The following is a 144,179-nucleotide window of genomic DNA, read 5'->3' as shown; positions in this document are numbered from 1 at the left end:
ACTGTGCCCTTTTTGGCCTTAAATAATTTTTCTAAAACTTAATGTCTACAAATCCAGAAGCCCAATGCTTCTGGATTTGTAGACATTATGCCACAGGCCCGTTTATCCCACCATGTCACAACCCCTTCAAGATGGCCATACACATAGAATAAGCTGCAAGTCATACATTTGTTTGGCCTACAGCTATCTCTCCTATCCTTGCATACAATACATATGAACAGTCAAGTATTAATGTGATCTGAATAGAGAGAACTGGGAAAAGACACTGCCGGACTCTTCTGGCAGCATCTTATCTCTAAGGCTGGGTTCACACCACGTTTTTGCAATACAGTTCCCGTATACGTTTTCAATTTGAAAACCGTATGGAATCATATTGAAAACCGTATGCATTGACTCTCCATTGAAAACCATATGCCAAAAGATGCATCCAGTTTTGTCCGTTTTGCATCCTGCACGGCTTTCTCTTTTTTTATTTCCTGTAACCAAAACTGTAGTCTACCACGTTTTTTTGGCCCGGGTTAAAAACTGTATTGAAACTGTATACGTTTTTTTAACATGGGTACGTGACAGAACCGCTTGTGCGTACGGTTCCATCCGGTTTTTCACTTTGCACATGCACAGTGCAAACTGAAAGTTTCAATCAAACAAGTGAAACTTTATTCATAATGGAGTGAAAAGTTAAAAACATATCTTTTTTTTTTCTTAAAAATTGGATGCAACCGGACATCAGTTTTCAAACCGTATACGGGTTAAAAATTGTACGCATGTTTTGATAATGTATAATCCGGTTTTGAGGAATCTGTTTTTCATCAAATACCTGATACGGGAATTGTTTTGCTAAATCATGGTCTGAACCCAGCCTAAGAGATCAAATAGATCAGGCAATTAAAATTCACCATCATTTTCTCGCAGTATCAGCTGTTGGGGGACAGACACAAGGTCCCCATACACATTAGATAGTTTGCGGGGTTTGGCTAACTTTTTTTTTTTTTTATGTATTGGGCCTTCATGATAGACTTCAATATCAGCTCAGGGGGGTCCAATATATCCCATTTCCTTGCTGATTAGTGAATGGGGAGCTGAGTTTAAGGAATCCAGCAAGGTCACTTTACAATGTACAAAGTCATCTGATGGTGGACCTGCTCACCGTGTATGGGATGCCCATGGCTCTTGTCATTGGCTGATAGGTGGGGGACGCAAAGTGTCAGACGCCCACCAGATATTGATGGCCTATCCTGAGGAAAAACTTTGGAAAACCCCTTTAACCTTCAATAATTTACAGCATATTAGTAGAACCATAATCTGGGGGGCACCAGTCCGTCTTACAGCGCACTTTTTCAGTGCCTCACCAGAAAATTCTACAGGGTTTCATGTTCTAAAATACTTTGTAATATAAGGTATATTCTGCTATAAACAGGATGGTTACGGCGGCGCATTTCTCAGTTTCCATGGGAACCTAGCGGCAAGGATTTATTAAATTTTTACAGCACAATGTAACTTTGTATGTAGAAGCTTATCATACAAAGATAAAAAGTGCACATTTGAAAGCTGGTACTGAAGTCGATCTAAGCCTATGACAAATCATTCTCTTCCTAATTCTGGGTATGTTCTACCCCACAATGGTCTCTCCCTAATAGATAAATTCATATCAGCAGATAATCCAGATCAGTTTACCTCTTTGTACCTGGCAGCACATAACTACCCAACCTCCGAATATCAGCAAGTTTAATTAGGATCAGAGTAATCCACGCTGACAGCTCCTGTGTGCACAAATAGGGCACTAGAGGTTAGAAAGTGTTAAGTACCTTCCATTTCCCATTGCGTAATGCAAACCTTAAGACAAAAAAAAACTTATTCCCATTAGAAATAAACCTGTATGTGTAAATAATCAAATAATACATCATATATAAATGAAACTGAAATGTTTTACAGAGATAAAGGCTTTATATTATTTAAAGGGGTACTCCCGTGGAAAACTTTATTTTTTTTAATCAACTGGGGCCAGAAAGTTAAACACATTTGTAAATTACTTCTATAAAAAAATCTTAATCCTTCCAGTACTTTTTAGGGGCAATACAATATAGAAGAAATGCTTTTCTTTTTGGATTTCTCTTCTGTCACGACCACAGTGCTCTCTGCTGACCTCTGCTGTCCATTTTTGGAACTGTCCAGAGCAGGAGAAAATTCTCATAGAAAACATATGCTGCTCTGGACAGTTCCTAAAATGGACAGCAGAGGTCACCAGAGAGCACTGTGGTCGTGACGTCAGAGAAATCCAAAAAGAAAAGCATTTCCTCTGTAGTATACAGCCCATACAATGTATTGGAAGGATTAAGATTTTTTAATAGAAGTGATTTACAAATCTTTTTAACTTTCTGGCCCCAGTTGATTTAAAAAGAAACGTTTTCCACGGGAGTACCCCTTTAACTTTGTCACGGCTTACTGCTCTAAAAAAAAAAAGTTTTCCTCCATCATTCTGCACTTGATACCCCATAATGACAAAGTAAAAACAGAATGTTAGAAATGTTATTGCTAAATTATTTCAAAGGAAAAAAATATTGTATTGAAATAAGTATTTAGGGGAAGATTTATTAAAACCTGTGCAGAGGAAAAGTGGTGCAGCTGCTTAGAGCAACCAATCAGATCGCTTCTTTCCTTTTTCAAAGAGCCTTTGGAAAAAAAAATGAAAGAAGCAATCTGAATGGTTGCTATGGGCAACTGCACAAATCTTCCCCCTTTACTCAGTTTAAGTGCCTTTGGCAGAGATTACGGCATCCAGTCTTCTTCTTGAGTATGATGCCTGGTTTGTCTTGGCTGTGTGCTATAGGGTCATTGGGGGAGAGTCATTAAAACTTGTGCAAAGGCATAACAACCAATCACATTGCACATTTCATTTTTGAAAAGGCCTCTGAAAAATGAAAGAAGCAATCTGATTGGTGGCTACAGACAAATGGTTAACTTCCTTATCACGAGTTTTGATGAATCTGCCCCATTGTCTTGATGGAAGGTGAACCGTCAGTCCAGTCTGAAGTCCAGAGGTTTCTGGATCAGGTTTTTGTTAAAAATATCTCTGTACTTTTCCCCATTCAGCTTTCCCTCAACCCTGCCCAGTCAGGTGATGAGCAATGCCTGGCTTACTCCAGACATGGTATGTAGAACGTTCAATCTTGGTTTTATCAGATCAGATAATCTTGTTTCTCACAGCCTGAGAATCCTTTGGTACTTTTTTTCCAAACTCGAGTAATCAATGGGTTTTTGGTCATATCTCTTGCCAAGTCCTTTCTCCCCAATTTCTTAGTTTGGAGGGGTGGCCAGCTCTAGGAAGAGTCCATTTAAGAATTATGGAGGCCGTTGTGCTCTTAAAGGGGTCCTCCGGCGCTTAGACATCTTATCCCCTATCCACGCTCCGCCCCCCTCAATGCAAGCCTATACAGCTGTCACGCCCCTCCCATAGGCTTGCATTGAGGGGGGCAGAGCGTGACATCACACGGGGCGGAGCTGTGACGTCACAACGCTCCGGCCCCGTGATCGACAGTAATCAGACCCGGAGCAAACACGCTCCGGGGACTGATTTTATCGGGGTGCGGCGTGCAAGATCAAGGGGTTCCCCAGCGGCGGGACCGCCACGGTCAGGTATCTTATTTCCTATCCTTTGGATAGGGGATAAGATGTCTAAGCGCCGGAGTACCCCTTTAAGAACTTTTAGTGCAGCAGATCTCTCGTGTCTTTTTCAGGTCTGAACTTCCACACAATCCTGTCTCTGAGCTCTACATTTCATGCGTCATAGCAAGGGGTCTGAAAACTTAGCCCGGACCCCCCCCCCCCCCCATATCTAAAACGTATCATTCTTTCTTCATGATACTTGTCCATTAATGCTTTTATCTACACAGACAGTAGTCTCGGTATATTGTATAGCAGTCATTGCAGTCATTGTGTGTTTCTGGTGACTATACAAAGACTTGTTTATAGATAATTATTTGCTTGGTGCTCAGATATTCAGTTCTCTGTCCCTCTAATATGTAATTTCCCCAAACAAGGCCAGGTATTTATCAGGAATCTGCATAATTATAGAGTGAATAGAGCAGCAGATCCCCGCGTATCATTGATGCCCTGTGGAATGTGGACACCAGCAAATACCATAAGTTCTTCTTCAGTTTAATGAGCAATTACAATTGTGTAAGTCTCACTTGGGCACATCTTATTTTTTTGTATCCAAAAATTCCAGATATTTGTCTGGTAATAAATGAGTAACATAAAAAGAGACTTTGCTTCTACAGGACAAGACTGAGGCTGTAAGGACGGGGAACGTGCACTAATCTGGAATGGTTCTCACGGTTGTTAATTATTCAGACGATTCCTATTTCAGTCACAAACACTTATCTTTGGGAAATTGAATTCCCCTTTATGTGACTGTCTGCTGAAGAATTAACATTTCTTGCTGCATGTCTGGCAGCTGGAACATTTATCATACTTATATATCCAATTATTGCCTGAATTATAAAACACAAAATCATATTATAATTCCATACCCATGTATTTTCAGAAAATAGACATCCAGCAGTTTACACCGACATGCACCACTGTGCAACTTTGCATGAAAGAATACCGTACATACTCGAGTATAAGCCGATCCGAATATAAGCCGAGGCCCCTAATTTCACCCCAAAGACCCAGGAAAAGTTATTGACTCAACTATAAGCCTAGGGTGGGAAATATATCAGCCCCCCTGTAAACATCCAGACCCCCGTCATCATCCCGTTCCCCTTCATCATCACCGTCTGTCAATCCCTTCATCAGTGGTCTTCAACCTGCAGACCTCCAGCATGCTGGGTGTTGTAGTTTTGAAACCTCTGGAGGTCCGCAGGTTGAAGACCACTGCGGCCTTCGTCATCATCCAGACCCCCCCCCCCCCCCCGTTTTGTACTCACCTCCCCTCGGTGGGAATTTAGGGTGAGCTGGTCCGGTCCATCTATGCTGCAGGGACCGTCCGGTGGGGAGGGTTAGTCGTTGCGGGCTGTCCATTTTCACCGGTGGGCCCTCTTCTCCGCGCTCCGGGCCTGCCCTGGACTAGTGACGTTGCCTTCACAACAACGCACAGGGACGTTGCGCATGAATGTCCCTGTGCGTCGTCATCAAGGCAACGTCACTAATCCAGGGGCAGGCCCGGAGCATGGAGAAGAGGGCCCCCCCCCCCCGGGGAAGATGGACAGCCCGCAACGACTAGCCCTCCCACTGGATGGTCCCTGCAGCATAGATGGCCCGGACCAGCTCACCCTAACTTCCCACCGAGGGGAGGTGAGTAGAAAACTAAAGGGGGGGGGGGGGGTCTGGATGATGACGAAGGCCGCAGTGGTCTTCAACCTGCAGACCTCCAGAGGTTTCAAAACTACAACACCCAGCATGCCCGGACAGCCGATGGCTGTCCGGGCATGCTGGGAGTTGTAGTTTTGCAACATCTGGAGGTCCGCAGGTTGAAGACCACTGAAAAGGGATTGACAGGCAGAGAGTTCACTCGAGTATAAGCCGAGAAGGGCGTTTTCAGCACGAAAAATCATGCTGAAAAACTCTGCTTATGCTCGAGTATATACGGTACATTTTTTGCTAACCAAAGTATACCAGTCATATACCAACAAGCTGGTATTCCTAGAAACACTGGTGGTGAATGCACTCTATAACACTAATTTACTTTGACAAAAAATATTTTATTTGTCCTATATGCCTGGGCTGCCAGAATAAAAAAAAAATAAACTTTGCCTTACCTTCTGCTGTTCCCCCGGTATCGCTGATGGCGATAAGCTGAGCCACAATGTGATCTGTTGGGCTCCAAAACTGGAAAAAGACCAAGACTGTCTGGCAGATGGGAGACCGATTCCAGTGGCGTCGAGGGAGTGACAGAAGTTAAAGGTTATTATTTTTATTTCGGCAGGCCAGGCATTTAGGAAAAATAACAAATTTCCGATATTTTGGAGGACCTGGGGTTCAGTAAAAACAATCATGTTTTGTAAACTTTCAACCAATATAGGGGGAGATTTATCAACACCTGTGCAGAGGAAAGTTGACCAGTTGCCCATTGCCCATTGCCACCAATCAGATCACTTCTTTCATTTTTGAAAAGGCCTATGAAAAATGAAAGAAGCGATCTGATTGGTCAACTTTTCCCCTGCACAGGTTTTGATAAATCTCCCCCATAGAGATTTTACAATCTGGTTGACTATTTGCACCTTGTCCTAAATAGTCAATAAAGCAGGAATTTTGTTCAAAAAAAGAGGTGTAAATTCTAGGTTCAGGGGGTGGTTCACCCTCTTCAGCCTCATTGTCCCACTACCTGAGCCTTAACCCCCCCCCCCCCCCCTTTTTTTTTTTTTTATTAAGTTCCTACCCTTCAGAATATTCAGGGAAAAGAACAAATACCCAACCAAATAGTAAAAACCCTTATATCTCAGGATCCAGGGGTATAGTAACAAAATGTAAAACAGCATTGTAATCAGGGCACTCAAGCTTTTTTATGGTATAAATATATCATAACACACAAATAACTTCTTCTTCTTTTTTTAAACTAAGCACAAGTCCTCTTTAAGACATTACATGACTCATTTGGGACCGAAAAAACGCCAATTTTCCCGCACAGCGTTTTTTCAGCAAAAAAACGCAGCGTCCAGATGTTAGCTACAAGTCAATAGTAAACTGCAAAATGTCAGATTTACTTGGCGTTTGTCAGTTTGGCGTTTTTTAAATCCTTTTGGCATTTTCAGCAATTTCGGGCTCAGAGACTGGACTTTCAAAACGCCTGACAAAACCTAGTTTGGTGTTTTTTTCCCTGAAATCGTGGCATTTTCTTCCCATAGAAGTCTATGGGAGAGCAAAAACGCCAAGAAAAACGCCATGTTGGTTTTAAATTTGGCGTTTTTGCAGGCGTTTTTTATTCTTTTTTGGACTTAAACGATCCAAAAAAGTGATGGAGATACCTTTTTTATAAACATTTCGTAGGGTACCATTAAAAAAAAATAATGAAAAAGATATAGTAGCGATGGAAAAATTGTATCTATTTATCTTTTTTATTACGAAATGTTTATTAATTTTTAAAGAGGGATCAATTTATGTGGGCGGGTAAAGCACTAAAAATGTAGCCGACAATAATAAAAATGTAGTGTGTGTGTGTTTTTTTTTTCACTTTTTTCCCCAAAATTTTTTGGGTAGTACTACTACTCCCAGCATAGAACACACTGTTCCATGATGGGAGTAGTAGTACCTGTACTATTTGAGAGATCGCCCATTGCGACCCTCCTGTATAATGTATAGATGCTGCCAGCTGCTCTTCTATGGTCCCCTGCACTGACTTATATATACACATATTCATATTTCCCACAGAGAGCTGTGATTGGCCAGATGGTTCCAGCTTATCACAGCTCTAGGAATATGTGTATATATACGGTAGTGCAGGGGACCATAGAAGAGCTGCCGCATCTATAAATTATACAGGAGGATCACAGCGGGTGTCAGTAGTGATATCTGCTGTGATCTGTTCTTAACTACAAGTACTACTACTCCCAACATAGAGCACACTCTGCTCAATGCTGGGAGCTGTAGTACCTGCCGTAATAGAGAGATCGCATCATGTGTCAAAAATTACACTCGCTGGGATCTATCTATTAATGCAGTTACTACAGCTCCCAGCATGGACCAGAGTGTGCTCCATGTTGGGAGTAGTAGTACCTGCAGGTAAGAACAGATCACAGTGGGTATCACTACTGACACCCGCTGTGATCGTCCTGTCTATAGCAGAGATGGAGCGGCTATATACATTGCTCGCATCTCTGCTCTGCACGATACTCCGGCTGGCCACTCATTCATATTTTCCTCAGAGCAGTGATTGGCTGCAACCATCCGGCCAATCACCACTCTGGGCGGAAAATATGAATGAGTGATGTTCTATTCACATCACTGGCCAGAGTACAGAGCAGAGATGTGAGCACTGTATAGAGCCGCTCACTGCTCTATTATGGACGATCGCATCAAGTGTCAGGACTGACACCTGGAGCGATATGTCTATAGTACAGGTCCATAGGTGCAGATGTGACAGATGGGTGTAGAAGATTGTACATGAGTGACAGAGGAGTGTAGAGATGGGTGGCAGAGGAGGGTGTAGAGGGGTGTACATGGGTAGCAGAGGAGTGTAAAGGGGGGTACATGGGTGACAGAGGGGTGTAGTAGAGGAGTATACATGGGTAACAGTGGAGTGTAGAGGAGTGTACATGGGTGACAGAGGGGTGTAGAGGAGTGTACATGGGTGGCAGAGGGGTGTACATCGGTGTAGAAGAGTGTAAATGGGTGACAGGGGGGCTTAGGGGGTGACAGAGGGGTGTAGAGGAGTGTACATGGGTGGCAGAGGGGTGTGAAGGGGCGTACGTTGGTGACAAAGGGGTGTAGAAGAGTGTACATGGGTGACGGGGCGTAGGGGGTGACAGAGGGGTGTACATGTGTGACAGAGGGGTGTAGAGGAGTGTACATGGGTGGTAGAGGGGTGTAGAGGTGAGTACATGGGTGGCAGAGGGGGGACAAAGGGGTGTACATGGGTGGCAGAGGGGTGTAGAGGAGTGTACATGGGTGGCAGGGGTGTAGAGGAGTGTACATGGGTAACAGAGGGGTGTAGAGGAGTGTACATGGGGGGCAGAGGGATGTAGAGGAGTGTACATGGGTGGCAGAGGGGTGTAGAGGAGTGTACATGGGTGGCAGAGGGGTGTAGATGAATGTACATGGGTGGCAGAGGGGTGAGAAAGGGGTGTACATGGGTGGCAGAGGGGTGTAGAGGGGTGTACATGGGTGGCACAGGGGTGTAGAGGAGTGTACATGGGTGGCAGAGGGGTTTAGAGGAGTGTACATGGGTGGGAGAGGGGTTTAGAGGAGTGTACATGGGTGGCAGAGGGGTGACAAAGGGGTGCACATGGGTGGCAAAGGGGTGACAAAGGGGTGTACATGGGTGGCAGAGGGGTGTAGAGGAGTGTACATGGGTGGCACAGGGGTGTAGAGGAGTGTACATGGGTGGCAGAGGGGTTTAGAGGAGTGTACATGGGTGGCAGAGGGGTTTAGAGGAGTGCACATGGGTGGCAAAGGGGTGACAAAGGGGTGTACATGGGTGGCAGAGGGGTGTAGTGGAGTGTACATGGGTGGCAGAGGGGTGTAGAGGAGTGTACATGGGTGGCAGGGGGGTGACAAAGGGGTGTACATGGGTGGCAGAGGGGTGTAGAGGAGTGTACATGGGTGGCAGAGGGGTGACAAAGGGGGTGTACATGGGTGGCAGAGGGGTGTAGAGGAGTGTACATGGGTGACAGAGGGGTGTAGAGGAGTGTACATGGGTGACAGAGGGGTGTAGAGGAGTGTACATGGGTGACAGAGGGGTGTAGAGGAGTGTACATGGGTAACAGAGGAGTGTACAGGAGTGTATGTGGGTGACAGAGGGATGTAGAGGAGTGTACGTGGGTGGCAGAGGGGTGACAAAGGGGTGTACATGGGTGGCAGAGGGGTGTAGAGGAGTGTACATGGGTGGCAGAGGGGTGTAGAGGAGTGTACATTGGTGACAGAGGGTGTAGAGGAGTATACATGGGTGGCAGAGGGGTGTAGAGTAGTGTACATGGGTAACAGAGGAGTGTACAGGAGTGTATGTGGGTGACAGAGGGGTGTAGAGGAGTGTACGTGGGTGGCAGAGGGGTGACAAAGGGGTGTACATGGGTGGCAGAGGGGTGTAGAGGAGTGTACATGGGTGGCAGAGGGGTGTAGAGGAGTGTACATGGGTGGCAGAGGGGTGTAGAGGAGTGTAGAGGAGTGTACATGGGGGCAGAGGAGTGTAGAGGAGTGTACATGGGTGGCAGAGGAGTGTAGAGGAGTGTACATGGGTGGCAGCGGGGTGACAAAGGGGTGTACATGGGTGGCAGAGGGGTGTGGAGGAGTGTACATGGGTGGCAGAGGGGTGTAGAGGAGTGTACATGGGGGCAGAGGGGTGTAGAGGAGTGTACATGGGTGGCAGAGGGGTGTAGAGGAGTGTACATGGGTGGCAGCGGTGTGACAAAGGGGTGTACATGGGTGGCAGAGGGGTGTAGAGGAGTGTACATGGGGGCAGAGGGGTTTAGAGGAGTGTACATGGGTGGCAGAGGGGTGTAGAGGAGTGTACATGGGTGGCAGAGGGGTGTAGAGGAGTATACATGGGTGGCAGAGGGGTGTAGAGGAGTGTACATGGGTGGCAGAGGGGTGTAGAGGGGTGTACATGGGTGGCAGAGGGATGTAGAGGAGTGTACATGGGTGGCAGAGGGGTGTAGAGTAGTGTACATGGGTAACAGAGGGGTGCAGAGGAGTGTACATGAGTGGCAGAGGGGTGTAGAGAAGTGTACATGGGTAACAGAGGAGTATAGAGGAGTGTACGTGGGTGACAGAGGGGTGACAAAGGGGTGTACATGGGTGGCAGAGGGGTTTAGAGGAGTGTACAGTGGTCCCTCAACATACGATGGTAATTCGTTCCAAACGACCCATCGTTTGTCGAATCCATCGTATGTTGAGGGATCCATGCAATGTAAAGTATAGGAAGTTATACTCACCTGTCCCCGCCGCTCAGGACCACGTCCTCACCGATCCCGATGCTGTCCCGCTGCTCCGGTGTCTTCTTCGGGATCCTTCGGCTTCTACCGCATCTTCTGCAGGGCCCCGGCCTCGCTTTCTGGTGACGTTATTACGCTGCTGCGCTGGCACGGCGTGCGTAGTGACGTAATAACGACGCCGGAAAGCGAGGCCCGGACCCTGGAGAAGATGCGCAAGACGCCGGAGGATCCCAAAGTGGACCTGGAGCAGTGGGGATAGGTGAGCGAACCTGCCCGGGATGCTTAAACTGCTATCCAACAGCAGCTTAAGCATTTTGCGCTGTCGGATAGCAATTAATGCGATGGGCCCGACATATAAAAGCATCATATGTCGATGCTGACATCGACATGCGATGCCTCTGAGAGGCCATCGTATGTCGATTTCATCATATGTCGGGGCCATCGTAGGTCGGGGGGTTACTGTACATGGGTGGCAGAGGGGTGTAGAGGAGTGTACAAGGGTGACAGAGGGGTGTAGAGGAGTGTACATGGGTGGCGGAGGGGTGTAGAGGAGTGTACATGGGTGGCAGAGGAGTGTACATGGGGGTAGAGGGATGTAGAGGAGTGTACATGGGTGGCAGAGGGGTGTAGAGGAGTGTACATGGGTGACAGAGGGGTGTAGAGGAGTGTACATGGGTGGCAGAGGGGTGTAGAGGAGTGTACATGGGTGGCAGAGGGGTGTAGAGGAGTGTATATGGGTAACAGAGGGGTGTAGAGGAGTGTACATGGGTGGCAGAGGGGTGACAAAGGGGTGTACATGGGTGGCAGAGGGGTGTAGAGGAGTGTACATGGGTGGCAGAGGGGTGTAGAGGAGTGTACATGGGTGGCAGAGGGGTGTAGAGGAGTGTACATGGGTGGCAGAGGGGTGTAGAGGAGTGTACATGGGTAACAGAGGGGTGTAGAGAAGTGTGCATGGGTGGCATAGGGGTGTAGAGGAGTGTATATGGGTAACAGAGGGGTGTACATGGGTGGCAAAGGGGTGTAGAGGAGTGTACATGGGTAACAGAGGAGTGTAGAGGCGTGTACATGGGTGGCAGAGGGGTGACAAAGGGGTGTACATGGGTGGCAGGGGGGTGTAGAGGAGTGTACATGGGGGCAGAGGGGTGTAGAGGAGTGTACAGAGGTGGCAGAGGGGTGTAGAGGAGTGTACATGGGTGGCAGAGGGGTAACAAAGAGGTGTACATGGGTGGCAGAGGGGTGTAGAGGAGTGTACATGGGTGGCAGAGGGGTGTAGAGGGGTGTACATGGGTGGCAGAGGGGTGTAGAGGAGTGTACATGGGTGGCAGAGGGGTGTAGAGGAGTGTACATGGGTAACAGAGGGGTGTAGAGGAGTGTACATGGGTTGCAGAGGGGTGTAGAGGAGTGTATATGGGTAACAGAGGGGTGAAGAGGAGTGTATGTGGGTGACAGAGGGGTGTAGAGGAGTGTACATGGGTGGCAGAGGGGTGTAGAGGGGTGTAGAGGAGTGTACATGGGGGCAGAGGGGTGTAGAGGAGTGTACAGGGGTGGCAGAGGGGTGTAGAGGAGTGTACATGGGTGGCAGAGGGGTGACAAAGGGGTGTACATGGGTGGCAGAGGGGTGTAGAGGGGTGTACATGGGTGGCAGAGGGGTGTAGAGGGGTGTACATGGGTGGCAGAGGGGTGTAGAGGGGTGTACATGGGTGGCACAGGGGTGTAGAGGAGTGTACATGGGTGGCAGAGGGGTGTAGACGAGTGTACATGGGTAACAGAGGGGTGTAGAGGAGTGTACATGGGTGGCAGAGGGGTGTAGAGGAGTGTACATGGGTAACAGAGGGGTGTAGAGGAGTGTACGTGGGTGGCAGAGGGGTGTAGAGAAGTGTACGTGGGTAACAGAGGGGTGTAGAGGAGTGTACATGGGTGGCAGAGGGGTGTAGAGGAGTGTACATGGGTAACAGAGGGGTGTAGAGGAGTGTACATGGGTGGCAGAGGGGTGTAGAGGAGTGTATATGGGTAACAGAGGGGTGTAGAGGAGTGTACGTGGGTGGCAGAGGGGTGTAGAGGAGTGTACGTGGGTGACAGAGGGGTGTAGAGGAGTGTACATGGGTGGCAGAGGGGTGTAGAGGGGTGTAGAGGAGTGTACATGGGGGGCAGAGGGGTGTAGAGGAGTGTACATGGGTGGCAGAGGGGTGTAGAGCAGTGTACATGGGTGGCAGAGGGGTGACATGGGTGGCAGAGGGGTGTAGAGGAGTGTACATGGGTGACAGAGGGGTGTAGAGGGGTGTACATGGGTGACAGAGGGGTGTAGACGGGGGTGTACATGGGTGGCAGAGGGGTGTAGAGGAGTGTACATGGGTGGCAGAGGGGTGTAGAGGAGTGTACATGGGTAACAGAGGGGTGTAGAGGAGTGTACGTGGGTGGCAGAGGGGTGTAGAGGAGTGTATATGGGTAACAGAGGGGTGTAGAGGAGTGTACATGGGTGGCAGAGGGGTGTAGAGAAGTGTACATGGGTAACAGAGGGGTGTAGAGGAGTGTACATGGGTGGCAGAGGGGTGTAGAGGAGTGTACATGGGTGGCAGAGGGGTGACAGAGGGGTGTACATGGGTGGCAGAGGGGTGTAGAGGAGTGTACATGGGTAACAGAGGAGTGTAGAGGAGTGTACATGGGTGACAGAGGGGTGTAGAGGCGTGTACATTGGTGGCAGAGGGGTGACAAAGGGGTGTACATGGGTGGCAGGGGGGTGTAGAGGAGTGTACATGGGGGCAGAGGGGTGAAGAGGAGTGTACATGGAGGCAGAGGGGTGAAGAGGAGTGTACAGGGGTGGCAGAGGGGTGTAGAGGAGTGTACATGGGTGGCAGAGGGGTTACAAAGGGGTGTACATGGGTGGCAGAGGGGTGTAGAGGAGTGTACATGGGTGGCAGAGGGGTGTAGAGGGGTGTACATGGGTGGCAGAGGGGTGTAGAGGAGTGTACATGGGTGGCAGAGGGGTGTAAAGGAGTGTACATGGGTAACAGAGGGGTGTAGAGGAGTGTACGTGGGTGACAGAGGGGTGTAGAGGAGTGTACATGGGGGGCAGAGGGGTGTAGAGGGGTGTACATGGGTGGCACAGGGGTGTAGAGGAGTGTACATGGGTGGCAGAGGGGTGTAGACGAGTGTACATGGGTAACAGAGGGGTGTAGAGGAGTGTACATGGGTGGCAGAGGGGTGTAGAGGAGTGTACATGGGTAACAGAGGGGTGTAGAGGAGTGTACGTGGGTGGCAGAGGGGTGTAGAGAAGTGTACGTGGGTAACAGAGGGGTGTAGAGGAGTGTACATGGGTGGCAGAGGGGTGTAGAGGAGTGTACATGGGTAACAGAGGGGTGTAGAGGAGTGTACATGGGTGGCAGAGGGGTGTAGAGGAGTGTATATGGGTAACAGAGGGGTGTAGAGGAGTGTACGTGGGTGGCAGAGGGGTGTAGAGGAGTGTACGTGGGTGACAGAGGGGTGTAGAGGGGTGTAGAGGAGTGTACATGGGGGGCAGAGGGGTGTAGAGGAGTGTACATGGGTGGCAGAGGGGTGTAGAGCAGTGTACATGGGTGGCAGAGGGGTGACATGGGTGGCAGAGGGGTGTAGAGGAGTGTACATGGGTGGCAGAGGGGTGTAGAGGGGTGTACATGGGTGACAGAGGGGTGTAGACGGGGGTGTACATGGGTGGCAGAGGGGTGTAGAGGAGTGTACATGGGTGGCAGAGGGGTGTAGAGGAGTGTACATGGGTAACAGAGGGGTGTAGAGGAGTGTACGTGGGTGGCAGAGGGGTGTAGAGGAGTGTATATGGGTAACAGAGGGGTGTAGAGGAGTGTACATGGGTGGCAGAGGGGTGTAAAGGAGTGTGCATGGGTAACAGAGGGGTGTAGAGGAGTGTACGTGGGTGACAGAGGGGTGTAGAGGAGTGTACATGGGGGGCAGAGGGGTGTAGAGGGGTGTAGAGGAGTGTACATGGATGGCAGAGGGGTGTAGAGGGGTGTACATGGGTGGCAGAGGGGTGTAGAGGAGTGTACATGGGTGGCAGAGGGGTGTAGAGGAGTGTACATGGGTAACAGAGGGGTGTAGAGGAGTGTACATGGGTGGCAGAGGGGTGTAGAGGAGTGTATGTGGGTAACAGAAGGGTGTAGAGGAGTGTACGTGGGTGGCAGAGGGGTGTAGAGGAGTGTACGTGGGTGACAGAGGGGTGTAGAGAAGTGTACATGGGTGGCAGAGGGGTGTAGAGGAGTGTACATGGGGGCAGAGGGGTGTAGAGGAGTGTACATGGGTGGCAGAGGGGTGTAGAGCAGTGTACATGGGTGGCAGAGGGCTGCAGAGTAGTGTACATAGGTGGCAGAGGGGTGTAGAGGGGTGTACATGGGTGACAGAGGGGTGTAGAGGAGTGTACATGGGTGGCAGAGGGGTGTAGAGGAGTGTACATGGGTGGCAGAGGGGTGTAAAGGAGTGTACATGGGTAACAAAGGGGTGTAGAGGAGTGTACGTGGGTGGCAGAGGGGTGTAGATGAGTGTATATGGGTAACAGAGGGGTGTAGAGGAGTGTACATGGGTGGCAGAGGGGTGTAGAGAAGTGTACATGGGTAACAGAGGGGTGTAGAGGAGTGTACATGGGTGGCAGAGGGGTGTGGAGGAGTGTACATGGGGGCAGAGGGATGTACATGGGTGGCAGAGGGGTGTAGAGGAGTGTACATGGGTGGCAGAGGGGTGTACATGGGTGACAGAGGGGTGACAGAGGGGTGTACATGGGTGGCAGAGTGGTGTAGAGGAGTGTGCATGGGTAACAGAGGAGTGTAGAGGCGTGTACATGGGTGGCAGAGGGGTGACAAAGGGGTGTACATGGGTGGCAGGGGGGTGTAGAGGAGTGTACATGTAGGCAGAGGGGTGAAGAGGAGTGTACAGGGGTGGCAGAGGGGTGTAGAGGAGTGTACATGGGTGGCAGGGGGGTGACAAAGGGGTGTACATGGGTGGCAGAGGGGTGTAGAGGAGTGTACATGGGTGGCAGAGGGGTGACAAAGGGGTGTACATGGGTGGCAGAGGGGTGTAGAGGAGTGTACATGGGTGGCAGAGGGGTGTAGAGGGGTGTACATGGGTGGCAGAGGGGTGTAGAGGGGTGTACATGGGTGGCAGAGGGGTGTAGAGGAGTGTACATGGGTGGCAGAGGGGTGTAAAGGAGTGTACATGGGTAACAGAGGGGTGTAGAGGAGTGTACGTGGGTGGCAGAGGGGTGTAGAGGAGTGTACGTGGGTGACAGAAGGGTGTAGAGGAGTGTACATCGGTGGCAGAGGGGTGTAGAGGAGTGTACATGGGTGGCAGAGGGGTGTAGGGGGTGACAGAGGGGTGTAGAGGAGTATACATGGGTGGCAGAGGGGTGTAATGGAGCGTATATTGGTGACAGAGGGGTGTAGAAGAGTGTACATGGGTGACAGGGGGTGTAGGGGGTGGCAGAGGGTGTACATGTGTGACAGAGGGGTGTAGAGGAGTGTACATGGGTGGTAGAGGGGTGTAGAGAGGTGTAGAAGAGTGAACATGGGTGACGGGGGGCGTAGTGGGTTACAGAGGGGTGGACAGGCGTGACAAGGGGGTAACAGAGGGATTGGACAGGGGTGACAAAGGGACAGAGCGATGAATAGGGGATGGACATGGGTGACAAGGATGTGGTCAACCTGTATGGGGAGAAAAAAAGAGACCAGAGAGGGCGCCTCGTGTGATACCGTTGAGTGGTTGAGGGAAAAGGAAGGGAAGTAGGTGCGGGGATTGCAGGCCCCTTAGGTAGTAACTGCTCACCTTAGAGCAAGTATTAAACTTGCATATCAACCCAATGCACGGGCTACAAAATAGCCAGAACCGCTGCTGAGCCTGAGGTAACAGGTGAGGTAAAAACCGTCTCCTTTATGATCACTTGCTCTTTTATGATCACCTAAGATGTGGTCAGGGGTGGACAATGGAGAGTGAACATGGGTGACAGGGGGGTGGATAGGGGGGTGCCCAAGGTGGACATGGATGACAGGAGGATGACAAGGGGGTAAAAGAGGGGTGGACAGGAGTGACAAAGGGACAGAGGGATGAATAGAGGGTGGACATGGGTGACAGAGGGGTAGGCTGGGGGGGGGTAGTCTGAGGGGTAGATGGGGGGTGATCATGGGTGACAGAGGGTTGGACAGGGGTGACAGAGGGGTGGCCAAGGTGAACATGGATGACAGGGGGGGGTGGACATGGGAGAAAGGGGGGTGAACAGGGGTGACAGGGCGGGTGGAAAAGGATGACAAGGGGGGTAAAAGAGGGGTGACAAAGGGGTGAATGGGTGGAAATGGGTGACAGGGGGTAGACTGGGGGGTGGATGGGGGGGTTGAAGATGGGTGACAGGGGGGTAGACAAGGGAGACAGGGGGCGTGAACAGGGGTAACAGGGGGTCAGAGGGGTGAATAGAGGGTGGACATGGTCGACAGAGGGGTAGACTGGGGGGTGGTCAGAGGGTTGCCCCGAAGGGGAAGTGGGTGACAGGGGTGGCCAAGGTGGACATGGATGACAGGGGGGATGGACATGGGAAACAGGGGGGATGGACAAGAATGACAAGGGGGTTAAAAGGGGTGACAGGGGTGAACAAGGGGTGAATAGGGGTGTGGACATGGGTGACAGGGGGTAGATTGGGGGTGGACATAGGAGTGGACAGGGGTGACAGGGGGGGATAAAAGAGGGGTGGACAGGGGTGACAAAGGGACAGAGAGGTGAATAAGGGGTGGACATGGGTGACAGAGGGGTAGACTGCGGGGTGAACATGGGTGACCGAGGGATGGACAGGGGTGACAGAGGGGTGGCCAAGGTGGACATGGATGACCAGGGGGGGGGGGGTGGACATGGGAGACAGTGGGGGGTGGACATGGGAGATAGGGGGGGGTTGAACAGCGGTGACAGGGAGGTGGACAAGGATGACAAGGGGGGTAAAAGAGGGGTGACAAAGGAACAGAGGGGTGAATAGGACATGGGTGACTGGGTAGACTGGTGGGGTAGTCTGGGGGTCACAAGGGGGGGGGGGCACGGCCTGATCTAGGGGGGGGGGGCCCTAGCAACACCACTGCGTCAGTGGCATCACCTGTCAGTGTTCTGTCAGCCGGCGGGACCTGAGCCTGCTGGAGCACTCAGGCCAGATCAGCAGGGAGTGGATGTCCTGGCAGCCGTCGCCGGTCAGTGCTTTAGAGTGGTCGCAGCACTGGCTGTTTGTTCAGGATCTGCAGTCTGGCCGCGGCCACTTTAAAACAGTGACCAGCAATGATCGGAGTAGGATTTATCAGTGTATAACACGCAGGTAGGGTTCTAGCTTAATATTTTAGTTTAAAAAGTGCATGTTATTCGCCGATAAATAAGGTAGTTAGTATGGTCGAAAAAAAGACATACGTCCATCAAGTTCAACCAAGGAATTGAAGGGGGATGATGGGATGAATGGGAAGGGATGTGATTATATTTCTGCATAAGCATAAAGGTAAGTTTCTACTTGTTTTTTTTTTTTTTTTTGGGGGGGGGGGGAGAGAGAGAGGAAATGCCAAGAAAAACCCCAATTCTGCCGCACGGCATTTTTTCGGCCAAAAAACGCTGTGGCCAGATGTTAGCTGTAAATCAATGAGAAATTGCAAAATTCTTAAAAAGTCCCATTAAAAAATTAAATAAAAAAAGATACAGCAGATAAGGAAAAAATTGTATCTAACGAAATTTATCTTTTTTTTAATAAAATTTTTATTAATTTTTAAAACAGGGATCAATTTATGTGCGCGGGTGGGGCACTAAAAATGTAGCCGACAATAATAAAAATCTAGTGTGTGTGTGTTTTTCACTTTTTTTTCTTTATTTTTTACATTTTTTTGGTAGTACTACTACTTCCAGCATGGAGCACACTGTTCCATAATGGGAGTAGTAGTACATGTACTAATTGACAGATCGCCCCAGGTCAGTTGCGATCATTCTGTATAATGTATAGATGCGGCCGGCCGCTCTTCTGTGGTCCCCTGCACTGCCGTATATATACACCTATTCATATTTCCCTCTGAGAGCTGTGATTGGCTGCAACCATCCGGCCAATCACCACTCTGGGCGGAAAATATGAATGAGTGATGTTCTATTCACATCACTGGCCGGAGTATAGTGTAGAGATATGAGTGCTGTATAGAGCTGCTCCGCATCTCTGCTATATTATGGATGATTGCATTGGGTGTCACGACTGACACCCGGGGCGATATGTCTATTAGTACAGGTACTACTACTCCCATCATGGAAGAAAAAAAAAGTGTAACACACACACTTTATTAAAAGTTTATTAAAATTTTGTTATGAAAAATCAAAATTTCGTTAAATACATTTTTTTCCCCAAAGGGGCCAAAAATGCAATTTCCACTCAAATGCAAAAAACACCAGAAAAAAATGCAAGAAAAAAACGCCAAACGCAGGAAAATGCTGTGGTGTTTTTTTTGGGCCACAAAAAAAAAACAAGTAGAAACTTAGCCTTAATGTTATTTTGTTCTAAGAATGTATCTAACCCTGTTTTAAAGCTTTCAACTGTTTCTGCTGTGACCAGTTCCTGAGGTAGACTGTTCCATAAATGTACAGTTCTTATGGTAAAGAAGGAGTGCTGGAACAGTTCTTCCCCATTCCATTTACATGGGTCATTTATATACTTATATACATTGATCATATCCACCCTTAAACGTCTCTTTTCAAGACTAAACAAATGTAATCCTTTTAATCTTTCCTCATAGTTAAGTTGTTCCATGCCTCATACTAGTTTAGTCGTATGTCTCTGCACCTTCTCCAGGTTCACAACTGGTGACCAAAATTGAACAGCATATTCCAGGTGAGGCCGTACCCAGGGCCGGTTTTAGGCTTAGTGTGGTCCTAGGTAGTGTTGCTCGCGAATATTCGCAATTCGAATATTATTCGCGAATATCGCATATTCGCGAATTCGCGAATTTCGCAAATATAGCGCTATATATTCGTAATTACGAATATTCGTTTTTTTTTCTTCACAGTACACATCACAGTGATCACCCCTCTCTGCTTCCAGCTTGTGTGGTGTAAAGAAGGCTGTAATACTACTGTGTGAGACTGGCATGCGAAAATTCGCATATGCGAAAATTAGCATATGCTAATTTTCGCATATACGAATTTTCGCATATGTTAATTTTGTATATGCTAATTTTCACATGTTAATTTTCGCATACGCGAATGTTCGCATATGCGAAAATAAAACGGGAATATAACGAATATGCGAATATTCGCGAATATATGGCGAATATTCGTCCATATATTCGCGAATATTCGCGAATTCGAATATGGCCTATGCCGCTCAACACTAGTCCTAGGCAAAATCAAAAGAGGGTCCACAAAAGTTGTAATAGTGCACTAACCAGATTTGCACATTTTTGGTCACTTCAAATACCATAAAAAAATATCAAAAAAGCAATTGAAAAGTCCCATGAAAACAAAAATTCCCCCACATTAGATTGGCAGTACAGTTCCCCCACATTAGGTGCAGTACAGTTCCCCCACATTAGGTGCAGTACAGTTCCCCCACATTAGGTGCAGTACAGTTCCCCCACATTAGGTGCAGTACAGTTCCCCCACATTAGGTTCAGTACAGTTCCCCCACATTAGGTGCAGTATAGTTCCCCCACATTAGGTGCAGTACAGTTCCCCCACATTAGGTGCAGTACAGTTCCCCACATTAGTTGCAGTACAGTTCCCCCACATTAGGTGCAGTAAAGTTCCCCCACATTAGGTGCAGTACAATTCCCCCCACATTAGGTTCAGTACAGTTCCCCCACATTAGGTTGGCTGTATAGTTCCCCCACATTAGGTGCAGTACAGTTCCCCTCACATAAGGTGCAGCATAGCACGCGGTGATAACAAATATGCGTATTATTTTTTTATGCTTTTTGGGGGGTAAAATGGGAAAAACTGACGTTTTACCTTTTTATTGGGGAGGGGATTTTTCAAATTTTGTAAAATTTTTTTTTTTTTTTTTTACTTTTTATTATACACTTATTATGTCCCCATAGGGGACTATTTATAGCAATCATTTGATTGCTAATACTGTTCAGTGCTATGTATAGGGCATAGCATTGATCAGTGTTATCGATGATCTTCTGCTCTGGTCTGCTCTATCTCAGACCAGAGCAGAAGACCCCGGCAGACGGCTGGAGCCAGGTGAGGGGACCAGCAGAGCTGCGGGCGATCCGATCATCCATTTAAAGTACCACACTGCCGCAGATCCCCTGATCTGTATTGATCACGGCATCTGAGGGGTTAATGGCGGAGATCCGCGCGATTGTGGATGTCCGCCATTACCAGCGGGTCTCTGGCTGCTGATAGCAGCCGGGACCTGCCGCGCATGACGGAGCGTAAATGTACATCATGGTGCGTTAAGTACCACGGCACCATGACGTACATTACATCTATTGTCGTTAGGGGGTTAAAGTCTTAAGCGCCTAGATTAGGGGTAGGTAAGCTTTTGGTAGTGCTGTGTCCAAATTTCTTTTGAAGTCGCTTGGTGTGTCGGCAACATTGGTGTGGCTTGTTGTGGGTGTGGCTTGATGTGGGTAGGGTTTGTTGGGGTGTGGCTTTTTCAGAGTTGTCTATATATATATTGTTCTCACTGTAAGGACCTTAGTGAGAACAACCATTTTAACTCAAACCTGTATAATACAGACCCCAGAATCAGACCCCACCACAATACAGACCCCAGAATCAGACCCCACCACAATACAGACCCCAGAATCAGACCCCATCATAATACAGACCCCAGAATCAGACCCCATCATAATACAGACCCCAGAATCAGACCCCACCACAATACAGACCCCAGAATCAGGCCCCACCACAATACAGACCCCAGAATCAGGCTCCACCACAATACAGACCCCAGAATCAGAACCCACCATAAAACAGACCCCAGAATCAGACCCCACCATAATACAGACCCCAGAATCAGACCCCACCATAAAACAGACCCCAGAATCACCACCGCCATAATACAGACCCCAGAGTCAGACCCCACCATAATACAGACCCCAGAATCAGACCCCACCATAATACAGACCCCAGAATCAGACCCCACCACAATACAGACCCCAGAATCAGACCCCACCATAATACAGACACCCAGAATCAGACCCCACCACAATACAGACCCCAGAATCAGACCCCACCATAATACAGACCCCAGAATCAGACCCCACCATAATACAGACCCCAGAATCAGACCCCGCCATAATACAGACCCCAGAATCAGACCCAGCCATAATAAAGACCCCAGAATCAGTCCACACCATAATACATACCCCAGAATCAGACCTAACCATAATACAGACCCCAGAATCAGACCCCACCACAATAGACCCCAGAATCACCACCCACCATAATACAGACCCCCGAATCAGACCTCACCATAATACAGACCCCAGAATCCCCACCCACCATAATACATACCCCAGAATCATCACCCACCATAATACAGACCCTAGAATCAGACCCCACCACAGTACAGACCCCAGAATCACCACCCACTACAATAAAGACCCCAGAATCAGCCCCCACACAATAATACAGACCCCAGAATCACCACCCACCATAATACAGACCCCAGAATCAGCCCCCACAATAATACAGATCCCAGAATCAGCCCCCACAATAATACAGACCCCAGAATCACCACCCACCATAATACAGACCCCAGAATCAGACCCCACCATAATACAGACCCCAGAGTCACCACCCACCACAATACAGACCCCAGAATCAGACCCCAGCATAATACAGACCCCAGAAGCAGACCACACCATAATACAGACCTCAGAATCAGACCCCACCACAATAGACCCCAGAATCACCACCCACCATAATACAGACCCCTAAGTCAGACCTCACCATAATACAGACCCCAGAATCAGCCCTCACAATAATACAGACCACAGAATCACCACCCACACAATAATACAGACCCCAGAATTACCACCCACCATAATACAGACCCCAGAATCAGACCCCACCACAATACAGACCCCAGAATCAGACCCCACCATAATACAGACCCCAGAATCAGACCCCACCATAATACAGACCCCAGAATCATCACCCACCATAATAAATAACCCAGAATCAGTCCCCACCATAAAACAGACCCTAGAATCACCACCCACCATAATACAGACCCCAGAATCAGACCCCATCATAATACAGACCTCAGAATCATTCCCCACCATAATACAGACCCCAGAATCACCACCTACCATAATACAGACCCCAGAATCACTATCCACCATAATGTGTGCAAGGCTCGGTGGTGTCATGCTGTTCTTCACATGGTTTGCCTTGGCGAACGGAGTCACACAGGGGAGGAACTGCTAAAAGTCATTCATGAAGAAATCGAATCATGGCTTACTCCATGAAAACTGGAAATGGGAACCATGGTGAATGACAATAGGAAGAACATCTTGTCTGCTCTGCGACAAGGAAGCCTGAGCCATGCACCCTGCATGGCACACATGTTCAATCTGGTTGTCATGCGGTTCCTGAACTGTTCTCATCATGCTGCCGCCAACTCCAGGCTGTGTCATTCAGCCACTATATGGTCTCCTCATGCTGCCACCAACTCCAGGCTGTGTAATTCAGCCACTATATGTTCTCCTCATGCTGCCGTCAACTCCAGGCTGTGTCATTAAGGCACTATATGATCTCCTCATGCTTCCGCCACCTCCAGGCTGTGTCATTCAGCCACTATATGTTCTCCTCATGCTTCTGCCACCTCCAGGCTGTCATTCAGCCACTATATGTTCTCCTCATGCTTCTGCCACCTCCAGGCTGTGTCATTCAGCCACTATATGTTCTCCTCATGCTGCCGCCACCTCCAGGTTGTGTCATTCAGCCACTATATGGTCTCCTCATGCTTCTGCCACCTCCAGGCTGTGTCATTCAGCCTCTATATGCTGCTGCCAACTCCAGGCTGGGTCATTCAGCCACTATGTGGTCTCCTCCTGCTGCCGCCACCTCCACGCTGTTACGCCGAGCGCTCCGGGTCCCCGCTCCTCCCCGGAGCGCTCGCTACACTCTCGCTCCCGCAGCGCCCCGGTCAGATCCACTGACCGGGTGCGCTGCGATACCGCCTCCAGCCGGGATGCGATTCGCGATGCGGGTGGCGCCCGCTCGCGATGCGCACCCCGGCTCCCGTACCTGACTCGCTCTCCGTCGGTCCTGTCCCGGCGCGCGCGGCCCCGCTCCCTAGGGCGCGCGCGCGCCGGGTCTCTGCGATTTAAAGGGCCACTGCGCCGCTGATTGGCGCAGTGGTTCTAATCAGTGTGTTCACCTGTGCACTCCCTATGTATACCTCACTTCCCCTGCACTCCCTCGCCGGATCTTGTTGCCATTGTGCCAGTGAAAGCGTTCCCTTGTGTGTTCCTAGCCTGTGTTCCAGACCTCCTGCCGTTGCCCCTGACTACGATCCTTGCTGCCTGCCCCGACCTTGCTTCTGTCTACTCCCTTGTACCGCGCCTATCTTCAGCAGTCAGAGAGGTTGAGCCGTTGCTAGTGGATACGACCTGGTCACTACCGCCGCAGCAAGACCATCCCGCTTTGCGGCGGGCTCTGGTGAATACCAGTAGTGACTTAGAACCGGTCCACTAGCACGGTCCACGCCAATCCCTCTCTGGCACAGAGGATCCACCTCCTGCCAGCCGGCATCGTGACAGTAGATCCGGCCATGGATCCCGCTGAAGTTCCTCTGCCAGTTGTCGCCGACCTCACCACGGTGGTCGCCCAGGAGTCACAACAGATAGCGCAACAAGGCCACCAGCTGTCTCAACTGACCGTGAAGCTACAGCAGCTACTACCACAGCTTCAGCAATCATCTCCTCCGCCAGCTCCTGCACCTCCTCCGCAGCGAGTGGCCGCCTCAGGCCTACGACTATCCTTGCCGGATAAATTTGATGGGGACTCTAAGTTTTGCCGTGGCTTTCTTTCACAATGTTCCCTGCACTTGGAGATGATGTCGGACCAGTTTCCTACTGAAAGGTCTAAGGTGGCTTTCGTAGTCAGCCTTCTGTCTGGAAAAGCTCTGTCATGGGCCACACCGCTCTGGGACCGCAATGACCCCGTCACTGCCTCTGTACACTCCTTCTTCTCGGAAATTCGAAGTGTCTTTGAGGAACCTGCCCGAGCCTCTTCTGCTGAGACTGCCCTGCTGAACCTGGTCCAGGGTAATTCTTCCGTTGGCGAGTACGCCGTGCAATTCCGTACTCTTGCTTCAGAACTTTCCTGGAATAATGAGGCCCTCTGCGCGACCTTTAAAAAAGGCCTATCCAGCAACATTAAAGATGTTCTGGCCGCACGAGAAATTCCTGCTAACCTACATGAACTCATTCATCTAGCCACTCGCATTGACATGCGTTTTTCCGAAAGGCGTCAGGAGCTCCGCCAGGATATGGACTTTGTTCGCACGAGGCGTTTTTTCTCCCCGGCTCCTCTCTCCTCTGGTCCTCTGCAATCCGTTCCTGTGCCTCCCGCCGTGGAGGTTATGCAAGTTGACCGGTCTCGCCTGACACCTCAAGAGAGGACACGACGCCGCATGGAGAATCTCTGCCTGTACTGTGCCGGTACCGAACACTTCCTGAAGGATTGTCCTATCCGTCCTCCCCGCCTGGAAAGACGTACGCTGACTCCGCACAAAGGTGAAACAGTCCTTGATGTCAACTCTGCTTCTCCACGTCTTACTGTGCCTGTGCGGATATCTGCCTCTACCTTCTCCTTCTCCACTAAGGCCTTCTTGGACTCCGGATCTGCAGGAAACTTTATTTTGGCCTCTCTCATCAACAGGTTCAACATCCCAGTGACCAGTCTCGCCAGACCTCTCTACATCAATTGCGTTAACAATGAAAGATTGGACTGTGCCGTGCGTTACCGCACGGAACCCCTCCTAATGTGCATCGGACCTCACCACGAAAAAATTGAGTTTTTGGTCCTCTCCAATTGCACTTCCGAAATTCTCCTTGGACTACCCTGGCTTCAACACCATTCCCCAACCCTGGATTGGTCCACAGGGGAGATCAAGAGTTGGGGTCCCTCTTGTTTCAAGGACTGCCTTAAACCGGTTACCAGTACTCCTTGCCGTGACCCTGTGGTTCCCCCTGTAACCGGTCTCCCTAAGGCCTATATGGACTTTGCGGATGTTTTTTGCAAAAAACAAGCTGAGACTCTACCTCCTCACAGGCCTTATGACTGTCCTATTGACCTCCTCCCGGGCACTACTCCACCCAGGGGCAGAATTTATCCTCTCTCTGCCCCAGAGACTCTTGCTATGTCTGAGTACATCCAGGAAAATTTAAAAAAGGGCTTTATCCGCAAATCCTCCTCTCCTGCCGGAGCCGGATTTTTCTTTGTGTCCAAAAAAGATGGCTCCCTACGTCCTTGCATTGACTACCGCGGTCTTAATAAAATCACGGTAAAGAACCGCTACCCTCTACCTCTCATCTCTGAACTCTTTGATCGCCTCCAAGGTGCCCACATCTTTACCAAACTGGACTTAAGAGGTGCTTATAATCTCATCCGCATCAGAGAGGGGGATGAATGGAAAACGGCATTTAACACTAGAGATGGACACTTTGAGTATCTGGTCATGCCCTTTGGCCTGTGCAACGCCCCTGCCGTCTTCCAAGACTTTGTTAATGAAATTTTTCGTGATCTCTTATATTCCTGTGTTGTTGTGTATCTGGACGATATCCTGATTTTTTCTGCCAACCTAGAAGAACACCGCCAGCATGTCCGCATGGTTCTTCAGAGACTTCGTGACAATCAACTTTATGCCAAAATGGAGAAATGTCTGTTTGAATGTCAATCTCTTCCTTTCCTAGGATACTTGGTCTCTGGCCAGGGACTACAAATGGATCCAGACAAACTCTCTGCCATCTTAGATTGGCCACGCCCCTCCGGACTCCGTGCTATCCAACGTTTTTTGGGGTTCGCCAATTATTACAGACAATTTATTCCACATTTTTCCACCATTGTGGCCCCTATCGTGGCTTTAACCAAAAAGAATGCCAATCCTAAGTCATGGCCTCCTCAAGCGGAAGACGCCTTTAAACAGCTCAAGTCTGCCTTTTCTTCAGCTCCCGTGCTCTCCAGACCTGACCCATCTAAACCCTTCCTATTGGAGGTTGATGCCTCCTCAGTAGGAGCTGGAGCGGTCCTTCTACAAAAAAATTCTTCCGGGCATGCTGTTACTTGTGGTTTTTTTTCTAAGACCTTCTCTCCGGCGGAGAGGAACTACTCCATCGGGGATCGAGAGCTACTAGCCATTAAATTAGCACTTGAGGAATGGAGGCATCTGCTGGAGGGATCAAGATTTCCAGTTATTATTTACACCGATCACAAGAACCTCTCCTATCTCCAGTCTGCCCAACGGCTCAACCTCTAGTCTGCCCAACGGCTGAATCCTCGCCAGGCCAGGTGGTCTCTGTTCTTTGCCCGATTTAATTTTGAAATTCACTTTCGGCCTGCCGATAAGAACATTAGGGCCGATGCTCTCTCGTTCCTCGGATGCCTCGGAAGTAGAGCTCTCTCCGCAACACATCATTCCTCCTGACTGCCTGATCTCCACTTCTCCAGCCTCCATCAGGCAAACTCCTCCAGGGAAGACCTTCGTCTCTCCACGCCAACGCCTCGGAATCCTCAAATGGGGTCACTCCTCCCATCTCGCAGGTCATGCGGGCATCAAGAAATCCGTGCAACTCATCTCTCGTTTCTATTGGTGGCCGACTCTGGAGACGGATGTTGTGGATTTTGTGCGAGCCTGCACTGTCTGTGCCCGGGATAAGACTCCTCGCCAGAAGCCCGCTGGTCTTCTTCATCCTCTGCCTGTTCCCGAACAGCCTTGGTCTCTGATTGGTATGGACTTTATTACAGACTTACCCTCATCCCGTGGCAACACTGTTGTTTGGGTGGTCGTTGATCGATTCTCCAAGATGGCACATTTCATCCCTCTTCCTGGTCTTCCTTCTGCGCCTCAGTTGGCAAAACAATTTTTTGTACACATTTTTCGTCTTCACGGGTTGCCCACGCAGATCGTCTCGGATAGAGGCGTCCAATTCGTGTCTAAATTCTGGAGGGCTCTCTGTAAACAACTCAAGATTAAATTAAACTTTTCTTCTGCTTATCATCCTCAATCCAATGGGCAAGTAGAAAGAATTAACCAGGTCCTGAGTGATTATTTACGGCATTTTGTTTCCTCCCGCCAGGATGACTGGGCAGATCTTCTACCATGGGCCGAATTCTCGTATAACTTCAGAGTCTCTGAATCTTCTTCCAAATCCCCATTTTTCGTGGTGTACGGCCATCACCCTCTTCCCCCCCTCCCTACTCCCTTGCCCTCTGGTGTACCCGCTGTGGATGAAATAACTCGTGATCTTTCCACCATATGGAAAGAGACCCAAAATTCTCTCTTACAGGCTTCATCATGCATGAAGAAGTTTGCTGATAAGAAAAGAAGAGCTCCCCCCATTTTTTCTCCCGGAGACAAGGTATGGCTCTCCGCTAAATATGTCCGCTTCCGTGTTCCCAGCTACAAATTGGGACCACGCTATCTTGGTCCTTTCAAAATTTTGTGCCAGATTAATCCTGTCTCTTATAAACTTCTTCTCCCTCCTTCTCTTCGTATTCCTAATGCCTTTCACGTTTCTCTTCTTAAACCACTCATCATCAACCGTTTCTCTCCTAAACTTATCTCTCCCACTCCTGTCTCCGGTTCTTCAGACATCTTTCCTGTAAAGGAGATACTGGCCTCCAAAAAGGTCAGAGGAAAAACCTTCTTTTTGGTTGACTGGGAGGGCTGTGGTCCTGAAGAGAGATCCTGGGAACCTGAGGACAATATCCTAGATAAAAATCTGGTCCTCAGGTTCTCAGGCTCCAAGAAGAGGGGGAGACCCAAGGGGGGGGGGTACTGTTACGCCGAGCGCTCCGGGTCCCCGCTCCTCCCCGGAGCGCTCGCTACACTCTCGCTCCCGCAGCGCCCCGGTCAGATCCACTGACCGGGTGCGCTGCGATACCGCCTCCAGCCGGGATGCGATTCGCGATGCGGGTGGCGCCCGCTCGCGATGCGCACCCCGGCTCCCGTACCTGACTCGCTCTCCGTCGGTCCTGTCCCGGCGCGCGCAGCCCCGCTCCCTAGGGCGCGCGCGCGCCGGGTCTCTGCGATTTAAAGGGCCACTGCGCCGCTGATTGGCGCAGTGGTTCTAATCAGTGTGTTCACCTGTGCACTCCCTATGTATACCTCACTTCCCCTGCACTCCCTCGCCGGATCTTGTTGCCATTGTGCCAGTGAAAGCGTTCCCTTGTGTGTTCCTAGCCTGTGTTCCAGACCTCCTGCCGTTGCCCCTGACTACGAACCTTGCTGCCTGCCCCGACCTTCTGCTACGTCCGACCTTGCTTCTGTCTACTCCCTTGTACCGCGCCTATCTTCAGCAGTCAGAGAGGTTGAGCCGTTGCTAGTGGATACGACCTGGTCACTACCGCCGCAGCAAGACCATCCCGCTTTGCGGCGGGCTCTGGTGAATACCAGTAGTGACTTAGAACCGGTCCACTAGCACGGTCCACGCCAATCCCTCTCTGGCACAGAGGATCCACCTCCTGCCAGCCGGCATCGTGACACACGCTGTGTCATTCAGCCAATATACTTTCTCCTCATGTTGTCACCACCTCCACGCTGTGTCATTTAGCCAATATATGGTCTCCACATGCTGCCGCCACCTGCATGCTGTGTCATTCAGCCACTATATGGTCTACTCACACTGATGCCACCTCCAGGCTCTGTCATTGTGCAGCCCTGCGACAATTATTCTAATAGCGATGCCTCTGATCTGCATGTCATACTGAATAACAGTATTATTTCACTAACCTAGCACACACCCTATGCGTGCTACAGCAAGGCAAAGTGTTCTACACCCCTATTGAGGTGCTCTGTAGGCCAGAAATAGCTGTTTTTAATAGCATTTTGCCACGAATAAACTCTGCTTGAAACTAATTTTGGGGTAAAATTCGTCGAATCAGCCTAATCGAATTTTTCAAAAATTCGCTCATCTCTAAACATAATGTTTCCCATCAGACCCAAACAAATTAAACTTGCTTTCATCACTAAATGAACTCTGGACCACGTCTCCTCTGTCCACACAACATGCTTCTCAGCAAAAGTGAGTCTAGTCTTTTGATTCTTACTGCTAATAAGAGGTTTGGTCACTGCAGGTCTCCACCAATGGGTCATAAGAATGGGCTCTGGCAAATCAACAAGGGTGTGGGGAAAAGATGAGACACAGATGGAAATCCTGGTTTACAAAATTCCCTCAATCGGCCAATAACTTCTGTGATGGTTCCCCATAAATTCTGCTCTATACCTCAGCCGGACCAATATATAAGACCTAGGATAAGGGATCGGGACAGTTACATGTATTACATATGACATCACACATGACATCACTGCTGGACCAATATATAATACCTGGATAATGGATGAGGGACAATTACATGTATTACATATGACATCACACATGACATCACTGCTGGACCAATATATAATACCTGGATAATGGATCAGGGACAATTACGCGTATTCCATATGACATCACACATGACATCACTGCTGGACCAATATATAATACCTGGATAATGGATCAGGGACAGTTACGTGTATTACATATGACATCACACATGACATCACTACTGGACCAATATATAATACCTGGGTAATGGATCAGGGACAGTTACATGTATTACATATGACATCACACATGACATCACTGCTGGACCAATATATAATACCTGGATAATGGATCAGGGATAGTTACGTGTATTCCATATGACATCACACATGACATCACTGCTGGACCAATATATAATACCTGGATAATGGATCAGGGACAGTTACATGTATTACATATGACATCACACATGACATCACTGCTGGACCAATATATAATACCTGCATAATGGATCAGGGACAATTACCTGTATTCCATATGACATCACACATGACATCACTGCTGGACCAATATATAATACCTGGATAATGGATCAGGGACAGTTACGTGTATTACATATGACATCACACATGACATCACTGCTGGACCAATATATAATACCTGGATAATGGATCAGGGACAGTTACGTGTATTCCATATGACATCACACATGACATCACTGCTGGACCAATATATAATACCTGGATAATGGATCAGGGACAGTTACGTGTATTCCATATGACATCACACACTGAGCTTAAATATAGCAAAACTGGAGATGTGGACGCACCTGGTGAATCCGGAATATTACTTCCCATTCATATCAATAGTAATAGTGAGTATAATAATAGTAAGTAACCACTCTGATTTAGTGGCGTTTCCTATAATAGTTTATACAAAAAAACACAGAGAGCGCTCCGTAGTGCAATAAACGATGGGTAGGATCCGCATATAATAATAAATTGCGCTTACCCAAGGAGTTGTGCTGACAAGCAGGCACAACTCTGGTGATCGTGTATGGAAATGTGTCCAAAGTGCAGCCGGTCCCTCTCCACCACCTCGTGGTGTTCAGTAATCCAATAAATCCTCCAAACCACTGAGGGTTAATTCAGGCGCAGGCAATGGAACTAGATATATACAGCAATGCTGGTAGATTGGTTATTCACATTGACCCTACTTTCCTATAAGCCATCTACCAGCATTGCTGTATATATCTAGCTCCATTGCCTGGGCCTGAATTAACCCTCAGTGGTTTGGAGGATTTATTCTATAATAGTTTATAATCTAATTGTAGTACTAAATCTCCATATCTATTGTTTTACTAGAACATGAAGGTCTCATACTGAACATTGTGTTCTTTGTTGTTATACAGTTAGGCGGTATTGTTATTACCCCTTATTATACCCCATTATTTACACTGCTGACAAATCCTACATAACCCAGGATCTCACAGATCATCGTGTGTATGGACGTGTATAGACCATTATATTCCTCCACCCACTGGACTCTTCTTCTGGTTATATCTTCCCTATTACCGTGTTCATATTGGAGATCAGTCCGGACCTTCCGCGACATCAGGTCCACACGTCATTTATACTAAGTATTAGTGCGGTTATTGTGAGTCCATACTAAGTATTAGTGCGGTTATCTGTCAGCATTATTATCCCATTTATTGTCTTTTGTTTATCCTTTGTTAAATTCTAAAATCCTTTAATAAAAACCAAGTTGAAATTACTTAATGTTATTGCCAGATCGGACCCAGGACCCGCAAGGAGCAGGTGAGTGGATTTCTGGTATGATCACCGTTCTTCATTATTGATTGTATGTGAACAGCTGCCACTTACAGTCTGTGAAGCAAGTGCAATAAGTACCAGAGCACCAGGACATACATTTACGCCCAATGTCCTTAAAGGGTTAATCGTTTATTGACTTTTACATCTAGTGTTCAAGGTTGACAATATTTACAAGGTCGACATTTCTTTTTCTAAGACTTTTGTAGTTTGTCCTGACATTCTGGATATCAGCTTCTGAGCCAAATCCTGACTGGAGACAACCTATTCTTGCCTAATAAGTGCTTGGAGTTTATCCAAATTTTTGTGTTTTTGTCTGTCCACCCAATTTCTAAAGACTGACCACAGGTTAGCTTGTTGGGATTGAGATCTGGGGAGTTTCCTGACCATTGATCCAAAATTTTATTGCTGTTTTCTCCTTACCACTTTTGCCTTGTGACATGTTCTCCATCAAGCTGAATAAAAGTATTGTTCATCACCAAATTGCCCCTGGGTTGTCCTCACTCCGGATTTGTACCCAGGGGTCAAGTCCTGCAGGAAAATGTGGGAACTTTTTCCTGCACATATTCCACTGCAGAAACACCATTTCCATTAGCAGGAGTCCTGCAGGACCAGCCCTTGAGTGGAAATCATTGGTGAGTTCCCTCACTTTTTTTTTTTCAGGACTTGACCCGTTTGTAGTAGAAGCTGATATCCAGCATGCCAGGGTAAATTGCCAAAGTCTTGATAAAGAAGGATCAACGTTGTAGATGTATTTGTCAATAAAAGTTTGAAAACCTATGAAATGCTTATAATTGTATTTCAGTAACCATAAAAACACCTGACTAAAAGATCTAAAAACACTGAAGCAGCAAACTTTTTGAAAGCTGTACAGCAAAGAGGGACATATCTGTTGGGTCTCAACATGGCCAATCCTTTTGTTCAGCCATTGAAAGGCAACCAAAATACCTCCTTTCCTAAAGTAGGAAAATTGTCTTTCTTTGACCACCAGCATGTAGATACCCTACATGTTAGTGTCTGACCTTTAGAGTATTTTAGGCCTTGGCAAGTGACTCCTTTTCCCAAAGTGAAGTAAGTTTGTCTGCTTACACAGCCGATTTTCTATGGAAGTTACGAAAGATAGCTGTTGGCTAAACAAGTGTTTACCCACTAGAAGGGCTGGAGGCCTAGGGGAGGTGTGTGTGGCCATCAGGTTCCTCAACTCACTGCAACCCTGAGTGTCTGTCTTTACATTTGCGTTCCTTGCTTGAGACTTAGGTAGCCATCCAGGTGGATCCCAGGAGAATTTTGGTTCCCCCTAGGCTTTGGCAAACCTTTTGGCCCAGAGTAGAAGAATTGTGGGGATCCCCTCTCCTTTCGAAAAGCTTTCAATAGATCGTATCCTCATGCGCTCGTGGATGATAGTGCACTTCCTCAGCTCTCACAGCATTACTGTTTTTAAAAAATAGCTTTTGACATGTTGATCAGACATGTCAAAAGTTGTTGATCGCAACAAGTCTCACTCCTGAGACCTGCTGCAATTGTGAGTTATTAGTTGAGGAAGTGGGTGACATTGAGCTCCACTCCCCTTCCCGTTTAGAGACGTTTCTCTGCATAGACTTATATGCAAAGAAATGGGCGGATCTCTTGGCCGGCCGGGGAGCAAAGCACAATGTCGACCACTTCTTTTTGGCTGTTCATCTCTCCTAAAATATTACGAAGGTTATAAAACGAGTCTCTCATTCCACCTAATACTTATAGCAATCTTTGACTATGCATGGTCGTAAATGTCTGCAGTGATATAAAGCACTTGTACAGTCAGAAATCCCATGTCTATGGCTGTCTATAATGGAATAATGGTTTGGCTGAAAATAATTATACACAATAATCAAATTTCCTGGGTGAAATGTCTAAAAAAAAAACTCTGAATATATCTTAAAGTCATATTAGCTGAAATGTAACCAGATTTCACATTCTCACTTGCATCCACTAGTTTTCCTCCTCATTACACCAACACTGGATTTGCTGGCTGGAGATCTGCCTCTCCGCCTGTCACTATTTAAAGCCACAAGTGCACAGGAATTTCACTAGAGTGGTACAGACATCGCCAGCAGAGGCTGCAGGCACTGGATATGCCTCTCTGTGCCGGCTCATGACTTAGAATTATTCATGGATGTATCAAAGTGCCTGGCAGAAGGAGATCCACAGGGAGTAACCTCCAGAGGACAGCACAGGACAGCGCATACTGTGAGTACATGGGACTTGGGTTATCAATGCCTTAAATTATTAATATTATAAAACATCTTTATACAAATATTTTTATATGGAAACATTTCATCAACATTACATATAATGTCTGAACCTGATTATTATACTGAGATAAGTACTGCTATATAGGCACTGCTCATCTCTTCCTGCAGATCACTTTTGTGGGAAGTTGACTGACATGTGGTGCTTTGTCGTTCTTTAAGATGTTCTTCAGCAGCTGCAGTGTTTTATACAGTACTGTGCCCCAGCTGCTGCAGACATTCTTTACAGTGAGACTAGGTATTTCATGTTGTTATTAAAGGGGTTATCCAGGAAAAAAACTTTATATATATATATATATATATATATATATATATATATATATATATATATATATATATATATATCAACTGGCTCCAGAAAGTTAAACAGATTTGTAAATTACTTCTATTAAAAAATCTTAATCCTTTCAGTACTTATGAGCTTCTGAAGTTAAGGTTGTTCTTTTCTGTCTAAATCCTCTCTGATAACACCTGTCTCGGGAACCGCCCAGTTTAGAAGAGGTTTGCTATGGGGATTTGCTTCTAAACTGGGCGTTTCCCGAGACACGTGTATCAGAGAGCACTTAGACAGAAAAGAACAACCTTAACTTCAGAAGCTCATAAGTACTAAAAGGATTAAGATTTTTTAATAGAAGTAATTTACAAATCTGTTTAACTTTCTGGAGCCAGTTCATATATATATATAAAAAAAAAGTTTTTTCATGGATAACCCCTTTAAAATCTAGAAATAACTAGTCAATTTTCCTTTTCATAAAGTGGTGCTAGAGCAGCTGAGGTTGTATGCAATAATGTACCACTACTACAATTTAAGAATGACCTGTTATATAGTTATGGTGCCATCTGGTGACTTGTTATATTCTTGTAATTAACATATATATATATATATATATATATATATATATATATATATATTGCAATTGGTGGCAAACATTTATTTGAATACTTTTCCGTTTTTTATACTTTTTATAATATATCTTTTATAATAAGTAAGTATATTATTTACATTTAGCTTGCATAATATAAACTGCATTTATGTACAGTAAATGACCAGATTCCATACAAAGCTTGATTTCTAGAAAATAAGTCAGGAAGATATTCAGCTAAAACATAAACATCGTAGAGACTACAGTATATAACACTGAAATTCATATACCATCATTATTATTATTAAAACTCTATACAATCTATGCTATCATGAGCCACATCATTCTGACATACATACTCAAATATAATGCTGTACAGATTTAATCTTTTTATTGACTTGGCCCTGGCCCTAAAGGGAGGCTTTCTCATTTATAAACCCAATTACTTGAGATCCTGTGATGAAGAGATTTTGATGGTTTTCTTGGTTTGCTTTCTTGGTTGAAGGCACCTGCATGGAGCAATATCATGAACACTTTGAAGATCTCATGGATTATCCTATCGACTTTATCTGCTGGATCTAATACAGTGTTTCCCGACCAGTGTGCCTCCAGCTGTTGGAAAACTACAACACCCAGCATGCCCTGAGAGCCTTGACAGGGCCTGCTGGGAGTTGGAGAACCACAGGTTGGGGATCACAGATCTAGAAGATAGAGTGTTGCTTTAGGCTTCTTTCACACTACATTTATGTGATCCGTTTGCAGTATGCATTGGGAAAGCTTCCACAGCATATGTCAACGGGAGCCATTGGTGCCTATTAATCAAAGAAAGGCCAAACAAGTGTCCTATTGGCCTCCATTCAGCCAATATAGGAGGGTTACTATATTTTTGCAGCGTAAAAAAAAAAAAAAGTGCAAACTACCCAACTGCATACAGGGCCATACACGTCTTCAATGTGAAGATAAAGAGGGTGGCGGAGCAGAGGACACAGGTTAAGAGTACCCCCTGATATCCCTGCAATGCATAAAAGTAAGGGAAACATGCAAAGTGGTTGAAATTGGAATTTTCAGTTTTTGCTTCATTTACACTTTTTTTTATGGCTTAAATACTGTACAGTGATCCCTCAACTTACAATGGAGTCAACATACAATAGTTTCAACATACAATGGTCTTTTCTGGACCATTGTAAATTGAAACCAGACTCAACATACAATGACAATCTGGACAAAGACAGTCCAGATCTGTGAAACTTGTCAATGGCCTGAAGATGTGACCAATCAGGATGGGCATTCACTGGTAAAACACCTGTATTACTGAAGTGTATGCACTGACTGGTGTCTGGTAGCGCCCCCTACAGTACAGGGAGGTATTACATGTTCTGTACACTTTACCTGTACCAGGATTAGCTGCTCCTTTGGACACCAGGTGAGGGAGACTCCATGTTACTTTTTTAGGACACTGTGTGTACTGTACAGGACCCTGAAGAAGCTCCTGTCCTCTACATAGACCAGTGTTTCCCAAGCAGGGTGCCCCCAGCTGTTGCAAAACTAAACTCCCAGCATGCCCGGACAGCCTCTGGCTGTCTGGGCATGCTGGGAGTTGTAGTTTTGCAACAGCTGGAGGCTCCCTGCTTGGAAAACACTGACATAGACAGTGATTTACAGCTCCCAGCAGATCTTTCTTACTTTTCTATGTAAGGATTTGCTTTATCTATATTAGTTATCTACTTATTTTTCTTTAATTCTCACTTTTTCCTATTTTTGGATGACATTTTGGGGGCTTTAGAACCAATTACCAGGTTACCATAGAGTTCTGGTCTCAACATACAATGGTTTCAACATACAATGGTCCTCCCAGAACCAATTAATATTGTAACTTGAGGGACCACTGTATGCGTTTCATTATACTGTACGGACATGCTGTAAACCACCTTCTATTTGTGTTTCCCATCCAGGACCGGTTTCCAGTTGTACATACATACCCCATGCCTCCAGTTTTGTTCTGGCTCCTCCTGTATTCATGTTGCCTCTGCCAGGGGCACTGCCATCCGTATGACAGACTGAGGGAGCAGAACACAGAGTTTGCAGTGAAGTTGTACCAGAAAATTGTGACCACAGAGAACAGGACAGACGTGGTCATCTCTCCAAGCAGTGTGGCCAGATCTCTGGGGTTACTGCAGTTTGGCGCTCAAGGCAGCACCTTCACTCAGATAGAGAAGACTTTGGGGTACAATGTTTTTGGTAATTATTATATTATTTTTATTTTTGTTCATCTTTACAAAATCATTGCACATCAGGGTATCATGTGCTGAATTTCCTTGTGCCATTTTCATTCTTGGCTTATTTAGGCTATGTTCACTCACACATTGCAAGGCTTACTGCCTAATCACAGAACTGCAATGAAACTGCAATGTGTGAACACAGCCCTACACTTCTTGTATGTATTCACCCTTACTAATGCAAGTCACAGAATGGGGGAATTTATCATTGGTTTTACCCTGTTTTTAAGAAGAAGAATCCAGCACTGCAGGTCCAATGCAAGGAAGCTGCTTATTGCATATAAACACACGGACACATAACGTGGATCACAGGTGACACGTTTCGGCGAACTCGCTCGCCTTAGTCGTACCTAAGGCGAGAGAGTTCGCCGAAACGCGTCACCTGTGATCCACGTTATGTGTCCGTGTGTTTATATGCAATCAACAGCTTCCTTGCATTGGACCTGCAGTGCTGGATTCTTCTTCTTATTTAAGCCTGCCTCTACACGTGTAGTCCACACCTTTCCGTGCACTGGAACCAGGAGCGGTGAGCTAGACATTAGTGGAGTGTGTACCCTGTTTTTAGGTATAAAAAAAAAAAAAGTTGCACATGTTAGTGAAATAGGTGAAAAGTCGCTAGATTTAGCTGCAAACCAATAAGACTTATTCAAGAAGACAACTTTAATGTAGAGCACCGTGGTTAGGATTTTGCAGTGGTTTTTGCTGAATTGTTGCGCTCTCTCACACCAGCCTGGACCACAGAAAACTTAAAGGGGTTATCCAGGAAAAAAAAATTTTTATATATCAACTGGCTCCAAAAAGTTAGACAGAAAAGAACAACTTTAACTTCAGAAGCTCATAAGTACTGAAAGGATTAAGATTTTTTAATAGAAGTAATTTACAAATCTGTTTAAGTGCTCTCTGATGACGTGTCTCGGGAACTGCCCAGTTTAGAAGCAAATCTCCCATAGCAAACCTCTTCTAAACTGCGCATTTCCCGAGACACGTGTCATCAGAGAGCACTTAGACAGAAAAGAACAACCTTAACTTCAGAAGCTCATAAGTACTGAAAGGATTAAGGTTTTTTAATAGAAGTAATTTACAAATCTGTTTAACTTTCTGGAGCCAGTTGATATATATAAAAAATAGTTTTTTTCCTGGAATCCCCCTTTAAGCTACTTTGCTGTTCATAAAGAGCATGCACCTCTTTCATATATATATGGGGGGGGGGGGGGCAGAACTTATAAAGACAATGATAAATTCCCCCCAATTAATTTTCTTGTTTTTTGTGCAGACGTATGAACAAACCCTTACTGCTAGTCGCATCACGCAAGTAGTGATATGACTAGCATTTAGGGTTTGTTCACATGTTCTGGTTTATGATTGCAATAATTAAATACAAACAGGTTCCCAGGGTGACCAAAACGAAGACAGAAACAGATGGGAGAAGAAACAAAACATACAGGGGAGTGGGGAGAGAGGCAGGGGAGCGGGGAGAGAGGCAGGGGTGGGGGGGGGGGGCATAGAGGAGGGAAAGAAAAGGGAAGGGGGGGGGGAGGGAGTCATCCATCTTAAAAAAGTAAAATCAAGGGGAATTACTTAAGTACTCCGTTCAAGGCTGCCAGGTAGCAACAAATGCTTTTGGGAGTCCAGAAAAATGCTGGTCAATTTGTCATTAGCCATGAAAAGGGGCAGGAAAGGGGCAGAAGGCGACTTCCAACTATTTGCTATAGTGAGAAACTAGCTGTTTTAATGTCTTCCATACACTGCACACAGAAAAGTAGAGATTCTGCTCTTGTATGTCTCTATGCACACCCTAAAAGGCAGTAGCAGCATGGAGGGCATTATAATGCAGTACTGAGCAGTGTAAGCTGTGAGATCTAATACATTAAACTCTTGTTCTCCCTCTGCAGTCTCTCTGTTGGCTTCTGCCTTTTACCAGCAGCTCATTCACCTTCCTTTTCTCTCTATAGACTTGCATGGGTAGCATGCTATCTGATCACTCAGCTGATCATTTGTCTTGCCTCTCAAGGAAGAATATGAGCTGTGTTTAGTAGTTGTTAAGCTGGGACAGGGAAGGGCACAGAAAAAAAGCCTGGTTAGAAGCATCTTACTATAAGATATCATTGAGGTGCCCCCGTGTAAATTCGTTTTACATACCAAGTTATATATGATTTCATTAGTTATCATTGAAGGAATAATGAAAACATTCCTAAAGGAAAATATCTTGTCTATTCTTGGTACAATAGATAAAAATGTAGATGTAATGATTGTACTGGAAGAACAAAGGCTCGGTGGTTTACATTGTTGCCTAAACGTTACTGGGTTTAAATCTGACCACACACAACATCTGTATAGATTCTATGTTTCCTCCTACATTCCAAAAACATGCAAATTGGTAAATTGGTTACTGTATGTATTCGAAATAAAATAAAAAATGTAATAGTGAACCCAAGAATGGAAAAGAAAAAGTACCGAAAATAATTGACAATACTGGGGTATTGGGGTATACTGGGGTGAGCGCCGTTGCCTCACTACACCCAGTCCTTTAGCATATTCCTTACAAGGTCAGGCCGAAAGGGGAAATATGGAATAGGCAGGGCAGCTCGGCCAGCCGCCTCCCTGCCTCCATTGCCCCATTGCTGGAACACTGCAAATACTGGAAGGATTAAAGCAAGTGAGGACTTTTTTTTAAAGCTGTTTATTCGCACTAAAACCCAGTATATTGGGTTTAGAGCAGGTGGACAGCCTGTCACAATGGCCCTGATTTACTATTGTAAACCCGACATATTTTGTCAGGATATGCACCAAAAATTCTGTCTGCGCCAGAATTGAATAAAAACAGACCAACTCTCCATTTTACTGGTAAAACCCGAAAAAGGTGTGTGGCCTCTGGGGAAAAGGGGCATGGTCACCAAAAATACAGCGGAGAATCACCTGTTGAGGAAAAAATCTCTTGAAGTATTTAAATGGCCCCCACAAAAAACATGGTTAATTACTTTTCCATGTAAACCCTCCTCAAAAGAAAAAAAAAAACGTTTAGACTCCAGGGGCGACAAGCCTTCTTTACCAAAAGAACTGTGGGGGGAGATTTATCAAAACCTGTCCAGAGGCAACGTTGCTGAGTTACCCATAGCAACCAATCAGATCGCAACTCAGCAGCTTTTCCTCTGGACAGATTTTGATAATTCTTCCCCTGTGAATTTATAGAACAGTCTACCTCAGGAACTGGTCACAGTAGGAACAGTTGTAGGCTTCATTCACCCATAGCCCTTCCCCTCCCCTCCATGGTTGAACTTGATGGACATGTCTTTTTTTCAACCGTATTAACGATGTAACTGAGGAAGGCAATCTCCGTACAACACTGATGATTATGTTAGCGCTATCAAAATGGGTATTTCAAACATTTTTACATGCAAACTATGTTATAGAAGTTTCATATATTATACACTGCACACAGAGGGACACAAAACACCTATATATAGCTACAGTATGGACCTTTCTATAAATAAATAAAATGAGATGTATAGGAATGTATACAGTGCCGCCATAGGGAGGGTGAGCTTTTGAGCAGCCCCAGCAGTGTTACTTACTGGCCAAGCAGTATATCAGCTTTCTTTCCTTCTTAATCCTTTAATAATTTACAATAACAACTTCACTTCCAAAGGGTCATTCAGCGTGAGGAAAGGAAATTAGTTTCAAATGTTTGTATTTGATTTTAATTAAATACTTAAAGGATTTTCATTTAAATGAATCAAGATTTCAGGATTAGGTGCAAACCCTATGCTGCATGGAGAGCGGATCTTACCCAATGCATAGTACATATCTAAAAGACTTTACTAGAGAAGAAACAATCCTAGAGCTACAGTGACATCAGATCACAAGAATAATGACGGAGAACACATAAGTGTGCATGTGGCCCAAGTTATTTTTGATTTGCAGCAATGTAAACTGCTATAAAATGTATAAAACTGAACAGCATTACGGCTTCATAAAATGGCAATTTTATGGCACTTACAGTAGGGCCCCAATAAAGTCTAATGTGTAAGTCTATATTCCTCTTCACATGGAGGCAAATAGTGGCAAGATGTTAGCCATTTTGCTAATATGTAAATGAGACTAAAATCTCAGGGGGCGTTTCCTAGCATGTTACAAGCCCAGGTCGAGTTGTTCATGACCTCTTCACCCGCCTACCCCATTTGACTGACAGGCACTAGGTAAAGAGGACATGGGATGGACTTACCTGGGCTATTACCATGCTGGAAAAGGCTCCTAGGCTTTTTAGCCTCATTTATATAGTAACAAAAAGGCTCGGCGCTGGTAAGGATTGTGGAGAAAAAACAAAAGGGTATGCTGTATATAGCCATACACTCACTTACACCTGTTTTCCGTCTGACAGGTCCTCTTTAAGTTTAAAAGTTAATGATATCAGCCAATAAAAGATGAACATTGATCATTGCGGCCACAGAGGCCACTCTCTCTATGGGCTATTTGTTAGCCCTCCTTATCCACAATTACCCTGGGCTATAACCACTACAATTGTTCAAAGACAGATATATTTTGGCTAAACCCACAAATTTTGGCGGGACAAGACTATAGTCTAATAAGTACATGAATAAGTATAGTAGCTTCCAGATTCTCTCGACAGCAAATATGGGAAAGAAGGTTCAGATATATGGTACTTTAACTGCCTTATCCTTTTGTTCTTGGGCTGATATGCCGCCATTAGAGGAGTCTGGAAGAAGTTTATCCCACCCCACTTAAAGCATATGTACACCTGGCTTTGGGGTTTGGCCAACTTAAAGGGGTTATCCACCATAAGGTGATTTTAGTACGTACCTGGCAGACAGTAATGGACATGCTTAGGAAGGATCTGCGCTTGTCTTGGGACTAAATGGCTATGTTGTGAGATTACCATAACACTGTGGCTAGCTTTTTGTGAACTTGTATTTCCTGTTTGACTCTTTTTTTTTTTTCACTACAAATCCCCCAATTCCATTTTCCTCCCTCTCACACATCAGCCACCCCACCCATTAAAACAAAAGACCTGTGTTTTTCAATCAGGGTGCCTACAGCTGTTGCATTAGTTGCAGTTTGATCCCTCCACCCACTGAAGCAGACAGGCTCCCTGTCATCAGCTGACTAGTGAGGTCAGGTCTTGGCCGCATTGGAAGCTGGGAAAAATCCGAGACAACAGTCATTTTGTATGCTGTTAAAAATAAATATTGGGGTGAAAATCACATAAGAATTGTGAGAAAACCATCACACACAGGTACAGACACTATATTATGAACTACACTAATTTTACAGCCCCTGTAGCATAGTCAAATAAAAAAAATCCTGGAATAACCCTTTTAATATCTAGAGCTTGGAACATCATACTTACTGTGGTTGGTTTATCCACTACACTCACAAGGGCCTTAACAGCTGTTATATGGCTTCTCGGTATAAATCCCACTATGCTATTGTTTGAATTTGGTTCACAAAATGAAGTCTTAAGGTTGTAGGGTCTAAAGTGTTTGTTTACATATAGAATCCATAGATGATGAATGCATATGTAAAGTAAATATAATCTCTATGAGGGAGATTTATCAAAACCTGTGCAGAGGAAAAGTTGACCAGTTGCCCATAGCAACCAATCAGCTCGCTTCTTTCATTTTTAACAAGGCATCTGATCTGCAAAATGAAAGAAGCGATCTGATTGGTTGCTATGGGCAACTTTTTCTTTGCACAGGTTTTGATAAATCTCCCCCTATATCTTCTACTGCATGGAGAATTGGCCTAGACTCACAGCTAGTAGGAACATTGGGGAGATTCATCAAGAACTGTGCTGAGGAAAAGTTGACCCGTTGCCCATAGCAACCAGAGTGTTTCTTTCATTGTCAGAGGCCTCTTCAAAAATGAAAAAAAAAAGTCATCTGATTGGTTTCTATGGGCAATTGGTCAACTTTTCCTCAGCACAAGTCTTGATGAATCTCCCCCATTGCTCTTTTTTCTGATACCTGTTCTCAGAGGGAGCTGCCATAACATTCAAGCTGCCCAAACCAAGTCATCGGGGTGGTCCCTTGTGGCTTTTCCCTGCCCCCACTAGCCTGTTTAGGGAAAGATCTATAATCAAGGCTGGCGAAGCAGGTGAAAGCCACCAAGGACCACCCCGATTACTTCTGATTCAGGCAGCATGAAAGTAATGACAAGTTCCCTTTAACATTGCTTGTATACGTACCGTACCTGTTACTATTTATGTAATTATTTACATTTATCTACTTTGTATTGATTAACAGATAAATCAGTGAAGATCTTTATGAAAAGCATGCACAGGGAACTTACCAACTCCAGCCAGGATACTTCCATCTGTTTGGCTTGTGCCTTGTTTGTGCAAGCAGGGACACCTATTTCCACTCAGTTTACAGAATATACTGTACAATGGGCAAACAGTAGTCTTCAGCTGACCAACTTCACTGAGCACAACAGGACCGCTATCCAGATAAACCAGTGGGTGAACAGAAATACAGGAGGTGAGTAATGACGGTGTCGGCCATATGCACTAACAATATTCCCTAGCTCCTTTAGACTTGGGCTAGATGGCAGAAAAAAAGGTACATTTTTAGGCAACCAGGGCACACCCAGGTCTCTCATCTGCTAGGAGACCTACTGAGTATAAGACCCCCTAGAAGCAATGGAATTTACCATTGGCCTCTTTCCGTGGCACATGCCGTGGTTTGTGGCCCCTGTAGTTCCATACTAGAGAGCCTGGGTAGACTTTCTAGTACTACTCTTGTACACAACCCAAATTCTGTTCACGGTCTCTTCTGAAGCCTTTAGGTGGCCCAGACTTTCCCCATGACATGAACATCCAGTGGTTTCTCTGCAGGGCATGTTTTACCAAACTAATTCTGTAAGTTTCACTATACTATCACAACGGACCCTGTTTTTGCAAGCCCCAACATGCAAAAAGTATATTTTCCAATATCGCCATCTTATGTCACACTATGTAAGACATTTGCGCTGGGTCTAGTTGCTATGGGAAACTATGCCAGTTTTGCTCTGGTTTTCAGTCATTGACTATTTACTACTGATGTCCGTGTATTTTAACTAGAGGCCTTTACTTTTGCACCATACCTTTTGAATCACCATGTATAATAAGAGGGGATCAGGGAGTGCCACTTCAGCCAAGTCGGCTTTAGGACAGAAATTTATATTTGGTATGTGAACAGCACAATATATAGTCTTAGTCTGCTTCTTATAAGATATCAATAGGATAATATATTTGGAAAGAACTATAATTTTTTAACAATTTTTTCTCCCTGCAACTCAAAGGTGGAGTCAGACTTATTGTATAAAAAAAAATGACTCTTTCAATCACCTTTAATATTACTGTCATATTGAATATTTAGTCTGATTTGTCAGTAGCATGCCATAGAGCAGAGGAAGAGATACAGGGGGAAAAAAATGGAATGATAGCGCGATCCACTCGGAAGTCAGTTTCAAATAATGTTCTTCTTTATTAAAGCCAAATCACAATGCATTTTGAGGCTTGTACATGCCTCTTCCTCAGGTAAAAAAGGCTTACCTGAGGAAGAGGCATGTACAAGCCTCAAAACATGTTGTGATTTGGCTTTAATAAAGAAGAACATTATTTGAAACTGACTTCCGAGTGGATCGCGCTATCATTCCATTTTTTCCCCCTGTATCTCTTCCATTATAACCATCGGTTTGGAATCTCCCCACAACAACCCCTGGAAAGCGGCACCACTCCCTTGGATACCTACGGACACAGTAGTTGTGGCTCATACACAACTACCAAAAGTGACCAGTTTTTGCTATTTTTGTTCCTACACAAACACACCTAGAATCCAGAAATACCATCCAAAGGGAAGCTCTGCCTCTTTCTGTTTTAGAATATATTCATAGAGCAGAGGAAGCTGAGCAGATTGATATATAGTTTTGTGGGAAAAGATTCAGGATAATTTACGGAAACATTTATTGAATCTCTTGCTTGTCCTATGCTTAGGAGTCCTGTAGGCAGACCTCATCTATGATTGACAGTCTTCCTGTATGTACATGCATACAGAAATGATTGTCAATAAATTGACACCATTGGAGGACACCACCCACTGGACTCCTATACATAGAAAGAATGGTGATTTCAATTACTGCGTTACAAGTCAGAAAGTTATATATATTTTTTTTTCAACAAAACTATATATCAATCTGCTCCTGTTCTATAAAATGATGTTGGTTCATTTGGTAGCATTCTCATAGTGACAGGATCCCTTTACGGCAAGTCTTCTGTATTCTTACAGGTGGAACAGAGACTATGGTGGCTGGCGGACAGTTTGGATCCGGTTTTATGCAGATTGCACTTGTGAGCACAATGTATTTCAAAAGCAAGTGGAAAACAAAATTCTCCTTCACAGATACACAGACATTGCCTTTTATTAGCACAGATGGATCTGTAGTTAAAGTTCCCATGATGCATCAAACTGCAGATGTAGCCTATGGTAAGTAGCACGAGATGTCGATCCAGTTACAGTAATAAAACTGAGTAAAATCCATATACAACATTATGTAATCAACTGAAATGCTGTTTATTAATACAGGCTTTCCTAGAATTCAAACTATAAAATACTAAATATATATCTCTGTTCCTTCATGGCTTGATATTTGAATAAAAAAAAAAAAAACAACGAAAAAAAAAAATCGCTAACAGATCCATATACAAAAACATTGTTCCCTTTCAACGGCTAGGGACACTATTATGGTGCAATTCTATTTTCTGCATGTCTTTATTAAAATGTTGCTAACGTTTGTTTCTACAGCTCTTATAGTGTCTGTATGAGCTCTGTTTTCTCTTTACAGTTGTACAATGCCTTGTTTCTGTTCTCATCTTTCTCCAGCCTGTGGTGAGCTGTCTTTCTAGGATTTCTCCACCCCTACACAAGAGCAGAGCGGCCACATGCCCACAGGCTCTCAAGTCACTAGGACACGGGAGTGAATATATTAGAATATCCACATGGGCAGCGCTGCGTATAGAGGAGTTTGGCAAGCCTACTCCCCGCCATCATTGTGCAGAGCAGCACTGTAGCAAAGCAGATTCACTGCATCAATTAATGTATGTGACCCCTTGTTTATTGCTGTTCACTTGCAATATAACCCAGTGTATTGGTGAACAGGTTCTCAGCTTCCCATTTCTACTTGGTTTCTACTTGTGTTTTTTTCAAACCAAAAAACGCAGGACAAAAAAACAAGAAAAAACGCCAGTGCAATTTCCTGCGCCAGTGCAATTTTTCTGGTGGTTTTTCATTTGTGTGGAAATTGCACCTTGGCAGTTTTTTTGGTACCCAAAATTTGTTGGGTAACAAAAAAAAAAAAAAAGAAAGGATGCAATAGTGATGGAATTTTTTTTATTTTTAATAAAGTGTGTGTGTTTCACTTTTTTTTCCTCTATTTTTTAGGTAGTACTACTACTCCCAGCATGGAACAGACTGTTCTATGATGGGAGTCGTAGTACCTGTACTAATAGACATATTGCCCCGGGTGTCAGACGTGACACCCGATGCGATTGTCCATAACATAGCAGAGATGCGGAGCGGCTCTATACAGCACTCACATCTCTGCACTATACTCCGGACAGTGATGTGAATAGAACATCACTCATTCATATTCTCCGCCCAGAGTGGTGATTGGCCGGATGGTTGCAGCCAATCACAGCTCTCAGAGGGAAATATGAATGAGTGAGTGGCCGGCCGGAGTATAGAGCAGAGATGCTAGCGCAGGAGAAAGCCGCTCCACATCTCTGCTATAGCCAGGGCGATCGCATCGGGTGTCAGTATAACCGCTGTGATCTGTTCTTACCTGCAAGTACTACTACTCCCAACATGGAGTACACTCTACTCCATGATGGGAGCTGTAGTTCTTGCATTAATAGACAGATCGCAGCGAGTGTAATTTCTGAAACCTGTTGCGATCTGTCTATTAATGCAGGTACTACAGCTCCCAGCATTGAGCAGTGTGCTCCATGTTGGGAGTAGTAGTACCTGCAGTTAAGGAAAGATCACAGTGGATGTCACTCCTGACACCCGCTGTGATCCTCTTGTATAATGTATAGAGGCGGCCACTCTTCTATGGTCCCCTGAACTGCTGTATATATATACACACCTATTATTCATAATTCCCACAGAGTTGTGATTGGCTGGAACCATCTGGCCAATCACAGCTCTCTGCGGGAAATATGAATAGGTTATATATATACGGCAGTGCAGGGGACCATAGAAGAGCGGCTGACCGCATCTATACATTATACAGGAGGATCACAGCGGGCGATCTGTCAGTTAGTACAGGTACTACTACTCCCATCATGGATTTCAAAAAAAAAAGAAAAAAAGTGAAAAACATACACACTACATTTTTATTATTGTCGGCTACATTTTTAGGTCCCTGCCCGCACACAAACTGATCCCTGTTTTAAAAATTAATAAAAATTTTGTTATAAAAAAAGATACATTTCGTTAAATACAATTTTTTCCTTCTCTACTGTCTTTTTTTATGGTACCCTACGAAATTTTATTAAAAAGGTATCTCCATCACTTTTTTGGATCGCTAAAGTCCAAAAAAGAATAAAAACCGCCTGCAAAAATGCCAAAGTTAAAACCCACATCTTTCTTGGTGTTTTTTCACTCCCATAGACTTCTATGGGAGAAAAACTCCACGATTTTGACTAAAAAATAGCCAGTGGCTCAACATGCTGCGATTTTGGAAAACCGCCAAAAGGATAAGATAAAAAAATAAATAAATGAAAGAGCCTAAGTGAAAAACGCCAAGTGGAATAAGAATCTTGCGATTTCTCATTGATTTACAGCTCACATCTGGCCGCAGCGTTTTTTGGGCCGAAAAAACGCCATGCGGCAGCATTGGCGTTTAAAAAAAAAAAAAAAAAAAAAAACAAGTAGAAACTTAGCCTTAGTGATCTATAGTTTTGGAAAACCGCATGGACAAGCTTTTTTTTACTCGGGGGGGGGGGGGGGGGGATTTTATAATTGTCTGTGTAAATAGTTATTTTTACCCCTGGTTGCCTGGGCATACGTCCTGCGTACTTATGTATTTGCACTTTCCTTATTAACCAACAAGTAATTTAGATGTAGACAAGTTTCTAAGTGCAAGATTGTGCAGACATTTGAGTGTTTTCACAAATATTTTGCGACAATTTAAAGAAGTTGCAGTTGATAAATCAATAACCACTGCAATAAGCCAACCATCCCCCACTACAAATAGTTTGTTTTGTTTTTTTTATTAAGTCCAAATGTGTTGTGTATAAATGTTGCTAATGTTTCACCCATTGCGTATAAATTTACAACAATTTACCACAGGGGGGAAAAAAAGTAAAACCAAATAATAAATTCCCATTTTATAATGTTGTACATTTTCCCCAATGCAAAACATTTGCCATAAGCCCTAAATTTTCATTTTTGATTTATAGGACATGACACCCCATTAAGTAACAGGTATTACGTGGCAACTGCAGACTGTCTGTTATGTGAAGACATATTTTGTGTGGATTTTCCTATTATATAATCCTAGAGATCCCCTTAAATTATACATGAAATGACCAGACTATAGCCTTACCATGTAAAATGCTTTTACAGGTCAATTTGAAACCCCATCCCATGAAAAGTTTACAGTAGTTGAGCTGCCTTATCTTGGGAATACAGTCAGCATGTTTGTGGTACGTCCTACAGACAGGAATACACCATTATCCTCCATCGAGTCTAATCTGACATCAAAGAGCATCACAACATGGGCCAACACTATGAAAAAAATCAAAATGGACATCTTTTTACCCAGGTAAAAATAAAAAATAATAATAAAATCACATTTTAAATTAAGAAATGTGAATTTGATGTACAAAAAGTAATTATATATTGTCAATGTTTCACAGATTTAAATTAGAAAGCTACAGCGACTTAAGGATGGCATTGTCAGCTTTGGGAATCTCAGATTTATTTGATCCACGGAAAGCAGATTTCAAAGGGATTTCAGGTAATGCTATTACTTTGTAGATCTACAGTGTTATATATAATGATATACTGAATTTGTATCAACTGAATTTCATTTCAGAACAGAAAAATCTTTACGTTTCTCAAGCCATACATAAAGCACAGATTGAGGTGGAAGAAGGCGGCACAAGGGCCTCAGGAGTCACAGGTGGGTACAAGTCCTATTTGGGGGTACATCAACATGACGTTTATGTCTACATTCATCCAGGAACAGAAAAACAGCAATTTTGTTTCCAAACAGCACCACACCTGTCCTCAGGTTGTATGGTATTACAACTTGGCTCAATTCACTTCAAATGAAACTGAGCTACAATACCACACACAGCCTGAGGACAAGTGTGATGTTTTTGGTAGAACTCGGCTCTGTTTTTCTAATCATGTATAACAACTAACATATATACCAAAAATTCGAAAGGCTTCAACCCCTAAGGACACTAAGTGTGCGTTCACACGGAGTAATTCAAGAGGAATTTACTTGAGTAATTCCTCTTGAATTCTCCGCTCCAACTTAATGCACATCTCCTCTGCCCATTGACTTTAATGTTTTTTTTCCGCTGTCCTGTTCACACTGCAGAAATTCTGCTAGCGGAATTCCAATGCTGAATTCCGTTCCGCTTGAAGAATGAGCATGTTAATTCTTCAAGCGGAATCCGCTAGCAGAAATCAATCGAAGTCAATGGTAAAAAAAATTCTGCCCAACATCGTTTTCATGCGGAAATGGCTGAAAAACCCTTCACTTCTTTCTCTCCCATTTCTGCACGCAATTCCGCACAAATTGTGCGCGAATTTCACGCGAAAATAACATTTCCACCTGTAAATTTTTTGTCGTTAATTACTCTTGATTTACCCGTGTGAACGCACCCTAAAGAGTAAAACAAGTTGGGGGGAGGGTCCTGATCAGCTAAGAGGAAAGCCGGAGTTCCGTTACCTTGCTCTGTGCTGTCCGATTGGTGCTCTATTTGTGCAGGCAGCATGTACAAATGCAACGCTGACAACACTAATCAAAGCGGTGCTATGACAGAGCACCGTTACGATTGCCTTCAGTGCATAGTGCTGAAAACCTGACACTGTAGAGTTTAAAGCAGAGAGCTAAGCGGGGTGTGCAGCCTCAGCCAATCACAATTGAAAAATTGTTAAGTGACTTAGGGTCAAATATACACTTTTAATACTTTGGGTATAAGATATTTCTATTTAGCTTCTACCTATAATTTGCAGGTAAAATCCTACATTTTCAACCTGACTGGAATGGTGTGGTTTTTGAATTGCAGTGTGCATAAAATTAGTATAATAGAGATTAGTAAATGTTACATTTCAGGGTAGTTTGGTATGGAACATAACCATAGGCTTTGTGTCCATTTGACCTCAGGAAGATATTTATTCTGCTGAATAGTATGGCATAGACAACTAGGACTCCATGCAGAGAGACAGACCAATGCATTAAAACAGCATTTATGGTGCAGTAACAGCTGGAACACACCTAAAAGCATACCTATTGTTTCTCGCAACTATTCAGGAAAAGTCATTAGGTGTGTGTACATGAGAAGTAGCCATATCTATGGCCATTATATAACTTGTATCCAGAGTTTTCCTCCTGTGCAGGCAATATTTTCAACATTGTTCCGGAGTGGGTGGAGGCTAGCCTCTGTCTCCCATAGACTCATTGGGGGACATTTATCAATGTTTGTGTAGGTAGAAGTTTTTTGTAGATCATTTTGGTTGGTCTAAATTTGGTGCAATTGCACCAAACTCATCATACTTGTGCAAGGCACATGATAAATTTTGTGAAAAGTTCTAAATCTCCACACAGTTCTATTTGTACACCTTAGCTGCACCTCACAGGAAAAGTGGACACAGGGATTTTGTGTTATTGCTTTGAGTAGAGATGAGCGAACTTACAGTAATTTGATTTGTCACAAACTTCTCGGCTCGGCGGTTGCTGACTTTAGCCTGCATACATTCTTTCAGCTTTCAGGTGCTCCGGTGGCTGGAGACTCTCTCCTAGGACTGTATCCACCTTTTCCAGCCCACCGGAGCACCTGAAAGCTGAACTTTATGCAGGCTAAAGTCAGCAACCGCCGGAGCTGCGAATCACTGTAACTTTGCTCATCTCTAGCTTTGAGGCTTGGATTCCATTGAGGTTTTTTTGTCCACCAGCAGAAACACCAGAAAAACTGTCACAGCATTTTCCTGCTGTCAGTTTTTCTTGCATTTTTTCTTGCGTTTTTCCTGGTGTGTGCCTTCAGGGTACCACTCCATGGGTCGGATGAAGAGCGCCCGGTCGACAGAGTGTAAGGAGGTGAGGAGTGCGTTATAGCATATTCAGGGTGCAGAGCATCACTACTTACCTCCGTCGGCTGTATAGCATATATGGGTGCCTAGTGTACTCGTGTATACTATACAGGAGCCCAGCAAGGAAAGAGTTAACCCAGAACTGCTCAACAGCAGCGTGGGTTAAGTCTTTGTGCGTTAACTGTATATACAGAATACAGTAGGCAGACGTCAAGAATTGGAGGCTCCCTGTTTAGGAACACCCCAGGAGAGAGCGCCAACTTTTTTTTTTTTTCCTTCTCATTTTAGATATGTGAATGCGGAGGACTATGTCCGATTCGGTGGATTGCGACAGTATTTTTTAAATTGTCAATAAAAAAGGGTTAACGAGGGCAGTGGGGGAGTTTTTATTTTTTTTTAAATACATTTTTTTTATAATTGAATTTTCAGTCTTAGTAATGGAAGCCGTCTTGTAGACAGAGTCCATTACTAAGCCGGGGCTTAGCGTTAGCACTAACCCCCAATTATCACCTCGGTACACACCGCCACAGGGGTTCTAGGAAAAGCCGGTACCAACAGGCCCAGAGTGTCAAAAATGGCACTCCTGGGCCTAGGCGGTAACTGGCTGGTGTTATTTAGGCTGGGGAGGGCCAGTAACAATGGTCCTCGCCCACCCTGGTAATGGCAGGCTGTTGCTGCTTAGTTGGTATCTGGCTGAGAATGAAAATACAGGGAACCCTATGCGTTTGCGTTTTTTTCCCCCATAAATAAAAGCAATAGGATTCCCCCTATTTTCATTCTCAGCCAAATACCAACCAAGCAGCTACAGCCTGACATTACCAGGCTGGGCGAGGACCATTGTTACTGGCCCTCCATAGCTTAAATAACGCCAGCCTATTACTGCCTAGGCCCAGGAGTGCCGTTTTTGACACTCCTGGCCTGTTGGTACCGGCTCTTCCCGGCACCCCTCTTCTGGTGGTGGGTATTAGGGTAATAATTGGAGGCTAGCACGAGCTGATTTTGGGGCTAACGCTAAGCCCTGGCTTAGTAATGGATTCCGTCTATAAAACTGCATCCACTACGAAGCCTGAAAATTCAATTATAAAAACACGACACATTGAAAAATAAATTTTGATTTAAAAAAATAAAAAAATAAAAACTCCCCCACAGACCTCGTTAACTTTTTTTTTTTTTTTTAAATAAACGTTGGTCATGGTTGCTGTCCAAGGAATATGATGACGTCCTCTGCATTCACGTATCTGAAATCAGAAGAAAAAGACAAAAATATGGGTTAGTACATTTTTCGCGCTCTCCCCTGGGGAGAGTGCACATAATGCAGCATGTTCCTAGACAGGGAGCCTCCAATTGTTGCTAAACTACAACTCCCATCATGGGGGGCTGTAGTTAAGCAACAGCTGGAGTCTCCCTGTTTGGGAACACTGCCAAAAATGGCTCTGTTCCCATTATGCAAAACACAATGAGAACAGAGTCAGGCCTGGACTGTGTAGCTCTGCCCCCTAATGACATAACTAGGGGGAGGAGCAGTAAAGGTCGTGAGACCCCCTTCCGATCTGTCCCTCTGCCCTTGGACTACTACTCCCATCATGGGACAGAGTCTGTCCCATGATGGGAGTAGTTGTAGTACCGCAGCACTTGCACATCCCCCGGCTGCGGGACTTTTAGGACTACTATTTCCATCATGGACATACTCCGTCCATGATGGGAGTTATAGTCCGGGGACTGAGGTGCAGATCGCAGCAGGTCATTCTCACCTGCTCGATGTACAAGTGCCGCCCTTCAGTGCTGTGGTACTACAACTACTCCCATCATGGGACAGACTGTGCCATGATGGGAGTAGTTGTAGTTTAGCAGTGTTAAGAGACGGCTCCAGCATTCCAAAGCTGTCTCTGTTGAACACTTTCCTACGTGTCCTTTGATGATGTATTTTTGCGTTTAAAAAAAAAATTAAAAAAAATAAAAACATTTGCGCAAAAAAAAGTACAAAAAAAAAAAAAAGCACATGATAAATTCGTTTCCACAATACACAAAATAGCCTACTTGCTATTTGCTCTATCAAAAAAGATGCACAAAAAAGACACAATGAAAGTCACTGGGCATTATAGAACAGTACTGAGCAATATAAGCTGTAAACCAGGGGTCCTCAAACTACGGCCCGCGGGCCACATGCGGCCCGCGGAGCGCATTTACCAGGCCCGCCGGGTGTTTTTGCCTTAGGACATCCCTGTGTTCCGAAAGATGGTTTCGGAACACAAGGATGCCTCTGTGAAGTCCCTGCGGCCCGCGTTTACTTTAAAAACGCGGGGACCGTCGGGAACAGGCACACGCAACGACGTCACTGACGTCCCATGCGTGCGCCCATGGCAACCGAGCAGAGGAGCGGAGAAGAAGCAAGGACGCGTGTGCTGGTAGTAGGCAAGTGTTTACCAGCGGCGCGTCCCTTCGGTGTTCTGACCCCCGATCCTCCGGTCCTGCTATGGCCGGACCCGAGGAGCGGTGATCGGAACACTGAAATGGGGCAGTACACAGGCATACAGCCTCCAGCCATACGTTATGGCTGGAGGCTGTATGTCTGTGGGGGAACATACTGCCAACGTAATTTGGGGGACTATACTGCCAGCCTAATGTGGGGGACTATACTGCCAGCCTAATGTGGGGGACTATACTGCCAGCCTAATGTGGGGGAACATACTGCACCTAATGTGGGGGAACAATACTGCCAACCTAATGTGGGGGAACTATACTGCCAACCTAATGTGGGGGAACTATACTGCCAACCTAATGTGGGGGAACTATACTGCCAACCTAATGTGGGGGAACTATACTGCCAACCTAATGTGGGGGAACTATACTGCCAACCTAATGTGGGGGAACTATACTGCCAACCTAATGTGGGGGAACTATACTGCCAACCTAATGTGGGGGAACTATACTGCCAACCTAATGTGGGGGAACTATACTGCCAACCTAATGTGGGGGACTATATTGCACCCAATGTGGGGGAACATACTGCACCTAATGTGGGGGGACTATACTGCCAACGTAATGTGGGGGGACTATACTGCCAACGTAATGTGGGGGACTATATTGCACCCAATGTGGGAGAACTATACTGCCAACCTAATGTGGGGGACTATACTGCACCTAATGTGGGGGAACTATACTGCACCTAATGTGGGGGAACTATACTGCCAACCTAATGTGGGGGAACTATACTGCCATCCTAATGTGGGGGGACTATACTGCCAACGTAATGTGGGGGACTATATTGCACCCAATTTGGGGGAACTATACTGCCAGTCTAATGTGGGAGAACTATACTGCCAACCTAATGTGGGGGACTATATTGCACCTAATGTGGGGGAACTACAACCTAATGTGGGTGAACTATACTGCACCTAATGTGGGGGGGGACTACAACCTAATGTAGGGGAACTACAACCTAATGTAGGGGAACCACTACCTAATGTGGGGGACTATACTGCCAACCTAATGTGGGGGAATTGTACTGCATCTAATGTGGGGGACCTATACTGCCAACCTAATGTGGGGGGATTGTACTGCACCTAATGTGGGGGAACTGTACTGCCAACCCTAATGTGGGGGAACTGTACTGCCAACCCTAATGTGGGGGAACTACAACCTAATGTGGGGGATCTATACTGCCAACCTAATGTGGGGGGAACTGTGCTGTGTACTTAAAGTGGTAGTCCACTAATAAGATATATGTGTGCATAGGAATTTATTCATGTTTTGTTATCTATAGTCCGGCCCTCCAACGGTCTGAGGGACCGTGAACTGGCCCCCCGTTCAAAAAGTTTGAGGACCCCTGCTGTAAACAAAGCATCGGGATGAGGTGGAACACTACCTGCAAGTTGCTGCAGCCTCTTGCTATGTACATTATAAAGCAGTACTGAGTAATGTAAATTGTAAATCAAACAATGTAGTTAGACGTAACATTACCAATGTCTCTGTCCCCTAGAGCCACATCCCCCATTTAAAGCATATGAAATTGAAGCAATGCCTTTGATTGAAGCTTTACTATAGTCACCTGGGTAAAGGAGAGGCTGAGAAGGATGTGCCCCCACATCCAATTAAGGAGCTGCACCTTGCGCCAGTTACTCTACTAGCATGCTTTATAGGACAGCAAACATAGAAGCATGTGGCAAACATTTAAATGGGCACTGTCAGATATAAAAACTTTTCATATGTTGAAAAGCATACAAAACCAAAATAGGTTTTGCAATTGCTTTCATTAAAAAAAATGTCAGTATTTCATACTGAAAAAGCCAGTCAAAGAACTGCCCTCTTGCCTCCTGAGATACATAGTAGACCTGCTGTGTCCATGCGTCATCACCTATGTCATGGACTCACTTCATGATTGATAGGTCTGCAGGTTTAAGGCGGCTGCTTATGTGCTCTGTAGAGGGGGCGGGGGTTCAGAAGCACAGGCTCCCTCACTGTCTGCTGTGTGAAGAGAAGGGGGGCAAGGGGCAGAAGCACACTGCTGCCATGACTGAGCAAGAGACAAGACTGAATGGAGGATTTCTTTATTTAAAAAGTAAGTGTCCCTGCATGTACCGTATTTATCGGCGTATAACACGCACTTTTTAGGCAAAAATTTTTAGCCTAAAGTCTGTGTGCGTGTTATACGCCGATACACCCCCAGGAAAGGCAGGGGGGAGAGAGGCCGTTGCTGCCCGCTTCTCTCCCCCTGCCTTTCCTGGGGTCTAGAGCGCTGCTGTCGGCCCTTCTCACCCCCTGGCTATCGGTGCCGCTGCCCGTTCTGTCCCCCTGACTATCGGTGCCAGCGCCGATAGCCAGAGAGAGAGAAGCGGCGCCGACAGCCAGGGGGAGAGAAGCGGCAGCGGCACCCATTGCCGGCGCCGCTGCCCCCCCCCATCCCCGGTGGCATAATTACCTGAGTCGGGTCCGCGCTGCTGCATGCCTCCGGCGTGCGTCCCCGGCGTCGTTGCTATGCGCTAAATGACGCGGCGCATGACGTCAGTGCGCCGCGCAGTGCATAGCAACGACGCAGGGGACGCACGCCGGGGGCCTGCAGCAGCGCGGACCCGACTCAGGTAATTATGCCACCGGGGATGGGGGGAGGCAACGGGGCAGCGGCGCCGGCAATGGGTGCCGCTGCCCCTTCTCTCCCCCTGGCTGTCGGCGCCGCTTCTCTCCCCCTGGCTATCGGCGCCGGCAACGATAGTCAGGGGGACAGAACGGGCAGCGGCGCCAATAGCCAGGGGGTGAGAAGGGCCAACAGCAGCGCTCCAGACCCCAGGAAAGGCAGGGGGAGAGAAGCGGGCAGCGACGGCCTCTCTCCCCCTGCCTTTCCTGGGGGTATATCGGGGTATACACGCACCCTCATTTTACCATGGATATTTGGGTAAAAAACTTTTTTTACCCAAATATCCTTGGTAAAATGAGGGTGCGTGTTATAGGCCGGTGCGTGGTATACCCCGATAAATACGGTATATGTGTGTGGATATATATGTATATATCTGAATATATGAAGTGTGTGTGTGTGTTTTACAGGGATACTACAATCATATGCTTCCAGCTGTTGCAAAACTACAACTTAAACAACAAAAAACGTGGTCTCAAATGGCTGGAGGTGCTCAACCCCAAAAGCGGTTGTGCATTTATGCTGGGGGAGCAGATCCTGCCCTTGTAGTCCGTTGCTAGGGGCGATCTCCAGCATAAAAATGCATACAATGGAGGATGCCTGCAGCGGACTACAAGTGCCACAATAGAATCCTACACCAGATAAACGCTGTGGATGTGTAACAATAAGAATAATACAATACAGGAATGTGGGTGCACTACTGTGGTAGATGTATACAATGACATCGGCTATCCCTCAACACTGATGTTAGAATTGAGACATTCGCCAGTGTATCCTTATATTAAGGACGCACCAGAGCCCGCACACCAACGCCAAGGTTTCTCAAAATGGCGCGGGACCTACGCTAATCCTACCTGTGCTTGATAAGCAAAACAGGGGCCAGTGGGCAATTACAGCAGCATTCAGTCGACTCACAACTTCCTCCCAGATACCCTCCAGCGTGACTGAGAACACATGCAGTGGGAGGAGAGGCAAGTTGCAAGCCTCATCTCAGTTGGGTAACATGGGTGCATAGCCTCACAGGTGCTACCTTAAAGGAGTAGTCCAGTGGTGAACAACTTATCCCCTATCCTAAGGATAGGAGATAAGTTTGAGATACCGGGGGTCCGACCGCTGGAGGCCCCTGCGATCTCCTGTACGGAGCGCCAACAGCCCGCGGGAAGGGGGCGTGTCGACCTCCGCACGAAGCAGCGGCCGACACGCCCCCTCAATACAACTCTATGGCAGAGCTGAAGCGCTGCCTTCGGCAATCTCCGGCCCTGCCATAGAGATGTATTGAGGGGGCGTGTCGGCCGCCGTTCGTGCTGAGGTTGACACCCGCTATCTGGCCGGAGAGGCTGGCCAACGTACAGAGAGATCGCAGGGGGCCCCAGCGGTCGCACCCCCCGCAATCTCAAACTTATCCCCTATCCTTAGGATAGGGGATATGTTTTTCACCACTGGACTACCCCTTTAATGCTGCCTTGAAGATATTCAAGGAACATTAATTTTGGAGTTTACACACCTCCAAGTATAAAATTTAAACAAACAACAAAAAACGTGGTCTCAAACGGCTGGAGGTGCTCAACCCTACAACTCAAAACTACAACTCCCAGCATGCCTGCACAGCCAAATGATGTGTGGGCATGCTGGGAGTTGTGGTTTTGCAACAAGTGGAGGAACACAGCCTACAGCAACACTGCTGAAAATCAGTTTTACCAACCATATGCTGTTGATCAATCAGCTGTTGCAAAACTACAACTCATAGGATGTGTGGGCATGCTGGGAGCTGTAGTCTTGCAAAAGCTGTAGGCACACAGTGTTTGTGTATATATGTATGTATAGCATAAAAACCAGAAAGGAAAGGGTTACCACTCCCAGAGCAGTGAGGGAGGGGGGAGAAGTCCCAGTGAGGACCTGCCCCCTTGGCGTGATTGCAAAATGAAAGTACTTTTCATTTACACCAAGTAAATAAAGTGACTTCTAAGAGAAACCTAGGTCATAGACACAAAGATTACAAGTGCATGATCAGGATGAGATCATGAGTTTTTTTTTTGGGGTGATCTGACAGGTACGCTTTAAGCTTCAAGCAGATGTTTGCACTGGTCAGTGTCTAAATACTTATAAAGAAAATAAATGCTCTTAAGTCCATTGTGGTGACAGAACTGGTTATGTTAGTAGTTCAACATTATAATATATGTATATTGTGATCCACATAAAAATGTATGCAGTTTTCTTCTTTATGCTTTTTCTTCTCTATTAGAGATTAGCGAACTTACAGTAAATTGATTCGTCATGAACTTCTCGGCTCGGCAGTTGCCGACTTTAGCCTGAATAAATTAGTTCAGCTTTCAGGTGCTCCGGTGGGCTGGAAAAGGTGGATAGTCCTAGGAGAGTCTCCAGCCGACCGGAGCACCTTAAAGCTGAACTCATTTATGCAGGATAAAGTCAGCAAACGCCGAGCCGAGAAGTTCATGATGAATCAAATTACTGTAAGTTCGCTCATCTCTATTCTCTATGAATCTATTCCTGGCTTTGGCTCAAACTCCAAGAAGTTCTGCAAAAGCTGAATATGTAGTTCCAACCTATTTCACCCACTTTGATTTCTAGAGAAATAATTACAGTGAATAAAAAGGTAATTCACTTCAAATATTAACTCTTATCAATCTTTGAATCTTACAGCGATGGTGCTGTTGAAAAGATCCAGAATGCCCGTGTTTAAAGCAGACAGACCATTTTTCTTTTTCCTAAGGCAAGCAAGCTCAGGTATGGCAGGGGTTTTAATGGACTAGATCAATCTAAGTTACATGGTGTATACACAGTATTTAGATGCTGCTGCAGTATGCACCAGCTAGATGGTTACAAAGTTGTATTGAGAACTGTCTAATCTGGTAGGTAGCAGTTAGATGAGCAAACTGTTAATTCGATTCGTCACGAACTTCTCGGCTCGGCAGTTGATGACTTTTCCTGCATAAATAAGTTCAGCTTTCAGGTGCTCCGGTGGGCTGGAAAAGGTGGATACAGTCCTAGGAGACTCTTTCCTAGGAATGTATCCACCTTTTCCAGCCCACCGGAGCACCTGAAAGCTGAACTAAATTATGCAGGAAAAGTCATCAACTGCCGAGCTGAGAAGTGCGTGACGAATCAAATTTACTGTAAGTTCGCTCATCTCTAGTAGCAGTATCAAATTGAAGTGAAGGCAAGGTACTGTAAAACTGCTTTAAAATTAGCACTATGGGTTCCCTCCCCAATAACAAGCACACTCATCACTAGTAGTACTGCACCATTTGATCATGTGATCATCACTAGAACGCTCTGAAAGTTACAGTACTTAATGTGTCAAAAGAAAGTCAATCCAGGGTTAACAGATTTCATGTGATTATAGGTCAAAATTGCTTTCACCTCACTTTGAAAATCAAAATACATAAAACTGCATGTAGTGTGAACTGACACCAACCCACTTATGAGTCTAATGAGTTCACCTTACTGAAATCCAGCACTAGCAGCCTGATAAGATAACCAGCTGTAGTGATCAAACACCCACAAGCAAAGTCCGAGAATTAATGGAAAATGTAGGCAGCATTGCAGAACCACTTCAGTGATGCATTTATGTGGAAAAAAATTAGCCTGTCCGTCATGCAAAAGGCAGAACCTCTACATTATTCTCTAAGTTACCTGCACTATGTAAGCAAAAAAAAAACCAAAGTGAACTATGGAGAGACTTGTTCTGTATAAAATGAAATATGCAATGCTAGCTTCAGTAGTGAACAGTGCTAGAACTGTAAACAAATTATTAAAACCTAAAAGGAGACAATGACTGAAAAATAAGCACTCCGATGAAGCAACAGAAAAGCAGAGTTTCGGCAGTGTCCATAGAATCCGGACTATGGTGGATGGGTTTGGAAATGCCACAAAAAGTTGTATATTCAACTTTATAGTAAAGATTTTGCTAAAATGTAAACCATTAACTTAAACGATTGACTTATCCCCTTATCCACAGGATAGGGGATAAGTAGCTGATTAATGGGGTCTGACTGCTGGGACCCACCGTGATTTCCGGAATGGGACCCCGGCGCACAAGTAGTCTACTGATCCCCAGCAGTCTAACCCCCCGTGATCAGCTACTTATCCCATATCCTGTGGATCTGGGATAAGTTCATCGTGGCTGGCTTTCTAAATTAAACAAATGATTTACAAAATGTCATCTAATAAAGTCCTTGCTCTAATGTTCTATATGCAAAGTAAACTCCTAATCAGATCTGTCAATAACATCTAGTCTGCTTGTTGACTTTTCTGATTTTTTGTAAACTGCAATGTAAAGGAAGATGAGCACAAGAAAAATCAGCAAAATGCTTACATCTTTGTAAATGTCTATGCATGTTTGTTGTGCTGTCATGCAGTAACCCCCCTCTTGGTTTCTTTTGTTTGTAGGATCTGTGCTGTTCATAGGAAGAGTCACCAATCCTTTGCACTGAAACGCGATTAAAGGAAATTGTCACCAGTGTCACCTGCACTAACCTGTTGTGCCGACAGATAATGAAGGGGACACTGATGACAACAGTACTCACCTTGTCCCGTTCCATGGCGGGGATCTCCGGTAATTTCCTCAGATAGCTCCAGTCCCGGCAGCTGGCTTGGGGCACGGGTGGAGCTTACAGACGTCACCGCTGCTGCGAGACCCTGCATAGAGCAGCAGCGGCTTGGGGCATGGGCGGAGCTTAGTGACTGCTGCTCCCTGCTGGGTCCTGCTGTGAGAGAACAGCAGCAGTGACGTCAGTAAGCTCCACCCATGCCCCAAGCAGGCTGCCGGGACTGGGGCTGAAGATCCCCGCCACGGAACGGGACAAGGTAAGTAATGTTGTCATCAGTGTCACCTGCACTCTGTCGGTACCAACAGGTTAGTGCAGGTGATGCTGGTGACAAATTTCTTTTAATGACAAACTAGTGTAATTTATATTTATTATCTGTTTTGACAAAGTATGAAACTTGATATTTAATAGAGGTTTCTTAAATAAAGCATTGTTGTGTTTTACAAATTATTATTGCTGCTACAAATAATCGCAATTCTGGTTAGAAATTGGAAAGTGTTGGACTGAGAGTGAACAAAGCAAACTACTTTATTAAAAGAAAAAAAATCCCTGTGAAGAATAATATCGAAAGGGAACTTTGGAACACAGCTAATAAAAAACAGACCCAGTTTGTCTAGGCCATTGATGTCTGGCTGGTAATGTCCAATAAAAAGGAGTACTGCAGCCAGAATCGCCATCTCTTGGACAGGACCCAGTCCCATTCAATTGTAATAAATAGAGCGGGCCGTCTAGAGGAAGACAACACGTGCTCCTGACTGAACGGGATGGAAGTCACAGGAGACCCCAGCGCTGGAACCCCCCGCAATCAGCTACTTATCCCCTATCCTGTGGGGGGTCTGACTGTTGGGACACCCCTCAATCTCCGTGAGGGAAGCCCGGCTCTCTTAGTCAGGATCACGTGTAGTCTACTGGTAGATGGAACACACTCCATTTATTTAGCCCGAGTGCTGTACTCTGGTCTTTTGGGCACTCCCGTAGAAATTGACCGCATGCCCTCTGCAGTTCACACCCCTCACTGGGCAAGGGGTCTGGTTCAGGAGATCGCCGGGGGTCACAGCGGTTGGACTCCCGCTATCAGCTACTTATCCCCTATCCAACACATTTTTGCTGGATTTCTCCTTTAATCTAACAGTTCACCCAGTCAAAATCTATTGCGTCATTCTGGACATCTATCTAATATTCTCAAAATGCACACCTCGTACTTGACACAGTAGGGGCATTCCCCCTGGTGCATAGTTCAGTCCGCCTGCTCTGGCCAAGGAATACTGCCCTCTTAATAATATGCGCTCCCAGAAACAGCTGATCTGGGTGGTGATGTCAAGAAAAGAAGGTGAATAGTTATGAAGGGGTGCATATTTAAATTTTCGATATATTTACAGAATGGTACAAAAGATTTTAACAATGTAAACTGCATTAAATTCTACATTATCTGCACTTTTTATCTGCACATCTGTATATTTGTTTACTACAGGTGATGCCATTGTCGGTTTCCCTTTAAGCTGACTTATAAGGGGGTCTATCGGTTTTCAGTTAGAGTTCATTATCAGTTTGGATACTGTAGCAGACTACCAGGTTCTGACAGAACACAAAACAATGAACTGTGACTGTGAATGTAACTAGAAATTTCTTTGGTAAAGGTTTTTCTGTGTGTGTGTGTGTGTGTGTGTGTGTGTGTGTGTGTGTGTGTGTGTGTGTAAAAATCACAACTAGAAGTTATTTTGGATCACAGCATTAACAGGGAGAGAATCGTGTCTTAGGATAGGGTCCATCTTTTCCAGTTCAGAAACCGATCTGGCAGATAAAATGGCTTAGTTATGAGTGGAATCTATTATTCTAGTTTGAGTAGTGCTTTTAGCCTTTGAAGAAAAAAATAAATGAACAAAAAACTATAAAACAGACATGCATCTCGCAACTATTAAAATAGAGCTTTTTTTTATTAATGGGATAACAAAAGTGCCTCTTTTTAAATAGTCTTCAAAATACACCTGTACAGCTTACAATAATATATTCAAAATATTATGTACAAAATATTATCTTGTTCAACATGTGCTTCTCTCTAGCTATGTATCAATGATAAACTGCATTTAAAAAGTCTTTGTGGAAAGTGTGCACATCATATGCACACAGTACAGATTTACAATGCTAAAAAAAATGTTTGTTTTTTAACAACCTCCAAATAAGCCTGTTAAGATTTTGGCAAATACCTCAACTGCAGCCAGTGATACACTTACACGTGAGGTGGAGAGTGTATGTTATGAAACCTGAGAGAATTCAGCATAGCTAGTCAGTGATCATCGAAATCTTCTTTAAAAAGTCCCATTACTCCATTAAAGGCATCATGATGATACTATCCATGTACATAAAAATGGAAGCATATTAAAGTGTATCAAATTCAGTGTTCAGACACTTCAGACTTTTTGGCCACAACTGTTGTCCAAGTACGTACTTTACACCCAAAGCAGAAGGGGTCCCATGAGACCATTTAACAGCTATTGAAGTGGTTGACGTTATTCGCTCTCTTGTGAATTTCTTCTAAAAACCCTTCTAGCTGTTCAATTAGCATTCGCTTTTTAAACCTGAAAAGGATAAAAAGAAGTTATATTGGTAGTACATGGTATTGAGAGCTTTTTCCAGTTGCTTACATAAAGCTGGCAATATTTTGCAGCACTATACAGACGGTCACCATTCCCCTTAGTCACTGCCTCACAACGTATAATTCTATAGGGAAAATTAGATTAAGAGTGTTGAAAGAAACCAGAGGATATACAATCACAATCTTAATGCAGATGTTGCACTTTGTCAGCACCAAACTCATGATCCCAGTGTTGCAAGACAACAGTGCTAACTAGTCCCATTTAAAAGCAAGAACTAAATCGGTCTTCTCTAGAGTTTAGTCATGGCTGTTTTTTCACCTTGAGGATACAGATTTTTGCTTTTCCATCATTGCGTTCCGATTTGTCAGTGTGGGATTTTTTGAGTGATGAGATGTATGCATTATATTTTGTTTTATATGTAATTTGGGGTCAATGAAGTTAAATTTTTTTTAAAGGCCAAGAATTAGGGATGTACCGATACTAGTATTGGTATCAGGGCTGATACTCTGCATTTGCATGGTATCGAGGACTCGTTTAATGTCCCCGATACCATGTCCGATACCTGCTGCTGTGCAGCCCCGCTCTGCTGTCCCGTTCTCCCGATCGCATCATGGCGTCCTATGGAGGAGTATGTGACACACACGTCACTCCTCTCCTGCGGCCAGCTTAACGCTATGGAGGAAGCACAGTGATGTGTATGTCACATGCTCCTCCATAGGATGCCATGATGCAGACGGGAGAACAGGACAGCAGAGCTGTAACACCTGAGGAAAGCCGCAGGTGAGCACTGTCTACAAGAGAAGAGGGGGGGGGCCTGCTGTCTACAAGGGGGACAAGAGGGGGGGCACCGTCTACAAGGGTGGGTCCCTGTCTACAAGGAGGGGCCTGCTGTCTACAAGGGGTACAAGAGGGAGTACTGTCTACAAGTGGGCCCTGTTGTCTACAAGGGGGACACGGGGGGGTGCTGCGGTGGTCTACAGGGGGGGCAGCTACTAATGTCTGCAACTATCTAAACTATCTACAAGGGGATACTACCTACTACTGAAGGCAATCTTACAGCAGAGTCACCTGCACTCACTTGAATTTATATGTAGATAGTGCAGGTGACCCGGTTTCTACCGCTGCTCACCATGTGATCAGCACAATCGCTCCGGAGACATTGGTTTTGCCGCCAAAGCAAATTCCCTGTTCTGTCCAATGGAGAAGAGAGAAATCTTGGCTCATACTACAGCAGCCGCTTCCATTGCACAAAACAAGAACCCACATATACGGTAAGCAGCACCAAAAACCAGGTCACCCTGGGGTCAGATTCCCTTTAAAATCAAAGTACTCGTACTTGGTATCGGCAAGTACTATAATTAAATTATCGGTACTCGTACTCTGTCTTTAAAAAAAATGGTATCGGGACATCCCTACCAATAATAGTACACTGTAAAAGTTTTTTTCAAAAAATAAATTACAGTATATTGACAGGAACACCGTCAAATTTTAATTAACTTTTTTATGGCCTACTAAAAGAGCAGCATATTTTATCTGTCTGTGTGAGTCACACTGCGGAATTTCCATGCGGAATACTGGGAAGAATACTGATAAAAATTCTGCTGTCATTTCCTACAAATTGATTTTAATAAGATTCTGCAGTCCCAGTCAGACAATAGAAATTTTACTTTGTGTTCTGTCAAAATATAAGACCAGACTTCTATTTGGCGAAATAGCATTAAAATCAATGGGGCTTGAATTCCAGCAGAAACAGAATTCTGATGAATGGAATTTAAGGGATTGCGGGAAATTTCGCCACGTGAACATACCCTAAAGGCTGAGTTTGAAAGTATTTTCAATCAAATTTAGAACTGGAACCAACACAGAGAAAAACTAAAATGGGTCCAAAACACAAAAGGGAAACCTTAACTTTTGGTTTTGTCTAAAAATGCTGATCAAAATACTGTGTGTGATCCCAGCCCCAAACTCAAAGGCAGCGTATTAGGCATGCACAATGGCTGACTTGTAGGTCTTTGTTAGGCCCCCTCATTTTGCCATGGGGCCCCATTGTTGTGGATAAGGTCACTGATGAGACAAGGCTTTCTGAGCAGGCTACTTAGAATGGACTTTCTATTTGAATACATGTTCTTACTTATAAGTAAACATTCAAATGCTCTAACAGCTATTTTTCTACTCTAACAGATTTCATAACATAAGAGCTGCATCCAGTTTCAGACATACATGGCCAGAATAAAATTAGCAGTGCGGGTTTCTAGAGCATACACCCACACACAAACCTAAAACAAAAGATGTCACTGCTGCATTTATCACGTGGCATTAAAGATAATTCTATCATTATGGGCCACACTCACCTTGCCGCCTCCTTGATAACATTCTGTAAGAAGTGGAGCCGTACTTGAAGACTTCCTTGTACATCTTTTAACAATGCAAAAATAGTCTCATACTCTACAAGAAAAATGAAACATATATAAACACAAGACCGCCTGAAAAAACAATGGCTGGAGGAGTGAGAGAAGTTAGTCACCTGTACGATTAAACATTCTGACAAGAACTTTCAGGTGCCATTTTACACTACTCAAGGAGAATTAACACAACTAACTGCAGACAATAATAAACTAACGTATTTTGTACCAACTGGTGTAAACCCCACATATCTGCCTATGAAGCTGTCCTCTCTCTAACACCCTCCACCCCCTCCCTCCCAGCAGACAATACTTCAGTTCAACTTATGAAATTGGTGTTCTTCAGATTCCCAGGTGGAACCACTCTTCATTTTCCTTTCTCCTTCCATACGCATAATGTACATGCCAAGCTATACGAAGACTACAGACGAAAACTCTGCCAGAGTAACACATTAATATATTAATGTTTCCTTAGCAAGCTGCTTTACTGCTGGCAATGCGAAAAAGATTAAAGGGGTTATCCAGGAAAAAATTTTTTTTTTTTTTTTATATATGAACAGGCTCCAGAAAGTTAAACAGAATTGTAAATTACTTCTATTAAAAAATCTTAATCCTTTCAGTACTTATGAGCTTCTGCAGTTAAGGTTGTCTAAGTGCTCCCTGATGACACATGTCTCAGGAACCGCCCAGTTTAGAAGAGGTTTGCTATGGGGATTTGCTTCTAAACTGGGCGGTTCCCGAGACATGTGTCATCAGAGAGGATTTAGACAGAAAAGAACAACCTTAACTTCAGAAGCTCATAAGTACTGAAAGGATTAAGATTTTTTTTAATAGAAGTAATTTACAAATCTGTTTAACTTTCTGGAGCCAGTTGATATATAAAAAAATAAAGTTTTCCTGGTGGGTAAAGAAATCCCGGGACTCACAAATGATGTTAGATCACCTTGGGTGTTTATTCACACAAAGAAAAGGTGTCGTGACTCGCAGAATTATAAATAAACACCCAAGGTGATCTAGCATCATTTGTGAGTGCCAGGATTTCTTTACCCACCTTCCTGATTACCTGTCCGTGGGCACCACGCCACCGTGACGAGTGACGACTCCCTGCTGCCTTTATGCGAAAAACATTGACCAAACCGGGAAATCTGAGACCGCCCCAAAATGTCAGTTTCAAAAGTTATGACACGTAGGTACTCAAAAGGTGGTTTACATATCTGCATGCAGTCCACCACTGTAGGGTTTAAGGCGATTACATGCTATAGTTACTTACTTCTTCCAGGCTTCCTGATCTCCTTCATGATTCTGATTTTTAGATCAACATTGACCTCCTCATAGCTACGACAAGGCCGCAACCTCCTCATCTTGTGTGAAAACACAGCAGTGTCATTTTCAAAGCAATTTCCTGCATCTTCAGAGGTTTTTGAATTTCCAACAAACACATCAGAGTTATTAGAACCAAAGCAGTCGGGGTCTCCGTCTTCTGAGGAATCTTCTGCACTTTCCAGAGAGTTTAAAGAAACTTGAGACAAGGTCTCAAACTGGTCTGAATTATCCATGAACACATCTGTGGAAAGTTGGTCTTCAATATGATTCTCTGCATTTTCATTTGGCAATATATTATTATGGATGCCAGGTTCTAGAGTATATGTATAGAAAAAAAATTGATAAGTGCCTTGGAACATTACTCTGAATAGGTATCACAAGTTTGTATTCTTCACAACACTTCCTTTTTCTGAAACACAAGTCTAAATTCTTTACATAGACAATATTTTACAAAACTACAAAATACCCTAAAGACCAGGTCCTTGTCCTTCTTCCTATTAACATCACAGTACGCAGTCTGCAGCTTATAATATTGCCAGCACAGTAAACCATTATCTCTCAGGCAATGTTCAGTGTTTAACTTGCTTGGACAAGACTGACATTTTATACATCAGTCTTTAAGGTAATGTGCTATCCGAAAATGGACCATTGTTTAAATAAAGTTTTTATGTTAAGAATTTGGGGGGATTTTTTTCCCCCACCAATTTTCCTTTTTACCATCTATATTTTAAAATAATCCTAAAATCTTGCAGTAAATTTAGCTTAGGCCTAAAACTAAAGTGAGACTCTGTTCGGTCTGTGATAAGAAGGAGGCTGCTGGAAAGTGAGGAGTACAGCATTAAAGTGAAAGGTGACACCAGCAGATAAGACACCATTTACAATAGCTGAAACACAGAATCGCTCTACTGTAGAATGATCTGGCTTTCAGTATCTAACTCTAATCAGTAAAAAAAAAAAATGTAAGTATGCATATATATTTCATATTCTGGTAGAGCTAACCATAAAATCTGTTGGGATGTAGGAGGCCTAAACCTTACCATTAGGCCTTGCCCACTTTTCAGAAAAGTGATGCAAGTTATGGAACTTGTAAAATGCACTTTTTTGTAATGTGCACTGTACAATAAATTCCCCCATTGTGCTTAAAGAATATGATATTGCTATCCTGCCTCATCTAGCCCTACAACAATACAAAAGCCCTGTAATTAAAATCTGTTCTATTATACATAATTATACATAGCCAAGCTGACAAAGTTTTTTTTGGTACTATATGCAAAAATAGGATAGACCATTCCATGTGCCCCAGATAAATATACATAGCAGATTTACTCCATCACTAATTACAGAACTATAAACCAGTATCAGTAACATACCTTTATTTATTGCCCCTGGTTTATGCATTTCTGGTGAAGCCTGGTTTGAAGGAGATGATGGACCTTTTCCTCCTATGTGGTTGTTCACAACTGGAGATTGAGGTCTGTTACGTAACAATGGAGACATACAACGCCTCCTTTTTGGGATGCCCAACATATTAGGTTCCCCTGGTCGCTTGTGCTTGTTCTGATGTCCTGACACAAACTCATCAGCTTCATCAATCATCATCCCCTGAGGAGACAAAATGAGAATATAGCTTTAAATATGAACTAGGTAGAGCATTGACAATGTAACAAGAACTATCAAGTAGAATGAGAAACTAAAAAATGGATTACAATGCTTTAACATTAACAATCTACATTTGAAAAATTGGAAAGGGGTTGTGTCACTAGAAAATAACTTCTAGTTTAAATGTTTTTATGTCACAAACTTTTAAATAATTTTTTGCAGAATTTTCCTTAATTTCCATGTTCTAAAAAAAAAATCCTAAAATCTTGCAGTTTTCAGTGCGGCCACTGTAGAGATCACGTTTCAGCAGTCTTTCTGATATCAGGCAGACACAAATATACAAGACATGATAGACTATCCACAATAAGTGATATCAGAGCTCAACTCCCCTCCACGCCTGAACAGGTCAAAGAGCATGCCCTGAACACATTTCCATAAAAGTCATTGGGAAATTTCCTAAAACTAACTTTTAAACAGTGCAAACTTAAAGATGAATGGACTTTAAGTGTTCCAGATTTTTTACAGTGACTCCCGTTGATACATATGGCGCATCTGTACACTAGTTTTCACAGTCAAATTTTAATTTACACAAATTAGTTGGCTTACTTCAGACAAAATGTAAAGGTAAACTGATAAGAGCTATACGATTATCTAATCCAACCTGATTTAACAAACCATTGCACAGTGTTTTGTTGCTGCAGTATATCATTCCTTGTTGAATTCAGTATTGAGACAAAAGGATTTACCTTTTTATCCAATTTAAAGGGATTTCCAAATGTATGCAGTCTCCTAGGTGTATCAGCATCCAGCTCTCTTAGTGGTGAAGGGATATTCCTCAGATATTCTTGGTAGTTCCCCATCTGGACTATAGGTATACTATGTATCTGGTCTGTGGAAGAATGAAGAAAGATGCATATTATTCACACAAGCCAAGGTCATTGGAGATTTATCAATACTTGTGCAGAGGAAAAGTTGCCCATAGAAACCAGTCAGACTGCTTCTTTCATTTTGCAGAGGCCATGTTAAAAATGAAAGAAGAAATCTTGTTTCCATCGGCATCTTTTCCGCTGCACAAGTTTTGATAACTCTCCCCCATTGAGAATAAACAATGAGGGAGATTTATCAAAACCTGTGCAAAGATAAAGTTGCCCAGTTGCCCATAGCAACCAGATTGCTTTTATTTTAAAGAGGCCTTGTTAAAAATGGAAAAAAAAATCTGATTGGTTGCTATGGGCAACTTTTCCTCTGGAAATGTTTTGATAAATCTCCCCCTTGGTATTAAGTTCTTAAATAGGGGTCTTTTGCTAAATAAATTGTTTAAAAATTGTAGGCAAGTGTGCCACCGAACAGAAAAACTAAACAATCACTTATGCAAAATTAAAGTTTTCCAACTCACCTTCATCTTGACCACTGAAGACCTTACGTGATGATTTAAGGAGATTTGCCCTCATTCGGGTAAGGTGATCCAAGAGATTCGTTCTTGAAATGTCATAGGCATTTCTGAACGTCTGTGGTTTTAGGTCCTACAGAAAGATAAAAGTATACTTGAGAATGTACTGTTTATAAGATGCCACATAAGAACACACCAGACATATGTCAGACATACCTTATTCAGCAGGGCTATCTGGAAGCCAGCAAACTCTTTCACATTCAGTTCAAGCATTCTCTGTGGCATTTCTCCTGTGATTTCCTGTAATAACTGCTTAAAATCCTTTCTGACAGCCAATGACGGTATACTTGTGCCATTTCTGACTTTAATACCAGTCTCCTGCGGACATTTCTTCCCAATGGAACCTATCACTCTATCGGATTCCATTTTTGCCTGAAGTAGAAAAAAATATATATATAATATCAATGTACTTTTTTTGCGATAGCTACTCAACTTTCCCATGTGACATGCTGAATTTCTTGCCCTTTTAAAGATTATTAAAGGATACCTGAAATTCCAACAGTGGTTTAGTGAGGCAACAGATCAGATTTGTAGCTAGATCACGACTGAGTGCCATGTAACAGAATCCGTGCAGCTCAATACTGTACTGCTTCAGATCAGCAGTAAAAGATCTAGACAACTTTATCATACCGTACCTGTTGGCTAAGCTTTTTGAGGTAGGTCACAACACTATAACTCAGTCCATACTCCAGGTTTTCTGGTATGAGGTTTGGGGCACCCATCATTCTTAATGCTTTCTTTAGAGGCTGGAAATCAAGGCGTTCAAGTTACCAGCATGTTAAGACTTTGCTACATGTAAACATTTACAGAAAACACACATGACACATACTCCAATGTAGTAAGGTGGCATTGTTTTCACATAGTTCTCAAAAAGTTGCCTCCATTTCAAAGAAGGTTTAGCCTTGTGAATCTTGAACAAGTCATCTGGAAAGAAATACAAAAGAAGATGGCTGTAATTATTTTTCACTTACCCTAGACTAAGTAAACAAATGGGATGTACAACTTAAAGGACAACTGTAGTGCAAGATTTATATATTGCTGAGCCCGGGCTGCAAAAATAAACAAAATAAACTTTAACATACCTTCCTACGTGACCCTGTCGGTCCGATACCGGTCTCACGGTCCAGCGGCGCGAACCTCATTCTGGGGACGGAGACGTTCCAGAGCAGTCAGTGTATCAACGGCTGCAGCGATGTCTCGCCCCGGCCGGTGATATGTAAGAAGCCGGCCAGAGCTCAGCCTAACAGTGCGCTCAGCCTATCACCGGCCGAGGCGGGACATCGGCCGGTGATACGCCAATGGCTCTGTGACGTCTCCGTCCCCAGGAAGTTGAATGAGGTTCGCGCCACTGGACCGTGAGGCCGGTACCGGACCGACAGGGGCACGTAGGAAGGTATGTTAAAGTTTATTTTGTTTACCTTTTGCAGCCCGGGCACAGCAATATATAAAAGTTTTGCACTACAGTTGTCCTTTAATTCTTCCAATAATGTGAGACTTTAGAGAAGCAACTCAAAAAAACACAAACAAAAAAAACAAACAAACACATTTCCACATTACAGTCATATTAATCGCAGTGGGTCTCGCTCCTGAGATTGGCTTTTGATTGTGAGTTATTAGCCAGGGAAGCTGGTGGCATTGTGCTCCGCTCCCAGACAGTTGAGAGATCAATTTCTTTGCCTAGAAATATATGCAAAGTAATGGAATGATCTCTCGGCCAGATGTGGGCAGAGCACAATGCCACCAGCTTCCCTGGCTAATAACTCACAATTGCAGCCAGTTGCAGGAGTAAGAACCGATGCAATTAACTTTAGAAATGTCTGACATGTCAAAAGTGGTTTTTAATAACAGTAATGCTTTATAGGGAGTTTGCTATCACAAAGTTACTAATTGTTTAAATCAGGTTTATGTTTACCATACAGTTCAGTGATTCTTTTCTAAATTTCCAGTTTACTATCTATATTTTGAAATAATCCTGAAATCTTGCAGTTTCCATTCTGGCCACTAGGCCTAAAACCAAGCTAAGACTTCCTGTTCTGTACAGATCATTTCCCTGTAATACCTTTCTTCTCAGCACAGACAGGAGTACAGTGAAAGGAGACATCAGTGTACAGTTAAGAGGTGTGCGCACACACACGCGCACGCACACACACACGCGCACGCACACACACACACACGTTGTGGCTTACTGATCGGCCTGCCGTCCCTGTACAATGACTTGCTAGTTTCATTATCTGGCTGTGATCAATAAAAAAAAAAAAGAGATTTTTTAACACTTACCTTAAAATCTCTCTCAAAGGATCCATTGGGGGACACAGACCGTGGGTGTATGCTGCTGTCTCTAGGAGGTATGACACTATGGCAACAAAAAAAGTTGGCTCCTCCCAGCAGGATATACCCGCCTCCAGGCCCGGAGCTAATCAGTTTTAGTACCAGAGCAATAGCAGAGGACCGACAGGTCAAGGAAAAAACACGAACTGTCCGAGAACCAGAAGAAAAAATATAACTGAACACACTCTCGGACAGAAAACCAAAGAGAAACCCAAAAGGGTGGGAGATGTGCCCCAATGGATCCTTCGAGAAAGATTTTACGGTAATTGTTAAAAAATCTCCTTTTCTCTATCGGCTCCATTGGAGGACACAGACCGTGGGACGTACCAAAGCCGTCCCTTGGGTGGGCAGATAATCAGTTAGGCAGACGGCTGTTCCACTGCTGCCTGCAGCACTTTACGGCCCAGACTAGCATCAGCCGATGCGAAGGTATGAACCCGGTAGAACCTCGAGAAAGTGTGCAAAGATGACCAAGTAGCCGCCTTGCAAATCTGCGAGGCTGAGGCCTTGTTCTGGAGAGCCCAGGATGCCCCAACAGAACAGGTAGAATGAGCCACAACCCTGAAGGGAGAAACCTTCCCCCTACAGCGATAGGCTTCCGAAATGGCAGACCGGATCCACCGAGAAATGGTGGCCTAGGAAGCAGGTTGTCCCTTGCGACGACTTTATGTAAGGACGAAAAAGGAATCAGACTGACGAAACGAAGAAGTGGTAGAGAGGTAAGACCTTACAGCCCGAACCACATCCAGTTTGTAGAGTAAATGCTCCTTAGGATGAGAAGGAGCGGGACAGAAGAACAATGTCCTCATTGAGATGAAAGGCCGAAACAACCTTAGGCAAAAAGGAAGGATCTGGCCGGAAGACAACCTTGTCCTGATGAATCATCAGAAACATAGAACAGCAGGAGAGAGCTGCCAATTCAGACACCCTCCGAACGGAGGAGATAACAACAAGAAACGCCACTTTCCAAGAAAGGAGGCGCAGAGACACCTCCCTAAGGGGTTCAAAAGGTTCACCTTGGAGGACCCCCAGAACCAGATTCAAGTCCCAAGGAGGAGGTGGTGACCGATAAGGAGGGGCAGCACTCCTTGAAGAAAGGTCCGGACATGAGAATTAGAAGCCAGAGGATGCTGGAGAAGAATAGAAAGGGCCGAAACCTGACCCTTAAGGGAACTGACAGACAACCCCAGTTCCAAACGCGACTGCAAGAAAGAGAGAAGACCAAAAAGTAACAGGAGACAAAACCTGAGCTTCACACCAACAAAAATAAGACCGCCAAGTACGGTGGTAAATTTTTGCCGAGGAGGGTTTAGGAGCCCTGTGCGAATGACTTGGGAAGAGAAACCGCGGGCTCTCAAAACCGCGGTCCCCACCGCCACGCCGTCAAATGCAGCAACTGTAAATTGGGGTGGCAAAGAGGACCCTGAGACAGAAGGTCCGACCGAAGTGGAAGGCGTAGCGGAGTGTCGTCCAGGAGCCTGACCACTACGGCGTACCATGACCTTCGGGACTAATCTGGAGCTACCAGTATGGCGGGAACGCCCTCCGCTTTGAGCTTCCTCAGAACCCTGGGAAGGAGCGGAAGGGAAGGAAACAGATAGGGCAGAGCAAACCCGGTCCAAGGAATCACTAGGGCGTCCACAGCTAGCGCCAGGGGGTCCCGGGACTCCGCCACAATCGGAAGGATCTTCAGATTGTGCCGAGACGCGAAGAGGTCCACGTCTAGAATGCCCCAGAGGTCGCAGATCTGCACGAAGTCCTCCGGATGTAGAGACCATTCGCCGGGGGTCGGCCGAGGAATTCCGTTTCCCAGTGGAGCACACCCGGAATGTGAATCGCCGTAATGGCCGAAAGCTCATTTTCCGCCCAGATGAGAATCTTCATCACCTCGGCCATGGCTGCCGAGCTATGAGTGCCGCCTTGCCGATTTATGTACGCCACGGCCGTGGCATGTCCGACTGGACGCGGACAGGGCGGGACTGAAGCAGGGACTCCCAATGAAGAAGGCAAAGAATCGCCCTCAGTTCCAAGATGTTTATCGGAAGAAGAGTTTCCCGGGGAGACCAGAGGCCTTGAACCGTCCAGTCCCTGAACACATCGCCCCAGCCCGACAGACTGGCATCCGTTGTAACCATCTGCCAGTTGAGGGGAAGAAATGATCGCCCCTTTAGAAGGGGGGAGCGGAGCCACCAGAGCAGAGACTGACGGACCCGAAGAGGGAGAGCAATCTTGCGATAGAGAGAGAGGAGATCTGTCCCATTGAGAGAGAATCGCCAGTTGAAGGGGACGGTAATGAAACTGGGCAAAGGGTACGGCCTCCATGGCCGCTACCATCCCACCCAAGACTTCCATGCAAACGGGGATGGAAACTGGGCCCGAAGGGAGCGGACTCCTGACAGTAGAGTCAGACGTTTGTCTGGCGGAAGGCAAATCCGGGCAGAGGACGTGTTGAATTGAAGTCCCAGGAAGATCAGACAGTGTGGGAGAAAGGACAGACTTGTCCCTGTTTACCATCCACCCGAAGCGATCCAGGGTCTGGAGGGTGAAATCCACATTCTCCAGGGTCTGGACTCTGGTGGGAGCCTTGATGAGAAGGTCGTCTAGGTAAGGGATCACTGAGACTCCCCTCGACCGCAACAGGGCTATCACTGGCGTAAGGATCTTGGTAAAGATCCGAGGAGCAGTGGCCAGACCAAAGGGGAGGAACAGATTGGAACAGAAACCCCGAAAATGTTCCCTTGGAGGAACGGGGACAATAACTCCCTGGAGAAGCAGGGACCAGAGAGCCTCCTGAAACTGCTTCGCCAGAGAAGGAGACCGGGGAGCCCGGGACTGAAAAAAAAAAAAAAACGATCCCTCGGGAGGGAGGCAAACTGGATTCGGTATCCGTTGGACACCACGTCCCTGACCCAAGAGTCCTGAATGTGTGTGGTCCAGATGTCTCGAAAAAAATAAGAGACGACCTCCCACCCGAGAAAAATCTGCGGGTGGGGGCATCACTTCATGCAGAAGTGGGTTTGCGGTTGCCCGATTTGGCCGCAAAACGTCCGGAACGGTTGGTGTCCGACTTCCGAGACGGACGCGCCCGGAACGAGGGAGCCTTCTTGTCCCGCGAAGGAGCCTGCCCCGACCCCTTATTGGGGCCAAAAGTTCGAAAGGACTGAAAGGAAGAGGACTTACTCTGGGAAGTAGAGCGAGCCTTATTTTGAGGCAGCAAGGAACTCTTACCCCCCGTCGCCTCAGAAATAATCTCGTCAAGGCGCTTGCCAAAAAGACGGGTACCAGTAAAAGGAAGCTCGGCGAGACCTTTTAGAAGCGGCATCCGCATCCCAAGCCTTAAGCCACATGGAACGGCGGAGGGCCACTAGGTGACCCACAGCAAAGGCAGCACAACGGGCTGACTGTATAGAAGCTGTGCACAGAAATTCCCCAGCTTTAGAGCATTGGAGAACCAAAGCAGACAGATCCTCTGGGGGGGATCCCGCCTGGATACCCTGACGGATCTTTGAGCGCCACAATAGTAGGGCTTTGGACACCCAAGCCGAGGCGAAGGTGGGAAGAGAAAAGCCTGCTGCTTCAGAGGCAAACTTCGCTAAGGACTCCACCTTCTTGTCCGTCGGGTCCTTCAAAGCAGCCGCATCTGCCAGTGTGGTAGCCTTAGAGAGGCAGGAAATTGGTGGATCCACCAAGGGAGGGGAAACCACCTTAGAGACAAGGTCCTTGTCGAATGGGTAACGCACCTGAACCTTCTTCATTCACGGGAACCTCTTGTCTGGATGTTTCCATGCAGATTCCAGAAGGGTGTCAAATTCAGCGTGAGAGCTGAAGCTTTGAGGTGCCGGTTTAGCACAATGAAAGGATACTTCAGGAGTCAAGTGAAAGGTGTCTCTTATGGCCGCAACCAATGAGTTCACCGTTTCAACTTAATCCAAGCGGTCCTCCGAGTCAGATGCCGATTCGAAAGCCTCATCCGCCAGTTCACCAGGAGAATGTAAACGAGTGGAGGCAGCCCTGGAGGGGGGCGACCCTGACCGGGTACGCGGCTCTGGTGAGGCAGAGTGGCGACTGCGGGAACGTCCTCTGGAGGAGCGACGTTTGTGACCAGACCCGGAGGGGCGGGACCCACGAGGGGAGCGCCCACGTCTACCTGATGACTCAATGGAAGAGTCAGATGATGCCCCCCTAGTACGCTTGTGAAAGCGTGAGGTATGTGAAGAAGGGGAGCGGGTCCGGGCCGGGGAGAAGGGGAGAGGGCCGGCGCAGGGCAGACACTTTCAAGGCAGACAGCACGTCATGGGAGGCCTCAGCCACCGAACGGGAGACTTGAGTCAAGTCAGCCATATACTGGGATAGGGAAGAAACCCAGGCTGCAGGGGCGGCCGAATCCACCGGAACTGAAAGAGCATCCGGGGGTACCATGGGGTCTGGGGCAGCAGAGGAGCAGGCAGAGCAAGTGGGTTCAGCAAAACCAGGCATTTTGGAATTACAGTTCTTAGACAAAATAGGAAACTAATGCTCCAGTTTTCTGTTTAGAGGGAAGAACAGTTCTAGGTTACAGACATAATGAAAAAAACTCTCTCACCTGAGTCTGTGTCCCCTGTGGCAGCTGCTGTGAGGAGAACTCCGCTCTGAGTGAAAGAGGGAGAAACAGGCCAGCCAATAGCCATAGAGGGTGTGCCTGGAGCAGGGGCACTGTCTAATTGGCCTCTGCCCCCGAAAATCGCGCGCACGGCGCTGATTGGAGCGCGATTCGCGCCCCCAGTAAGCTCTGGCGGCCCTGTGAAGAAGAATAGTAATGGCGCCCGCTCCTTGCCCCGGGCGCACATGTCAGTCGCGTCTGCGCCCGCGGGGAAGTGAGCAGGCGATACACATGTCCGCCGGTAGCTGTCTGCTGCCGAAACTGAAAGTCGGCGCTCCGTGCGCCGAACAGTACAAACGCCGTGGCTGTCAGCCGCATAGTAAGCGCTGCAGCTGACAGCCGCATAGTATAAAAACACACACTTACTTAAAATAAAGTAATAAGGTAACCCCTTCCTGCCCAAAATGCCATTGCTCGCCCCCTGCTTGAATAAAGACAGAGCACCAATACAGGCCAGCCCCTTAAATCCTGAAAGGTGGGCCAAAAATGAGGGTCTCCAGAGGTTGCAAGTCAGAACCTAAAGGGAGAAAAATATATACTCACCTGGTCAGAAGAACTTACCTAATGGAGTCTTCTGTGAAGTCTTCAGTCAGCTTTCTGTTACCTGCATCACGCCGAGCTACCATGTGCGAGCGAGGCGAGCAGGGAAATAGGGAGACCCGGACCCATGAGGTACAACCCCAGGCGCTGACCGTTGGCGAGAGGGGATGAACAGCGCATATATGCAATGTCTGTGCCCCCTCAATCGCAATGGGGAAACAGTGAGCCGCAGTTCTTAAGTCCCCACCTGAAAACATGAAAGAAAAAGGAATAAAAAACGAACACATCCCTAACTAGGAAAATAAAAAAACTTAAGACCTGGTCTGGAGAAATCCAGACCATGTCCACTTCCTTCAGACACTAAGCTTAAACTGATTAGCTCAGGGCCTGGAGGCGGGTATATCCTGCTGGGAGGAGCCGACTTTTTTTGTTGCCATAGTGTCATACCTCCTAGAGACAGAAGCATACGCCCAAGGTCTGTGTCCCCCAATGGAGCCAATAGAGAAAATTAAATTACCAATTTAATTGGTCTGGAGTGCCAATGGGAACTACCTAATGGTAACAGACTTTATACACAGTAAACTTCTTGTTTCCATTCTGCATTTTGCACTGTTAGCAAGGAATAGAGGTTATGGCTACAGGATCAGACAGTGCTTGCTTCCAGTCTTAGCATAGAAACTGTAGATATAATTGCCGAAAGTTAAGACTTTTTGCAAAGATGTTTAGAAAAAAAGTAACTGGAAATACAGGAAACCATGGCAAATGAGCCATGGATCCAGGAACAAAGCACTTTATTGTAACAATCATCATAAACATTGGTTATAAGCCAATATTTAGCAGACAGTGATGCAGTTCAATGACTGCATTATTCCTCATATCACTGGCATTAGTTTCCTCTAGGCCAGTGGTCTCCAACCTGAGGACCTCCAGAAGTTGCAAAACTACAACCAACGGCTGTCCGGGCATGCTGGGAGTTGTAGTTTTGCAACATCTGGAAGTCCACAAGTTGAAGCCCACTGCTCTAGGCTGTACAGCAGTAAAGAAGCTCAGTTGTGTATCTGTGTAGGCTCCCCAAACTCTCACCATAAAGACCAGGCAGTGCACTCCCGAATTGCTCTGCCCAATCAGAGAACTGTGTGCAATACAGCTATAGTCCTCTTATCTCTATATGTGCATGAAGGAAAAGGCCAGGGTAATTCTGGATGTTTAAGACCCAATTCCTATATGTTGGTGAATGCATGCAGATAAAGCTCCTCCCATATACATTCCTCAATGGTCACACACTGTTGCTGGGATTATCCTCAACATTGCATGGCCAATGGTAACCACATGGGGGCAAGATTTCAGCTGCATGCATTCACAGGCATGTGGGAATGTGGCCTAAACCACAAGGTAATATATATCTATATCATCTATCTCTATATATCTATTTAAACTTTTTTTTTTTTTTTACTGAACTAGACTACCATAGGGAAACAGACAATAGCTTTTCCTGCCCTAAAGCAGGATGTTATTTAATACCATTTGCCCGACTGCTATGAGGGTCTGTATATCAGGCGGCATTATACTAGTTGGGCACCTTACAGTTCTAGAACCTTTGCTGAAGAATGCTTTTTGAAAAGGAGCACCTAAAATTATGACAATTTTCTCAGCACTTACAATGAATAACGCCATTTATGTATGGATAGCAGATGAGTAGATCAGGAGTTTGAAATACATACCTAATAAAGGGAGGAGTAAAGGGTAGTTATAAGGCATCACAAAGAGATTTACACAATTTAGAGCAGTGCTGGCTTTCAAGTAACCAAAAGGATGGCCGAGTTCACTGTACTTAGCACTGTTCACCACAAACACCTTGTATAAAGACAGAAAAAAAAAAAAAAAAAGTTAATAAAATTACAAAGTCATATACGCCAGATTGATTTAAGTGTATGCCGTTTAAACAGTTTACTTAAAAGGATTGTCCTATACCACATAACTGGTGTATGGGCACTGAAATTAAATGTAATTGCGTCGAACCTATATAATACAAAATGTATACAGTACATGGTGAAACATCCTTGATAAAACCACCCAAAACTGCATTAAAAAAAGAGTATATGGGGGTGATCGTATTAAAGAAAATGGCACTATGCATGTTGTATGACAGCCAGTAAATCCACACGAATGGATAAGGGGTGGTCTTCTCAAGGAGGTAGTCTTTGGAGAGGTTTTACTGTACCCTCGACCTACGATGTCCCCAACATACGATAATTTCCACATGTGATGGCCTCTCCCTCAACATCCGATGTTTTCAACAAACGATGGTCCGTTTTGTACGGATTACCTTCGTATGTTGAGGGACCACTGTATAAGCAATAAGACAAAACTATGAATGGCCAACCCATGTCTCAGATGACCATACTCCAATTTCAATGGGACTGGCCAACCATCTAATCTGTATGGGGAAAATCCTGAAACTCCCAAATGGACCCTGGTAGCAAATTTTGGAGAAAGAACCCAGCTCACAGAAGAAAGGCAGCCAAGTAAAGGGGTCTGCCAGAGTTTTACTCCCCTCTTCCCATCGAAAACACATGCGTGCTCAGCTGAGTTGTCAGAAGGAATTGCTGTTGGTCCAACAAGCATGTAACTACTACAGCTACCAAAAGCTTATGGCCAGCTATATAGTATGACCTAGTGATTGCTGTTGAGAAAAATGCCAAGGAACTTATACATAAAGGACTTACAGGCCAGCAAGTATGTGGGGATTTTCTCTCCAGAATATACTGTGTCAGTGGTGATGGCTCCAATTCATACTTGTCAAATGGCAGCTTGTCAATAACCATTGGCTCAGAGTTGGTGCAAGAAAACTTCACTATGGGATTAGCAGCTCGAGGGGGCTGTTTAAAGAAAAATACATTTATTTTCACAGATCAGATGTATATATGGCTAGATAGGGGACAAGGTTTACAAGGAAACTACAGTAAATAGTTCATATAAAATATACACTAACATTTTCTCAACATGCAAATCCAGCAAATCAAAGTTCTAAATCTATGTAATTTTGTTCATGGTTTACCAATTTGGTCTATAGGTTATGATCTATTGCTGACAATCACTTCTTTCTGGTCAAAAAGCCATATGCTCTGCAATATCACATACATAACACGCTTCTCAACTTACTAAGGTCGGAGAATTCTGGTCTGGCCAAAAAGATTCGGGTATCGGCCAGTGGCCCAGTGGTACTCCCGTTTTAGGATTTGGTCTAACATAAATTAATTTCCGACAGTTGTGCCATGGCTGAGGTCCAGCTGGTTTGTTAGCTTCTGTAATTCCATCTAAAAACATGTTATTAAGAAGAAAGAAAGGTTAATGTGAGCGGGCTCAACAGCATGCTGTTCTGGAGAACTGACAGTGCGAACAAGGATTATGAAAACCTCACGCAGATCTCCAAGATGCCAGGGTTACAGCTTGGCCAAATGAGTATATGTCAGAAGAAAATTTTTGCAGATCAAAAACAAGAACTGGACAGTGTATATCCAGTCAGGACAAAGATTGAACTGCCATGGAACTTATTCAATTGTGCTTATAGATTGTTAGAGACTACACATTGCTCTATGCAACCATTAGCTATTTCCATACCAGGTTATTTTTCTATGTGAAAAGGGGATGGTACTACCACAACAACCTTTTTCTTTAAACGCAACCATGGAGATCAGATGAGGCAGCAGGTTCAGAAGTGGAAAATATTCACCTAAAATAGGAACCACAAAACTTATGTAATACATTACTGTACCATATATCAGCATAGGGGCTGCATACAAATTTATCAACTAAACTGTTAGTAAAGTTCCTTTATGTATCTATTAGATGCATGGGATTAAAGAAAAGTGGCCTTTAAATGCTACTAATGTTACAAGTAGTGACAAGTCTGAGAAATAGCAATGTAAAAACATAATGCAAAAATGCAATGCACATAACCTGTAGGTTACAGATCAGTTTGCTGTAAAAGACTGATAGCACTGCAAGATAAGCAGTGTAAAGAATCCTCAGCGATCACAGCCAGAGGAAGTGAAGTGATGCATAAAACTAAGGACAAGACCGTCCTCTCTCCATAGAAAATATTAAACTTCCCACAGCCTTGCAGATTCCATTCACGTATCACATCATTCTAACTCCATGCCAGCTGGCCTGACAGGACACACAGCAGGGGGATAGGCAATTTTTACAACATGTATTTTAAAAGCCCTCTTGCTAATATAAATCATTGATTACAGGTTGAAGAACTACTCTTTGAGGTTCATAAAGAGTGCTCAATCACCATGGTAACCTATTGGCACGAAAGCACCACTGCAGCAGATCTGTATGCAGCCTTCCAAGGCACAAGATGTGTAACAGGATCTGAATAGTAGCAGTGGGAGCCTGTTAATTTGGCAGGAGGATTGGGCACTGCAATATAAAACCTATAACAAAATACAATCTGCTTCCTGCCGATGCGTATTACTACAATGCATGCATCAGCAAAAGGGATATCACTGAATAAACACTCGCTTAACTGGCGAAAAATAGGACTCCTGGGCTTTGCTACAAGAGCTACAAAAAAAAAAAAAAAAAAATGTAGTTCGAGAATAAAAGTTAAAAAAGGAAATAAGATCAATCAAGGAGTCTAAATTATTTGGTATTTTTCTATAGCAGATTTAAAAAACGGAAGCAGTGTTTACACATTACTGTTGTGTTAATGTAACCTTGCAATTTTGCTGCCACAGCTTCAGAAATTACTGTGAAAACAAGGCTATTTCAAAAGCATTTTCGAAAGTTGCATTAAAAAAAAAAAAAAAAAAAAAAGTTATGTAACCGCAACTAAAGCGGTACAACATTTTTTATTTTATTTAAACGCAGAGTAGAATAGTTTTACAGATTGAAAGTCCTTTTGTTACACTGGAACATAAATTGCAGTGTACGTAAAAGCATTATAATTTAAATAAAAGTACAGCTTAAACAGTGAAACTAAATTAGCTTTTTAATGGTCTATTCGCATGGTATTCTGTGCAGATTTGACATGCAGATTTCAATGTAAACTGAACACAGCTTGAAATCTTGCGCATCAAATCTGCACAGAATACTGTACGTGTGAACAGACCCTAAAACTATTTTTTGAACAAGCTTAATGGTGAGGTTTAACTTTGGAGTGATCCTTTAAATAAATGATAGAAAATTAATAGATATTTGAGAACTTGTAAGGATCCTTAGAGGTCTTTCATAAAGGTTCATATGATAAAAGATCTACTTATTTATTATGCTTACCGAAAAATCTCTCTCTCTCCGAGGATCCATTGGGGACACCGAGACCGTGGGGTATATCTTGCTGCCACTAGGAGGCTGACACTAGGCGGCTGAAACTTAGCATACAAAAAGAAAGTCTGCACCTCCTGGCAGGATATACCCCGACGACTGACCCTGGGCTAATCAGTTTAGTCCCAAAGCATTGGAGAGGACCGACTGAGAAGGAAACTAGCAGGTGTCCAAGGGAACCAGACAAAAAAGGGAACGAAAACAACCCCTCGGACAGAAAACTGAGCCAAAAGCAACACACAATGGGTGGGTGCTGTGTCCCCCAATGGATCCTTCAAGAAAGATTTTAAGGTAAGCATAAAAAAAAAAAAAATTTAAAAAAAATATTCTACTTTTCTCGGTCAGCTCCATTGAGGACAGAGACCATGGGATGTACCAAAGCAGTCTCTGCAGAAGACTGAGCCACTGCCGCCTGCAACACTTAGCGACACAAACCAGCATCAGCTGACGCCAACATATCCCCCTGATTGAATTTAGCGAAAGTGTGCAAGTACAACCAGGTGGCCGCCTAACAGACTGGCAAGGCCGAAGCCCTATTGCCGAGCACCCAAGAAGCCCCAACGGAACGTGTGGAATGCGCAGTCACCCGAATAGGGGCGGCAAAATTTGTTCTGTGGCAGAGAACTTATACCCACCCAGTAGCTTTGGAAATAATTTCATCTAGGCGTTTCCCAAAGAGCCGAGAACCAGAGAAAGGCAAATCTGTTAGAGACTTCTTAGAAGCAGCATGTGCGGCGAATCGCAACCAGAGGAAGTCTCCGGCCTGAGAGAGATGGTGAGCGAGATCCGCACAGTCCTTCAGGAGGTGCGCCTGACAGGATGCCCTGCCGTAACTGAGAAGCCCAAACTGAAACTGCCTTGGCCACCCAAGTGGATGCAAAGGTGGGTAGCAAGGACAAACCTGCCGCTTCAAAGGCAAAATTTTGCCAAGTTCTCGAGTCCGCAGGATCCTTAACCCCTTAAGGACTCAGCCCATTTGGGCCTTAACCCCTTAAGGACCACTGGTTTTTCCACTTTCGTTTTAACCCCTTCCCGACCCATGGCATACATGTATGTCATGGGTCGGCTCCCATTCTATAACATGGAGCCACGGCGTGGCCCCTCATCATAGCGGGTCAGGCCCGGCACCTAGCAACGGCCGGGACCCGTGGCTAATAGTGCGCGGCAGTGATCGCGGTGCCACATGCTATTAACCCTTTCTAAAGTGAAAGTAAACTAATGCCGGTTAGCTCAGGGAGCCGCTCAGGATCGCCGCGGCAAAATCGTGGCATCCCGAACAGCTTACATGACAACCGGAGGATCCCTACCTGCCTCCATGCTGTCCGATCGCCGAATGACTGCTCAGTGCCTGAGATCCAGGCATGAGCAGTCAAGCGGCAGAATCATTGATCACTGGTTTCCTATGAGAAACCAGTGATCAATGTAATAGATCAGTGTGTGCAGTGTTATAGGTCCCTATGGGAGCTATAACACTGCAAAAAAAAAAAAAAAAATAAAAAAAAGTGGAAAAAAAAGTGAAGATCATTTAACCCCTTCCCTAATAAAAGTTTGAATCACCCCCCTTTTCCTATTTAAAAAAAAAACTAAATAAAAATAAAAACGTGGTAACTTCGCGTGCGGAAATGTCAGAATTATAAAAATATATCATTAATTAAACCGTACGGTCAATGGCGTACGCGCAAAAAAATTCCAAAGTCCCCAAAAAGCTTATTTTTGGTCACTCTTTATATCATGAAAAAATGAATAAAAAGCGATCAAAAAGTCCGATCATTACAAAATTGGTACCGCTAAAAACTAAAAAATTAGCCCTCATACCGCCCCATACGCAGAAAAATAAAAAAGTTATAGGGGTCAGAAGATGACCATTTTAAACGTATAAATTTTCCTGTACGTAGTTAGGATTTTTTCCAGAAGTACAATAAAAACAAACTTATATAAGTAGGGTATCATTTTAATCGTATGGACCTCAAGAATAAAGATAAAGTGTCATTTTTACGGAAAAATGTACTGCGTAGAAACGGAAGCCCCCAAAAGTTACAAAATTGTGTTTTTTCTTCAATTTTGTCGCATAATGAATTTTCTTTCCGTTTCCCTGTAGATTTTTGGGTAAAATGACTGATGTCATTACAAAGTAGAATTGGTGGCGCAAAAAATAAGCCATCATATGGATTTTTAGGTGTAACATTGAAAGAGTTATGGTTTTTTAAAGGTAAGGAGGAAAAAACGAAAGTGCAAAAATGGAAAAACCATGGGTCATGAAGGGGTTAAAAATCATAACCCTTTCAATTTTGCACCTAAATATCCATATGATTGCTTATTTTTTGCGCCACCAATTCTACTTTGCAGTGACATCAATCATTTTACCCAAAAATTTACGGCAAAACGGGAAAGAAAAAAAATTATTGTGCGACGAAATTGAAGGAAAAACACCATTTTGTAACTTTTGGGGGCTTCCGTTTCTACACAGTAAATTTTTAGGTAAAAATGACACCTTATCTTTATTCTGTAGGTCCATACGATTAAAATGATACCCTACTTATATAGGTTTGATTTTGTCGTACTTCTGGAAAAAATCATAACTACATGCAGAAAAATGTATACGTTTAAAATGGTCATCTTCTGACCCCTATAACTTTTTTATTTTACCGCTTATGGGGCGGTATGAGGGCTCATTTTTGCGCCGTGATCTGAAGTTTTTAGCGGTACCATTTTGGTATTGGAATTTTTTTGCGCGTACGCCAATGATCGTGCGGATTAAATAGATATATTTTTATAGTTCGGACATTTACGCACGCAGGGATACCACATATGTTTATATTTATTTACATTTCTTTTTATGGGAAAAGGGGGGGGGGGGGGCGATTCAAACTTTTATTAGGGAAAGTGTTAAATGACATTAACTATTTTTTACAGTGTTATAGCTCCCATAGGGGGCTATAGCACTGCACACACTGATGTCTTACCCTGATCCCTGCAAAGCCATAGCTTTGCATTGATCAGCGTTATCGGCGGTCAATTGCTCAAGCCTGCATCTCAGGATGGGAGCAATCAATCGCCGAAGGTACACGCCGGAGGAAGGTAAGAGGACCTCTGCTCGTGTCCCAGCTGATCGGGACACCGCATTTTCACTAGTGGTCCCGATCAGCCCCACTGAGCAGCCGGCAGCTTTCACTTTCGTTTTAGATGCGGCGTTCAACTTTGAACGCTGCGTCTAAAGGGTTAATAGCGTGCGGCACCGCGATCACTGCCGCGCGCTATTAGCCCCGGGTCCCGGCTTCAGATACATACCAGGACCGACCCGATATGACGCGGGGTCACCGCGTGATCTGCATTATATCGCGGGAGCCGGCCAAGGACGTAAATATACGTCCTTGGTCGTTAAGGGGTTAAGGACAATTTTATTTTTAAGTTTGTTTTTTCCTCCTCTCCTTCAAAAAAATCATAACTTATATTTTCATCTACAGACTAGTATGAGGGCTTGTTTTTTGCGCAACCAATAATATACTATTTGAGTGGGGAAATTAAAAAGACAAGCACAATTTTGCAAATTTTGGAAGGTTTCGTATTAACACCGTACAGTTTACGGTAAATGACGTGTTCTTTATTCTTTGGGTCAATACGATTAAAATGATACCCATAACATACTTTTCTATTACGCTTTAAAAAAATAATAATAATAATAATAATATCGCAAACTTTTTAACCAAATTAGTACGTTTAAAATCCCCCTATTTTGACGACCTATAACTTTTCCATTTTTCCGTATAAGCGGCAGTATGAGGGCTTATTTTTTTGGCTGTGATCGGTACTTTTTATTGATACCATATTTGCTTATATAAAAAACTTAATACATTTATACATTTTTGGGGGAATAAAATGTTATAAAAAAGCAGCTATTTTGGACTTTTTTTTACGTTCACGCCGTTCACCATACGGTATCATTAACATTTTATTTTAATAGTTCGGATATTTATGCACGCTGTGATACCAAATATGTATATAAAATTGTTTTATTTATTACACACTTTTTGGGGGTGAAATAGGGAAAATGGGACTATTTACGTTTTTATTGGGGGAGGGAGTTTTTCACAATTTTTTTACTTTTATTTTTACACTTTAGTAGTCCCCATAGGGGACTATTTATAGCAATCATTCGATTGCTAATACTGTTCAGCGCTATGCATAGAACATAGCACTGATCAGTATTATCGGTCATCTTCCGCTCTGGTCTGCTTGATCGCAGACCAGAGCAGAAGACCCGTGGAAGGCAGCGGAGGCAGGTGAGGGGACCTCAGTCTGCCGTTCTGGATGATCGGATCCCCGCGAGTGATCGGATCATCCATTTTAGCGACCGCGATGCTGTAGATGCCGTGATCTGTATTGATCACGGCATCTGAGGGGTCAATGGCGGACATCCGCGCGATCGGGGATGTCCGGCATTACCGGCGGATGTCTGGCTGCCATCAGCAGCCTGGACCTGCTGCACATGACCCGAGCATAGCTCCAATGCTCGCGGTTATGCATAGGATGTAAATGTACGTCCTGGTGCGTTAAGCACCAGCTCACCAGGATGTACATTTACGTCCGGCGTCGTTAGAGGTTAAGGGATGCCGCGCCCGCCAAAGGGCGGGTAGTAGATTTGGACAGACGAGAAACTGGAGGATCAATTGCAGGTGGTGTCGTCCACTTGGAAACCAGATCCGGAGAAAAGGGAAACGGCTTGAATCTTCTTGGTTCCCTGGAATAGTTTGTCCGGATGCTTCAATGATGCATCCAATAAGGCGTCAAATTCCGCATGAGAGCTGAAAGCCTTGGGAGAACGCCGAGAGCGGTAAAAAGAAACTTCTGGATCAGGATCCAAAGTTATTGGGTCCTCCAGATGAAGAGTGTCTCTGATGGCCGACACCAAGCTGTCCACCATATCAGACACGGCAGAGTGGTCCTCATGATCAGAGGTGGATTCAGACTCATAATCCGCTACTTTCCCTGGAGAGTGAGCATGCGGTGGTAGCCTTAGACTGAGGTGTGTTAGACCTAGAACAAGGAGTCAGGGACCTTGGAGGGTCACTGGGGGAGGGGCCCCTAGAGAGGGGGTGCTGCCGGTGAGCTGAGGAAGAGGAGAGAGACATACGGGAAGAATGTCTATCCCGAGAACGCCACTCTGGAGAAGAGCCAGATGAAATTACTTTAGGGTGCTTGCAAGAGAGCTGGAAGCGGGAAAGACCGCTCCAAAGCAGAGGCCATTGATCTGGAGACCCTAGCCAGATCGGAGACAAACCCGATGCGAAGAGTGTGCGGAGTTAAGTGAGGGACAAGGCCGCAGCCTCAATTAATTTCCTGACCGACGCACAACATGCCAGAGAAGTGGGCGAAAATTAAAGTAAACCGTGGAGCTGGCCGCACAACTGCAGTCCTGCTGAAAGGTGCTGCATTCAGTGCGCCCGAGCCGAAGTGAGTAAGCAGTGTCAGGGATGGCAAAGGGGATGGGGATGAGAGCTGCCCTGCGGTCCCCAGACTCCCGACACTGCATATATAAGACTAGAGCCCGCATCCCTGCCCCCTATAATAATGAAAATGAATGAAGAATCTCCTTAGGGCCCCAGTATAAGGGGCCCCCTAAGTAAGGAAGAGAGAAGGAGGGGAGAGAGATACTCAGTGACCAGCACATACTCACCTAAGATGTCTTCAGCCAGCTATTTGTCACCTGCGTTACGTCAGGTTGAGACAGCAGGACGAGCAGGGAGGATAGGGGGACTCGGACCCAAGTTGCAACCCCAGGCTGTGGCCGTTGGCAGGAAGGTGATAACGGAGCACACTATGCCCCGTGCCCCTTAACCGCATATGGGGGAACAGGTAGCGCCATGCTCCTGAACCCCCACCTAAAAAACAAAAAAGGAGAAAAGAACCTACAACAGGTCTTAGCTTATAAGATAAAGAAGAAGACCAAGTATGGAGAGAGCTCCAGACCTGTGTCTGCCTCCTACTGACACAAAGCTAAAACCGATTAGCTCATGGTCATTAGGCGGGGTATATCCTGCCAGGAGGGGCTGACTTTCTATTTGTATAGTGTCAGCCTGCTAGGGCAGCAAGATCTACCCCACGATCTCTGTGTCGCCCAATGGAGCCAACCGAGAAAATATGTTTATAACAATGTATGCAAATATATAAAACATTTTCCATACTCCATTTTTTCAATTTTTTCCAGAAAAAAAAAAAAAGGAATAAAAATATGTTTGGGAATCCTGGCAGACAATCTACTAATCACTACAAAGATAGATTCAATCTATGCAAGTTAATACTTAATACAAAGTTAGAGAGGATTTCACATTCACGATAAATCACTTACTACAACAATTGGATCAGACTGACAGCCTATAACAGTATTTACAAAGAGTTTCTGACTTTTTCAGACACTACATATAAAAGCTACAACTAAAAATAGTTTTATACAAGAACACTCATGCAACAATGCACTACAAATAGAAGTGTTTGAGCAATTTTCCAGAGAATGTTATTATGATCATCATTGCAGATATCCTGAAGCAGATAAGCATTCTGTGAAAAACATCTTCTACTGGACTGGTGGCAGATTCACTGAGGTATGTTCAGCTTAGGCTAGGTTCACATTACCGATCACATCCCACCAGTTGAGACAGATCTGCTTTTTTTTCTCTCTGCCCCGATCGGACCCTAAAACAGGTCGGACTCAAACTGCTACTATCAGGTCCCCAAGGTTTCAATTCACTTGTATGGGGTCTGTTGGATACGGTAATTTTACAGGAATTTAGCAGAGAAAAAAAAAAGTGCTTTTTTTTCTCTCCTAAACTTCCGTTCTTGCCAGAACTCCGAATAACGAACCAGGCCATAGGGGGAGATTTATTAAAAACTGTCCAGAGGAAAAGTTGCCCAGTTGCCCATAGCAACCAATTAGCTCACCACTTTCATTTTTAACAAGGCCTCTGCAAAATGAAAGAAGAGACCTGATTGGTTGCTATGGGCAACTTTTCCTCTGGACAGGTTTTGATAAATCTCCCCCATAGAGTCAGCTTTATTTGGATGAAGCACAAAAATGAATCACTGTATAAGTGAAAAGTTATACAACTTTACACCACCTAGCACATCTGAAGCTGTGCAAATATCTGATAAATTGTCTACAATGTATCATCCAGAGCATTGTCTAGAATGTATCTGAAAAAAAGTTAATTCAATTATAGCAAAAAAAAATCTTGACAGTTGTATAAAATTAAAATAAAATATACTTAAAAGCTCTATAATATTTCATTTATACAGTACATCTGTCTAGGTCTCCATGCACCTGGACATGTAATACAATCACATTCAGCATGCCAGGAGGTGTTCATCTATGTAATCATTGCTTCAAGGCAAGAAAATCCTTAAGGGAAAGTCACACGTAACAGATCCGCAGTGGATTTCACACTGTAGATCTGCCGATGACCCAAACCATTTTGTGCCTCCAGCGGTTGCAAACCCCCCCCCCCCCCTTCCCTAGCCTGCATTCCACCGCTGCGAGTAACCACACAGAGAGCCTGCTAGTCACAGTCCACTCTGACATCGTGGAACAGCCGCAATGTCCGAGTGCACTGCGCGTGTGCTGGGGCTGCACAGAGATCGCGGGGGTCCCCAGCGGCGATCATACATTTTATCCCTATCCTTTGGATAGGGGGATAAGATGCATAAAGAGGAAATCCCCCTTTAACTGGGTGCTGCACAGAGACAAGTAGGAGTTTCGGCTCTTTAGGGATGCAGAGACTACGTGCCATGGTATGGGTTCTGCCACGTGCATAATGCACATCAGTACATGCTACACAACAATCTAAACTCTTAAGACAATAAATTACGTAGTAATAGGTCCGTATTAACAGACGAAGTTAAGCTTCTGCTCTGACAGACAAGTTTGTTTTCTATCAGGTTTCATGGGGGACTATATCTGTTGGTTAAGAGCTGAGGTGTAAATCTTTACGAAATGAATAGCTAAACTTAAACAACTGATGCAAAAGAAAGAAATCTGCTGACCTTCAGACTGTGGGGGATCAGGACCAGATTTTTCAAAATTGATGACAACCCCACTTTGAACTTTTTGCACCAATGACTCCAGGCACTGGTTTAACGTCCGCTGCGAGAAAACACAATATGAGCGACCTGACAGAAAAAGGAAAAAAAAAGGATTAAATAGGTTAAAAGTTACAAAAGGGAAGGACAAACAATCTAGCATAAACGTGACACCAATGTCACACACTTTTCACAGTAGTTGGGGGGTAAAAGGGTATTCCAATTAAAACTTAACCTTTAATAGTATTTCGTGATAAGATAAGTATTCCTCAAAAAACAAATACAAGTTTAAATAAGGTATAGGTCAGATGGATGGAGAGCCAAGACAAATCAATGGGGTTCCAATACCATCACCTATCACAACAGTATTATCCTACAATATGCAACCTGTGCAATAACACACTAGGAAGAAGTAATCAGTCCCGATGCGTTTCCCCCCCCCTCCAAAACAGATAAAATGGAGCAATACGGGGTTCATCAGGGGATATAGATAGTAGGAAGCAATAACCAAGTATGATACAGCTGGTCAGTATTCGCTGCCAGCTTAAGTTAGATATAAGGTCCGATAAGGACCACTCAGACTCACTGGTACAGTCCTTAACCCGGAGTGGTTGTCAGGGTAGCCAATTGATGACGGCTGGTTCCCTCCTGCTGCGCCGCCAGGGGCTAAGTTGTGATAAAGATATTGTAAGCTGAAAATTAAAGCGGGTTTGGCATGTATTTTAAAGATGGGGTATGGAATGTGTGGAGGGCGTGGCTTGCCAGCCGGACTGACACATTTACCAGGAGATGCAGAGCGGAGCTTGTGGAGACAGGTATCAAAATGTAATATATATTTGCATGGGGTAGGTTAGGGTTAATGATATGTCAAATAAAAATATGATTGTCACATGTTAATTTAACTAAGTTTTATCAAAATATCTCCAGCCATACAGAAGTTATGCTAGAACATACATTTCCCATAGATTTGCATTGGACTTTAAACAAAAACCACAAACCTTAGCAAATGAGGGTAGGTTAGGGTTAAACTAACTATCCTATATTTTTAGTGGAAATAAGTAACATGTGACCGAATATTATGGAAATATCGCCAGCTGTTTGGAAGTTATGCAAAAACATTTCTCAGACTTATGGGACTTTAAAAAAAAACTAGACTCTTGCAGATGGGGGTGGATAAGGGTTAAATCACCGATCCTATGTTTGTAGTTGACATAAGTAACATATGTGCCAAGTTTCATGTTAATATCTTCAGCCGTTTGGAAGTGATGCTGGAACACGAACACACACACACACACACACACACACACACACACACACACACGGGGGGGGGGATTAATCATTAATGGTAGATGCTTTTTCTTTTCTATATGTAGCGTAAATTTTAAAAAGTTGTATACAGTATATAGCTCCATGCAGCTTTCACTATTCATAATCCCCGCCGCCGGGAGCTCTGATTTCCCAGCGGCAGGGATTATAAATGATGACAGCCGTATACAGGAGTCGGCAGGGAAACGCATGTGCCGCCGGCTTGTACAGTAAATAGAGGCAGATCACAGCGGGTCTCTAGAGAATGACCTGTTGCGATCTTCCCCTCAAACCCTGGACTATAACTCCCATCATGGACAGAGTCTGTCCCATGATGGGAGTAGTTTTAGTACTGCAGTGTTGTGGGATGGCACTTGCACATTCCCTGGCTGCAGGACTTTTGGACTTCTAGGACTACTACTCTCCTCATGGACAGACTGTCCATGATGGGAGTTTTAGTCCATGGCTGAGGGGCAGATTGCAGCAGGTCATTCTCCAGAGACCCGTTGCGATCCGCATTTATTTATTTAACAAGCCAGCGGCACATGCGGCTCCACTATGGCTCTCTGCCAGCTCCATAAACAGTTTTCACTATTCATAATCCCCGCGCCGGGAGCTCTGATTAGCTATTCACCAATCAGAGCTCCCGTCGGCGGGGATTATGAATTGTGAGAGCTGTATACAGTATTACCCGTCTGTGCCGCCAGCTTGTAAAGTTAGGCTACATTCACACGGCCTTTGTCCCTCACCCATATGTTCTCTGTTATAGCCTCCTAAAACGGACCATTCCAATAACTGATGCAAACTGATGCAAAATAGATTCCATTTAGTGGCATCAGTTTTTCATCCATTAGTATCTGCTCTGTAGACTCCCAAAGCCGGGACTACTACTACTCCCTTCACGGAACAAAGTCATTTCCATGATAGGAGTAGTAGTTCCCTGGCTGTGGGAGTCTGCAGGTGGCTGGGGAGGCTACATTAGTGTTTGTACTACTACCCCCATCATGGACCAGACTCTGTTCCATGTTGGGGGTTGTAGTACAGGTGATAAGGGATTGATCGCATCGGGTCTCACTTCTGAGACCCAATGCGATCAGCAGTAATAAAGCAGGCGGCATGCTGCGCTCCCCTGCGATTTACTGTGTACACTTTCATTTTTAATGGTCTCCTGGCAGGGTTTTTAAACTACTACTGTGACCCCCAAATTTATGTCAGCATGCATATTTATAATAATTAATTGGCCCCAGTGTGCTTATCCTTATTAACCCCCCCCCCCAGTGTCCTCCCACTGCCTGCTCCTCATCTTGGAGCAGGGCAGCAGCGGGACATGTTGGGAAACTGTGGTGATGAATGAAGCAGACATGTCCAGGAAGTAACCGATTGTGATGAGCAGCAGAGAAAAGACATGTCCCGGCGGTGTGCTGACTGCGGCAACGAATGAAGCCTACATGTCTGCTTCTTACATTGCCGCCAGTTCCCGACATATCCCGCTGCTGCCCTGCTCCAAGGAAAAGAACACGGGGGGGGGGGGGGTCAAAGTGGTAGTTTAAAAAAAAACAAAAAACACCGGGGGCCCTGAATAGCTCCTCGGTGCCGACAGTTCAGGCCTGAAGCCAGGGTGGTAAGTATGGCTGTTCTCATTATGCGTTTGCCAGAAAGGCTTTGTTCCCATTATGCAAGTGTCTTCCCAAACAGGGAGACTCCACCTGTTGCTTAACTACAGCCCCCCCATGCTGGGAGTTTTAGTTTAGCAGCTCCCTGTTTAGGAACACTCTGAGAACTACATCAGATTTGGTGGATTGCGAGGATGACTAGCTTTTTTTTATGTCAATAAAAGGGTTTACAAGGTCTGGGGGGGGGGGGGGGGGGTAGAGGTTTTTTTCTTCAATGTGTTTTTTTAATTATTTAATTTTCATAATTAGTAGTGGAAACAGTCTTATAGACAGAATCCATTACTAAGCCAGGGCTTAGCGTTAGCACCAAAAACAGCTAGTGCTAACCCAGATATCCACCGCCACAGGGGTTCTGGGAAGAGCAGCTACCAACAGGCAAAAAATGGCGCGCCTAGGCTTTAACAGGCTGGCATATTTAGGCTGAGGAGGGCCTTGCTGCTTGGTTGGTATTTGGCTAATACGGAGGGAAACCCTATGCATTTTATAAAAAAATAAATAAAAAAAAATAAAAAGATAGGGTTCCCCTATTTCCATTGTTACTGGTCCTCCCCTGCCTAAATAACACTAGCCTGTTACTGCCTAGGCCCAGGAGCACCATTTTGGGCGCTCTGACACTGTTGGTTGCGGCTCTTCCCGGCACCCGTGTCGGTGGGTACTGGGGTAATAATTGGAGGTTAGTGCTAGCTGTTTTGGGTGCTAACGCTAAGCCCTGGCTTAGTGATGGACTGTCTACAAGACGGCTTTCACTACTAAGCCTAAAAAAAAAAAAAAAAAAAAATGAAAAATGGAGAAAATATAAAAAAAACACCCCCCCACAGCCCTCATTAACCCTTTTATTGAAATTTTAAAACGCTGGTCATCGCAATCCATCGAATCAGACAGACAGTCTTCCACATTCACGTATCTGAAATAAGAAAAAAAGGTTAGTAAATTATTGGCGCTCTTCCCTGGGGAGAGCGCCCTTACTGCAGTGTGTTCTTAAACAATGAGCCTCCAATTGGTGACGTCTGCCTATAGTATCATGTATATAGTCATCTATAGAAAGCTGTATATACAGGATAGCGCACAAAGACTTAACCTAGAAGTGTTCAGCAGCAGCGTGGGTTACCTCTATCCTTGCTGGTCTCCTATATACTGCACCCCTGTATATTATACAGCCGGCGGAGGTAAGTGGTGATGCTCTGCACCCTGTATATGCTTATACATCACTCCTTCCATCCTTTCACTCCATGGGTCGGGTGCTCTGCATCCAACCCATGGAGTGGTACCTGAAGGCAGTGAAAAAAAAATTGCCACAGAGTACAAAAATGACTGTTTGCCAAAACGCAGGAAAAAGCAGTGATTGGTGTGTAGTTTTTCCTGGCGTTTTTGCTGGTGGACACAAAAAAATAAAAAAATAAAAAACTGGCCTCAAAGCAATAGAACAAAATCCCTGTGTCCACTTTTCCTGTGAGGTTCAGCTCAGGTGTACTAATAGAACTGTGCAGAGATTTAGAACTTTGCACAAAATGTATCATAAACCTTGCATAAGTATGGACAATTTGGTGCAATTGCACCAAATTTAGACCAACCAAAACGATCTACATAAAACTTCTACCTACACAAACATTGATAAATTTCCCCCACTGAGTATGAAAAAAAATATATATAATATATTAAATTATATTATTAATTATATTAATTATATTATTAATATAATATAATATAATATATGCGCTGGGCAGGTGAATTTTTCCGACCCTTAGCCCGGCTTCGGGCAAGCAGGGCCGGACCTGACAAGTGCTGCGGCGCTCAGCAATCTGTATGGAGCGGGCTCTGGACTCCTGCCTGCTCCGTACTCTGCAGCCCCCGGCAGTGGAAACTTGCGTCCTCTGAAGGCAGTGCAGGGGGAGGGGAGATGAGAAGCTGTGTACATCCTCACTCCCCCTGCTCTGCCTTCTTTCTGCAATGCAGACCTGCGGGGGAGATGAGGGGGCATGGCTTCTTGCTCCCCGTGCATACCTGCATCCTCTGCCTTCGCTCCCCCCAGCTCTAGCTTCAGAAACGTTCGGAGAGCTGAGGAGCGGTCGCACGTCTGCACGGGGCACAAGTTTCACACCGCCGCTAATCGGCAGCATTCGGCGCTCAGCAGTATGTATGGAGCGGGCTCCGGACTCCTGCCCGCTGCATACTCTGCAGCCCCCGGCTGTTTTCAGTAGCCGGGGGGGGGGCGCCGCTAATAGCCAGCATGCGGCGAGCGCTGCAGCTGGCTATTAACCCTTTAGATCGCCGCTGTCAAAGCCGACAGCGGCATCCAAAGGAACCTGTGAATGCTCCCTGGTGGGCTAGTGGGGTGGATCGCCCCCTCCCCCGCAGCGTGATCGCAGGGGGGCGATCCACTATAGAGGTAGCCGAGGACTTACCTCTGCTTCCTGCTGTCCGGCTCTGTCATTGATAGATCCTGGCTGGACCAGGCTCTATCAATGAATCGCAGAGCTTGCAGAAAAATTGAGTTCAATAGAACTCTATTCATCTGTATGAGGAATCTAATGATTCCTCCTAAAAGTCTAAGTAAAAAAAAAAAAAAAAAAAAAAAAGTTTTAATAAAAGTTTCAAAGACACACATTAACCCCTTTCATGTTAATAGTTCAAATCACCCCCTTTTCCTATATAAAAACATAAAAATAAAACATATTTGGTATCGCTGCATGCATAATTGTACGATCTAATATAACATTATGTATCCCGTACGGTAAATGTAAAAAAAGAACACCAAACCACAGAATTGCAATTTTTATAATATCCCCAGAAAAAAAGTTAAAAAGAGTTTAAAAAGTCAGATCAATACCAAAATGGTACCGATACAAAAAACAGATTATGGTGCAAAAAAAATAGCCCTCATACAGCCTGGTATGCGGAAAAAAAAAGTTACAGGGGTCAAAAAAATGGCAAGTAAAATTTTTTTTAGAAAGTTCGAAAAAGTTCTGAGTTTTTTTAAATTAGTAAAACATGACGTAAATTATACAAATCTGGTATTACTGTAATCAGGCAACCTAAAGTATGAAACTAACATATTATCTGACCTCAAGGTAAATGGCGTAGAACAGAAAACCACCCTCTCTCTCTATAACTATCTATCTTTTTTTTGGTCCAGAGAATATGTTATGGAACAATGAAAAGGTATCATTATAGTAGGTAGTTATGACTATTATAGGGGGCGAGGAGGAAAAAAAACAGAGTGTAAAAGCGAAAATTAGCCCAGACAAGTGGATCGTCATGAGGGACAAGTAGATTTTGCTCCATTTTAGTCCCATGGACAAGTAGTTTTTTATAAAATTTCCACACCCCTGTATACATATATATATATATATATTAATTATGTTAAAGAGCCGAGCAAACAGACCTCTGTCCTCATGATAGGAGGGAGTCCCAGTAGTGGCCTGTTTGGTGTATGCAGTAAATATTCCCTAGATACCCAACATGACAATACTTCCAAATGCAATACACAATTAATTATGGTCTACTTTAAAATCAGGAAAAGGGTAGACAACATGGCATAATAAGCAATAACAATGACAAATGAAATAAATATTTTACTAATTAAGTAATTTTCTCATTCACACACCATCAGATGGTCATATTGTTATCTGGGGAATTTAGAGGTCAGAAGCAACACCCTACACTGTCATGGTCCCCAAACATTTCCTGAAGAGGTGTGTGTGGCTGGGGTATTGTCCTGCTGCGTCACTGCCCCCAGGGAATACTACAGCCATGAATGGGTAAGTAGGTGGTATAGTAACATTTCCCAGCAGAAGCTTGCCCAAAGTATTACACTCCTGCTGTCGGCTCGCCTTCTTCCCACATAAGGGCATCCTGGTGCATTCCAGAGACACACACTCAGCCCCCAACATAATGTAAGATGAAAGGTGAATTATCAGACCAGGACACCTCCTTTTATTGCTCCATGGTCCAGTTCTGCCGTATAGGGACTACAGAAGGTGCTTTCAGCAGTGGACCAGAGTCAGCAATCTGGGCTACAGTAGCTCTTCTGCCATTTTGGAGATGTCCAATTGAAACAAGCTAGGAACCTATTCACACCTGGGTTCTGTGATGCGGGTTATATGGAGGCTCTTTCTCCACGCAGTATACTTGTAGCAAATAGAATTCACACCATACAGTAACTTCTCTTTTTCAAAAGGTATGCTTTAGTGAAACTTCATTCGTGGAAAACCTAGTCCAAAAAGTATCAAGTGATCAGAACATAAAATTCCCCCAAGGTGCACCATCTAGACGCACATGACACTCCTCGTTATAATGGATTATTTCAGCCCATTCCCAGGCATCCTGCAGCCGAGGTTCCTTCCTCTCACGAAAGAGACAGTAGTAGAGCGTGCGTCGAACACTTACAACGTTTCGGAGGTCACGTCTCCTTTCTCAAGTATCTTACTATGTTTTCTATGAATGAAGTTTCACTAAAGCATACCTTTTGAAAAAGGAAAGTTACTGTGTGGTGTGAATTCTATTTGCGACGAGGCCATTTATGTAGCTATTACAATTGTGTCCTTGTAAAAGTCACTCAGATCTTTACACTTGTTCATTTTTTCTGCTTCCAATACATCAACCTGAAGAACCAACTGGTCACTTCTTTCTTCATACTGGTAGATGCCATTGCTATAAGATGAAATGTCACTCATCTTACCTGTCAGTGGTTTTAATGTTATGGCTGATTGTTGTGTTATGTAGTTAATTAGATTTTGTGTGAAATACAAAACTCCATTTAACTATGTGGAACTTCTATAAGCAACAGGATGCAGTGGTTTAAAATGAATGGCCTATCCAACATTACATCAGTTGGAGTCTAGCACTGTCAGCAATCAGCTGTTTTTAAAGGAGCCACGTCACCCAGGTGAGGGATGCAATCCCATCATTGTTTACCAGGCACAGCTTCACACCATTAGTACTGGCAGTGCCTAGTATTATAGCCTACTGCAGCCCAGTCACATATTGGGGCTGAGCTGTAATACCAGGAACATCTGATACTAAAGCCCCTTCCCAAGTACGGAGATTCTGCACAGATTCCAACCGCAGTAGCCTCCTATTTCAATGGGAGTTCTGTTTCTCAAGTAACTCAACAGGACTTTTGCCAGGTAAGTTTTTTTTTTTTTTCAATGGGATGGTGCTCATGTCCGCAGCAAATTGCTGTAGACATAAGTGCTGATTACAGATTATTTTACAGTGCATATGCATATCTGAACGCACCTTAAAAGAATTGTGCCTGGTAAACAATGAAGGCAACATGTCACCAGCTTATGTCTGAATGTGAATATTTGATTAATATTATACTGTGAAGAGCTGTTAACCCCTTAAGGACAAAGCCCATTTTTCACCTTAAAGGGGTTCTCCAGTGCTTAAACATCTTATCCCCGATCGCTGGGGACGCCCCTGATCATGCACGTGGCACCCTGTTTATAATCAGTCCCCGAAGCGTGTTCGCTCCGGGTCCGATTACGGGCGAATCCAGCTGTTGCAAAACTACAACTCCCAGCATGTACTGATCGCCGAAGGGCATGCTGGGAGAGAGATTTAGTTATGCGACAGCTGGAGGTACGCAACTACAACTCCCAGCATGCCGAGACAGCTGTTTGGGCATGCTGGGATTTGCAGTTTTGCAACATCTGGAGGGCTACAGTTTAGAGACCACTACACAGTGACCTCCAAACTGTGGCCCTCCACATGTTTCAAAACTACAAATCCCAGCATGCCCGGACAGCAAACTGCTGTGTGGGCATGCTAGGAGTTGTAGTTTTGCAAGATCTAGAGGGCCACAGTTTAGAGATCATTGCACAGTGATCTCCAAACTGTGACCCTACAGATGTTGCAAAACTACAAATCCCAGCATGCCCAAACAGCTGTCTGGGCATGCTGGGAGATGTAGTTTTGCAACATCTGGAGGGCTACAGTTTAGAGACCACTGTATAGTGATCTCAAACAGTAGCCCTCCAGATGTTGCTAGGCAACTCACGGGCTTCCGTAGGATCCAGGGAGCCACATCGCAGTCCTCTTCTGCCGCCGCCAATGGCTAAGTGGACTTTGGCGCGGGTCCTTGTCGGTTTCCCCATTCTGCCCAGCCTACAGTGGGTGGGCAGAACGGGGAAACCGAAAGTTATCCAACCCCCCCCCCCCCCCCCCCCCCCCGATTCGCTATTGGTCGCCACTTCTAGACGACCAATAGCAGGGATAGGAGGGGTGGACAACCCCGATCCCCCTTATTTTTCGGGTCACCAGAGTCCCGTATGACCCAGAATCGTGGCAAATCGGCGGTGTGAATTCACATGGGGGGGGGGGAAGGATCTCAGGACCTTAAGTACCAGGGAGCGAAGGTGTACCTGTACGCTCTTGGTCCTTAAGGGGTTAATGGAAACCTAGATTTCTGTCACTTCTACCCTAGATGTCCGTTAAACAAAACAGTACTCCCTGCCTCATGCTGAAATGTCACAATTAGCAATATCTAATTAATTCTAAGTAGGTGAAAAGCTAGTTATGTAATCTAAAGGGAAAGTAAAAGCTACAGCAGATTACATGGAAAACTGGGCTTTTATTATGCACTAAGGGTTTGTTAAATGAGTTATGCCACATGGCAGAGAGCTGTGTCCTCCATGGCAGATACATTGGCAAATGTCATGCTGACACATCCATGCAGGGACAAACAAGGGCCCTAATGCAGGACCACAGGAGGTCCAGGCTTTATGCATGATTCATCTGAAGGGCAATCTGAAAGTGCTACATAGATCTAGGTCTGTGTACACAGTACATTTATAGAGATTGCTGTTGGTTGGTGTTCACCACAGTACAGTTTTGGGATGGTCACCAAAACTTCAGTGGTAGTGTTCTGATCAAAAAGCTCAAACTACAACATTAGGCAGATCATTTACTTCGGTTAACTATACTAAAAACCATACTATAGACTTGTATGCATCTATTGGTCAGTTTTAGTGTTTAAATAGGCCATGGTTTTCTGTGCTTCCTGCTTAAATACTCACCGCCTGTGACATCACACATAGGAGTGATGGGAGACTCATCAACCTGAACAGTATTCAACTGGTCCTGTTCAACAGGTGTGGCACCAGGAAGCCTCAGAACTAAAGCAAAAAGTCTCTGATCCCAACGAAAAGGCTCCTTTGTTAATTCACTTCCAGGCAATGGAGAATTCAAAGGCAAGTGGAGCTAAATAAGAATACACAATGAGATGCAAACAAATGACAAGTACAAACACAGTTAAAAACACAGGGTAACAACAAAATAGAGAGAGAGATTTTGGTCTGGTGCAAGGTCCCAATGAGCTTCTTCCCATAGCCATGAGCAGATTCCCACTCTAAAAGAAAGCTTTAAACTTATTGGCTGCTATGGGCTACTGGTTACACTTTTCCTTTGCACTGGTTTTAAATTTTACCCTTTTTTGCAGATTTAATTTAGAGGTTTCATTATGTGTCTTGGGGGTTTCCAATAGCATACAGATTTATTTTTGGTCATATTCAGGGAGAGATAATATACAACTTATGCACATATCTGTGTAGTTCTATACAAACTCAAAGTTACATGAAGCTGTAACATATCAACTTAAGAAGTGTACGGAGCCCTTCGCTACCTCCATGTGTCATTAATATGGAATATCACAGTAAAAAAAAAATTATAAAATAAGTGCCATTTGATGCCACATTAAAAAGGAGAAAATATCTCTTACAAGCATTGCTTTTAAAAGAATATACCGCTTATGTGGTGGTATAAGGAAGAAGCACTAAACAGTTGTAATGTACAGGCTCCATACACACAGCTCTGCTGTGCTAATGAAACATACAGCGCACAAGTTACTTACTTCGTCCTGCACACCACCTGTTGTAGTTAATTTACTTCCATCGGTTATTGCTATGATGATGGCAGGCTCCAAGAAAAATGGATTCCTTCCCTGTAGAAAAAAAAATAAAATAAAAAGATTTAATCAAGTAACGTTTCACATTCAAGCTGAAAGACAAGCTAAAATAAAAGTAATGTCCTTAAAGGGGTACTTCGGTGAACTATTTTTTATATATTTTTTTTTTTTAAATCAACTGGTGCCAGAAAGTTAAAGGGGTATTCTGGGCAAAAACATTTTATCCCCTATCTAAAAGGATAGGGTATAAGATGTCTGATCGCAGGGGGCCCGCTGATGAGACCCCCCGATCTCCCTGCAGCACCCACATTCTATGCGGGTCCAGCAAAGAATGCGGGTGCTGCAGGGAGATCGTGGGGGGTGGGGGGTCTCCGCAACGGGCCCCACGCGATTAGACATCTCATCTCCTATCCTCTGGATAGGGGATAAAATGTTTTTTTTGCCCAGAATACCCCTTTAAAAAGATTTGTAAATTATTTCTATTAAAAAAAAATCTTAACCCTTCCAGTACTTATTAGCTGCTGAATACTACAGAGGAAATTCTTTTCTTTTTGGAACACAGTGCTCTCTGCTGACATCTCTGTCCATTTTAAGAATTGTCCAGAGTAGGAGAAAATCCCCATAGCAAACATATGCTGCTCTGGACAGTTCCTAAAATGGACAGATGTCCTCTGTAGTATCCAGCAGCTAAGTACTGGAAGGATTTAGATTTTTTAATAGAAGTAATTTACAAATCTTTTTAACTTTCTGGCACCAGTTTTCCACCGGAGTACCCCTTTAAAGAGACCAACTTAAAATGGTTTCATCTAAGATTTTAGTTAACACCATTCATGCAGGTCGTGCTCTTAAATCAGTACAACCACCAATAATAAAGAGCAAAAAGGTGCACAAGTACTGTCGAAAAACTGCTGACAGGCCCTGGGATCATTAAAGCTCTTTTCACATTATGAATGGGAAGCTATGTCCAGTGGATGAATTTAAATCCACAATATATTCCATTATATTCTAATTGACGGCAAACGTTCCAAGCTGTATGGGAGATTATTTTTGCACTATTCAACTAAATGTGAAAGATCAGTGGGCTACACTTTCTAATACAGAAAATAAATCCTGCCAGTGCATGTGTATAGGAGGCTTCACCTGTTCATTTTAGTGCAAGGAGTGTCTTTTAGCATATATGCTGAACATGCAAACTAACACTGGGACAAATGTATGAATCCTGTCTAGACAAGTCACAAAAAGCATCAATTTATCATGGTGATAAACGTAATGCATCTTGACATACTAAACACCTTTTATGCCACCTTGTGGTTGGACAAATTTAGAGAATTATTTTGCACCTAAAAATTGACAAACATTAAAAGGGGTTATCCAGAGAGTTCTATTGAAGTGAATGAAGAAGGGTGGCTCTGAGGAGCAATACTCCACACAAGCGGAGGACAGATGTGGTGCTGTTTTTAGAAGAAATCTGAAATTCTATTGCGAAAGTGTTTAGTGTGGCTCAGAAAGTGTCATACAGGTCTAGTGATTCACCATAGTTTCCCTGAAGTGTGCTTGTGCGCAAAAAAAATAAATAAAATAAAAAAAACACAAAACCAAACACCTTTGCATGCAGCGAGTTAACAGGTGCCCACGGGCCCGGAAGGGAAACCAGGTGCACTATGTTCAGTGTTTCTATTTGAGTTGGCTCTGGATCCCAAGACTTCTTGTAAAAACACCTTACACACATGATAAATGTGAAAGGATGGCATGTACAGTGGCAATTGTTTTGTTTAGCAACTTTTAAGCAAGAATTAAAGAATTCTGGTTTGAGATGGTTTTGAGATTCACTGTTCCAAACAAAGCCCATGTAGCCTAGTTATAAAAATTACAAATTTATCTTTTTACACCAATTTTGAATTAAGGTTCTTTTAAGGGCTCGTATACACTGCCATCTGTCCCCATAATTTTCCTCCAATCTAATGTTCCGTTCATAGCTCTTTCAAGTAGCTTTCAAACTGTTGTAAAACAGATCCCATTGATGTCAGTGGGATTTTTTAAATTTTTTTTATTTTTTTTACAACCCTGTCAGCCGTTTGCTTTTCTTTCCATTTTTTGGCAGGAGAAAAGACGTTGCATGCAGTATTTTTTCTCCCGTCCAAAATAATGGAAAATAAACAGACTCAAGAAATTTTACTTTGAAGTCTATGGCAAACGGATGAGCCTTTAATGAAATCCGTTTGCATCTGTTTTTTAATATCCGTTTTTGAACCATTACAGAGTCTGTTCTATGTTGGAGGTACTAGTACAGGGGCTGGGATTTGGTTGCACCGGGTCTCATTTCTGAGACCCAATGCGATCAGCAGTTATTAAACAAGGGAGCGGGCGACATGCTCCACTCCCCTGCAATGTAGAGAGTGTATTTACTTTCAAATACCCTGGACCTGGAGTGTCCATTCAGGGCTCCCGGCTGGGCTTTTAAACTTGTACTGTGCATATTCACAATTCATTTTCCGACCCCTCCGCATCTTCTAGCGCAATTAGAGCGCACAGCGGAGACATGTCAGTTCATTCCCTGCTGCTCATCCCTGTACCTAACAGATGAGCAGCAGGGAATGGACTGACGTCCTCGCTGTGTGCTGCTATTGCACTCAATTACCCCATACCTGACGGGGACGGGCAAGTGAAGAATAGATTGACATGTCCCCACTGTGCGCTCTGAATGCGATAGAAGATGAGTGGGAATGGAGCGCAAAAACAGCTCACAGCAGGGACATGTCAGTCCATTCCACACTGCTCATCCCATATGGGGATGGACAGCGGGGAATGGAGTGACATGCTCTTGCTGTGCGCTCTAATTGCGCTAGAAGATGTGGAGGGGTCAAAAGGGAATGAATTGTGAATTTGCACGGGGCAAGTTTAAAAACCCCGCCGGGAGCTCTGAATAGACACACTGTACCAGCCATTCAGAGCTCCCGGCGAGAAATTTGAAAATGTAAGACACTATGGCCCAGATTTATCAAATAATGTCTACTGTAGAGCTATTTTCCCACATTTATTTGGGTGGTGGGTTTGACTAGCATGCATCTTATTTATCAAGATGGTGCAGCAGGTTGATGAATTTTACGCAGCTCTGCTGTGTTGGGAAAAGCTTAACCACATACTTTTTCTAGATGCTTTTGAGGGAGGGAAGTAGACACTTTCCTGAAGTCCTGAATTTGGCAGGTTAGGTTTTTACTTTCACAGAGCTGCTGTGACATTTTTACTTGCATTTTAGACACTACAATCAAGTTTGATTGCGCTGTCTAAGGGGGTTAAAGCCGTGCATCACCCTGATTGGTGATGTCTGGCATCAGAGATGGGTCCTGGTGGCAGATAGCCGCCAGGACCACCCAGCTATGACCAGCGCTCAGCTCCTGAGCGCGTTTCATAGAAGGGGAGTGAGACGCTGTCATCCATAAGAGGTTAAAGGTTGAATTGCAGAAGGTAGAAGTGATTCTCACGCCAAATGGTAGGTGGTGTAGCTTTGCGCCTTAAAAAAATAAATAAAAAAGGACCTTTGCGCACAAAATAGCGACTTTTGACAAAGTCGCAAGTGATAAACACGTGACCACTGTATGGTCAAAATGAAAAAGTTCTACGGTTAGGCAAAGAGTGAATCTGTCTATATTAAAAGACTCAGAAGTCGCTAAATATGCCTCTTACCCCTGAACTGTTGCAAAACATAGAAAAAAAAAATTATTCTCTATAAAGCAATAAGTCTCCCCTATATACATCGCAGGGGAGCGGAGCATTCCACCCGCTCCCCTGCTTAACTTCTGATCGCATGGGGTCTCAGAAGTGAGACCCGATGCGATAAATCCCTCAGCCCCTGCTCTACACTACCCAACATGGAACAGACTGCACTGATGTCTCCCCAGCCATCTGCAGTTCGTTCTGCAACTGTAAAACCACTGCCACAATGCATGGAAAAGAGCTGAGGAGAACAATATTTGAGAACTGTTTTTCTGACCAATCAGATCCCGAGGACCTGACATTCCCTTTAAATATCAGATATGAGATTGCAAGGTCACTACTGAGATAAAAGGATAAGAGAGGAGTAGATTATAAGAGAATGGTGATAAGACCTAAATGATCTCTCGGTGTGCTATACACAAGAGTATTTGACAATGTCAGACAGGATATAAATATGCAGCAGGAGTAACTCGTGCTCGCAAAAGTTTCCCCCTACAGGGTCATCACGGCAATGACCGCATTTGCTCATAAATTCTCTAGATGCCTTGTAAACCAATCTGCTTTTATTTTTAATGTGGTGCGGCTTCTATTATTTCACATTGGGAAATGCATAGTCACAGTCACTTCCTTACAGGAAGAAAATAAAGTGGCACAGCAACTGATTTTACATTAACTTTGTCAGTGAGTCTGTTTCTCAATTCAAATTTCCCCCCTATAACAGAGTATAACCTCTTAAGGATAGATTTTTTTTTATTTTTGCACTTTCAAATTTTCCTCCTCACCTTCTAATAGGCATAACCCCTTTAATTGTCCACCTACAGACCCATATGACAGCTTTTTATTTTGTGTCACCAGTAATACTTTGTAATGACACTCATTTTACCACAAAATCTATGCTGAAACAAAAATTTGTAGGGCAGAGTTGAAAAACGAAAAACAAAAAAACACCACATCTTGCAGCAGCTCTTTGAGACTTCCAATTCCACGCAGTCCAATTTTTGGTACAAATCACATTATCTACATTCAAATTCATACAGGTTGTGTTTTATTTTACTTAAAAAAAAAAAATAAAAAAAAAGCTATTCAAACTTTAAGTAAGGGGGTTATTCACATTTAACCTATTTTCTCCCTCTACATTTTTTCACACTTTATTTTTCAGTCCCCATGGGAGACTATTACATGCAGTCTTTAGACTTTAGATAGCAAACACTGAACAATGCTGTTCCATAAAACAGCATTGGTCAGTGTTATCAGTGCTCCATTAGTACAGGCTGCCGAATGGCTTGTGATGAGGCAGGTAAGGAGCCCTTTTGTACCATTCCTGTAGCTAAAAGATGGTTGCAAAATTTATAAAAATCACATTGTCAGCCAAGTGTCAAGGAGGTGGCACGGAGCTGCTCAAGCACCACAACCTGGCACACAAACGCCCTCACTTTCTATCCCCTCCTTGATTGAAATGCAGAGCCCTGTACATCAGTCAAGGAGCAGCTGAAAGGTGAGGGCAAGGGTGGAGCTATGCAAATCTGATACACTTGTGTAGCTAAGCTGCACCTTCTTGACTAGAGATAAAAAGTCATTAGCTCCAGTTTGGCTTTGACCCTTTAGGGTGCATTCCCACGTGGCGTATTTTGCTGCGTATTTGGTGCTGCGTATTTTCCTACCCATTGACTTCAACAGAGAAGTCAATGGGTAGGAAAATACGCAGCACCAAATACGCAGCAAAATATGTTGACAGATTCCCAACATTAAATGGGCACTGTCAGTAGGGCTGGGCGGTATGACCAAATGTGTATCACGGTATTTTTTAACTTACGGCGGTTTCACGGAACCGTAATTTAACGTAATTTTAACGTAATTTTCACCCCCCCAATCATGTGACCCGCCAGCGCTGTTCTGCCCCCCCCCCAAATGATCAGCCCAGCGGGGTACTACTCACAGATGTCACCTTCAAGCACTGCCCTCCTCTTTGTTGGGGGGCCGCTGGCGCTGGAACTCACTGTACGCCAGTGGTCTCCAACCTGCGGACCTCCAGTTGTTGCAAAACTACAACTCCCGGCAATCTGGGAGTTGTAGTTTTGCAACAGCTGGAGGTCCGCAGGTTGGAGACCACTGCTGTACGCTGTATCCCTATGCCCGGGCTGCAAAAGATACAGAAAATAAACTTTAAACTCACCTACATGGGCCACACGCTGGGGACTGGAACGTCGGACAGCCGTTAGCCTATCACCAGCCGGAGTGATGTCCCGCCCCGGCCAGCGATAGGTTAAACGCACGGTCATGTAAGAAGCAGGCCAGAGCTTCTTACATGACAGTGGGCTCAGCCTATCACAGGCCGGGGCATCACTCCGGCCGGTGATAGGCTAACGGCTGTCCGACGTTCCAGTCCCCAGCGTGTGGCCCATGAAGGTGAGTTTAAAGTTTATTTTCTGTATCTTTTGCAGCCCGGGCATAGGGATACAGCATACAGCAGTAGTCTCCAACCTGCGGACCTCCAGCTGTTGCAAAACTACAACTCCCAGCATGCCCGGACAGCCATAGGCTGTCCGGGCATGCTGGGAGTTGCAGTTTTGCAACATCTCTAGGTCTGCAGGTTGGAGACCACTAGCGTACAGTATAGAGTTCCAGCGCCCGGCGGCCCCCCAACAAAGAGGAGGAGGGCAGTACTTGAAGGTGACATCTGTGAGTAGTACCCCGCTGGGCTGATAATTTATTTTGGGGGGGGGGAGCAGAACAGTGCTGGCGGGTCACATAGGATTAGTTCCCCGATGTGGGCACAGCGTTGCGCTGGGCTGATAATACATTCAAGGGGGAGGGGCCCAACTGGTATTGCGGTATGGGGGAAAATTCATATCGTGCAGCCCAAAAAATTCGGTATTCGGTATGAACCGGTATACCGCCCAGCCCTAACTGTCAGATACAAAAAAAAAAAAAAATGTTAATGTTGTACGTCATTGCTTATAAAATGGCTTTTTTTCCAAGCTGAAGCACAGGCATGGACTAAGTCCAGTGAGGTAAAGCACGCCTCTGTGCTCTTTGCTGTATGATAGGACAGGAGAGAGCCCAGAGGAGCGCTATCAGACAGAGCACAGAGGAGTGCTATCAGACAGGAGAGAGAGCACAGAGGAGTGCTATCAGACAGGAGAGAGAGCACAGAGGAGTGCTATCAGACAGGAGAGAGCACAGAGGAGTCCTAGCCCACCCTCACTTACTGGACGCTCTACAAGCCTGTGCTTCAGCTTAGACAAAGCTATGATTTTATAAGCCATGATTTAAATAAGGAAACAACATTTTCTTATGAATTATATTAGAAAGGTTATTAGATACCATAGGTCGTTTTGCCAAGATGTACAACATATAAAATGTTTTTTTGAATCTGACGGTGCCCATTTAACTGTTACTGATCTTCATCGGCATCAAATTCATATGACAAATTAGCAGAGCTGCTCTTTCTACTGCAGCAGGACATGTGGTTGCAGCAACCCTCTGACCTTTTTATTGGGGTCATGTAGCCTGGTGATTACTAGAAACACTAGGTTTATACAAAAATCACATCCTGTCCTTTTACTCCTGTGAATTTTAAGGCCTTTTTAAATCTTCTCACCCAACAGTAGTCATTTGCATTGTGAAAGCTTTCTCCAGAAGGTTTCCATTTTCCCCCATTAACCCAGAGTACGCCAAGATTGTCCTTAGAACATAGTAGACCCTCCACATGTATACTTCATGCAGAAGGCTCTTAACAGGTATGAACAGAGCCTCACTTTTGCAGTTCAGTGTATTAAATACAGCCACCTTAAAAAAAATTATATATTTATATTTATTAGATATACACTAGATTATGATTTAATCACGGTGGACAGGGACATAAAAACCCATCATGCCCTAGAATAGTCTTCAATCGGTGGTTCTTTAATTGTGGAAAAGCTACATGTCCTGACAACCACAGGTGTTGCTTCATTTGTCTGGTGGAGATGGCTATAATGCTAATATTTTTTCCATTCACTGTCCAAAAGGAAAATGTGACCAAGAATAGGGTTTTGATTTTTGTAAGGGTCAGTTGTAACCTAACTGATAACACAAAACCTTATGTACTAGCTGAAAAAATCTTATGACACCTGTATGGCGGACATGAAGGAAGAAAAGATCCAGCATCAACTGCATATATAAGCCCCCTGTAATATTCTGTTACGAGTAGATCTGGTGTTAAACAAGCCGACTACTTTAAGGACAACAGGCTACATTTCTTGTATAACAAAAGCCACCTAGTGGCTAAAGCTCGTAGAGGACAAAATATTATGTTCCTACAATTTCAGAGGAAATTGTGCAATACAACACGTTAAAAGCCTTTTATAGTCGTAGGCAATTTGGAAGCCTGTGCTTTGCAGAACATTCAGACAGCAATTCTATGGGGCCGACACGTTTCTTGCCGTGACAGCATATTGCAAACACTGATTTAAAAAGGATCATTTTATATGACTGATATGTATTCTTTTATTTCACCTTTTCATTATTTTCAAGAAAAAAAAAAAAAAAAAGGCAAAGTGTACATATGCTGCATACATTGTTTTCACAACTAGAAGCCACAGTTAAAAGCTAACAAAAAAAAACTGCAAGTGACAACTAAAAACCTGATCAATTTAATAAGGAGAACCCTTACTAAGCTGACTATGAAGGCTTATATTCCCTAAATAATCTAAGCAGCTAAAAAGCAATATGACGCAACTTGCTACGCTTTACTAAAACAAAATAATGAAATAAATAAAAACCTGGGGTTGTTAGAAGCAGCAGCTGTACAAATAATCGATGAGTCACCGTGAGTCCTAACAGGAAGTTACACAGCAGCCATATTGAATAAGGGCAAATATTTCACCCCTAAAGCAAGTAATACAGATTACCGTAGAATATAATACCCTTCTATTACAGTTGTACTGTGTGTAGAAAACTAAAGTCACAGTACATTTTTTTTTACTGTAATGAACAGTTTAAAGCTTAAGGACCCAGCCCATTTTCACCTTAAGGACCAGAGCGTTTTTTTCACATCTGACCACTGTCACTTTTAGCATTAATAACTCTGGGATGCTTTTACTTATGAATTTGATTCAGAGATTGTTTTTTCGTGACATTCTACTTTAACATAGCAGTAAAATTTCGACGATACTTGCATCATTTTAAAATTTTGCAATTTTCGAACTTTGAAACTCTGCTTGTAAGGAACATAGACATACCAAATTAATTATATATTGATTCACATATACAATATGTCTACTTTGTTTGCATCATAAAAGTTGACATATTTTTACTTTTGGAAGACACCAGAGGGCTTCAAAGTATAGCAGCAAATTTCAAATTTTTCACAAAATTTTCCAAATCTGAATTTTTCAGGGACCAGTTCAGTTTTGAAGTGGATTTGAAGGACCATCATATTAGAAATACCCCACAAATGAACCCATTATAAAAACTGCACCCCCCAAAGTATTCAAAATCACATTTAGAAAGTGTTAACCCTTTAGGTGTTTCACAGGAATAGCCAGAAAGTAAAGGAGAAAATTCAAAATTAGATTTTTTTTTTACACTGGCATGTTCTTGTAGACCCAGTTTTTGAATTTTTATAAAGGGGTAAAAGGAGAAAAATCCCCCGAAACTGTGTAACCCAATTTCTCTCGAGTAAGGAAATACCTCATATGTGTATGTCAAGTGTTCGGCGGGCGCAGTAGAGGGCTCAGAAGGGAAGGAGCGACAATGGGATTTTGGAGAGTGAATTTTTCTGAAATGGCTTTTGGGGGGCATGTCGCATTTAGGAAGCCCCTATGGTGCCAGAACAGCAAAAAAAAAAAAAATCCCTGTGGCATACCATTATGGAAACTATACCCCTCAAGGCACGTAACAAGGGGTCCAGTGAGCCTTAACACCACACAGGTGTTTGATGACTTTTCGTTAAAGTCGGATGTGTAAATACATTTTTTTTCCCACAAAAATTTTCGTTTTCCCCCCAAATTTTACATTTTTACAAGGGGTAATAGGAGAAAAAGCCCCCCCAAAATTTGTTAGGCAATTTCTCCTGAGTACGAAAATACCTCATATGTGGCCCTAAACTGTTGCCTTGAAATACGACAGGGCTCCGAAGTGAGAAAGCGCCATGCGCATTTGAAGACTAAATAAGGGCTTTGCATAAGGACAGAACCGGATGCAAGAATTATACTGGCCTCCGATACCAAAAATACCCTATGGCAGTGTTTCCTAACAGGGTGCCTCCAGCTGTTGCAAAACTTCAAGCATGCCTGGAATGTCAATCGCTGTCCGGCAATACTGGGAGTTGTCTTGTAACAGCTGGAGGCTCCGTTTTGGAAACAGTCATACGAGAAATTTTAGATTTTTTATTTGGGGGGGGGGGGGAGGGGACTGTAGGGGTATGTGTATGTAGCGTTTTATTTTTTATTTTGTGTAATGTAGTATAGTGTAGTGTTTTTAGGGCACACACACGGCCGGGGGTCTACAGCGAGCTTCCCGCTGGGAGTTTGAGCTGTGGCGGAAAACTTGCTGCATCTCAAATTTGTACAAGAAGCTCGCTGTAGACCCCCGCCCGTGTGAATGTACCCTGTACATTCACATTGGGGGGGGGGGAGGGGGCAAAAACTAGCACTACCAGCATGCCCTTTGGCTGTCCGTGCATGCTGGGGGTTGAAGTTATGCAATAACTGGAGGCACATGGTTTGCAAAACACAGAGTTACTTAACTCAGTGTTCCACAACCAGTGTGCCTCCAGCTGTTGCAAAACTACAACTCCCTGCATGTACGGTCTATCAGTGCTGGAAGTTGTAGTTTGCAACAACTGGAGACACACTGGTAGCGAAACACTGTTAGGTAACAAACTTCGCAACCAGTGTGCCTTCAGCCGTTGCAAAAACTACAACTCAGCATGCAGTGACAACTGAGGGCATGCTGGGACTTGTAGTTATGCAACAGCTGGAGGCATACTACCAACACTCCCAGCATGCCCTTTGGCTGTCCGTGCATGCTGTGGGTTGTAGTTATGCAAAAGCTGGAGGCACACTGGTTGCAAAACACTGAGTTTGTTACTTAACTCTGTTTCCCAAAAAGGGTGCCTCCAGCTGTTTTAAAACTGCAACTCCCAGCATGCCCAGACCGCCAAAAGACATGTTGGGAGTTAGTTTTGCAACATCTGGAGGGTCCCAGTTTGGTGACCACTGTTCAGTGGCGTCCAAGCTGTAGCCCTCCAGACGTTGGAAAATTTCATCTCCAAGCATGCCCAGACTGTCAAGGCATGCTGGGAGTTGTAGTTCTGCAACATCTGAAGGGCCAGATGTTACAGAAGTACAACTCTCAGCATCCCTGGACTGTCTGGGCATGCAGGGAGTTGTAGTTTTGCATCATCTGGAAGGGCTACAGTTTGGACACCACTGAACAGTGGTCTCCAAACTGTGGGCCTCCAGATATTGCAAAACTACAACTCCCAGCATGCCCAGACAGCCTTTGGCTGTCTGGGCTTGCTAGGAGTTGTAGTTTGGCAACTCCTGGAACGCAGCAGTGAAGATCACTTACGGCTGATCTTTACTGCTGTGTCCGCCGCTGCCTCCGTCGGTCCCGTGCTGCCTGTCCCGATCCTGCCGCCGGTCCCGCTGCAATCGTCGGTCCGGGTGTGAGGTGAGATTTCCGAACCGTCCACCATCTTCCCCCGCTCTGCGCCGACATTCAGGGGCAGGCAGAGCGGGGATTTCACCTTTAACCTCCCACCTCCCACCCCCCTCCTGCCATTGGTCGCTAGCCCTAACGACTAATGGCAGGGGTTTAGGAGCGAGGTGGCAGCTGCCACCTCACTCCTAACCCTTCAGGATGATCGGAGTGGTCTCTGACCACTCCGAAAATCCCTATTTTCTGGGCGATCGGGTCACCAGAGACCCGATCAGCCCGGAACCCCGCAAGTCCTTGTCATTAGTCAGTCACTGACTGACTAATGACAACGATCTGCAGCAGGGGACCAGTCTGATTGGTCCCCAGCTGCATAGTGTCATCGGTCAGCTGTCCAGAACAGCTGAGTTGACGTTTCTATCACCATGCCAACAGACATGGTGATAGAAAATGTATTGGACGTGTATACACGTCCATTTGCGGGAAGGGTTTAAGGACCCTGAAAGTTTTTTGCACATCTGACCACTGTCACTAAGCATGAACAACTGTTAGATGCTTTTACTTTTCATTCTGATTCCGAGACCGTTTTTTTCAGGACATATTCTACTTTATGTTAGTTGTCGATACTTGCATAATTTGTTAGTGAAAAATTCCCAAATTTTATGAAAAATTTTAAAATTTTGCTTTTATTACTTTGAAACTCTGCTTAAAAGTAAAATGGACATCCCAAATAAATGACCGTATTTATCGGGGTATACCACGCACCGGCCTATAACATGCACCCTCATTTTACCAAGGATATTTGGGTAAAAAAAGTTTACCCAAATATCCTTGGTAAAATGTGGGTGCGTGTGTGTGTGCATGCGTATACCCCGACACACCCCCAGGAAAGGCAGGGGGAGAGAGGCCATCGCTGCCCGCTTCTCTCCCCCCTGCCTTTCCTGGGGTCTAGAGCCCTGCTGCCGCCGCTTCTCTCCCGCTGGCTATCTGCGCCGCTGCCCGTTCTCTCCCCCTGACTATCGGTGCCGCTGCCCCATTGCCGGCGCTGATAGCCAGGGGGAGAGAAGCGGTGCCGGCAATGGGGCAGCGGCGCCGATAGCCAGGAGGAGAGAAGCGGTGCCGGCAATGGGGCAGCGGCGCCGATAGCCAGGGGGAGAGAAGCGGTGCCGGCAATGGGGCAGCGGCGCCGATAGCCAGGGGGAGAGAAGGGCTGGCAGCAGGGCTCTAGACCCCAGGACAAGCAGGGGCAGAGAAGCCGGCAGCGGTGGCAGTCTCTGCACCTGCAAAGCCGCTGCAGTTCATTGATTTAAAGCGCCCGCTTTAAATCATTGAATTGCAGCGGCTTATCGGCGTATAACACGCAGGTAGACTTTAGGCTAAAAATTCTAGCCTAAAAAGTGCGTTTTACACGCCGATAATTACGGTATATATTGATTCACATATACACAATACAATTTTACTTTTGGAAGACATCAGAGGGCTTCTAAGTTAAGCAATTTTCCAATGTTTAACAAAATTTTCTAAATCAGAATTTCAGGGACCAGTTCAGTTTTGAAGTTGATTTGGAGGGGCCTTCCTATTAGAAATACCCCATAAATGACCCCATTATAAAAACTGCATCCCTCAATGTATTCAAAGTGACATTCAGTAAGTGTGTTAACCCTTTACGTGTTTCACAGGAAAAGCAGCAAAGTGAAGGAGAAAATTCAAAATCTTCATTTCTTACGCTTGCATGTTCTTGTAGACACAGTTTTGGAATTTTACAAGGGGTAAAAGGAGAAAAATCACCCTAAAATGTATAACCCAATTTCTCTCGAGTAAGGAAATACCTCGTGTATATGTCAAATGCTCTGTGGGTGCACTAGAGGGCAGAGAAGGGAAGAAGCGACAATGGGATTTTGGAGAGAGAGAGTTTCTGAAATGGTTTTTGGGGGGCATGTCATATTTAGGAAGCCCCTATGGTGCCAGAACAGAGAAGAAAAAAATAAAAATAAAATAAAATAAAAAAACACTGCCTATTTTGAAAACTACGGGCCATCCATCCATCCTTCCTTCCCGTAGTGTCCGGCGGCATTCCGGGTGGAGGGTGAACCGGTCCGGGCTTTCCTTCTCCGGGGGTCATCTTCTCCACTCCGGGCAGGCTCCGGCCTAGTACGCTGCATAGACGCCGTGACGTCAGGTGCGTCGCTGCGCACGGGCGTCACTGCGCAGCAGCGTCTATGCAGCGTACTAGGCCGGAGCCTGCCCGGAGTGGAGAAGATGACCCCCGGAGAAGAAGGACAGCCCGGATCGGTTCACCCTCCACTCGGAATGCCGCCGGACACTACAGGAAGGAAGGCCCGGACCACCCTGACAGGTAGGGGGAGAGAAGCGGGTGGTGGCGGCCTATGACACCACAAAAGCCACTGCAGTGCATTGATTTAAAGCGCCCGCTTTAAATCAATGTTCTGCAGCGGTGTCAGGGGGGAAAAATAGCCGATAACTTATACCGGAATATCGGTATAAGTTATCGGTTATCGGCCCTAACCTCCACCGATTATCGGTATCGGCCCTAAAAAAACGATATCGGTCGATCCCTAAATAAAAACACTTTACTACAAAAAGGCCATCAATCCTTATCATACAAAAACTGCAATATCACTATTTCTTTACAGGTGATCAGTCAGTGCCCATAGAAATATAATATGATACAGTGGTCCATTGAGTTACAATATTGATTGGCTTGATTGAAATTATTCTTTATTGCAAAAAACTTTATGGAAAACTGGTAACTGGTTCTGAAGCCCCCCCCAAAAAAAGAAAAAAGTGTATTAGCTAAAGCAAGTGAGTTATAGCTGCTAGAAGCTATAAAACGCTTTATACATGGACAGGAGCTTCCTGAACAGTACAGGAGCAAGGTCCCATAAAGTACACATACAGGATATCATCTATTGGTGTCAAAGGCATCAGCTCATCCTGGCACAGATAAAGGGCAGTATGACATGTAGTGCATGGTACTGTAGAGAGGGGCTACTAGTCAGCCAATAAGTGCATGAAATTCAGTAATACAGGAGTTTAAGCAATAAAATTTCAACTCTGGTTACATCTTCCACCTACTCATATGTACCTCGGATATGAACTGTCTGATGTATGTCGAGTATGGTTTTAAGTTACAATGGTTCAGGAAAAAAAATCTATGTTAAATATATAGGTTGACACCCTTGTATCTTGAGGGTTCACATACACGTTTCCCACATAGGGAAGATGGAATTCAGAACTTGAATTATTTTCCAAGAAAAGAAAAAGAAAATTATTAATAAATAAATAAAGTAGCAGAACAAGTGCATGGGTTTTTCAGACCAAAGTGATTTTTCATGAAAGTACTGGGAATAATGGAGATTATTCTTACCTTAAAAATGAAGCTTTATGTTTAAGCAGAAAAAGGTGAATTCTTGAATAATGAAACGAGGAGAAACCACAAGGAAAAATACTACCAACAAGATATTACAGGTTATATACCTGTCTCAACCTCTAACTAGGTTGTAGGAACAGCACATAAATTGATTTGATTTAAATAGGAGATTTTCAAAATAAAGAAAATAACCATGAATGAAGGAAAGCCTTTTCCTTCCCATGAAGCAACCTACCTGTCCATAGTTGTCTATGCCAGTTACTAATCTATTTAAATTTAACAAATCAAATGACGTCCTTAGGGCTTGACCAAGACTGGTGAGTCCAACTGCTTGAAGATTTTTTAACTCATTCATAAAAGTAGCGTGATTTTCCTTCCATCCAGCCTGTAAAGAAAGTAAAAGGACACATACTCTTCAAACTGTACTAATGAACCAAGTGCCATATCCTCCAAGTACTAAATATAGCCACTTTCACACCTTTTTTACCCTGCAGTATGTTTTTTGCTAACATTGCAACTAATTCGTCATTTATCTAATATTTATTTTGTTTCCCTTCTATCCATCTAACATTGACTGCAATGATAACAAAAATGGATCAATGAGAGAACTGATAAACTATGTACTTTTGACCATAATCTCAAAGTCCCATAGAATTGACCATTATGATCGTGCACAGGTGCGAACACAGCGTTAGAAAGAACTGGAGTTGCCAGTGTTCAGAATGTGTGTAAAAATGACGTTTGCATTCAACCACGGGTCTAATGAGCAAAACCGAAAGCATCACAGATCACCATGATGCTTTCAGTTTGAGTCTCCAGGAAAAAAAAAAAAAACAAAGAAAAAAGTTTTAGTGATGCATTTCACAGTACTCACTATAGCTTACTAAGGTTGTGCTCACACTCCAAAAATCCATAAACCATAAACTATTGGTACAGGCATTAAGATTCCCACAGATTTGTAAATCACTTCTATTTAAAAATTGTGTATTCACAACTTTGCCCATTGAGCATGTTATAAAAAAAAAAAAAACCTTGAATTCGCTCTAGCGTTCCCGCGGTGCCTTCTGGGGAAGACATGCACTCCATTCTCTATGGGAGCGCTGAAGAGGCCCAAGTGTTGTTGTTGTGCCCCATCATCTCTGGTGCTCCAATAGAAATAAATGGAGTGTGTGCCATCCTTGCAACACGCACTCCTGTCAGAGAGCTGGGGCTTGTGCAGGAGTTCAGAGGTGATATCCCAGCAATCAGACGAACCCCCATCCCCCCCCCCCCCTCTGACACTTATCCCCGCACAACCCCTTGGGCACAGTAGTCTGCCAAATGCCCCTTCTTCCTAATGATCAGTGAGATTATTTGCAACACCACATCAAACATGTTATACAATGTCACACAATGATAAAACTACAATAAATAGTAGGAATATTTGCCAGTGATTTATTAAGGAAAAATAAGTTAGAACCAAAGTTAGAGTAAATTTTTCTTGGCAAGATAAGTTCTTTTCTTGACAGGGGCCATGATAAACTACACCACCCAACACCTTTCCTTCCCAGTTTATACAGTGATATTCACCCTGCACATAGCTGATAACACTGATTATTTTGGGCGTCCGCTTATATGGGCAGGCCTATGCCCTACAACGATTGACAATCTAGCAGATTCACACTCCTTTAAAAAAGGAAAACTGATAAGCCAGTTCCCCCACAATAAATACACAGGGTTGTACTGCGGGTGAACATGAGTTAGACTTTGTATTACTTACAGCGAGCCGTAGTCCCATGGTAAACTTAGAGCCTGTGTTGCTAATATGTAAATATGCTCATTTGCCTGTCTGTGAATATGTATTATGTCTTCAGAGTGGTCATGTGCTAATTGACGGCCCACATGGCAGCTCTGAAGAGTACATGCATCATTCACAGATTGATGGGCATATGGCAGCAGAGAAGCTCAGAGCTAGCTTCCGCTGCCATTACCCACCTGTACTATAACCATGTATTGGGCTTGGTGCAGGTGAACCGGCTGACAGTTTTCCTTTGATAAATCGTTTACACACCAAACAATTGCTGGATTGGGAGAAACAATTTGCCCCAATCCAGAGCCAAACAATTGCTGGATTGAGACCAATTGGTGGAAAAATTGACCATCTAATTTTTGGTTGGGTGCTTTAGTTGAAAACCAATTTTGTTAAATGACAGATCTGCATCCAATCAATAAAAGCCCACGAAAGGGCCAAAAATTACAGCTGTGATCAGTTGACAATCATATGGCACACTCATCTGCCAAACTAAAACCTTCACAGATCAACAAGGAATAAAAGTGTATAGAGAGATTCAGCCCTCTGAAATCCCTAATACAGTGTATGACCAGCTGTAGTTCTTAATAGGTGACTAACCCTGCTAGTTTTGTCTCAATTACATATTAGACACGCCACATTAGAAAAAAAAAAAAGATTTTAGAGAATTACACCAAACATTGGCCAATACATGACGTAGAAAATTAAACTCAACTTTTTCAGTGTTATTACAAAACTGACAGGCCTTCATTAATGGCTAAGCTTTTATTTCCTGTACTTTATACAAATATGAGTGTTCGTTGGTCAGCCTTCCCAAATTAATTTGCCAGTCCATTACATGCAGTGTACAATATTTGTCATATATACACCAGTCAGCCACAACATCTGAACTACGCAGCCAAATTTGATTCTATCCTTCCAAGAGCCATAGCGTTTTCCATTAGATTTTTATGTACAAATAAAAAATAAAAAAAAATAAAAAGGAAACATGTAGTTACCCAGCTAAGACCCCAACAACTCGGAATGTAAGCAAGCAGTTCCTGATTAAACAAGCCAAGTGTCGAGAGTAGAAAGTAGCAGGACCAAATGATGTCAGCAGAGAACTGAGGTAGGTGTGTGTCTCTCTTTCCCCTTTTCTGTTTTTATTTATTTTTTTATTTGCAACTCCAAAGCTAACTATAACCTTTTTTGGTGCCTGGATAATTCTACTAGTCTACAGAGAATTTTGGATTTATTTTTTCTGTTGTACACACCTATCATTAGTTTAAAAGATACAGGTTCAGCAGGAGTACTTGCCAGGCAGGCCTTCACTTGGAATGTGTTTGTGTATATGGAAGGCAGTCAGATGACCACATTCTTTCCTCTAACCCCTAGGAAGAGCTACTGCGATTGCTGAAAAACTTAATGCTGGTTATGATACAAAGGTCACCAAATGCCCCATGTATTGCAGCTTGCTGTAAATGAGGCTCTCGAAACTGGACCATGGTGCAATGAAAGAACGCAGTCTGGTCTGATAAACCATGTTCTCTTTTACATTATGTTAAAGTGTTTATTGAAGAGATGGCACCATTATGGGCAGAACAGAAGCCGGCAGTGTGATGCTCTGTGCAATGTTTGGGAAACCTTAAGTCCTTAAATTCGTGTCTCTGAGATGTGCCAGCTCCTTTAACATAGTTGCAGACCACTCCATGAAAACAGCATTCCGTGTTGGCAGTGGACTCTTTCCACAGTAGAATGCCCCAGCCACACTGCAAAAACTGTCAGGAACATGACCGAGTACAAGTGACCTGGCTTTTAATCAGATTGAGCATCTGTGGGATATGCTGGAAAAACAAGTCACAACATACCTCACTTCACACCAGAGCTCCTGTTAATGCCTTGCTGCCAGATACCTCAGGATGCCATCGAAGGAGCCCATGCCTCAACAGGTCAGAGTTTTGCAGGCACAAGGGGGGATCTCTATAATGTGAGGGTTTTATTTTATGACTGATCAGTGTGTATGTAGTAAAGATATGAAACCAGACATAGTAAATATAGGTACCAGTCTGTGGGCATGAAATTGATGTGGCACTAAGGCAGCTTTCTAACAGACTAAATCATGGCTGGAGGGATACTTATCCATTTCTTCTAGAGAATCAGGGATGCTTGGTAAGAGTGGCTTATAGATGGCTTCCAATTTATCCTGGGGGATTTTGTCAAGTTTGAGACGACAGAGTAATCCCTGAATTGTTATAAGTCGGCACACAATGCTACAGCAAAAACGGCCATTCTAGAGACATAAGATCTGTTCACTCAGAGGCACCTGTTGCTATCTAAATTTGATGCAACCCTTTAGCCATATAAAAAGACATTTAACTTTGTAGCACCTTGTGGCTAGAAAAGAGGTGCATCATATTTTACATCAAAAAATTGTATACATTTAATATATTTGACAATATTAGGTACTTTTTCTGGCACAGCAAAAACTTCAAATTTAAAAGTGGTTTATTGAAGCATCGAATTCAATAAGATTTTTTTTTTTGTCATTTTTTGCAGAACATGCATACTTGCCCAAAATCAATGGTGATGGGAGTAATGATTTTTTCAATGGAATACACAGGGCTTAACAGGTGCTGTGCAACTAGTAACCTAAAAGGTGCTTTAACATGATGTCACTAAAAAGGTGCAGCTTTGCAAAAAATAAAAAAGTGGTAAAAACATGGCATGTAAACAAACCTAATTTCTGGCATCATTTCTCAAATGGCAGCACTTAACATCCATGGAGCACTACAATTGGCTGCAGCCTGCGTTGCTATTCTTAGTCAAAATACTGAAACCTTGATGGGCCCTTCTAAAGTTTATAGAGTTTAACAAAGGAGAGAAGATGAACGAATTGAACATAGCTGTTATCGTTCTTCTGTGAACAGAAGCAATTCGCAGACCATAGGAACCAATTCACATTTCTATATATTTTAAATGTGTTGTATAGGTAAAACCTAAAAAGGGTTATACAGGATTAGAAAAAAAATTAAAGAGAGCTGATAACTTTTCCTCCGGTTGTGTGGTATTGCAGCTCCGTTCAGGAACAACACCTATACTGATGGTATATGCCTTTGCCACTAGGAGGCGCTGACACTAGAAAAAGATGTCAGCTCCTCCCTGGCAGGATATAACCTCCCACTGAAAGTGAGGTTATCAGTTTTGTCACAAAGCAGTGACCCTAGAAAAGAAACCCGGCTTAAAAAAATAAAAAAATAATATCCGGACAAAAAAATGGGTGGGTGCGATGTCCCCCAACGAAGGCTACGAGAGATTTTACGGTGAGTACAAAAAAAATAAATAAAATAAAACTCCATTCTTGGTCGCTCTTCATCGGGGGACACCTATACTAATGGAACGTAGCAAAGCAGTCCCCTAGGGTGGGAATAACCACTAGCAAAAGGGAATCAGTCCCGAGACCGAACCCACTTGTCCATAAGGCCTGTGGATAAGACCCCAGGCCAGAGAAATCCGGGGCCTAGAAACAGAGCTCCAGGAAGCTACCCCAGCCATGTAGATGGACTGGGCTGCCAAAAGGAACGGACCATCCTTCACAGGGACTCTAAACCTACGGTCCTCATAGAGAGACCAGAAAGTCAACTAGGATTCCAGAGGGGCTAGGAGGTAGGAAATCAACTCTAAGGAACACAGAACCAGACAGAGGGCTAGCCCGGCTGGGAAACAAAAATGGCACAACAAAAAGAAAAAAAAAAAAAAAGAAAAAAAAAAAAAAGACGGAAACCGGAAACCCAGGAGCACCTGGGAGGTGACATAGCTCACCTGGTGTAATCCGGACGTCCGGAACACCCTCCATTTCAAGAGAACATGAATCCTGAAGGAGAAGATGGAATGGAATAATGGCCAAGAAGAAGCAGAATGTCCAGAAAAGGGGCATCCCGGAACACCAGAGCGACAGACATTGGAAATTGAGGTTTCTGAGTCACCTGGAAGATGGACACAGAAGAATAAATGGCCAAGAAAGTAGTAAAAGACCCTAAAAAGGAGTATCCAGAACACCGGAGAGGCAGACATGGGAATTTGAGGTTTCCGGGTCTCCCGGAAAACTTACACCTAAAGGGTAAGGAAACCCAACGTCCATGAAAAGCTCCAGGTGACAAAAAAAAGTTGCTGAGAGAAGTAGTGCGGTACAGAAAGACTGCCCCATAAATGAGATCGCAGAGAACTGGGCAGGACCACATGCGGGAGACCTCAACCATCACTAAGGCCAAAAGAACCAGGAGGGCCGACCTAGAGAAGAAGGCCCGCCACAGCATCCCAGGATAGTGGCCAAGACAATAGTGGGCCCCCAGAGGTCTGAGCGGACCAGAGCACTCTGGAGCAACAACCCGTCAGGACGGGAATGGAGGGGGAACAAAAGGGAACCTGGCTGGGACTTCCAGGCTCTGGGCACAGAAACAGTAACTCTAGGAAACTGTGGAGTCAGTGTAGCACTACTGACAGTCAAGGGAAGGAGGAACACACCCTACCAGGGAGATTGTGCCGAGGGGGAGGAGAACAATGGCAGGACCCAAAATGACAGACTGAGGCTAGACCAGCTGTCGCCGAGCCACACGATAGCAGAAACCCCTCCGATAGAGGGGAGTGCCAAGGCTGCCTGAGCAGCAGTAGATAACCAAGAAACAGGATGAGAGCCAGGCTGCATTGGTGGGCAGTAAGCACACAGGCAGAGACAGTGAAAAGCTCTACTGAATGCTCTCAGCGGAAAACAAGGGCCCAGCCAGATATCCCACCTATAAAGTGGGAAGAGAGAGGACTCCATCTCCGTAGTAGAAAGCGACCAGCGAAATAGTGGAGGGGAAAACAAGGGGTGGTGGAGATGAAACTCCGTGGAAGGAGGATTGTCTAAGTGCACCAGGCACTGTAGGAGCAGGGACAAGCCGCCCTGCAGCAACAGACAAAGTACTGGGTGCACGGAGCCCCCAAGAACTCTGCAAGAACATATCAAGGAGCCAATTTGTGTCCACAGAGGGATTGGAATCCTGGACACTGGAGCCGGGCAAAGATGCAAAGACATGACTACAAATGCAAGGAAGCAGCACACACAGCAACCAGTGTCGAGAGGAACACCCTATCGGGGTGAAACTCCGGGCCAGGGGCATCAACAGAGCCAGCCAATTAGTGTGTAAGGCAACTGAGCAGGCGCCTGAGCGATCCTGCACAAGAATCCAGAAATCCAGAAAGATACCTGGAGGCATGGGGGGTGGGGGGGCTGAACTGTCTGCGATGCCCCACCAGGTCCCATGCCAGAACAGAGGTGCTCAACCACCACAGACCTGTGGAAACAAGATTACAGGAAGGTCCAAAGCACACCCCACTGACAGAAGGGAAGGTCGACTCTACACGTGCAGAGGGACCTAACATACATAGGGACACAGACATCGATACCTCAATAGTGGTGAGGAACCAAGAATGCAGACACAAAAGGAATCACAGACATCCAAGTCTGCAGTATGAAAGACAGGCTCAGTACCCAATAGTGTGTCAAAGCCATGCCCCTAGCAGACCAACATTGCACTCTGAAAGGGGAACAGAGGGCTGCAGTTGCTGTGAAAAGCCATGGAACCTGTAGGAAATGCCCACACCCCATTTCCTAATGGTGGCCCACACCAGGACTGCGGTCGCAAATGCAAGAGATGAAGATATGTGGTGCATTGCATAGGGCACATGGAGCAACATGGTTTGACTCACTCAGAACTACACCTCAGCAGTGGGATACCTGAATTCCATCCATGGAGTGGGAAGTGTATGGTAGTTGACCTATCATAGCAGTAAATCATGGATTCCTGAACGCACAGGATCACTCCTTCAAACCCTCCCACAGAAAGTGGGGTACCGGAGTGCAGCCGATCCGATGGCAGACCTGGTGGTGCCGAAGATCATCCAGACAAAGTCTGGCTGACATCCCTGTGCACTTGCAGGAACCCTCGTCCAGAGTCCTCCCACGTATAAAGGTACGGGAAAACACCGCCAAGCACGTGGCAGCCCAGTGGATAGAATCTCCGTCACCCTGGAAGATCAGGAGAGGAGAGCTGAATTGCATGCATCCCTGTCACTCTTAAAAGGATTGAAAGGACACGTAGGGTCACTTCTTCAGACATTGCGCCATAGCAGTGGGACCGTAACTCCTGAAGGGTGACCTAGAGGTGTAGGAGACCATGAAGATCACTGTCCAGCTTACTGGCACAGGGTCGCCTTGTAACTATAACAGTGGAAATAAAAGGGAAAAGACAGACGGACGGCGCCTTGTGTATTACCCTAAGGCAAATCAGTGGTGAATGGGGGCAACCCCACGGAGCTATTAGATGGCTGCTCATCTTGTGATGATGATAATTGCACATGTAACCCACGATACAATCTGAGTACTGATGGTACGAGCTGCAGCTGAGCCAAAGGGTTGCAGGAGAAGACCGTGTCGTCATGGAGTTTGGAAGTGGAGGTAAGCAGGAAAAGGACCCTTGAAGTCAGCGCTGCTGGCTCTTGTAATAAGGATGAGGCGGATGCCAGAGAAAAATGCTGAGGACCTTTTTTTTTTACTTTTTTTTTTTACCACTCTCTCTGGCATCCGCCTCATCCTTCTTACAAGAGCCAGCAGCGCCGACTTCAGGGGTCCTTTTCCTGCTTACCTCAACTTTGTACCTATAACGACACCTTTCTGGACTCCTCAAAGAAGAGGGGTACAGGAACTCCAGCCAAGCACATGGCAGCCCATGATGGGAGAGCAGTGGTGGCAGAAACCGAGCAGACAACAGTCTGGCTTATCAATAGAGAAAACCCCCATCCTGGGAGATCAGGGGAGGCTAAGGAGCCATAGACTGTATCCCCGTTGCCCTGGGAAAGGTCCTCAGCTAAGGTCAAGGATGTGGATGCATCTGAAGGGGCATCCTACTGGTGTCCCGCCCTGGGGAAGGGGCTGGAATGCAGCTGTGGCAGACATGTCATGGCAGAAATTCCACACACACACACACACACACACACACACACTATCCCTGAGCTGGCAAAAAGACCTTTGCCTGTTCAGGTGATAAGACAGGGTGGCAGAAGCAAATATTAAAGCGGCCCCCAAAAACAACATTTAATATATGGTCCCCAGACCGGATACCCAGCAATATTAAACCAGTAAAAAGACATCAGAAGACTACAATAGCTGTCTGCCGCCACAAGGGGAAGCCAAAGGACCAGAAAGTAGGGGCTGCAATCTATTGAATGGCCACAAGAGGGGGCGGGGTAAGAACATGGACTGAGAAACTAAATATTTTTTAATTTTATTTGTAAGTAAAAAGAGCGCAGGAAGCAGTGCGCTGCGCAGGGACCCCGAGGAAAGAACCCGCCGGACTCCTCCAGGAGAGAAAGGCCAAGAATTGCCGACGGAGCACCCCTGACCCCTGCAGCGTGCCCAGTATCTGCCAAGCAGGGAGCAGTGGATATCATGCACGCTGTGAGGAGATGCCAAGCCGAATGGCGGGCCCCGTCATCCAAGTGCTTGGCCTCCCGTCACCCCGGGAACAAGGTGAGGAAGAGGGGCAGAGCATGAGAAGCGCACAGTGGCGGCCGGCAGAGGAGCAGAGCCGGCTGTCTATATGTGTACAGTACCGCTGTGCAGCAAGAGAATGAGCTGCCGCACAGCCCACCGAGCCCCCACACCCGAGAGTCGCAATAAAAGTTGTCAGGCATATTACCCCCCCCCCCCCCCCCCCAACAACAACCCCCAATAATCCTTAAGATTAACCCCTGTCAGGGTAAAAGTGGGCGTTGGGGGGGGGGGACCACAAGGTTAGTCCAGCAAAGCCACGTGTAATGGCAGATGAGGAGCCGGCACTGTGGAAAAAGGACACCAGGATGGAGAAACCCTAGCAGAGTACAGAAGGGAGGGGGGGTTAGGGAAGAGGATGTTAGACACTCACCAACATACTTCATTTTCTCATACTCACCCAGGTGTCTTCCAGCTTATGGACACGCTGCATCATACCAGGCTAAGATAACTGTGTGAGCAGGGGAAGGGAGGACCCGGACCAAGGGTACAACCTCCAGACACTGGCCGTTGGCTAGAAGGGGTTGACAGTACATACTCTGTGCCCCTTTGTCGCATATATAAGGGAACAGGTAGCACCATGCTTTTGAACCCCCACCTGAAAAAGGAAAAAAAAAAAAAAAAAAGAAAACCTAACTAAACAGCCCTTACTAGAAAATAAAAAAAGTACCAGGTCTGGGGAGCTCCTAGACCTGTGTCTTGCCTCCTATTGACACCAGCTAAAACTGATTATCTCACTTCCAGTGGGCGGGTATATCCTGCCATGGAGGAGTTGACTTTTCCTAGTGTCAGCACCTCCCAGTGGCAAGAGCCCATCAGTAAGGTGTGCCCTAATGAAGCGACCAAGAAATTAAGTTCTCTTTTTCCTGCATAACCCCCTTTTATTGTAAATGTTGAAGGGTCTTCCGTGCAAGACCAACATTCCTTTCCCACAGTGGATAGTCTAGCAAAAAGAAAAACGGAAAGTACTGGATTACAACTCTGCAGGCATCAGTGTTGTATCAGAAGAAGAAAATGCAATCCAGCAAGGTGTAAACATAGAACAAAATGCTTTATTCAGAACAGACAGGCAATGCAGTATTCTGTTCACAGAAGAAAATGGCCACGATTAGGACTGTGCTGCAGTTGAAACGTGTTTGTTCCTTCTGTTTACAGAATACTGCATTGCCTGTCTTATGTTCTGAATAGATGAGCGAACTTACAGTAAATTCGATTCGTCACGAACTTCTCAGCTCGGCAGTTGATGACTTATCCTGCGTAAATTAGTTCAGCCTTCCGGTGCTCCGGTGGGCTGGAAAATATGGATACATTCCTAGGAAAGAGTCTCCTAGGACTGTATCCACCTTTTCCAGCCCACGGGAGCACCTGAAAGCTGAACTAATTTACGCAGGAAAAGTCATCAACTGCAGAGCCGAGAAGTTCGTGACGAATCGAATTTACTGTAAATTCGCTCATCTCTAGTTCTGAATAAAGAATTTTGTTCCATGCTTACTGGATTGAATTTTCTTCCTGTAGATTTTGTGCAGCCAAAGTCTTGTTATGTGTGCTGGAGATGAGGGCGAGATTGGGTGGAGTAGTGTGGTGCTACCTTTTTCAGCTGAATGTTTCACCCACAGGAGAAGATGCCACATCCAGTAGTACTTCCTTTTTTTCCCCCCTGCTACAGGATCAACAATTATGAAATGAATACCTAACAGCTGTCTCAACCTTGACAACCCCTCCCTAAATGCGGCTACCAGGGCAATCAGGTGATCGTGCTCAGAACACAATCCTGGCAAACAGCTCATTTCGCCAAGAAAAGTTTTGATAAGCCAGGCAATTCCCACTGCAGAGAAATTATAGTATTATATGGCAGTAATTCATATGAATGACTGTCCATGTAATGTGACCAAGACTGTCCTAGAGTGGGTAGAGTGTCCCAAGCACTCCCTTTACCTGGATTGTTCTAAGGTCTGAACACACAGCCCCTGACCAATCATATTTTTTTATATTTCTCTGACTTTTTTATATAGTCACTTGAAATTTAATAGACACTATCTGATGGCAATCTGGAGTGCAGGGATTTCCTTTAATAAAGCTGCATTACAGATAACCCATTAAGTTGAAAGACACTGTGCATGGTTTCATTTTACTCCTGATGGTGCTGTAGGAAAATTATACATTTGCTGCCAGGTCTCTTCCTATAAGGAACTGATTGCTGGGGTCCCAGCAGAGAAACACTGATTACCTCATTGTCAAGATAACCTAACAAAGAGATCCTATAAAGTGGACTGGTTGCTATTGGCAACTCCTTTATTTTTGCATTTTTTTTATAGTTCTACTCTATTCTGTGAACGGTCAGTCCCCATGGCACCGATCTGAGAACTCAATTAATGGGCCCTTGAGGCACAATGCTTACACAAAGCAGCCCATGAAGAGAAGATATGTACTGAGATTCCAATGGGCATATGCCACATATACGGACAAACGTAAAAACTTACATTCAATTTGTGACTGTCGTCAAGAGGTGTTGATCAGGATTATGATTTGTGTGCTCAGACCATGAATTCACATTCACTAAAGGTGACACATTCCATATTTTGCTGCTGCATATTTTCCTACCCATAGAAGACAATGGGTAGTAAAATATGCAGCCGATTTTGCTACCAATTAACTTAAATGGGGAGGAAAATATGCAACAGTAAAATACAGCACGTGTGACCCTACCCCAAGGGCTCTGATCAACTTTTGATAATGTTTACACAACTAAAATCTGTACAGATTTGGATTCAGAATCTGAGCCAGTTTTCACATCAGACCCAGTGCAGCTCTGCACAAAAAGCCACCTCTTTTTGATTTTAGTGGGAAACTCCACACCATGTTGAAAGTCTGCGATTTTCAAAAACTGCATCATGGATATTTAGTGCAAAGAAATAAAATAATAAAGTGATGTCCAATTTATGCAGATTTCCACATTGATTCTGTCACTGAAATCATAGTTGAAAGGCATCTGCTTTATTAAATGGGCACTCATTAAAACTAATTTTTGCTATTGCACTCCTTATGGTAAATGAAAAATATTTCTAATATACTTTGTTTAAAAAAAATATGAAGTTTTCTATGTTTTATTTGTGCTTAAAAAAGCTCAAGAGCACATTTTCCCCCCCCAACTCCTACACAGACTTTGGACCAAAGTCCAAACACAGGAAGTGCTGCCTGGAGTGCTGAGGGGGGGGGGGGGGTGTACAACAAACAGCATATGGCAGTTATGTGTGAGAGGAGCTATGATTGGATGAGGCTGGACCCCCCCCCCCTTCAGCACTCCAGGCGGCACTTCCTGTGTTTGGACTTTGGTCCAAAGTCTGTGTATGAGTTGGGGGAAAATGTGCTCTTGAAGTTTTTTTTGTTTTATTTGTGCTTAAAAAAATCTCATTTTTTTTAAAACAAAGTATATTAGAAATATTTTTCATTTACCATAAGGAGTGCAATAGCAAAAATTAGTTTTAATGAGAGTGACCCTTCCACACAAAGGTGGAATATTGGGCAGACTAGATGTGCCAAATGGTTCTTATCTGCCAACACATTTTAGGTTTCTATAGAATTTCCATATAAAAGCCTTACTGGGATTTAAAAAAAAAAAAAAAATTGAAAAACACCTTGACACGTCACGCAGAGATCAATACGCAAATACTATATGTGAGAACGTACCACTACATCCAAATTTTTAGGGTGCCCCGACAATTAGATGGATTCTGCAATAGAATAAGAAAAAGTCCAGCAACCTTTCGACCAGGATAGCAAGGGGATTCCTTGTCAAGCTCAACAAGGATCCACACTTTCTATATAGGTTGAAATGTTGCTTATTCTGTATAGGCTGCTGGGGAAAAAAAAAAAAAAAAAGATGCATAGAGAACATGCTGGACTTTCTTATTCTAGGTCATGTAGACATGTCAAAAGTTTTGATTGCTCACGATCTTTGGATATAGTCAAGAGAAGTGTATGGGATCTCTGGCTTGCTAGGGTGGGGGTGTTGTGAAGAAAGATGCTGCCTGGAACTTTGCCCGGCTATAGCTAGAGATCGGTGTGGGTCACAGCACTGAGACACCAACTGATCAAAACATTTGTGACTGCATGACATCAAAAGTTTTAATTTTGATGATAGTAATCCTTTAAGAAAAAAAATAATTATCTATCCATCGCTGTTGGTGAAATAAAAGTGTCTATACTCATCCACCCTGAACCATGCAGCTGCTATTCTAATGGCTCCTGGCCCCCGTCGTCACCATTGCTTGGGGTTCTGTGACAAATCATCCCTAAAAGAACTGACTAAGGTGGGACACCAACGTCAGCGAGCGGCTGAGCTGAACTACGTATTACAGAAACTAGAAGAAGTGGTGACCTGGGAGCTATTGGAACAGCAGCTGTCTGTGGCAAATTTGGACAGAAGAATTTGATTTTACTTTTTTTTATATTTCTACACCTCCCCCATACATTTTAAATGTTTGCTACTCTCCCCATCCCATGTACAGACAGGTAAGTGCAGGTGACAGATTTCCTTTAATTTTGTTCATATCAGATAAAAGTAGTCACATTTAGTGATATTACTAACACCTTTCATGTCTAACCTGTGGCTCTCCAGCTGTTGTAAAACTACAAGTGCCAGAGCATGTCCAGACAGTCGCAGATCCCCGTAGTGTGGCCCTATAGCTGTTGCACAACTACAACACCCAGAATGCCCTGACAACCACATACTGTGATCCCCAAAGTGTGGCTCGCTAGCTGTTGCACAACTACAACAATCAGCATGCCCTAAAAGCTACATACTGTGACTGACAACCTGCGTCTCCCCCAGCTGTTGCAAAACTGGTACTCTCAGAATGGCCGGACAGCTGCAGACTAATGCCCAACATGTGGCTCTCCAGTTGTTGCCAAACTACAATTTCCAGCATGCCCCCACAGCTGCAGACTGTGACCCCCTAAACTGTGGCTCTCCAGCTGTTGCAAGACTACAACTCCCACAAAGCCTGGACAGCCAAGGAGTTGCAGTATGGCAACAGCTGGATAGGAATCGGTTGGAGATCACTGCCTTAGACTGGTGTTTCCCAACCAGCGTGCCTCCAGCTGTTGCAAAACTACAACTCCCACAAAGCCTGGACAGCCAAGAAGTTGCAGTATGGCAACAGCTGGATAGGAATCGGTTGAAGATCACTGGCTTAGACTAGTGTTTCCCAACCAGCGCGCCTCCAGCTGTTGCAAAACTACAACTCCCAGCATGCCCGGACAGCCAACGGCTGTCCGGGCATGCTGGGAGTTGTAGTTTTGCAAAAGCTGGAGGCACGCTGATTGAGAAACACTGCCTTAGACCATGTAACACTAACCCGGCCCCTACGATGGATACAAATGTAACAAGCCACTCCCCATGAATAAATGCTACAGTAATAAAGTGGAGTAACAAGTTATCAGGGCCATAGAAAGATATAAAAACACACAGCAGAAGCTGCAGCCTACAATGTGCTCCACAGCAGGGGCCCCAGGAGGGATCTCCTGTAAGCTGCCCCAGCCCCCCAGGGCCTGTGCCGTGCGATGTAAACTCCCCCCGGGAATGTCACTTATAACTTGTCTCCATATCTCCCACAGTTCATTGCAGCTGAGCTGGGTTAGGAGGGGGGAGCGGAGGGGGATGTCAGCCATGTTCCTGTCAGCTCCTAAGTGTGGCTGTGTGTGTGCTCTTCCCCTGGATGTCAGGAGTGACCCGGGCACAGCAGCAGTACACACAGGCAGGAAGTGATGAAGCATCATGGCGAGCTCTTTACCTTGATCCCATAAGGAGGCTCCTCCAGAGTGACCAGCATGTACCTGTCTCCTCTGCTGGCAGGATCCCGAGATCTGAGCTGGGAAACAGAGAGATGGGGATGAGTACAGGGAGGAGAGCACACACTCACACTCAAGCAGGGAAGGGGGGGGGGGCAGCACTTGCTGGGGTGAGGGAGAGCTCCCCCTTAGTATGTGTGTGACACAGAGAGGGGGGGAGCTGCTGCACTCTCGCCTGCCTGCAGGGGGCGCTGCTCACTGACAGGGTACTACTATACCTTCATGAAAGTCTCTACAGCGCCTTTTGCTATGTCCAGGTATGTGGTGCCCAGGTAGGTGCGCTGGTTCATGGAAGCGGACGTATCTAGCAGGAAAAGTAAAATGGGCATAGTGCTGCTGCTACACGGGCACACGGCAGAGAGAAGCGGCGGCAGGAGGAGGGGAGCCTCCCTGACACTACGCACTGTGGCTCCTCCACAGCCGCCCCATGTCCTCCTCTTTGTGTGGTGACAGTCTGTGGCCCCCGGGCTCCTCCTCAGAAGGGGTTAATGGTAATGGTGGGCTCTTATACTGAGGTGGTCACCTACCCCACCACCACCACTCCCTGTGTGGCCGCCTATGGCTGCTGTGGTGTTTGTGGGTGCAGCACTGGCTTGTTTATGCCCCCTTCCCCCCGGTTGGATGTGACAGAAGTTTGAATGAGTTCAGCACTACTTCCCCTCTCGCAGGCTCTGTCTCCCTCTACTGAGCGCTTCCTTTCGCACTCGCAGCTTTTAAAGCGAGCAGGAGGGGTTCTGGAGATTCTAGTATGCAGACGTCATGGGCCACGTGACGCGGCGGCGGGGCCTCCCATTGGCTGCCGTGCTGCGCCTACTAAGCATATTCATTAGGCGAGGGGGGTGCGTGAGTGTGCTCGGCGGTTAACTCTTTCCGTTGCTGCGCATGCGCACCCCCCCTCCCCGTCAACGCGAAGGCTTGGAGCCTAGCAGGCGCGAGGGTGTTAAAGAAGCGCGCGTTGGGCGGCTGTGGGGGGAGGAGCTCAGCGCGCCTCTGGATGGGCGGGAAGAAGCGGGCGCGCGGCGAGGGAGCGCGTCTATAACGGGCGTCGTCGTTAGTGATTTTCCTTCAGTAGATGTTCGGTGGTGGTGGAGGCGGTTGTCGGGTCGCTGTGTCCTCACACGAGGCTGTTACATAAAGGCTTCTCCCGTTCTCTGTCCGCGGGGGTATAGAATAACGTCGACGAGGTTATAGAGTGACGCGGACGACGGGCTGTGTTGTAGTGTCCTTGAGGGGGCACGTTTTATATAACGCCTCGCCTTCATGGTTGTTTTGTCGGCTAGTGCTCCTATAGTAAGGGGTAAACGATGAGGTAGTGACTACGATGGGGAAGATTTTTCCACCGGAAATCGGGTAAAAACATTTCAGTAGGAAATGGGTTTTCAGTGGGGTAACTATAGGACCGTGTTTCCCAACCAGGGGGCCTCCAGCTGTTACAAAAATACAACTCCCAGCATTCCCTGACAGCCGTTGGCTGTCTGGGCATGCTGGGAGTTGTAGTTTTGCAACAGCTGGAGGCATATTGGTTGGGAAACACTGCTATAGGGGGTGTAGAGGTAGTTATAGCCCACAGGGCCCGAGAGCCCCAAAACTCATTTTCCACATACAAGGCCACAGGTATAAGTGGCCCATGAGGAGGGCATTAAAGACGTATTGTAATATTGGCCCTCTAAGGCTGGGTTCACACCACGTTTTCCCCCATACGGGAGTGCATACAGCAGGGGAGAGCTAAAACCGAGCGATTTTTATTTTTTTAAGGGCCAATACCGATTAATCTGTCACCTTTCAGTCCGATAGCCGATAATTTATACCAGAATATAATCCTTCGGCGTCCTGCGCTGTCACTGTGCACACTAGCGGTGACGTCACATTGGGGACCTCACTCGTCATTACGCAGCGCACAGCAATAGCGCAGGAGCCAGAAGGATCGCTGACCCCCGGGAACAGGTAATTATAACACCGGGGATGGGGCGGCGGCGATGGTCATCTCTGGGCGGGGCATTATCGGCCAAACCGATAATCGGTCGATCCCTAAAACGTACACAACCAGATGCTACGTTTGGCATACGGTTTGCAATACAATTCCATACAGTTTTTACACTGAAACCAGAGATAGGAACCGTATTGCAAAAACGAGATGTGAATGCAGCCTTAGCCAAAGGGGTTGGACCCATTAAAGCTATTGCTATTTTGTGGGTACGGTAGTAGCCATCTTAAGCATACCTAATGAACTGTGGAATGTGTTTATTTTTTATATTTTGGGCTGTCTGGGCTTGCTGGGAGTTGTAGTTATGTAACCACCTTTAGGTACACTGATTAATTCATTTCTTGAATTTTTGGGGTGAATACGGCCATGGAAAGGGTTAATAAAGGTCTAATAAACCAGAGTAGTGTAATATTGGCCCTAGTGCAGTGTTTCCTGGGCATGCTGGGAGTTGTAGTTTTGCAACAGCTGGAGGCACCCTGGTTTGGAAACACTGGCCTAGGGTGTTGGGTCACATTAAAGATGTTGCACTGGGACCCGAGAGAGATTTTTGAGCGTATGTTGGTGCCTTAGTAGTAGTGCTGCATTGTGAGTGCACCCGATAATCTGGCAGCAGTAATCTGTAGGTTTGTATCGGTCATGAACGGAGGCACGAAAGCCCATATTGTACTTGTGAAAGACCTTATAAAGAAATAAATCTAGTTCACGTGGAACGGGAACATGAGCAAAATCTTTATTTTAATTGGTTCCAAGACACTGTACGTATAATCGGGCTAAAATACATATAACACAAATGCAAGTATAATGGACGTGACACAGTGAATGACTAATATAGAGTGTCCTGCCTGCGAGGGCTTACAGTCTACATTGTTTACATAAGGTTCAGGAGGGAAGTGATCTTAGTAAGACCCTAATCCAGAAAAATAGGGGCACAATCCAAGTGAAAGTAGAGTTAAACGAATTTACAGTAAATTGGCTCACAGCGAACTTCGCGGCTCCGCCATTGATTACTTTAGTTTGCATAAATTTGTTCAGCTTTCCAAGGGCTCCAGTTACCTGGAAAAGGTAAATACAGTCTTAGGAGACCTAAGACTGTCATCCTTGACTTTTACAGGCAATCAGAGCTCTTTTAAAAGCTGAACCAATTTATGCAGACTAAAGTTATCAACGGTGGAGCCGCGAAGTTCGCTGTGAGCCAATTTACTGTAAGTTCACTCAACCCCAGTTGGAAGATATTATTTTACTTATAGTAGATGCGTGGCACAAACTTCCAGCAGACATAGGGGGATATTTATCAAAGCCTGTACAGAGGAAAAGTTGCTGAGTTGCCCATAGCAACCAATCAGATCGCTTCTTTCCTTTTTAACAAGGCCTCTGCAAAATGAAAGTGATCTGATTGGTTGCTATGGGCAACTCTTCCTCTGGACAGGTTTTGATAAATCCACAGTAAGTGAATGTAAACCTGTCTGGAGTAAAAATAGATCTAAGATTAAAAATATATATGTGTGTGTGTGTGTATGTTCTTAGTTTTCTTAGTTTCAATGAACTGTTAATTTAGTATTATCCAACCAGTGCGCTTTCAGCTGTTAGCATGACCTGGTCTGGCCATGTTGGGAGTTGTAGTTTTGCAACAGGCGAACTGGTTGGGAAACACTGCATTAATTGCTTGAATTATTAAGGTGTATATGGCCAATGTGAGGTTTACTAAAAGTCTAATAAACCAGAGTAGTGTAATATCAGCCCTGGTGGCCTGAGGTGTCTGCCCGCAGGGAGGGGGCCAGGGGGATAGCTATCAGATAACAAATATAAACAAGGGCAGCGCTGCATATCATACCCTCTGAGGGCTGTGAAAATCGATGGACAGACAAGACACCAGTCACATGCTTTCATACACACAACATAAAGTCACAGCTCATCCATAACAGAGTGGAACACATGTCCCCTTCTTGTGTGGAACTACAAGTCCGAGCCTGCTTGATGAGTTGGTAGTATTTTCAGCAGCTGTGAAGGGTACACATGGATAAAGAGAAAATGCGGGGGAGGGGAGTAAAATTCAATATCTTCTGCTGGTTTCCTTTGGCATTGGATGCTACATTTCCAGACTTGTATTGCCTATCTATGGTACTGTGAAAACCCAGAGATTCAAGAAATAATTTCCATGGCTTTAGTATTTTCGTACATTCTTTTGCCATAGAGATTTAGTGAAGGATGTTCACCCTAGCCAAACTTCTTAACTGCGTTTTTCTTTGTGCTGTATTAATAGAGTGCAAGTGAGTGCTGAATAGGCAGTGACACCAGACATGGGAGTAGAGAGAACATCAAACCCCACCCAAGTGTGAGGTCATGTTTACTAAGGAACTTTAATAGTCATGTATCCGCTTGAGTAAAATGTTTTTGCTATGATAGCATATCTAGCATATGACTTATCCCTATGCTGTATGTCAGCATTATCAATCACATCTGATTTTTCATAAAAAGATTAGAATGTACTCTGGTAAGACTACTATTCTCTTTAACCTCTTAAGGACACAGCCCATTTGGTCCTTAAAGGGGTTCTCCAGTGCTTAGACCTCTTATCTAATTTACAAATCTGTTTAACTTTCTGGCACCAGTTGATCAAAATTTTGTTTGCCAGTGGAGTACCCCTTTAACAGCCGCGCGCTGTTAGCCCAGGGTCCCGGCGCGCTGCACCCTGGGCTAACAGCGCCGCGTCTGAAAGTGAAAGTAAATGCTTCCCGGTTGCTCATTCGGGCCGATCGGGACATTGTGATAAAATCGCGATGTTCCGATCAGCTGGGACGCAGGCGGAGGTCTCCTAACCTCTCTCCGCGGCGTCCGATCGTCGATTGATTGCTCCAAGCCTGAGCTTCAGGCTTGAGCAATCGAGCCCCTATCTCACTGATCTGTGCAAAGCTATGGCTTTGCAGAGATCAGCATAAGAGATCAGTGTGTGCATTGTTATAGGTCCCTATGAGAGCTATAGCACTGCAAAAAAAAAAAAAAGTTAAAGGGGTATTCCAGGCAAAACCTTTTTTTATATATATCAACTGGCTCCGGAAAGTTAAACAGATTTGTAAATTACTTCTATTAAAAAATCTTAATCCTTCCAATAGTTATAAGCTTCTGAAGTTTTCTGTCTAACTGCTCAATGATGATGTCACATCCCGGGAGCTGTGCATGATGGGAGAATATCCCCATAGGAACTGCACAGCTCCCGGGACTTGAGTCATCAGAGAGCAGTTAGACAGAAAACAACTCAACTTCAGAAGCTAATAACTATTGAAAGGATTAAGATTTTTTAATAGAAGTAATTTACAAATCTGTTTAACTTTCCGGAGCCAGTTGATATATAAAAAAAAGTTTTGGCCTGGAATACCCCTTTAACAAAGATCATTTAACTCCTTCCCTAATAAAAGTTTGAATCGCTCCTCTTTTCCCATAAAAAAAAAACAGTGTAAATAAAAATAAACGTGGTATCGCCGCGTACGGAAATGTCCGAACTATAAAAATATATCGTTAATTAAATCGCACGGTCAATGGCGTACGCGCAAAAAAGTTCCAAAATAGCGTATTTTTGGTCACTTTTTATATCATGAAAAAATGAATAAAAAGCGATCAAAAAGTCTGATCAATACAAAAATGGAACCGATAAAAACTTCAGATCAAGGCGCAAAAAATGAGTCCTCATACCGGCTCAGTTATAGGGGTTAGAAGATGAGAATTTTTAACATATAAATTTTCCTGCATGTAGTTATGATTTTTTTTCCGAAGTATGACAAAATCCAACCTATATAAGTAGGGTATCATTTTAATCGTATGGACCTACAGAATAAAGATAAGGTGTTATTTTTACTGAAAAATGCACTGCGTAGAAACGAAAGCCCCCAAAAGTTACAAAATGACATTTTTTCTTCAATTTTGTCGCACAATAAATTTTTTTTCCATTTCGACGTGGATTTTTGGGTAAAATGACTGTCACTGCAAAGTAGAATTGGTGGCGCAAAAAAAAAGCCATCATATGAAATTTTATGTGCAAAATTTAAAGCGTTATGATTTTTAGAAGGTGATGAGGAAAAAATGAAAATGCAAAAACGGAAAAACGCTGAGTCCTACTCCTTAAGGTGAAAATAGGCTGAGTCCCTAAGGGGTTAAAATATAAGGAGGAAAAAATGAAAGTTGAAAAACTATCGGTCCTTAAGGGGTTAATATTGTACTGCTTAGAATAAGTATGTTTAAAATTGCCGTTTTCTAATCCCTGTAACTTTCACATTTTTCTGTACAGGGTTGTATAAGAGCTATTTTTTTGCGCTGTGATCTGTATTTTTTTATTGGTACCACTATATGTGAATTTTTTATTTTTATTTTTCTGGGATGTGACCAAAAAGCAATTTTGGCCTTTTTTTTGCGTTTATGCCAGGATGTGTATAATTTTTATTGGGGGAGGGCTTATTCACTTTTTTTAAATTTATTTTTTAACAAACTTTTCATTTGTGTCCCCCATAGGGGACTTGATTGCTGATACTGTTCTATGCATAGGCATAACACAAATCAGTAGCACCTGCGATAAACTTCTCTGGTCTGCCACTTGTAAGACCACATAATAACATTACAGCAGGAGGCAGGTGAGGAGATCTCCGGCTGCCATCTTGACTCATTGGACCCCAACGATTGCGCCGTGGGTGGTATGGTATGGTAAGACTAACAAAGCCCAGATTATACTTCATATACCATGATCACAATTAATCACGGCATCTGAAGGGTAAATGGTGGGTATCAGTGTAAATCTTGATGTCTGCCATTGCCGATGGGTCCCCGGGTGCTAATAGGAGCCAGGACCCGCATGCTTTAAGGGATCGCAGCGCATGTGATCAAAAAACTGCAATTATGGTGTTTGGTATTTTTCTTTTATGTTTACACCATTCACTGTATGGTTTCATTAAGCCCTTCAGATCATTTGATGTAAATGTTGGTCCTGACGCACTGGTACTTAGCGCACCAGGAAGTGCATTTACATCCTGTACATGAAGAGAGCACAGAATGTGCGCATGCTTCATACACGGCTTGCTTCATATCGTGCAGATGCCAGTCATTAACCCTTCAGATGCTTCAATCAGTACTGATAGCAGCAATGCGGCAGTTCTGATAGCTGATTAAATCACCTGCTGCACAACCACGGGATCAAATCAGCCAAGAGGGTGGACTGAGGTCTCCTCACCGGTCATTCTCAGTCTTCTTCTCTGGTCTGCATAGCAGTATTAGCAATCTAATGATTTCTATAAATAGTTCCCTACATGGACACAACATTTTAAAAGAAATGGTTAAAAAAAGTTTTTTTTTTTTTAAAAAGCGAATAAACTCCTCCCCCAATAAAAAATGTTATTGCCCCTTTTCCCTGTTTTACACTAAAAGTAAACATAGAAACATAGAATGTGTCGGCAGATAAGAACCATTTGGCCCATCTAGTCTGCCCAATAATCTGAATCCTATCAATAGTCCCTGGCCCTATCTTATATGAAGGATAGCCTTATACCTATCTCTATCTTATATGACAATATAAGACAAAAAACAAAGGAGCGCAGAGCTTCCCCTAGAGTAGTATTGCAGGGTAAGGTGATGCAAAACAAAATGCAATGAATTAGTTTGCTCACCTTCTGTTTTTTGTGTGTTGCAAGACACAACAACTTTTAAAGCATAGAGGATTATCCTTATCTGTGGTGCTGCCTCCCGTTGATCGGTGTCACGGATGATCCGGACATGGCCATATTCACATTGAGAAAGAGGTTGCCACCTCGAAACGCATCTGTTCACCGGCTAATAAAGATACCTTTTATCAATGCCTGTTTGGAACAACTTTACTGATGTGGATTGCACCAGATACCTTGTAATTTTTACCATTCAACTTCCACTATCTTATATGAAGGATAGCCTTATGCTTATCCCATGCATGTTTAAACTCCTTCACTGTATTTGCAGTGACCACTTCTGAAGGAAGACTATTCCATGCATCCACTACTCTCAGTAAAGTAATACTTCCTGGCTTTACCTATTAGGACACACGAGCATGCGCTGTATTACACATTTATTGCGCATGCAAGCAACAAGTACTGGGTAAGTAAGGGCTGCTGCGGGCAGGTGAGCCCTGTGTGTCCATCAATAGGATGAGAAGTTTGTGATATAAGTGGGGCGAAGTGCTGTGAGCCACCTCTGGCTTACACAAACAAGTCAAATTTGTGTATTTTAGGAGTAGTAACCACATCTATCATCTATTGCTGACTTATCCGGTCTATAAATTTTGGACAAGGGAATAACCCTTTAAATACAATCTGTCAGCTGAAATTTATGTTCCAAACAGCTGGCACTGCTAGATGATTGTAAGGGCAAGGTGACACGTCCTACCTTTTATTTGCTTGCTTCCATAACATAAAAAAAATATTTTATTCTCCTGTACCAAATGTAAAAGAGGTGTTTCCACCTCTGAGGGGGGAATGCCTTCTAGCCCACACTCCCATTCCTGTCCCTGCTTAGTTGATTAAATCAATTTATGCCAGAAAGTTAAACATATTTGTAAATTACTTCTATTTAAAAATCTTAATCCTTCCTTTACTTATCAGCTGCTGTATGCTCCACAGGAAGTTCTTTTCTTTTTGAATTTCCTCTCTGACCACAGTGCTCTCTGCTGACACCTGTCAATTTTAGGAACTGTCCATAGTAGGAGCAAATCCTTATAGCAAACCTATCCTGCTCTGGACAGTTCCTGACATGTAGAAGTATTGGAGAGAAAAATCTTGGTTGGCGCTCTCAAGGAAGTAACCCAAGTCATGGGTATTGATGCAAAATAATTTATTCTTACAGCATAAGAAATCAAAGAAAATAATAAATATAAAGCAAGACGTGTTTCGGGAGTCACAGCTCCCTTTTTCAATTGCAGGTGGTTGCTGTATGGCAAGGTAACAGGTATGTGTTTAAATACATGAGAAAATGGCGCCAAAACCAGGTGAGCTGGTGACGTCATGTGGGGTGGATGCCGGGGCCGGGCATTAAAGACCTAAATAATAAAACATATTCAAAGAAGGGGCATAAAAACCACATAAAACATGTAAAAAATCATAGGTATAGTCTTTTACAGGAGTATTTGGAAGTTCAAACTGAACCGCGAGAATTGTCCGTGGTGGCGACCAATCAGGAAGCTGCCGGCGTCCGTGGGACCAATCAGGAGGCAGTAGGAGGAGGCTGTCATCGCTGTGCAGGGTTGCCGCTGTGGGGAATGAATGGAGACGAGCCCCTTGTAGCTGATTGGCCGCTTGCTGCGAGAGGTGAGGAGGCGGCCAATCAGGAGCGAGCCGTACTTTGCTGAGTACAGTTACGATGTCATAGGGGAACATGGGCCGTGTGGGTATAAGTCCAAAGAGAGTGGGCGGGGTGCTGATGAGCCGTGTGGGTATAAGTCCAAAGAGAGTGGGCGGGGTGCTGATGAGCCAATCTGCACCCCGCCCACTCTCTTTGGACTTATCCCCACGCGGCCCATGTTCCCCTATGACATCGTAACTGTACTCAGCATAGTACAGCTCGCTCATGATTGGCCGCCTCCTCACCTCTCGCAGCAAGCGGCCAATCAGCTACAAGGGGCTCGTCTCCATTCATTCCCCACAGCGGCAACCCTGCACAGCGATGACAGCCTCCTCCTACTGCCTCCTGATTGGTCCCACAGACACCGTCAGCTTCCTGATTGGTCGCCACCATGGACAATTCTCGCGGTTCAGTTTGAACTTCCAAATACTCCTGTAAAAGACTATACCTATGATTTTTTACATGCTTTATGTGGTTTTTATGCCCCTTCTTTGAATATGTTTTATTATTTAGGTCTTTAATGCCCGGCCCCTACCTGGCCCCGGCATCCACCCCACATGACGTCACCAGCTCACCTGGTTTTGGCGCCATTTTCTCATGTATTTAAACACACATACCTGTTACCTTGCCATACAGCAACCACCTGCAATTGAAAAAGGGAGCTGTGACTCCCGAAGCGCGTCTTGCTTTATATTTATTATTTTCTTTGATTTCTTATGCTGTAAGAATAAATTATTTTGCATCAATACCCACGCCAACGCAGCTTTTTCTCTCCAATACTTCTACATTACTCTACGGACTCTCCTCTGGGCTCCGTCCTCACGCTGCTGGCCTGCATACCAAGCTACCATCACCGGCAAGGAACACGCTACCCCCACCTGGGTACCTACCTATACCGGATAAAGACCTACACCGCACCCGGCACTACCTCCGCTTTTTTCCTCCACTTTATTGCAGTTCCTAAAATGGACAGAGGTGTCAGCAGAGAGCACTGTTGTCAGACAGAAAGGAAATTCAAAAAGAAAAGAACTTCCTGTGGAGCAAATAGCAGCTGATAAGTACTGCAAGGATTAAGATTTTTAGATAGAAGTAATTTACAAATCTGTTTAACTTTCTGGCATCAGTTGATTAAAAAAAATGTTTTCCAGTGGAGTACCCCTTTAACCCCTTAATGACGCAGAACGTAAATGTACATCCTGGCGCGGTGGTACTTAACGCACCAGGACATACATTTACGTCCTATATATAACCGCCAGCATTGGAGCGATGCTTGGGTCATGCACGGCAGGTCCCGGCTGCTGATAGCAGCCAGCGACCCACCGGTAATGGCGGACATCCACGATCGCACTGATGTCCGCCATTAACCCCTCAGATGCCATGATCAATACAGATCACGGCATCTGCAGCGCTGCAGTCACTAAAAGGGATGATTGGATTGCGCGCAGCGCTGCCGCGGCGATCCGATCATCCAGAACGGCAGACGGAGGTCCCCTCACCTGCCTCCGCTGCCTTCCACGGGTCTTCTGCTCTGGTCTGAGATCAAGGAGACCATAGCAGAAGATGACTGATAACACTGATCAGTGCTATGGCCTATGCATAATGTTAATTATCCCGTACGGTGAACAGCGTGAATGTACATTAAAAAATGCTGCTTTTTTATAATATTTTATTCCAAATAAAATTGATAAAAAATTTACTAAGTTTTATATATGCAAATGTGGTATAAAAAAAAAAGTACAGATCACGGTGCAAAAAATTAGCCCTTCTACCGCCGCTTATACGGAAAAAGTTATCAGTCAGCAAAATAGAGGGATTTTAAACGCACTCATTTGGTTAAAAGTTTGCAGATTTTTTAAAACTATATAATAATAGAAAAGTATGTAATCATGGGCATCGTATTGACCCACAAAATAAAGAAAACAGGTCTATTTTACCATAAAGTGTACAGCATAAAAACGAAACCTTCCAAAATTTGCAAAATTTCGGTTTTCTTATCAATTTCCCCACACAAATAGTATTTTTTGGTTGCGCCATACATTTTATGGTAAAGTGAGTGATGTCATTACAAAGGACAACTGGTCGTGCAAAAAACAAGCCTTCATACTAGTCTGTGGATGAAAATATAAAATTTAAGATTTTTAGAAGGCGAGGAGGAAAAAACAAAAACTTAACAATAAAATTGTCTGAGTCCTTAAAGGGGTACTCCAAAGGATAGGGGATAAGATGTCAGATCGCCGCGGTCCCGCTGCTGGGGACCCCTGGGATCCCCGCTGCGGCACCGCGCTATCATTACAGCACAGAGCGAGTTCGCTCTGCACGTAATGATGGGCGGTACAGGGGCCGGAGCATCGTACATCACGGCT

At 44.7% G+C, this 144,179-nt stretch overlaps 2 protein-coding genes across 5 annotated transcripts; one reads left to right on the top strand and one right to left on the bottom strand.

The window, feature by feature from the left end:
* The first annotated feature begins 34,001 nt into the window (after positions 1-34,001).
* Positions 34,002-62,863, top strand: SERPINE3 (serpin family E member 3). Its single transcript, XM_056560360.1, has 9 exons — positions 34,002-34,155; positions 37,033-37,318; positions 43,617-43,850; positions 45,639-45,836; positions 48,978-49,176; positions 49,271-49,371; positions 49,450-49,536; positions 59,467-59,550; positions 61,216-62,863. Exons 1-9 carry the CDS (start codon positions 34,078-34,080, stop codon positions 61,257-61,259), a joined length of 1,311 nt encoding a protein of 436 aa, XP_056416335.1. The 5' UTR covers positions 34,002-34,077; the 3' UTR covers positions 61,260-62,863.
* Positions 62,864-63,296: 433 nt separating this feature from the next.
* INTS6 (integrator complex subunit 6) lies at positions 63,297-133,413 on the bottom strand. Of its 4 annotated transcripts, XM_056562034.1 has the most exons (18): positions 132,707-133,370; positions 132,431-132,508; positions 117,518-117,667; positions 102,480-102,569; positions 101,647-101,830; positions 91,614-91,739; positions 81,411-81,565; positions 80,975-81,127; positions 79,970-80,102; positions 71,571-71,665; positions 71,377-71,487; positions 70,898-71,113; positions 70,688-70,814; positions 70,038-70,180; positions 69,063-69,294; positions 67,640-68,005; positions 66,319-66,412; positions 63,297-63,949 (listed from the first exon to the last, which is right to left on the bottom strand). In XM_056562034.1, the coding sequence occupies exons 1-18, from the start codon at positions 132,815-132,817 to the stop codon at positions 63,856-63,858; spliced, it is 2,658 nt and encodes an 885-aa protein (XP_056418009.1). In that variant the 5' UTR covers positions 132,818-133,370; the 3' UTR covers positions 63,297-63,855. The 4 variants fall into 4 exon arrangements, with proteins under 4 accessions (XP_056418009.1, XP_056418010.1, XP_056418011.1 ...); XM_056562035.1 differs by lacking the exon at positions 117,518-117,667 and having other exon boundaries at positions 132,707-133,372; XM_056562036.1 differs by lacking the exons at positions 63,297-63,949; positions 66,319-66,412; positions 67,640-68,005; ... (4 more) ...; positions 71,377-71,487; positions 79,970-80,102 and adding an exon at positions 79,908-79,969 and having other exon boundaries at positions 71,597-71,665; positions 132,707-133,390.
* Positions 133,414-144,179: the final 10,766 nt, after the last annotated feature.

Source organism: Hyla sarda, chromosome 2, assembly GCF_029499605.1.
Source record: "Hyla sarda isolate aHylSar1 chromosome 2, aHylSar1.hap1, whole genome shotgun sequence".
Taxonomy (NCBI): domain Eukaryota; kingdom Metazoa; phylum Chordata; class Amphibia; order Anura; family Hylidae; genus Hyla; species Hyla sarda.
This window is presented reverse-complemented; position numbering and strand designations above follow the sequence as displayed.

What these genes read in the sequence shown, in the direction of transcription:
- SERPINE3 (XM_056560360.1), top strand. Translation starts at nt 34,078, where the DNA reads ATGGATGTATCAAAGTGCCTGGCAGAAGGAGATCCACAGGGAGTAACC. An exon ending in AACTGCAGATGTAGCCTATG is followed by an intron (nt 45,837 to 48,977) that starts GTAAGTAGCACG and finishes ATGCTTTTACAG; the next exon opens with GTCAATTTGAAACCCCATCC. An exon ending in CCTAAGGCAAGCAAGCTCAG is followed by an intron (nt 59,551 to 61,215) that starts GTATGGCAGGGG and finishes TTTTGTTTGTAG; the next exon opens with GATCTGTGCTGTTCATAGGA.
- INTS6 (XM_056562034.1), bottom strand. Translation starts at nt 132,817, where the DNA reads ATGCCCATTTTACTTTTCCTGCTAGATACGTCCGCTTCCATGAACCAG. An exon ending in AGCCTCCTTATGGGATCAAG is followed by an intron (nt 117,668 to 132,430) that starts GTAAAGAGCTCG and finishes CTTTCTTTACAG; the next exon opens with GCTGGATGGAAGGAAAATCA. An exon ending in AGATAGCCCTGCTGAATAAG is followed by an intron (nt 70,815 to 70,897) that starts GTATGTCTGACA and finishes ATCTTTCTGTAG; the next exon opens with GACCTAAAACCACAGACGTT.